The sequence below is a fragment of the Carcharhinus amblyrhynchos genome, unplaced genomic scaffold, assembly GCF_965287045.1.
Source record: "Carcharhinus amblyrhynchos unplaced genomic scaffold, sCarAmb.v2.hapA scaffold_39, whole genome shotgun sequence".
In the NCBI taxonomy this organism is placed as follows: Eukaryota; Metazoa; Chordata; class Chondrichthyes; order Carcharhiniformes; family Carcharhinidae; genus Carcharhinus; species Carcharhinus amblyrhynchos.
Genome location: NW_027649780.1, coordinates 5,416,696 through 5,560,061, shown reverse-complemented (window position 1 = coordinate 5,560,061; position 143,366 = coordinate 5,416,696). Strand labels below are relative to the sequence as shown.

At 44.9% G+C, this 143,366-nt stretch overlaps 8 protein-coding genes and 1 non-coding gene across 16 annotated transcripts in view; 6 read left to right on the top strand and 3 right to left on the bottom strand.

Annotated features, from left to right (window-relative positions):
- The first annotated feature begins 12,070 nt into the window (after window positions 1-12,070).
- LOC145363553 (putative G-protein coupled receptor 139) lies at window positions 12,071-14,164 on the top strand. The gene is made up of 2 exons (XM_080218739.1): window positions 12,071-12,140; window positions 13,257-14,164. Exons 1-2 carry the CDS (start codon window positions 12,071-12,073, stop codon window positions 14,162-14,164), a joined length of 978 nt encoding a protein of 325 aa, XP_080074865.1.
- A 15,683-nt stretch (window positions 14,165-29,847) lies between these two features.
- LOC145363696 (uncharacterized) lies at window positions 29,848-39,549 on the top strand. Of its 6 annotated transcripts, none has more exons than XM_080218920.1 (4): window positions 29,848-30,301; window positions 35,625-35,727; window positions 36,533-36,595; window positions 37,904-39,549. In XM_080218920.1, the coding sequence occupies exon 4, from the start codon at window positions 38,555-38,557 to the stop codon at window positions 39,419-39,421; it is 867 nt and encodes a 288-aa protein (XP_080075046.1). In that variant the 5' UTR covers window positions 29,848-30,301; window positions 35,625-35,727; window positions 36,533-36,595; window positions 37,904-38,554; the 3' UTR covers window positions 39,422-39,549. The 6 variants fall into 6 exon arrangements, with proteins under 6 accessions (XP_080075046.1, XP_080075043.1, XP_080075045.1 ...); XM_080218917.1 differs by lacking the exon at window positions 29,848-30,301 and adding an exon at window positions 34,914-35,074; XM_080218919.1 differs by lacking the exon at window positions 29,848-30,301 and adding an exon at window positions 34,914-35,074 and having other exon boundaries at window positions 36,936-39,549.
- Window positions 39,550-42,166: 2,617 nt separating this feature from the next.
- LOC145363682 (uncharacterized) lies at window positions 42,167-56,606 on the top strand. Of its 3 annotated transcripts, XM_080218902.1 has the most exons (4): window positions 45,478-46,260; window positions 46,408-46,515; window positions 50,499-51,293; window positions 55,420-56,606. In XM_080218902.1, exons 1-4 carry the CDS (start codon window positions 45,926-45,928, stop codon window positions 56,345-56,347), a joined length of 2,166 nt encoding a protein of 721 aa, XP_080075028.1. In that variant the 5' UTR covers window positions 45,478-45,925; the 3' UTR covers window positions 56,348-56,606. The 3 variants fall into 3 exon arrangements, with proteins under 3 accessions (XP_080075027.1, XP_080075026.1, XP_080075028.1); XM_080218901.1 differs by lacking the exons at window positions 45,478-46,260; window positions 46,408-46,515; window positions 50,499-51,293 and adding exons at window positions 42,167-42,339; window positions 44,109-44,201 and having other exon boundaries at window positions 55,305-56,606; XM_080218900.1 differs by lacking the exons at window positions 45,478-46,260; window positions 46,408-46,515; window positions 50,499-51,293 and adding exons at window positions 42,898-42,968; window positions 44,109-44,201 and having other exon boundaries at window positions 55,305-56,606.
- A 5,249-nt stretch (window positions 56,607-61,855) lies between these two features.
- LOC145335654 (U2 spliceosomal RNA) lies at window positions 61,856-62,047 on the top strand. The gene has a single exon (XR_013885287.1). It is a non-coding gene; the product is annotated as a U2 spliceosomal RNA (small nuclear RNA).
- A 5,030-nt stretch (window positions 62,048-67,077) lies between these two features.
- On the bottom strand, window positions 67,078-82,952 carry LOC145363646 (uncharacterized). The gene is made up of 2 exons (XM_080218845.1): window positions 82,285-82,952; window positions 67,078-68,992 (listed from the first exon to the last, which is right to left on the bottom strand). The coding sequence occupies exons 1-2, from the start codon at window positions 82,858-82,860 to the stop codon at window positions 68,306-68,308; spliced, it is 1,263 nt and encodes a 420-aa protein (XP_080074971.1). The 5' UTR covers window positions 82,861-82,952; the 3' UTR covers window positions 67,078-68,305.
- LOC145335594 (uncharacterized) lies at window positions 71,354-95,473 on the top strand. The gene is made up of 3 exons (XM_080181401.1): window positions 71,354-71,548; window positions 74,237-75,576; window positions 94,988-95,473. The coding sequence occupies exons 2-3, from the start codon at window positions 74,561-74,563 to the stop codon at window positions 95,400-95,402; spliced, it is 1,431 nt and encodes a 476-aa protein (XP_080037527.1). The 5' UTR covers window positions 71,354-71,548; window positions 74,237-74,560; the 3' UTR covers window positions 95,403-95,473.
- Window positions 95,474-106,718: 11,245 nt separating this feature from the next.
- On the top strand, window positions 106,719-109,235 carry LOC145363727 (uncharacterized). Its single transcript, XM_080218966.1, has one exon. It carries the CDS (start codon window positions 106,903-106,905, stop codon window positions 107,575-107,577), a length of 675 nt encoding a protein of 224 aa, XP_080075092.1. The 5' UTR covers window positions 106,719-106,902; the 3' UTR covers window positions 107,578-109,235.
- A 21,115-nt stretch (window positions 109,236-130,350) lies between these two features.
- Window positions 130,351-134,011, bottom strand: LOC145335538 (uncharacterized). The gene is made up of 2 exons (XM_080181331.1): window positions 133,902-134,011; window positions 130,351-131,667 (listed from the first exon to the last, which is right to left on the bottom strand). The coding sequence occupies exon 2, from the start codon at window positions 131,300-131,302 to the stop codon at window positions 130,751-130,753; it is 552 nt and encodes a 183-aa protein (XP_080037457.1). The 5' UTR covers window positions 131,303-131,667; window positions 133,902-134,011; the 3' UTR covers window positions 130,351-130,750.
- A 7,881-nt stretch (window positions 134,012-141,892) lies between these two features.
- Window positions 141,893-143,366, bottom strand: part of LOC145363552 (uncharacterized) — a 24,280-nt gene continuing 22,806 nt past the window's right edge. Inside the window, exon 4 of the mRNA XM_080218738.1 lies at window positions 141,893-143,366. This exon is cut by the window's right edge and continues 811 nt beyond it. Within this exon, the coding sequence (XP_080074864.1) occupies window positions 143,348-143,366 (19 nt within the window). The 3' untranslated portion in view covers window positions 141,893-143,347.

The following is a 143,366-nucleotide window of genomic DNA, read 5'->3' as shown; positions in this document are numbered from 1 at the left end:
TGAAAACATGTTTTTGACAAATCGTCGCACTGTGAAAACGAAGTAATTTTAACTTACTGTGTTGTTAATGCTGCCCTGTGTGAATTATCGGAAGCTTACCCTCGTCATGTGAGTTAATTGTCACACTGTTCGCACAATATGAAAGTGTGTTAGATAGTTACGTGACAGCATTTTCCACAGATAATTAATTGTGTACTGATTATTGAACCATTAAATCATGCCAAAAGAATATCATGAATTTACTTATTGAAATGATGTTGCTGGCATTGTCGTCTACATTAGAGTATTGCAATGCTTTACTGCTCCTTAATGAAAATATTTATTGTCACTGCAGAGGTAAATGATCGTCCTGTTAATTGTAATCTGTGCCCCCATACTGTAGATTCTCCAGCCATTGTAAACGCCTGTCAGTTTCTTTCCTGTCAATGTCCTTCAGAACACTGAATATTTTAATGAGATTAAACCCTATTCATCCGAACTCCGGAAAATATCGACAAAATGTAGTCAGCTACTCATCATAGACGATACTCTCATAAAAGGAACAAGCATAGCCACCCTTAACTGTTCTGCCACAAATTTCAGTATTTCCCCCTTTAAATTGGCGATATAATGCAAAGATACAGTTATGGTCACGCCAAATTCTGCACAACGGTTGAAAGACATCGTTAATCCATCTGCTGCACAAAGTTTACGAGAAAGACCAATTTTACATTGTTACATTGCTGTTTTATTAAACGCTACCAATCCTCAGACTTTCCACAGTTTTTTTACAGCATTTGAAGCCCCTCCTTATGACACTATGTATTCCTTTAGTTAAATAGCAAGATTGGGTGAATATTTCTCGCTGAGTTTTTGATTTTCAATAGCATTCATTCTTGTTGATTTTCTTGATTGTTTCTTGCTTGTTTCCATCTGTTATTTCTGGCACTATGCTTTAATCTAATTAGCCAACACAAATTATCCAGTTTTTCCCATGATAACAATGTTATCGGCTTCATTTAGGTTGATTTATTTTCTGACTAATTCAACCACATGGCTTCTGCAGGAGAAGCATTTACTATGATGCTACGAATCAGTCCTGCCACATTACACAATGTCAGATGCCTGCATCATTAAGTTGTTTCTACAACATAGAAATATAGATAAGTAACATAGAAAGAGAAGCAGGAGTAGACCAATTTACCTGGCGAGCCTGCTCCACTATTCATTCTGATTGTGGCTGATCATCAGAATCGGCATTGTCGTCCCACCTTCTTGCTCTATCCCCAGATGCCTTTAGAAACACGAGCTATACATTTCTTCCTGAACTCACACGATGTTTTGGCCTCTACTGCTTACTGTTGTAGTGCTTGCCACACATTCAACGTTCTCCTGTGAAGAACTTTCTCCTCACCTCAGTTCTTAACCTCACACCCCTAGTTCTGGACTCCCCTACCATGGAGAATATTCTATCTGAACGCACCCTGTCTAATTCTGTTTGAAATTTGTAAGTCTTATCAGATCCTCTTCCTCTCATCTCAACTTCAATGAAGTCAATCTTAGCTCTGATGAGGTGTCATCTGGACTCGAAACGTTGGCTCTATTCTTTCCCCGCAGATACTGTCAGTCATCTTTTCGTTTCAGATTCCAGCAGCCCACACTATTTTGCTTTTGGCTTTCAACATTTCTGTTTAGTCTTGCTCAATCTCTATGTCGTTCTTTATTACAGCTAACTTAGTAGTGATTGTGATCTTGTCAAGAGGAAGATGTGGTCTGTCCAGATGCATCACTTGCTATCTTGTTTCCATGGCGGCGACTGATCTACTACTCCTTGTCAGCTTTGTGATATTGAACAGGATTGCTGGTATCTATTTCCCATTCAGTTTTCTGTCCATCACGCCAGCGTGCAGTTTTCGTTGTGTCCTTAATTATGCTGCAATAGACAGTTCCGCCTGGTTAACGGTGGCTTTCACCTTTGATCGATTTGTAGCCATTTGTTGTCAGAAGCTGAAAATCAAATACTGCACTGTGAAGACATCTGCACGGGTCATAACAATCGTGTCCATACTGAGTTGTTTCAAAAATTCTTTCTTATATTTTATATATGAACCTTTGGTCATAATTAACAACGTACCCTGGTTCTGCGGCATAAAATCAACTTTTTATACTGCACCTGAATGGGTTGCATTTGACTGGATTCAGAGTATTTTAACCCCTTATCTCCCATTCATTCTAATTTTACTACTCAATGCTCTGACTGTAAGACACATTATAGCGGCCAGTAGGGCTCGTAAGAGACTACGGACTGGAAACAATGGAGAGAAACAGAGTGACCCAGAGCTGGAAAACAGGCGAAAATCTATTGTTTTACTCTTTGCCATTTCAGGCAGTTTCATCATCTTATATTTCATATTCTTTATCACCATCCTTTACGTCCGAATAGCGAAAGTGACTTATTTCTCAGGTGCTAATGTCAGCCAGTCTACATTTGTCCTGGAGGAATACGGGTATATGCTTCAGCTCTTGAGTTGCTGCATCAACCCTTTCATTTACGCAGGGCCCCAGAGCAAGTTCAGAGAGGAATTAAAGAACGGGGTGAAATATCCACTGTTTTTAATTATTAAATTATATAAGAGATGAAAAGACTAAAATCAAACATGATTTTAACATTCTAGTCCACCTGATCTGATTTGTGTCTCATTTCAACTTCAGTAAGTTCAATGAAGTCAATCCTAATTCATTTAATCTCTCGTCATGTGACAAATCTGTCATCCCAGGAATCAGCCTGGTGAAACTCCTCTTCTATAACCAGGATATCCTTGGTCTGATAAGGACACCAAAACTGCACGTAATATTCTGGTTGCCACGTAAAATTTCAGGGAAACACCCAATCCCTTCAATGAAGTCCTTTCGCAATGAAGACCATCATACCATTTGTTCTCTTGAATGCCTGCTGATACTCTTTGTTCTTAGCTCTGATGAAGGGTCATCTGGACTCGAAACGTTGGCTCTATTCTGGGTGCTCCGGTTTCCTTCCACATCCCAAAGATGTGCTCTTAGGCTGTGTATGTGTGTGTATGTGTGTATGATTGTGTGCTTGTGTATGTGTGTGTGTGATTGTGTGCTTGTGTATCTGTATGTGTGTGTGTGTGTGTGTATGCCTGTATGTGTGTGTGTGTACGTGTGTGTGTGGGTGTTTTGGGAGAAAGTCCTCATGCGTTAGGCAGCGTCCTGTCAGTTTAATTTTATAAAGTATAGCACTCTGGCCATTGAATCCGAGTTGGAATTTCAGAGGAGAGACTGTTCACATCATCCCACCTCTTGTTTACATTGGGACAGATGAGTGAGTGAGTGCCACTTGTAGGTGGACCCTCTGCCCGCTGTGGCTTATCTGCCCCTGACAGCTTTGCATTCTTGTGCAATCGTTCGCTGGGGATGATGCAATGACACCAGGAAAGTCATTCACTGCATCGTCTGCAATGTGATTTTGGTGATATTTGCTGAGATTTCCTCAGTATTTAAAATTCCACTTTCCTGAATTTTAAATACAATGTCCTTCAGCAAACCAATTGGCGGCTTTAGCAAAACAAATTTCAACTGAGGTTTGAACGCGGCACGCTGGATTCAAAGTCCAGAGTGCCCATCATTACACCAGTGAAGCCAAAACCCAGAACCCTGCTGCAAGTGATCACTCAAAGCATTTGACTTCTTTTATTCAATGTGGCAGCAACAATAAATGTGACAACAGTGTGTTGTTACGCGCCGACATAAACATGCTAAAAGCTCAGAAGACACTACCCCCAAATCAACAGCATTTCGTTTCATCCAAAGCCATATTGACAGAAATCGTCATGCTTCAGAGGGCAAGTACCCCGTCTTAGTGAGACAGAAATATCTGTTCGGCCGATCACATTTTTTGACTTTGCTGAGCTGTCAGTTACGGCGTTCATATAATCATAGAAGCCATACAGAGCAAAGGACGGGCGCTGGTCCCATGGAGGCTGCACTGACTTTGACAGAGCATCTTTCTAATACAACAACTCCCTGAAAGAGCCCTCGCCCCGCCCTACCCCAGAAACCCCACGCATGGTAAATCTTGGGAAAATGGGGTTCAGTTTACCATGGCTAATCCAAAGAACAAAGAACAACACAGCACGGGAAACAGGCCCTTCGGCCCAACGAGCCCGCGTCGCCATTTTAACATTATGAGTGCCCTCCTCTACCCATGGCCTTTGCCTACGCCTATTGGGGCAGATTGAGGGAAGACTAATTTAGGGACAGTTTGTTACACCAATCAACCTAACGGCATGTTTTTGTGCCCTTGTTTATGTTTATGCCCCAGTATCTCTGTGTGAATGGCCCTAATTTTGTGCGATCCACTGTATCTGTGTATGCCCCAGTATCTGCTGTGCGCCTGTACGTCTCTGTGGAGGAAGCCGGAACACCCGGCGGAAACCCTTACAGAGACGGGGAGAATGTGCAAGCTCACTGCTAAAACATTGCTGGCCACTTAAGCAACCATCCAACCAGGAAATCTGACCGCAGTGAATTGAGCTTCCATAATCACCTTGAAATACTTTCAATTTATTTGAACGACACTCACCCAGTCTTGACTTAATCGAAGAAACGTCATTATTCATTAAAGCATATAAAAAATCAACCGCTTTAGAACATCTTTAGCATTTCGCTTGATATAGTGCCTAATAGATCTTGATTTGACTTTGGATTGCTGACTAGTGAAAAAGAATATCGAACTCTATGCATTGTACAGAACAGCTTCAGTTGCTGGTTCGATGGGGATCCCGATATTGGTTGCAATGAAAATATTTTTGAAAAGCTCAGTCCTGTTTATCCTGTGACGATTGCCTCACATCATTTATCCATTAATATTCCATTCATTGTTAGTCTGACCAGCCGCATGTAGAGCTGAGCTCTATGTCACAGATCCTCCAGTTATTGTACGAGTGTTGAACAGGTTGGTATCGCTGTGAGAGTCAGCGCGCAGTAGTACATGGCTGTATCAGAGAGCTGTAATTTGGACATGGTTAAGGTAAAGATTCCATTAGAACTGTCCAGCCCAGAGGAGAAACGGCTTCGAGCAAAATCCGCTTTAATTTCGTAACCAGCCGAAAATCTGCGAATTAGTATTTGTGGTTCTCTCCCAGGGAATTGCTGGACCCAGAACAAATTGAAGGAATCTTCTGTCGTGAAGTAGATGCAGTTTAAAGTTGAAATGCCTCCTTCTGTCCTAATCACTGTTGGAGGGTGTTGGGTGACAGAGAATTCCTGACTGAAACCTGGATTTAATGGGAAGCAGAGTCAAACATTAAACTGTGACTAGATGCCAAAGTGCTGTTCGCGGTTTGTTCAAAATTGCACCCAAATTAATTACCTGCAATAAACGCTCCAAACATGGCACAGATACCGAACAACCACATTGTCGTTTGTCTTTACGTGTATGTACTTAGAAAACTGCAGACACTGGCAACATGTGACCGCTGGTTCTACCCGTATTGAGGCTTGGTGTCTCCTTCTTCTGCTCCCGCTCATGTGTCATAACATTCAGTGTTTGGAGTAGGGTACAGCCGTCAGCCTCCTGAAATTCGGGCAGTAACTGATCCAATCGCACAAACTGCAAAAGATTGAAATTTCAAAGGGGATAATGATATTCAGAAGGAAGTAACATGTATCATTCAATGGCATCAATGCACAATGCCGCGATTCACACACTGAACGTACAGTAATCACTGGCACTGCTGAAAACTCGGATTGCTTTAATTTAACAGCGATAGATTGAAGTTCACTGATGTCGTATGTACGACATAGCGAACACAGAATGTGACACTCATTGATAACTTGCAGGGAATATATTGTAGATAACGGATCTTTTATCAATGTTTAGTTCAGGCACGATTTTTAGTATCCGGGATTAATATTACACAAATTCAAAGGGATTTATGAGTTTATAATTTGATTTATGGACAATTCTGCTAAACTTTCAGTTAGCACTTTTTCAGCAGAGTTTTTTTTTACCTTACGTTCTCACTGTGAACATAACTTGCAAAATCAGTCTTCCAATGAATGAAATGTTCATTCTGTCACCTTTACCCGAATGAAGCTTCCTTGAGGAAAAAAAGTGCACCGTTGTCAGTTTAACCGCTAGCTCGGGAAATGGAGCTCCTCGCTGCTGCCATAGCTGAGATTAGCAGTTGCGGTCCCAGTTACCTCAGTCAGCCACAGGTGCACTTCCGGTTCTAACGGCAGTTTCACGTCTACATGTAACGCCTAATAGAAACAATGACTGAGTGTAAGGGTGTGCGTAGAAAAATATTCAGTTGCTGCAAATGCTACTGAGACCACAGATTTCCGCTCGAAGTTCATTCTGATGATCACATTATTCAATTCAATTTCAAGTAATTGAAAAATAAATTGGACTAATCAAGATCAGAACAGAGAAGGGGAAACGTTTTAATAGGGCATAAGAAACACCAACACTTTGTGTAACGTCAGCGTTAGAGACTAAGAAAAACTTTCAGCGCTTTATAGCGTTCATTATCAACAGCAAAATCATCAGATAAATCATTAAAAGTTAAGCCATTTTGGAGAACTGGAAACTGGAACCAAATACATTTCAGCACCACCAGTTATCCTAAAACATGTTATAGCCAATGTGGTACTTTCGCAATGCGGTCATTGTTGCATTGTCTCGAAAATAACATCCCTTGTCGAGAAAACAATGGACATGTTAACTATGGGATTGGGAGTTACAGATAGTTCTATGGCCTGGTAGGTAGGGATGTGATCGGTGCAACTTGTGGGCCGAAGGGCCTGTTTGTGCTGTAGTGTTCTATGTGAGAACATCATTCCGCTAATTAGTCAGAGGGCCACGTTTATCTTCCACACCAATTGATCCAATTCTAACATTTGAAACTGGTAAAGGTTAAATTAACAAAGCCCGTGATTGAAAATTAATATCAATAATGGTGATCGTGAATTTCCATCGTTTGACATGGAAAATTAATTTACTCAACAATGTCCCTCAGGGCGTCAGGCGAGAACACCGCCGTCCTTCTTTAACCTGACCGACATGCGACTCCAGATTGACTCTGAACCCAGTAGCAAGCCATTTATCTTCAGGACAATTAAGGGATCCATGGGATACATGCGGCCCCTGCAGTGGCCATTTGGCCCATCGCGTCTGCTCACATTCTCCGAAAGAGCATGATGACAGATCCACCACGCGGTAATGCCACATATCTCCTCGAATTGTTAGTTTTTGTACGAGTGTTAAAGCTCGATGTAACGTGGTGCTTCATCGCCGCGCAGTAATACACGGCTGAGTCAGAAAGCTGAGTGTCTGTGATGTTCAAAGGGATGTTTGTATTAGTTTTATTCTGTACAGCAGAAAACCGCTTTCCAAATGCCGGTGCGTTCGTGTCACCTCCAGCAGTATGTCTGGCCAGCATGTACTGAAGGCCCTGTCCCGGGTACTGTACATACCAATGTAGGTAAGCTGTTGTGTATGTGGCGGGATAGTGACAGGACAACAACGCAGTATCCCCTTCACTTACTGCTATTACTGCGGGCTTTTGGAGAAGTTCGTCCGGCCGGCTCTGCGCTGGAAAAAGTAACAGAATGCGACAAACATAATTTTTAGATGTGTTTTTGATTAAAAATCAAACACGTTTTGAGCAAAATTTCTCTCTCGCTCAAACGCATGCACTCCTACAGACGAAAATACACACATTGTCTCTCTCTCTGTCTCTCTCTTTCTGTCACACACAATCACAAAAACATACTCTCTCTTTCACCATATAGGTTCTCTATTACAGACAAACGCATATACAGTTATAAACAGATACACACAGAAACTCACAAAACTCATTTGTCCAAGAATAAAACTTGAGGAATCATGGCATCCCCAATGAGGGGAATAAATATTACAGGAAAATCGAATAAACATCAATGAAATAAAACGGTGATAATCGCCCGAAATACTCACTCGTTTGAAGGATCATGAGCAAAAATAATAGGTTGGCGGATATTGTTCTAATCACAGTAAGGCATGTTTGTGCTGAATATTGCGTCCAAATTCTATGCTGTACTGAAATGTACACTGCACATTCAATCAACTTGATGCATCCTATTACCGTATTTGCCAGCATATGACCATGAATCCCGTACACAGCATGCGAAGTAGCTTGCCAGCTAACTTTTCTGACGTGTCCAGGCAGCCAATTGGTGCGTTGTTGCGGCTTTGTGTGTGGGTGCTTGTATGTGTGTGTATGTGTGCGTGTGATTGGAGGTGGGGGGAGGAGAGGGGGCGGCGTGGAGCGGCTGGGGACTAGAGGGGTGAGCTTAAAGGTTGTCATGGCAGGAGAACTTGCACCTATCACATGCTTCGATTGTTCGATGTGGCAACAGTACAAGTTTCAGGTGTCACTAGTGACCACGTGTTCAAGAAGTTGGTCCAAATGCAGCCAGTGGCTAACCACATTTCGAAGCTGAGGCCGAAGAGATACAAGATGGAGCATCTCCATAGCTGAGCAAGTCGTCGATAGCACGTTCAGAAAGTCACCACGCCGCAGGAGAACGTTGAAAAGGCAGAAAGCCCATGAGTGACCAGGCCAGTAGAGGAAGGAAGGTAGTTGAGGAGTCGCCAGTGGGCATCTAGCAGATATAACGTTTTGGCTACTCTCTTCTTCGTGGTTGAAGGGGGAGGGAGGCTGACTGTGCCGGGGAAGGCAGTGACAGACAAATTGGAATGGGGCATCTGTCGTGTCTAATTTGCAACGTCCCCGGGTCTCTACCTGATTCCAACAATGAAGTTGCATCGATCAGACGAATTTTGATCCATTTATGTAACTAAATGCGGGGAGGGAGTGATTCTATTTAAAATCTGAATGGCTATCGTTATGCATTTTAGGTCTACAAAGAACAAGAACCACCTCACTTTTTTTACGTTATTACTCCTTGCAATTGTTGAAATGCCCCCACACCAAACATGGTCCTGTGCCATTAGCACGCTTGCTAGTGTGCTAATGACAAACTAGTAAGTTGATAGAGAAATATTTACATTTACACCAGCATCTGACACAGAAGTTAATGAATTGGAACGGATACGCGATCAGTAAAGTTCTCCTTCGGCACTCAAACCATTGTAGTTTATTTGATGGGCCGTCTAACATTCACTGATGTGGGGAGCACAGGATATCAGGACTTTATGGCATATTACGCGATATCACAAGCATAGATGTGTTACATTCCACTGAAGCATGTTTTTCCACTCAGTAGTAGCACCCCTACTTCACTAAATTACTATCAAGCGGACTTTAAGAACTAGCATACTCTTCTTTTGGAAATTCTATGAATTAAATCATGTCCTTGAGGGAAGAAATCTGCTGTCCTTACCTGGTCTGGCCTACATGTGACTCCAGAGCCACAGCAATATGGTTGACTCTCAACTGCCCTCCAAGCCTGACTGGAGAAGGGCAATTAATGGTGGCCCGCCAATGGTGCCCATGTCCCATGAATGAATAAGAAAATGTTAAACGGTCAAGTTACTATCTTATCATGCTGTTTAATCTCAAATTGGACACGATTGTCACTGAATAGATTTCCTCAGTTGAAATATCATTTAAAAGTGTCATGGCTGTGCAGATGAAACATTTATAGTTTGAATAGACAGATCCCATTTTGATCACTTGGATTTACGTTAAACTGCCCCGCACGGTATTTAAAAGCAACCCAGCCGACTGCAGCCAGAGAGACTCAAAAGTCCGAGGTCAACAACAGGAAGAATCTGGGGTGTTTGTGCAGTAAATAAAATATCTCTTTGACGTCCATTTATCAAGAAATCTACCCTGCAACAACGCTGGAGATAATATTATATTTTTTTAGATTGTGGACGAAAGTGCTCTGATCTCCAAGAAAAGGGAAGTTATTCAACTTGTGTTGTCCTTCTTAGCAACAACAATCCTATGGAGGATCGCGCCAATGATTATGACATTTGATGGATGGGTTGATGGTCAACAGGAAATACAAGCAGACTATAAGGCAGAGAATACATTTTGAAGAGTTAGTCATATTGCCCTCCATCTGGAGACAAATGTAGTTGAGTTTCGGGTATGATGGAGGATTCCCTTCACTGGTGAATCGAGAGGTTCCCGTGGCAAGTGTTAGTGGGTATTCCAAATTCCATTCAAATTGCCTTCAAATTCACCAGCTCTCTGATGGCATTTGTTCCCGTGCCGCCACAGTACTAACCCGGGCATCCCGATTACTGGTCAAGTTCCATTAAATATATGCTACTGTCTGCCCGAAAGCAATAGAGAGGAGACTGGGTGACTCCTGCTCCTATTTCTTATGTTCTTATAAGATGTAACAATCAGTGACATTTGGATGCCAGAACATTTTGCTTCTGGAATCAGTGAATGAATTGATAGATGTATCCATGGATGGGCTGGAATAAATGTTGTTCTACATTCTCCTCTTTGTTCTCGAATGTTTCATTAATTGAAACACTTCCTTTATTTCATTTGTGTCGATTATCTTCATTATTTACAGAGTGAATTCAATCCCCAGACTATCAGGATTCAATCTACATTGTTTTTGAGTGAATTCAATCCCCAGACTATCGGGAAATATCGACTGTCCGTCACCAGGAAATATTTCCGCTCTTCTACTGATTCTTCTACTGCTGCTGGTGAATCTTCATCTCAAGGACGAAAAGAGGAAACATGAATAGTATGTCGATGGAGGGTTGTAATGTCTGGACCATATCGTTCTTTCATGTACAACAACTCACTCAGTATACCTTCGCCCAAGTTAGTGAAGCTAACAGATGAAAAACAGTGATGTGGCAATGTAACTACTGGGTAGCTGACATTGTTTAATGACCTTCCAAACCAGTGTTATAATCAATAAAAATTAAAGAATCATTGTCATTACAAATCACCATACACTCCAGTTAGATATCAGCAGTTTCTGTGAGTATGGAATCCCGACAATGCAGGGAGAACTCATTCGGCCCATCTATCCTGCACCTGATCCCACCCAGGCCCTATCCCTGTAACCCCATGTATTTACCGTCCTAATCACCTTGTGTTGTGTGTGTGAGAGAGAATGAGAGAGACTGTGTTTGGTGTGAATAGCTCCCTCTCTCCTTCAGATCCACTGTCATCAGCAACTTCTCAAACAAACTTTTGACACATGCCCTTGTAAACTGACATCTCATCTACCATTCCCCCCTAAAGCCCTTGAATGTTTTACCTTCCACATATTATAAATTGTTTTATCTTTCTAATCGTCTATAGTAAAATTTGTTTTTATTCACAATATGTGGCCTTTATTCACTTGTAAACCATCAGAAATGGTCCCTCATGTAATATCCAAGGAAGACTTGACCAGCACAATAGCAATGTGGTTCAGTGAAAGAAACGACTGTAACAATCACAAGGCCTGGGACTACTATAAAAAATATTTGATAATTTCCATTTGTTCTTCAGTCTGAACTTTATTGACGCTCCCACGTGATGAGCTTTTGGACAATTTTGTGATGCTTAGCGTAAATGTGTTGTGAGAATGCAAGTTCTCTGGTGTGGATGACTGATGGCCTCTGCCGGGATCATTTATACTGTATGGAAATAACTTTTGTGAGGAACTATATGTTACAGGTGACTTTTACTTCAGTTATGTGAGTACATTCAACAGTATATGACTATCATTGCCATTCTGATTGCCTTCTGTTCTAATGTCACTGAGCTATGCTGGCTTCAGCATCATGGCTATAATATTTCTTAGGTAATTCTTGATCATGAGTATTCCACATGATAAGCATGTCTTATATTTGCGCAAGTATTAACTAATTAATTCTAAACTATGTTAGGCTGCACGGATCACTGCCTCTCTGCGGTCTCGCAACATCCTAAACCCCTCCCTGAATGAGCATGGAAAGTTACTACTTAATCTGTTTGTTTAACTAACTGTGAATAATTGTGGAAGTTAATTGCCTCCCTATAGATTTCCAACAGTATAAATGTGAGTTTATTTGACCTTGTCATAGAGAATCCGTCACTGTTTCTCATACAGAATGCATGGGCAAATCAGTGGTGTAATTTATGGCATTTACTATCCAATTATCGCTGCCATTGGGGTTCCAGGTAAGTCATTCTACTAATTCATTAATTCCATATGCCGCTGTTTTATGGAGTTATTGCTGAACATGGCAACAAAGAACATGATATAATTGTTTCCAGGTATCTTCTAAAACCTTATTTGCTCAGTGGTAGCCTATCATTTCATGATTTAATTATGTATTTATTTAGACTCAAGACTTACTCATTAAGTCTCTGACACATTCAATACTTTGTCGCTGTACTTGCCAGCATGCGTATATGGAAGAGAGGCTGTTCAAGTCTTTGAAACCTATAGTTGCTGTGAGAATACATTTGCAGGAATACAAACTTTGGGCAATGTTGCACTATGAGTGGACACAACATCCTAGTATATATTCTGTCACGCCTGCTGAGAATTCTCTTTCAACGAGGTCGCCTTTTACTCTTTGAAACTCCAGTCAATATGTAATTTTTCGCTTCTCATCATGGAACAATTAATATGATTGCTCAGCAGAATGCAAACTGCTGTTTCCAAGCCAGCAGGATTTCTAAAGCAAACCATCTGATGCTCCTTAAATTGTTTTAACTTGACACATGCTACCTACTGAAAACATTCCCGTGGAATTCTAACAAGTCAAACTGAATCCTTATCACATTATACAGTTTAACAACTGTAACTGATATGTCAACATTATTTACAGACTATGTCGTTTGTGGAATACATGATACAAAGGTTGAATGACAAATTTCGTACACAACCTGGCGATCTTCAGCCTTTCAGCCCTTAACTTTGTAAATATTGCCCTGAATCACATTGCCTTTCTGCCTCATTCTGCTCCTCACATGCTTTCCTTAAGCGTATTTCGTCGTCCAGTTATTCAGCACTTAAGATAATTAATATCTGCTCATGTTGTTAGATGTCAGATTGTGCTGCAACACTTTCCTGTTAAGAGGCTTGGGAAACAGTTTGTCTCAAAGGTGCGAAATATTTGAAGGTTGCCCTTGTAGCTCTTTCTGAAACACAATTGACACTGAGAAAAAAAACAAGAACAGCCTAACGAAGGTGAAATGGCAAAAATGTCCAGATAGGTCTGTCACACCCAAGTGCTTGTTACGAATTTGTTGAATAACTTCACAACTCTAATTTTCCTTTCCTCTCAGTTAACGTGGTGGCGATTGTGATTCTGTCCCGAGGAAGATGTGGTCTCTCCAAATGCATTACTCGATATCTGATTGCCATGGCAGTGACGGATCTCCTTGTCGTTGTCATTGCTGTGATATTCAATCGGATTATTGGCATTTATTTTCCAGTAAGTTTTATGTCATTGACTCCAGCCTGCACTCTGAGTTCTGTGATAATCTATGCAATCATGGAGTGCTCTGTTTGGCTAACCTTATTTTTCACCTTTGATCGTTATGTAGCCATTTGCTGCCAGAAATTGCGGACAAACTATTGCACTGTAAAAACAGCCGATGTGGTGATAGGGACGGTTTGTGTGTTGAACTGTTTGAAAAGGATTCCGTCGTACTTTATATATGAACCAGTCTATATAGTGAACAATGTGCCTTGGTTTTGTAAGATAAAATCAATCTACTACACTTCCTTCTCGTGGGCAGTCTATGACTGGTTTGCACGTGTATTAAATCCTTTTCTACCATTCCTTTTGATTTTGTTGTTTAATGCACTGACCGTGAGACACATCCTGGCGGCCAATAGATCCCGCCGGAGACTCCGGACTAACAGCAGTGCAGAGAATCAAAGTGATCCAGAAGTGAAGAACAGGAAGAAGTCTATTGTTTTACTTTTCACCATCTCGGGAAGCTTTATTCTTTTGTGGATGACATACATTGTGGATTTCCTGTATGTGAAAATTACAAATGAATCTTATTTCTCAGGAACCAATTTCAACGACCCCAAATTCATTCGCCAGGAAAGTGGAAACATGCTTCAGCTGCTGAGCTGTTGCACTAACACGTGTATTTATGCTGTGACACAGAGGAAATTCAGAGAGGAGTTGAAAAATGCAGGAAAATATCTTGGCAATCTCGTTGTAAAAATAGTAAAGTAGAAATTCCAAAGGGTTTGATTTAAGTTGCAAGCGGAAATGTATCTTGTTATCTCTGGCTATTTCTCCTTGACATGTGAGGTTAAATTCATCTTAGGCAGCTCTGTAAAAAAAAACACCATTTTCATTTCTGTTCCATTGAGATGCCATGTAAGAAATTTAGTAATGTGAATGAACTGAATCACTGGACGGCCAGTTAGCTTTTAACAAAAAAATTTATATAACATGAAAAGATTGACAATATCACTATCCTCCTTCATTCCACTCAAGTCCTGCTGCAATGAGCACACAAACACAGTGAGGGCGCTCCCTCTTGTGGCAAGGTGGGGTAAATAGTTTCTGTCTGTGACATCACTGAATCCGCAGATTACTGAGGGATCGTGTTGAAACATAGAAAAGTTGGAGGATTGTGCTGCTGTATTTTTCTTATTCCTATTATATTTGTTGTAATGCCGACGAACCTATTCACAGAATTGATACCAATCTCAGAAACAGCTGCAAGCACACACACATTCACGGACATACACTCTCAGACAGATCCAGGCAAACTCGCACACACACGCAAGCACACTCACAGGCATACAATCTCAGGCAAACACATGCAAACATCCACACACACATTCTGAGACATACACTTTCAGACAGGCACAGGCAAACGCGTAGATACCCACAAACACACATGCAATCACAGACATGCAGACAACGTAAAACACTGAGACTTACACAAATGCACACACACTCAAACACAAACACTGTCACACACACTCTCCCAAGCACGGTGAGAGACTGAGACCGTGCAGGGTTGATGTCAATTCCAATCTAAATAACCTGCTGGGCACTAAATTAGTAACAGAAGCAAATCTAAAGCTCGGTTTTCTTGCGAAGTGAGAAACTATATAAACATGCCCCACAGTGGGGGTGGAATTGATGATTTGTCGGCTGTCTGATCTCCCTGAACAAAATATTAAATCTGAGAGATTATAAAGTTTGAATTCTACCTTGCACAAAAAGGATACGAGATTACGCTGAAAATAACCAGGATGACTGCTTAGTATCTGTCGAATGAGAAAAAAAAATGTTAACATGACCTTTCACCTGAACTGAGAAAAACATAGAGAAGTTGTAAGGAAATACCAAGGCCAATAAACGCTGCAAAGGGTACAGAACAAAATGATATAATGGCACACTGATAGGATAGGATGGCAGGCAGAAGCACTAAATAAAAAAGCAACAATGGTACATGTTGGATGTAAAAATGTGGAGATGGAATAAGAACTACTGTATATCATCTGAAACATAAAACAGACGCAATAGGATGAACGCAAACACGGACACACGTACGTACACACAAACGAATGTGCAAACGCACACACGCACATACACAAAGACACACAAAACAAACGCACATGCGGAAACACGCCCAAGTACAGACACACACACAAATTCGCGCGCACACACGCATACTCACACACATACATAAACACAAGCAGATACAAACATACGCAAACACACACACACAAATTCGCGCGCACACACATGCATACTCACACACATACATAAACACAAGCAGATACAAACATACGCAAACACACACACACAAATTCACGTTGCAAAGCTGTAGATGGGGTGAGGCAAGATTACAATCTATCATTGCTGAAATCAGCATTGATTTCCTGATTGTTGGCGACACACTGACGTTTATCCTCATGTTTGGTTACAACATTTGCCACCAGAGGGCACCGAAAGGCATAGTGAATTCTGTTGGGTCAATTTTTATAATGATGTTTCGATTGTTTTCCGAAAGTCGATATTTTATTAACATCATGCTGGAAAGTTTACTCAGTACCCCTCTGTGTGAAAAACGCCCATGTTCACTCTGTAAAACAAAGTTTTCAAACCAGAACCAAGGCTTCTCAGTCCGTGCAATGAACTTTCAATTAGGTGTGAAAATATGCTGAAGTGTTTGGATGGCAGTCTAAAAACTGAGAATTGGGGTCTCATCTGATGACAGAGTCCTGCCACGAATGAAGAAGTGGTCATTCTCATTTCTAACTATTTATGAACTTTAATTCACAGAGAACCACCATCAATTTTCTCAGCCGAAGGGAGATTTACTAAAAGTGTTCAAACCCATCGTGTATTTCGATGGTGTAAATAAGGAACACTTTTCTAATAGCAGGAGACTTTTTAAACTGAAAAAGATTATTTGAGGCGGCTGGAAAAATCAAAGGTGACGCGACAGGACTAGAGGACTCAAGATACAGGACTAAAGGTCACAGCCTCAAGATAAGGGGGGCGGGAGCAGTTTAGATCGGAGTTGAGGAGGAACTTCTTCAATCAAAGGGTGGTGAATCTCTGGAATTCTCTGCCCGGTGAAGTGGTGGAGGCTCCCTCGCTGAATATATCTAAGTCACGGGTAGATAGGTTTTTGATAGACAAGGGAATTAAGGGTTATCGGGAGAAAGTGGGAAAGTGGAACTGATCCACTTCAGGTCAGCCATGATCTTATTGAATGGCGGGGCAGGCTCGAAGGGCTAGATGGCCTACTCCTTGCTCCTATTTCTTATGTTCTTATGACAGCGAGTTGTGAATTAGAACGCACTGCTTGAAAGGGCGCTGGCGGCAGCTACAATAGTATCTCTCAAAAGAGGAGCGGGCACATTGTTGCAGAGGAGTTTGTTCACAGGGCTGTGGGGAAAGAAGAGAATGAGATTAATTGAATTTCTCCACCAACCAATCTAAGAATGTGTGGCGAGCCGAATTGCCAATTTTCTGCTGTATTTCATTTATCAGTTGCCTCCCCTCGCTTCTTGTTGTAAATCGAAGCTTCACCATGGAGTCAAGAAGCAAGTCCGATTCCTGTTCTTCTTTCCCGGCCTGCTATTTCCTTCGTGGTCCTACTGCTCTATCTATATTAGTTGAATATTTTTGAATTTAATTGTTTTGTTTTTCACCCCCTCTTGGTTTTTTTTATCCCCCTTACACTTATTTTAATAAAACGGCACTGACGGTGGAACTCAATTTCTTCACAGATAAGGATCTCCTGTGAATTTGAGGGGAACTTGCTTATTTTGGTTCATTCTGCGCCCTTCAGGTTCCAGGTGGCCGAGTCCCCGGGTTTGTAAACTATTGTCGAAAGACCCATAGTAAGTTGTTGCAATGTAGATAATACACTCTGTGCGCGCTGTGGAGAAAGAGAATGTTAAATTTATGGATGGGGTGCCAAACTTCAAGGCTATCTTACTCTCGATTGGGTCTTGCTCTATGATTGCTGTTGGAGGTGCTCTCGTCCAGGGAAGTGAGCAGTGTGTCTATCACAGATTTTGCATCCTGGATTGGGGAATGGCTTCATAGGAATCAAGAGGCGCATCTCTCCCAGACAGCAAGCTTTCTATGTATTAAGACTTTAAAGGTAAATTATGTATTTATACAGCTCTTCACAATACCGATGGATATTTAAAAACATTTTACAGCCAATGCTTTATTTTAAGTGCACTCGCTATTATAACAGAGAAAGTAAACCCGGAAAATTAACCCACACAGCAATGTGGCAATGATCACGGAATCTGTTTGTATGATGTTGACTTTGGGATAAACATTGGCCTGGACACCAGGGATAACTCCCTTACCCCCCTGTATATTTTGTTTCGAATGAACGATTTCGATCTGCATTATGACATTACATGACAGTTCGAAGTTGGCAATACAAAAACTGCAGTAAAATTCAACTGCGTTTAGTATATTACGAAACAACATGAGATGTGTTTTATTTGCCGTTAAGACGTACATATACTTTTTTTTGTCAAACACTGTCTGAGTCATTCTCTGTCCACTTCTGTGATACTTGAATTGAAAACTCGTTTGAGAACAGGCAGGAATCCAGACAGACACACCGACCTATGGGTGGCACCGTAGCACAGTGGTTAGCACTGCTGCCTCGCAGCTCCAGCGACCTGAGTTCGATTTCTGGCTCGGGTCACTGTCTGTGTGGAGTTTGCACGTTCTCCTTGTGTCTGCGTGGGTTTCCTCCGGGTGCTCCGGTTTCCTCCCACAGTCCAAAGATGTGCAGGTTAGGTTGATTGGATACGCTAAAATTGCCCTTTAGTGTCCTGGGATGCTTAGGTTAGAGGGATTAGTGGGTAAAATTATGTAGGGATCTAGGAGTGGGGCCTGGGTGGGACTGTGGTCGGTGCAGACTCGATGGGCCGAAGGGCCTGTTTCTGAACTGTGGGGCTCTATGATATTCATCAATTTTCAAGAAGAAAAAATGGGGTAAAAAAAGCCAGGAAGGATCCATTTGCATAGTGCTCACACTGCTTGCTGCGAATTAAGAGATAGAGGGTTCATACCATGACACTGATTACAGACAGGAACCAAGGCTCCAAATTCTGCTTGGACATCTAGTGAGCTATTCAGCTATGGAAGCCCCCTGACCTCTCTCTGTGCCTCCCAGTCATACTATACCTCACGCAACCATCAATTATTTTCGGAATCATACACTGTCCCCTCTCCCACTGCATCTTCCATTCCATCTCTGACACTCGCATTCTCCCCCCTCCATTATTCTGCCTGCCTCTCCGACTCACTCTCTCCCTTCCTCAAATAACCCTTGATTACTTCTTCCTCTTTCCAGATCCCTTTCTGCTTTTCTCAAGCCCTGTCATGGGGTCTAATGAATAGGAGCAGGAAGGGGTTATGTGCCGCCTCAAAACTGCTCTGTCATTGCCTCTTGAACATTTCGCCTGAAAACCTTGAGCAAATGCATCCTTCCTTCAGATCACTGGCGGGAACTGCGCTCTTTTCTCCAAATGTGGCCAAACCAAAGTCCTCTTCCATTGCAGCAATGCAACAATTCTCGTGTAGCTCAATTGCTTTGGAATGAAGGCCATAATGTAATTTGCCTTCTGGATTGCTGTCTCCATCTGTAGGTTGCATGTGTGTAATACCTGTACATATAATTTAAGTGTATGATTTTATTTTTCCCTATTTTTCTCGCCAAAGTGAATAACCTCTTAACCTCAATATGTTCCTGTCGATCATTTTTTTTGCAAACACTCTGATGCTCCCCTATCCCTTTGCAGCCTCTGTGTGTCTCGTTTTGCTTTATATTAAAGCTAAATATGCATTACCAGAAAAATATGGTGAAGTTAAATCGATTCCTTCTTCTTTATTAATAGCATCCTATTGGATCACGGCGTTTCAGGAACGTTCTCTTTCCCAACCCGGGACAGTAAATGCGGATCCATTCCCTATTATAAGGACAGTGATAGCATTCAGTGTCAGGGTGCTTTTAGTAACTGCCTGCGACCTCACGATATGTCAATCTGGGGACACAGGAAGTGAGCTGAGAACAGGCTGAAACACGACAGCAGATTATAGAAGGCGAGGATTATAAAGAGTGTCTTCAAATATCGAGCAGCCCTTTCACAGGGCGGGCAGACAGAATGCGACTATTCAGCATCTGGATTGTGTGGGGAATATTCCTGACAGGTAACTGTGGAGGAAATACATTTCGTCCTTTCTCTAGTTTCCCAGCCATGGGCTAAATCAGACTTTGATCAGCTGCCGATGGTAACTTTTCTGTTCTTCTTTCAGATGGGGCTCATGCAAACACTGTCACTCAGTCTCTGTCATCAGATGCAAAGACGGAAGGAGAAGTGGTGACCTTAAACTGTAGCTATGAGACTGCAATGCGCAGCTATACGTTATATTGGTACCGACAGTATCCAGAGACACAGCCCGAGTTTGTACTGCTGAAGGACAGCAGTAATTTTGAACAGAAAGCAGATTTTGCTAAAACACGCTTCTCCATGAAGCTTCAGACCGCGACTAAACTCACCAGTTTGACTATCTCGAGTTTGCAGCTGACAGACGCTGCCGTGTATTACTGTGCATTCAGCCTCACAGTGCTACAAAACAGTCTCGCCCCTGTACAAAAACTGTGTGTGGGAGCTCCTGTGTGTTGGGGTTTGTGTAGAATCTGGGACAGGCGCAGCCACAATGAGCAAGCACCGTTCTCAGCCTCTCAAACACACAATGCAATTAAGCCACATTAACCTCGAAACAAACTGACATACAACTGTTTCCTGGAGCGACATAGAAAATAGAACGAACTGCAGAATCGAATTGGACAGACAGACCAGAATCATATCTGAATCTATCTAATCCTGGGCCTTAGAACTAGTGTAGTGCAAGACTTCCCTGTAGTAAATTGCAAGCCAGTGAATGAAAACGCCTGGGCTGATCTCTTGTTCTGATAGTGTTTGAGATTGAGGACTGAAAGGCAGTTTTGTCGATGATCACTATTAAATCAATAACTAATTTTTTTTTTATAAACTTTATTCCAATCCAATCAAGTCAAATTAAACCCAATTCAGAGTCCCAACAAGTTGGGACATTCCCGACCCAAGCTGACAAGACAGGGCTCTCACCTCCTGTCTTGGGCTTGATCTACATGATCCAAGCTGACTGGAGTAGGTGTAGCTCCTCCTCCAGGGCTTGATCTTATTTGCATCTTAGCCAAATGGCCGAGATGCCGCTTTAAAAAATTGCTTCAAATGAAGCTGAAATGTAACCCAATGACTTCAACCAAGTGCAGCATGTCGATACTACACTTGATCTTAGCCAAAAGCATTTCACTGACACTACAGTGCTATTTGGCCCATTGAGTAATTGAGAACGAATATATTCCAGCATGAGGGAGACGTTTTCACTCGAAAGTGATTCTCACTTCCTGGCTGGCTATAATTCACACCTCTTTAAGCTATGTTTAACCCTCTCTCCACTCACATTTTTTGCATTTTTGAAGGCTGATTACCTGTTAAGACTCGCATTCCAACCATTACTTTGTAATTGAGTTTGCGTCTATATATGCACTGCCTGTGAAAGAGTCAAAAAAGACGTGATGGGATTGGCTGGACTTTATTTCCCCACCCCTTTTTAGTCACTCTCTGCAGAAGGCGACTGTGATGTTTGGTGAGTAATCAGAGAGCGCCCTCCTGTGGACAATACAACTGCACTGGGAACAGGTGCAGAAATAAGAGCCCAGATATATACGCGCCGAGAAATATAAAGATCCAGAAATATCCAGTGCAGCTACAACATGGACACGAGGAAATATCCGCTCCACATCCATACAGTTAATACCCCTTATAGTTTTAAAACTTTCAATGAAGATATCTCTTCAAAACTCCAGTGGATACAAACCCAACATCAATATTCTTATTGCTGATACAGATAACCCGCACGTACCTGGATACTATTATAGCAAACCTTCTCTAATCGTTTTTTTAACGCATTACCATCTTTCTTTAGATAAGGAATTTCGTGTAGTCCAGATGTGGCCCTTCCTATTTTATAATAGATTCCCTCGTAGTAAATGATCACATGTATGACATTTTTAATTAATTACTATTCCTGTACCTTAGCCCCTTTCGATTCGTGCCCTAGGACAGCCCAATCCCTCTGTACTTCAGAATTTTGTAATCTTTCACCGTTTAAATATTAAGCGTATTTTTATATTCATCCTGCCAAAATGGACATTTTCACATTTGACTACATTATATTCAATTTGGCGGAGCTTCGCTCATTCACTTAACCTATTTATGTTCCTTTACTGTATCCTTACCCGCACTTCACCATTTATTTTCCTACCTATCTTTGTGTTGTCTGCAAATTTAGCATCCATATCCGCTCTGTAAATATTACAGTGTATTCTAACAATTAATCCAGTTCTCCTTGATTACTGCTGTCTGACACATGATGTGTAATCCAACAAGCAATCCAGTTCTGGGCGGCACGATAGCATGGTGGTTAGCACTGCTGCTTCACAGCTCCAGGGACCTGGCTACGATTCCTGGCTCGGGTCAGTGTCTGTGTGGAGTTTGCACATTCTCCTCGTGTCAGCGTGGGTTTCCTCCGGGTGCTCTGGCTTCCTCCCACAGGAAGAACTCTCACAACACCAGGTTTAAGTCCAACCAGTTTATTTGATAGTAATCCCACAGGCTTTCGGAAACAGTGTTCCTTCGTCAGGTGTAAACTTCCACACACCTGACGAAGGAACACCATTTCCGAAAGCTTGTGGGATTACTATCGAATAAACTGGTTGGACTTAAACCTGGTGTTGTGAGACTTCTTACTGCGTTTACCCCAGTCCAACGCCTGCATCTCCATATCATTCTTCCCACAGTCCAAAGATGTGCGGGTTAGGTTGATGGGCCATGCTAAAATTGCCCCTTAGTGTCCTCAGATGTGTAGATTAGCGGGTAAGTATGCAGGGATAAAGGGGTAGAGCCTGGGTGGGATTGTGGCGGGTGCAGACTCGATGGGCCGAAGGGCCTCATTCTGCACTGTACAGTTATATGATTCTATGATTCTCTTAGATTTCTGCTCTGTAACATATCATTGTGTATTCCAACAATTAAAGCAGTTCTCTTTAACTGTGTAATTGAATAATTCATCCTGTTCTCTTGGGTTTTGTCTCTCCAACATATCCATGTGTTATGGAACCCGCTCCTGAAACAGTGAACACAAAAGCATGGTGAGGGATCGCCCTCTGGTGGTGATGTGAGGTACATAACCTCTTCTTCTTGAAAGATCAGTGAATTCTCAGATTGCTGAAAGATGTTGTTGCAGGATTATGTTGCTGTATTTTTTCTTGTTCCCATGAATCATGGATGTTCCAACATTCCTCACGTACACTTTACTAGCCTTTCTCCGTAACTCTCGATTCGCTTAGTGATCAAAAATCTATCCATCTCAGTCTTAAATATACACAATGATTCGACCCGCACAGCTCTCTGGAGCAGTGAGTCCTAAAGACTCACAACTCTCTGAAAAAAAATTGCTCCTCTTCTCTGTTTTCAATTACCGCTTGTTTACTCTGAGACAATGTCCCCTGTCCCCAGACTGTCCCACGAGGGGAAACAGCCTCTCAGCATTTTGTCAATTGAGTTTGTGTCTATATATGCCCTGTTTGTGAACACAACAACCTGATGAAGGGGCAGCGCTCCGAAAGCTTGTGGCGTGTACTACCAAACAAATCTGTTGGAATTTAACCTGGTGTTGTGAGACTTCTTACGTCGATTGATAAATGTAAGTGTCCCTTATGCCTTTTTCATCATCCTACTAACATGCCCTTACGATTTCAGAGATCAATGACCAAAGCCACCAAGGTCCCTTCGTTCCGCAGAACGAAGACTTCAAAACTTGATGGTCACGTTCTTAACCTGGTCGAACATGTTGATTATCAGCCTGTAAATCCTTTCAGTATTGCTGATGGCTGGTGATGGGGACGGAGCAGATTCCTGGTCAACAATACTGCAGAAGTCAATGGCAATCCACTGGAGAACTTTGAAATGATCAATCACTGAATGATCTAATGGACGTCTATAGTCACCAAATCCCTCTTAGGGCATGGTAAGTGGAAGAGGAGGAGGTGGATGTCACAAGAGGCTTAGAAAGTGGACACTATAAACTAGTGTATTCCAATGCCAATGGGTAGTTTGGATAACCATAAGAACATAAGAACATAAGAAATAGGAGCAGGAGTCGGCCATCTAGTCCCTCGAGCCTGCCCCGCCATTCAATAAGATCATGGCTGATCTGTTGTGGCTCAGTTCCACTTTCCCGCCCTCTCCCCATAACCCTTAATCCCCTCTCTTATCAAAAACCCATCAACCCGCTTCTTAAAAATATTTAGCGAGGCAGCCTCCACCACTTCAACGGGCAGAGAATTCCAGAGATTCACCACCCTTTGAGTGAAGAAGTTCCTCCTCAACTCCGTTCTAAACCGCCTCCCCTTTATCTTGAGGCTGTGCCCCCTAGTCCTACTGTCTTTTTTGAGCGGGAAGAGTCTCTCCACCTCTATCCTATCCATCCCATTCATCATCTTATATGTCTCAATGAGATCTCCCCTCATTCTTCTAAACTCTAGCGAGTACAAGCCCAGTTTATTCAGCCTCTCCTCATAGCTCAACCCCCTCAACTCCGGTATCAGCCTAGTAAACCTCCTCTGCACTCCCTCCAGGGCCAAAATATCCTTGCACAGGTGCGGCGCCCAAAACTGCACACAGTACTCCAGCTGCGGCCTCACCAATGCCCTACACAGCTGCAGCAAGACCTCCCTACTTTTATATTCAATCCCCCTCGCTATGAAGGCCAGCATCCCATTCGCCTTCCTGACCACCTGCTGCACCTGCAAGCTGGGTTTTTGCGACTCATGCACAAGGACCCCGTGTTTGTATAACGTTCCTCATCAATAAAAAAAACTGATTAAAAATAACGGCGGCCACAGTTCCTTATTTATTAACCAGCAATTTTCCATTAGAAGTTATTGTACGCACTTGAAGCGGAATATACCAATCCGTCAAGCCTGGTTCGACAGCACCTTGCGGATCGCTTCCATCTAGAAGGGATAAGAGGAACAGCTGCATGAGAACACCATACTTTGCGGGCACCCCTTCAATCCGCACACCATCCTCATTTTGAACAATATCGCCACTCCCTTGCGTCAAAATTCTGGGATTCATTTTCTGTTTAGGATTACGGGCACAGGGCAACAGATTAGATAAGTATGGAAGGAGAATTGAAGGAAAATGAGACATTACAAGTGCTAAAGGACAGAAAGGAAGCGATTCAGAAAAGACCCAGAATGCATTTTTCTCTCAAATTATTCACATTTCCCTAGCGTCTATTTATATAGTTGAATTATTTGAAAACACGTCTCTCAATAAAAGACGGCTGGAGACTGCCCATTGACAACCTTGCGGACAGTGTCACATATCCTGAGTCACCGTCAGAGGGCGCAGTCGTTACATATTTCTCTCAACTTGAAATGATGGCAACAAAACCTATGGTTCTATTAGCGTACGGTTGCTACTGGCAGTAACATCGGCAGTCCCATTTTTCTGCTCCCTCTCTCTCTCTCTGGTTCACCCCATGTGCCCTGCATTACTAAATGAACGGAAAGGTGGCACAGTAGTCAGCACTCCTGCCTCATAGCAAAGGGGGGCCAGGTTCAATTTCAGCCTTGGGTAACTGTCTGTGTGGAGTTTTCACGTTATAACCGTGCGTTTTCTCCTGTTTCCTCCCACAGTCCAGAAATGCGCAGATTAATGGATTGGTCATGCGAAATTGTTAGGGTGAATAGGAGAGTAAACACATGGGGTTATGAGGAAAGGGTCTTCGTAGGACTGTTGTCGCTGCAGGTTTAATGGACCGAATGGCCTCCTTCTACACTATAGGGACTCTATGATTCTATGAAGACAGTTCTGTCGATTTGCTTGTTTGGCACTGGTTATATCAGGAATGCGGGCGGAGCTACGGCGTTGTGGGGTCTGAATCTGTATTTCCACTGCGGGAGAATATTTCCTGAACTGCAGCGTTACAGATTCGGGAGAAGGAAGCAAAAGGACAGTGGACCTCTTCTGGTCAATATATCACTTTTTCACTTTGCGTTTCCTTCCCAATTAAAAGTAAAGATATGCTGTTCTCCTGACTGCTGTAATTTAGGATTACCATTAGTCAAATGATGACGACACTTCTTAAAAAATATATTAACTGGGCGTCTGTCACAAGACCAAGATTTTGTCGATCACTAATTATCCTCGAAACGGGCTGGGCTATTTGAGAGTTGGTTATATTCTTGTCACATGCAGGCCGGGCCAGGCTACGAAGGCAGATTTCCTTCCACAAAGTGGATTAGTGAATAAGGTGGATTTGCAGTGACAGATTTCGAGCACCATCAGTGCGACTAGCTTTTAATATCAATTCATCACATTTAAATTTAACCAGCTGCCGGGGCAGAATTTTGAATACTTTTCTCCAAAATCGAATTTAAATCTAACCAGTTGATAGGATGGGATTGAACTACTTTCCCCAAAGCATCATCCTGGGTCCGTGAACTACATTTCCAGTGACCCCATGTTGATAATGGTTAAGAAGAGAAAGCGGAAGTCCTTGAAGTTGACTCTTCCCAGTATATTATATGACAGGGGGCCACAACTACAAAGTGCATCTTGTTGTCCCTGAGTGGACCTTTGAAGGAAAGGCAATGTCGTAATTAGCTGCACCATAACAACTTGATATCCTAACCCTACTGATTTCAGTCATGGTCAGCTTTCAGTACAGCATCCATAGTACACGTTTTATATTATCTCAGGAATAATAAGCAGACAACTAGAGTTCACTGATCGATTTCCCTCTTCCTTTAGTAAAGAAACGAAGATTGCAAAGTATGTCACATTCCATCCACCGATATCTGAACATTCGAACATAAAAATTAGGCTGCCTGCAAATCTGGTCTACCATTCAGCCAGATTGCAGTTTATCTGATCTTCCTTTTAAATCCACTTTTCTGCTTTGATCCTCATGGACTGTGACATAAATTTTAGTTAAAATGTTTGTTAAACTCAGCTTCAAAATTATTCTGTGACCCACAGCCTCCACATTCTCTAGATTCTCACTGAGCCTCAGGCACTAATGCTCGGATGCTAAAGATAAGAGAATGTGCGCAGAACATTGATTGAAAATCCACCAAATCCATCAAAACTCCTTACTCCGCCATTCCAATGACAAAATGAAGGGGTTTTTTTTCCTTGACTTCCCATTTCCAAAGCGGAACAATTCTCCCAACAGGGACACTGAATAGTGTAGAAGTTGGAGAGCTTCTATTCACTGACAGTCATCTGAGCAATTACCAATCACACGGTGCCACTGTTCCGAGACACGGAACTGACGCATGGACATTCTGAGACACGTCATCAGATTATTAAGGGTGGGGATTAGAATGGGTGTCTTCAAATATCCGATTCCCCCTTTACAGAGCGGACAGAGACAACGCGGGTACTCGGCATCTGGATTGTGTGGGGAGCATTTCTAACAGGTATTTCTGGACATCACCTTTGTTTTCTCGTTTCCAAAACTTGGGTTTAACCTTACTGTTGATTACATATCACTGGAATCTTTATCGATTTGAACATATTTTCCAGATCTGACCCATGGAGATTCTGTCACTCAGCCGCTGCCCTCAGCAGCTGCTGGGGCCTCAGCTTTTTACCATTTATATAGATGATCTGGAGGAGGGAACCGAGTGTAGGGTGTCGAAATTTGCTGATGACACCAAGATTGGGGGAACGGCAAATTGTGCGGAGGGTGTGCAGAGTCTGCAGAAGGATCTAGATAGGCTGGGCGAATGGGCCAGGAAATGGCAAATGGAATTTAATGTTGGCAAGTGTGAGGTGGTCCACTTTGGTAGGAAGAATGGTAGGAAGGACTATTACTTACGGGGCGAAAAACTGCAGCAGGCGACGGTGCAGAGGGACCTCGGGGTCCTTGTGCATGAGTCGCAAAAACCCAGCTTGCAGGTGCAGCAGGTGGTCAGGAAGGCGAATGGGATGCTGGCCTTCATAGCGAAGGGGATTGAATATAAAAGTAGGGAGGTCTTGCTGCAGCTGTATAGGGCATTGGTGAGGCCGCAGCTGGAGTACTGTGTGCAGTTTTGGGTGCCGCACCTGCGCAAAGATATTTTGGCCTTGGAGGGAGTGCAGAGGAGGTTTACTAGACTGATACCGGAGTTGAGGGGGTTGAGCTATGAGGAGAGGCTGAATAAACTGGGCTTGTACTCGTTAGAGTTTAGAAGAATGAGGGGAGATCTCATTGAGACATATAAGATGATGAATGGGATGGATAGGATAGAGGTGGAGAGACTCTTCCCGCTCAAAAAAGACAGTAGGACTAGGGGGCACAGCCTCAAGATAAAAGGGGGGCGGTTTAGAACGGAGTTGAGGAGGAACTTCTTCACTCAAAGGGTGGTGAATCTCTGGAATTCTCTGCCCGTTGAAGTGGTGGAGGCTGCCTCGCTAAATATTTTTAAGACGTGGGTTGATGGGTTTTTGATAGGAGAGGGGATTAAGGGTTATGGGGAGAAAGCGGGAAAGTAGAACTGAGCCACGACAGATCAGCCATGATCTTATTGAATGGCGGGGCAGGCTCAAGGGGCTAGATGGCCTACTCCTGCTCCTATTTCTTATGTTCTTATGTTCTCAGATGTTAAGCCAGAAGGAGACGCGGTGACATTAAACTGCAACTATGAAACTGCAGAAACCGACTATAATTTATACTGGTATCGACAGCATCCAGACTCCCAGCCCGAATACATTCTGTGGAAGTACTCGGGGGGTGGTGAATATAAAGCAGATTTTGCTAAAACCCGTTTCTCCACTAACCTCCAAACCTGGAGGAAATCCATCAGTTTGACTATCTGGGATCTGCAGTTGTCTGACGCGGCCATGTATGACTGCGCTTTCAGCCTCACAGTGATGGAAAACAGTCTGACTGCTGTACAAAAACCGTCTCAGCAAGATAAGTGAGAGCTTCTCGCTGCTGTACAGAACCTCTGGCAGATGCAGCCACAATGAGCAGCGGCGCTGTCAGCCACTCAAACACAAACCGACAGGAAACCATTTTCACCTCGGATCAAGTGTCACCCAACTGTTTCCAGGAGAGGCCGAGAAAACAAACTGCAGAATCGTTTTAGGCCGACAAGTCCATCACATAACAAATGTGTCAATTAAGTTGTCGCTTCTGCTACTAATCAACTCTGTATTCCTCTAAAATCAGACCTGGGTGATAAAATCCCAAACATCCGTCAATCCTGGCGGTGAAGAGCCACACAGACAGCAGACGGACAGTTCTCCATGTTTGTGTAACACGTCCCCTGATCCCGATGTCCCGATTTGTCTTTTCCTTCTTTTTCCGTGCCTGCTTCTCATATTGAACACCCCTCGCTCCATCTCCCTTATCAGTTTCTGGGGGCCTTTGAGGGTGAGCTGTTGAGAGCGTTTATTTGATCACTATTGCTACATTGGAGACAGCTTGCACATCCTGAACACATTTCATAAGGCTTGATTTCTAAAAAAAAAATCCGAAGTTCAGAGCAGCCAATTTCCACTTCTCCCTGACCGTCTCCACCTAATACCAGGGTAGCATTAAACTTCTTATCACATCCGGCTTGTCTATCTGTTTCTCGCTGCTCCTTGTTTCTGTAAATCAGATGAATATTTGAATACTGTTAGGGAAACATTGTGAAATTCAATTGAATGATCAACGTCAATGAATTCTGAAATCTATCCATTTTTCATAAACTGTTTCTGACCCAACAACATATTCTGATCAAATAAGACCAGAGAACTGATCTCGAGCAGAAATCTGAAAGGGGAGATGAAGACTTGTTTAATGTTACAGGCATGGAAACAGGTTCAAAACATTAAGTGAACGAAATAGATCAAATAGATTTATAAAGGCGAGTTTTATTATGAACGCGCAGTAAAATCAACTAATACAATTCGCAAGTGTTCCTCACCTGTTTTTATGGGGCGTTATATTTTGTTCTTTTCGGAAGATTTCTGTGACTCTCACTGGGTTTAATTCTTTCCCCTATCTATCTGCGTGATCGTGCCATCTTCTGGGCACCAATTGGAACACAACTGGGGTGGTTTCGTACTGGATCCACTCTATCTCTGTACCAGTGTGCGCTCCATCGCACAGAAGTACATGCAAGTATCCGACAGAAGAGCCCCCCCCCCCCCACCCACCCCCCGAGGTAGAAAGGAACTGTTTTGATTTCCTTCTGCAAATCTGCTGGGAGCCTCCGTTTGCGGATCTTTCGTAACCCCCTAAGCGACAGTGCAATTAATTTGACAGATTGTCCAAAGAGCCAGTGTAGGGATGAAGGGCCGAATAGATTGCGTATAAAATGGGATGAACAGTCGGCGTCAGGGAATAGAGAGAAAAAGTGAGAGAAACCAATGATTCAGGGATTGAGTCCATTCAGAGCACAGTCAGGGGAGGAGAAAGGGAGGGAAAGTTAGTCCGCTGAGGAGGGCAGGGGTTTAGGAATGAAGCGTAATACTTCACGCATTTTTTGAAAGGTGATTTATCTCAATTAGGTGACAAGTTATTTTCCAATCTCAGAGTCACAGTTCAATGGTGCTGTAGTTACCCAGCATTCGCTGCGGGTGTGACAGTGCCCTGTTCACTCCACCGGAGACCCTTGCGCAGGCGCGGCGCTTTGTAGCTGGGGCATGCGCAGTGTCATTTGGCTCGGAGCCCTGCGGGTGCGGGAGGCGATTGTTTCCGCGGGTGAGAGTGAGTGGGGAATGGAGCCGGGAGCCGGGAGCCGGGAGGGGGAGAGTGCGGAGGCTTGACAGACACCCGCTGGAGGCCGCACGGCCGGAATCAGATCACTTTGCTCGGAGCCCAGCGAGTGCTCGGGGCGGGCGGTTTTTTTTTAAATTTCAGCGGGTGAGAGTGAGTCGGTGGGGCGGAGGGAGGAGTGGAGCCGGGAGTCGGAGTGAGGAGGGGAACGGAGGCCTCACAAACACCGGCTGGAGGCCGCCACAGGCCTGCGGGTCCACGGTTTGTGACCGCGGGGGGATTTTCCCGGAAACCAGGGCCCAGGACGTCGGGCGCCATCTTTGTTGAGAGCGGAGTGAGGCGCATGCGCGGGGCGTGCGTGTGACGTAACAATGAGTGGGCGGGGCTTCAGCGACCATAAGGACATAAGAAATAGGAGCAGGAGTAGGCCATCCGGCCCTTCGAGCCTGCCCCGCCATTCAATAAGATCATGGCTGATCTGTCGTGGCTCAGTTCCACTTTCCCGCCCTCTCCCCATAACCCTTAATCCCCTCTCTTATCAAAAACCCATCAACCCGCGTCTTAAAAATATTTAGCGAGGCAGCCTCCACCACTTCAACGGGCAGAGAATTCCAGAGATTCACCACCCTTTGAGTGAAGAAGTTCCTCCTCAACTCCGTTCTAAACCGCCCCCCCCTTTATCTTGAGGCTGTGCCCCCTAGTCCTACTGTCTTTTTTGAGCAGGAAGAGTCTCTCCACCTCTATCCTATCCATCCCATTCATCATCTTATACGTCTCAATGAGATCTCCCCTCATTCTTCTAAACTCCAACGAGTACAAGCCCAGTTCATTCGGCCTCTCCTCGTAGCTCAACCCCCTCAACTCCGGTATCAGCCTAGTAAACCTCCTCTGCACTCCCTCCAAGGCCAAAATATCTTTGCGCAGGTGCGGCGCCCAAAACTGCACACAGTACTCCAGCTGCGGCCTCACCAATGCCCTATACAGCTGCAGCAAGACCTCCCTACTTTTATGTTCAATCCCCTTCGCTATGAAGGACAGCATCCCATTCGCCTTCCTGACCACCTGCTGCACCTGCAAGCTGGGTTTTTGCGACTCATGCACAAGGACCCCGAGGTCCCTCTGCACCGTCGCCTGCTGCAGTTTTTCGCCACGTAAGTAATAGTCCTTCCTACCATTCTTCCTTCCAAAGTGGACCACCTCACACTTGCCAACATTAAATTCCATTTGCCATTTCCTGGCCCATTCGCACAGCCTATCTAGATCCTTCTGCAGACTCTCCACACCCTCCGCACAATTTGCCATTCCCCCAATCTTGGTGTCATCCGCAAATTTCGACACCCTACACTCGGTTCCCTCCTCCAGATCATCTATATAAATGGTAAAAAGCTGAGGCCCCAGCACCGACCCCTGGGGCACTCCACTAGTCACCATCCGCCAATCTGAATAGCACCCGTTGACCCCCACTCTCTGCCTCCTATTTGACAACCAATCCTCTATCCACACTAACACCCTACCCCCAACTCCAAGTCCCCTGACCTTCTGCAATAACCTCTTATGAGGTACTTTGTCAAACGCCTTCTGAAAATCCAGAAAGACCACATCCACCGGCTCTCCTCTATCCACCGCCCTAGACACATCCTCATAGAACTCCAGTAAATTTGTCAGACACGACTTCCCTTTAATGAAACCGTGCTGCGTCTGCTCTATCAAGCAATTCCCTTCAAGATGCCTCGCAATTTCCTCTTTAATGACGGATTCTAACATTTTACCTACCACAGACATTAAACTAACCGGCCTATAATTCCCTGCCTTTTGCCTGGCACCCTTCTTAAACAACGGCGTAACATTAGCCGTTTTCCAATCTTCCGGCACTTCCCCGGAATCCAGCGACGTCTGGAAAATAACCACCAATGCATCCACTGTAACCTCCGCCATTTCTTTCAGAACCCTCAGATGCATTCCATCCGGTCCTGGGGACTTGTCCACAATCAGCCCCTCCAGTCTGTCGAGCACCGCCTCTCTAGTAACGGTAATGTCATTAAGACCCTCCAGTCCTACCACCTTTCCATTGCAAACACCCGGCAAATTATTCACGTCCTCCTCCGTGAAGACAGAAACAAAAAAGTTATTCAATACCTTAGCCATATCCCCATCCCCTACCACTAGGTCACCTTTCTCATCCTCTAAAGGACCAACGTTCACCCTAGCCAGCCTCTTCCTTTTTATATATTTATAAAAACTCTTGCTATCCTTTTTTATATTAAGCGCTAGCCCAGCTTCATAGTTTCTCCTACCCTCCTTTATCAACTTCTTTGTCAATCTTTGTTGACATTTAAACCTCTCCCAATCCTCTTCTCGCCCACTACTCTTCGCTACTCTAAATTCCTCCGCTTTTAATTTATCACTTTCCTTCACCTCCTTCGTTATCCACGGCTTATTACCTCTCCTCCCACAGTCCTTTTTGACCATCGGAATAAATTTCTGCTGAGCACCAAGAAAGATCTCCTTAAAGATCCTCCACTGCTCCTCAGCAGACCCTCCCTTCAGCGCACTCCCCCAGTCCACATTCGCCAATTCTTCTCTCATCCTACCGTACTCCCCTCTATTCAAACAAAGGACGTGTGTCCGGGAACCCACTTTCTCCTCCTCCATCTGCACCAGAAACTCCACCATACAATGATCACTCTCTCCAAGAGGATCCTTCACCGCAAGGTCCCTAATTCTACCCGCCTCATTACATAGCACCAGATCCAAGATAGCTCGCTCCCTCGTCAGCTCCAACACACACTGTTCAAGGAAATTATCCCGGCAGCATTCCAAGAACTCCTCCTCGACCAGCGGGAAAATGACTGATTTTGTTCTCACTCTGAGCACAGCTCATGGTGACAACCCAGGGTTAACCACAGGCATTGGCCGGCCGTGGGATGAACATCAGAATAAGGACCAGGAGAAGGCCATTCGGCCTCTTTATCCTGCTGTTCTGTTCTGCAAGATCCTGGCTGATCTCCATTCCACCTTCCTGACTCTGTCCACACCTCCCCTTGGCTCCCGCGTCGATCAAAAATCTGTTTAACTCAGCCTCGAGTAAATTCGTTGACCCAGCCTCCAGTCCTCACTGATTTTTGATGTGATTTATTATTGTCGCATGTATTAACGTACAGTGAAAAGTATTGTTTCTTGCGTGCCGTACAGACGAAACATACCCTTCGTAGAGAAGGAACCGAGAGAGTGTAGAATGTTGTGTTACAGTCATAGCTAGGATGTAGAGAAAGATCAACTTAATGCAAGGTAAGTCGATTCAGCAGGGAAGAAGCTGTTCTTGAGTCAGTTAGTACCTGACTTCAGATATTGCTGAAGTATGGCGACTTCTTGAGACTGTCCCCAGCAAACCTACTAATTCTATCTTTTATTTTTGTTCCAGGGTGGCACAGTAGCACAGTGGTTAGCACTGCTGCCTCGCAGCACCAGGGACCCCGGGTTGATTCCTAGCTTGGTTCATTGTCTGTGTGGGTCTTCTCCGGATGCTCAGGTTTCCTCTCAAAAGTCCAAAGATGAGCAGGTTAGGTGGTTTGGCCATGCTCAATAACCACTTAGTGTCAGGGGGGCTGGCAGGGTAAATACATAAGACTACGGAGCTATTGGTTGGGTGGGATTGTGGTCGGATCAGACTCAATGGGCCAAATGGCCTCCTTCTGCACTTTAAAGATTCTATGATTCTATGCATTTAAAATGTTACTCTAACACTTATAAACTCTCTGACGATGCTCTATTTCAATCTTTTAATAGACCTATCTTATATTAAGTTGATCTTCCTCTACTATGACTGTAACACTACATTCTGCACTCTCTCCTTCTCCCCATGTATTCTATGAACGGTGTGTTTTGTCTGTAAAGCACACAAGAAACAATATATTTCACTGTATACCAATTAACAATCAATCAAAATGCTGATGAAGGGTATTATCTCCACGTGGTGTTTTAATGGGAGAGTCCTTATTTTTAAACTGTGTTTCCTCTTTCTAGATTATTCAATATAAGAACATAAGAAATAGGAGCAGGAGTAGGCCACCTAGCCCCTCGAGCCTGCCCCGCCATTCAATAAGATCATGGCTGATCTGTCGCTGCTCAGTTCCACTTTCCCGCCCTCTCCCCATAACCCTTAATCCCCTCTCTTATCAAAAACCCATCAACCCGCGTCTTAAAAATATTTAGCGAGGCAGCCTCCACCACTTCAACGGGCAGAGAATTCCAGAGATTCACCACCCTTTGAGTGAAGAAGTTCCTCCTCAACTCCGTTCTAAACCGCCCCCCTTTTATCTTGAGGCTGTGCCCCCTAGTCCTACTGTCTTTTTTGAGCGGGAAGAGTCTTTCCACCTCTATCCTATCCATCCCATTCATCATCTTATACGTCTCAATGAGATCTCCCCTCATTCTTCTAAACTCTAACGAGTACAAGCCCAGTTTATTCAGCCTCTCCTCATAGCTCAACCCCCTCAACTCCGGTATCAGCCTAGTAAACCTCCTCTGCACTCCCTCCAAGGCCAAAATATCTTTGCGCGGGTGCGGCGCCCAAAACTGCACACAGTACTCCAGCTGCGGCCTCACCAATGCCCTATATCGTCTCAGCATCTATCCTGTCAAGTGCCCACAGAATCATGTATGTTTCAACCAGATCCTCTTTCTTCTAAACTCCATTCAGTAAAGACCTAACCTGCTCTGTCTTTCCTCATTGGACAAACCCTTCATCCCAGGAATCAGGTAATGAGCATTCTTTGAACTATTTCCATTGCACACACATTCCTGCTTAAGGATTCCTGGGCCAGGCAGCAGGAGGAGAGACAATATTGTGAAATTCTGTCCAGGACTGACAAGTGCTAGGTTTTCAAAGCTCCATTTTTAAGGGGTTAGAAGGGGAGGGTTTACACACAGCAAACTTAAACCAAGAGAATGGATCTTCTAAAGTCGTAGAATCATAGAATCCCTACAGTGCAGAAAGAGGCCACTCGGCCCATCGAGTCTGCATCAGCGACAATCCCACCCATCCCGTAACCCCACATATTCACCCTCCCAGTCCCTCTGACACCAAGGGGAAATTTAGCATGGCCAATCCACCTAACCCACACATCTGTGCACTGTGGGATGAAACCCTGGCAGACACGGGGAAAATGTGCAAACTTCACACAGACAGTCACCCAAGGCCGGAATTGAACCTGGGTCCCTAGTGCTGTGAGACAGCAGTGCTGACCATTGCGCCACCGTGCCCCCTAAGTCAACTGAAACTTATGACTTTTGTAATCTCCTTTTTCAGGGAGTTTGATAACCACCAAATTTTCTCTGCTTCCAATCAACCTGATTTATTTCCATCTTCAGTCTCCAGCAGGAGATTTTAAATTTGAAAATCTATTCAATAGGTGAGTATTATTGAGTATTCATACACAATGTACAGTTTTTACTGCTGTTCTGTTTCCATGTCTATGGGGTGGTGTGACTCATTTACAGTAGATCCTATTCCATGTCTATCCATTGCCCTGTTTCATCTCTGCCATCCCCAATCACCACTCTGTCATTGTCTCTGATAATGGCTCTATTTTAACCATGTTTAGTATTTTGTTATTCCTGCCAGTTGTTTCTAAATGAGGTTTCCATTACTGCCCATCCCCCTGGCTATTCACTGTTGATTTACCAGCTTTATCCTCCCACGGCCAGGAATTATTTTTCTTGTGCTGAAGTCTGTTTCTCTCCCACTTCTGGGCTTATATGGACCATCAATATCTGCCACCAATAGGCCACCCATCCCAACAAATCTGTACCATCTCTCCGAAAAGTCAGACTTTCCTACGCAGACACTTCCCTCGCCCTATCCTCATAACACTGCATATTCACCATGACTAATCTGCTTAACTTACACATTTTTGGACACTAAGGGGATATTGAGCGTGGTCAATCCATCTAATCTGCCAATCTGTAGACTCTGGGAGGAAGCGGGAACACCCGGAGGAAACCCATACACAGATGGGGAGAACATGCAAACTCCACACAGACAGTCACCCAAAGCTGAAATCGCACCCGGGTCCCTGGTTCTGTGAAGCACGCCCTGAAATGTTAACTCTCTTTCCGCTTTCACAGTTACTGCCCGTCCTATTGAGTATTTCCAGTACTTGCTCCTTTTTATTTCCAGTTTCCAGCAACTGCAGTGTTTGTTTTTTTTTATTTCAGGCATTGCTCACGGCACAAATCTAGAAACAGAGATAGACTAATGAAGAACTGACTCGTGTCGAGGTGAGAGTTGGTTGGAGAGGTTGCACACTAACTCCAGCTCACATCCTTTTCAATGCTGTGTTAAAATGGTTAAAAAACATAAGCCCATTCTGGCTCTCTGGTGGAAGAGTCCAACACCTCTACTCTTTCCTCACACCCCAATGTCTCTTTTTTTCTCTTCAGCAGCTTTTGGTTTTTGTATCAGTTGGAGCTGGAGATGAAGGGGAAACTGCTGTATTTGGGCCCAGAAGTTTCCAATGTGAAATTGGCCATGAGGTAGATTCTAGGGCGATCAGATTGTTAAATGGATAGTGAGATCACGCAATTTTTTTAATGGATATTTTTAATCTATTTCACATAGATATTTATAAAATTTATTCTTGGGATTTGGGGGTCACCAACAAGATCAGCAGCAGTTACCTGTGGAGAAGATGATGTTTGACTTTGTTCAAGAGAGCACAGGGGCTGACGTATGAACAAGATATGACGTGAGTAAGGACTTGGGCAGCAGGGTGCATCGTCACCTGGAGAATATGGGGGGGCATGTATGTGGAGGATTGGTTTGGCGTGCATTAGGATTATAAAGTCTGGAGGTAACAATGGAATGGAGAGAGCTTCAGGAGCAGATGAGCTCGGGAATTAGGCAATATTCCCGAGGTGGAAATGGGTAGTCTTGATGATGACGTGGTTATGTGGTTGGAAGCTCTGCTTGGGGTGAAACGTGCCATTTAGGTTGTCAACAGTCTGGTTCAGTTTTAGAGAGATTCCTGGGAGAGAAATGGAGTAAGTGGCTGGAGCGTGGAGTTTACTTTCAGCTCATCTTGCCAATATTTAAGTGAATGAAATTTCTGTTCATCCAGTTCTGGGTGTCAGATAAGTCAGGATGGTGTGTGACTTGGCGAGTAACCTGGAGTTGATTGTGTTCATGTAGACCTGCTACTTTGGTGCTTCCAGATGGTGTAGATTGAGGGTTTGGGATACTTTGTCAAAGTTCTGGTTGTGATATAGAATGTAAAGTCACAACCTTTTGCACCTACTGCTTTCTCTCTCCTCCCGTAGAGGGCAGTGTCTTCTGCAGACCCAGACTGGGTGGTAGGTTCCCTTCCATGCAGGACATGTTTTGGAGCTCTAACGCTGGCATCTCCACATCATGGACATTAGTGAACTAGTTGGATTTTTATGACAATCCAGCAGTTTTCATGGTCACTTTTTCCTAGTGCCGGCTCCCCAAGTTACCAAATTCATTCAGCTCAATTTCACAACCTGCCTTTGTGTTTTTGTGGGTTCTGTCTCACGCCTTTTTTTTTCTGTTTTAAATCAATTTCACAGCCTTAGAAGAGGAGAATTTGCAGTCAAAAATCTTAGACAAAATATCACATCAGGATCTGATGGAATTACCCTGTTAATGGAACCTGGTTGTCATTCAGCTTTTAAACATTGAAGGACAAAGTATTGTTCATAGTGGATGAAACCGTTCTCTGTGTCAATGAGGCTTCAGCTGATCATCTGGCCTCAGGAGCGACAAATGTAAATATACTGAGGAGAACTGTGAGAAGGGATTCAGTTATCCAACGGAACTGGAAAGTCATTGCGCAGTCACACCGGGGAGCAGCCATTCACCTGCTCTGTGTGGTGGACGGGATTCACTCCGTCTTGTTGGCTCACTGACATATTCACATTGTGGGGAGACTGTTCAGATTCTCCAGAGGTGCAAAGGAATTCACTCAGTCATCCCACCTTATGGCACACAGAGAGGTTTGTTCTTGGAAGTGATTTCTTTAATTGTCCAGACTACGAGAAAAACTATAAAAGTCTCAGGGAGGTGATATCCATCAACGTGTTCATACTGACAAGAGACTGTTCCAGTGCTCTCACTGTGGGACTGGGTTCAGTAACCATCTCACCTCACTGTACACCAGTAAGTTTACACTGGGGAGAAGTTGTTCATTTGTCCAGAGATTCAGTCAGACATCCCACCTCATGGAACACAAGCTAGTTCACGCTGGAGAGAGGCCATTCACCTGCTTCGAGTGTGGAAAAGGATTCACTCACTTATCCAAACTGCTGAGACACCAGCAAGTTCACAGTGAGGAGAGACCTTTTAAATGCCCAGACTGCGGGAAATGCTTTAAAGGTTCTGGAGACCTGAAATCCCATCAACATGTTCACCGTGATGAGAGACCGTTCAGATGCTCTCACTGTGGGATGGGGTTCAGACGATCGTCTGAACTCACGGTGCACCAGCGAGTTCACACTGGGGAGCGACCATACACCTGCTCAGAATGTGGGAAGGGATTCATTCAATCATCACAATTTAAGGCACACAAGCTAGTTCACTCGGGGGAGAGGCCATTCACCTGTTCTGAGTGTGGAAAAGGATTCACTCGCTCATCCAACCTGCTGAGACACCAGCAAGTTCACACTAATGAGAGACCTTTTAAGTCCCCAGACTGCAAGAAGTATTACAAAAGTACAAGCGAACTGACACACCATCAACATGTTCCCACTGATGAGCGACCGTTTAGATGCTCTCACTGTGGGACTGGGTTCAGGCGATCATCTCATCTCACTTTACACCAGCGAGTTCACACTGGGGAAAAACCGTTCAGCTGCTCTCAGTGTGGGAAGGGGTTCACTCAGTTATCCAACCTGCTGACACACCAACGCATTCACACTGGGGAGAGGCCATTCACCTGCTCTGTGTGTGGGAAGGGATTCACTCAGTCATCCAACCTGCTGACACACCAACGCATTCACACTGGGGAGAGGCCATTCACCTGCTCTGTGTGTGGGAAGAGGTTCTCTCAGTCATCCATCTTACTGAGACACCAGAGAGTTCACCAGTGACTGAGAGAGTTGCATTTTCTTAATCACATTCAGGACTAAACAATATTCATTGATGTTAATAAATCCCAGTAATAGGTGTTAATTTTCTGTATAAAAACCAAATAAACAAGCTTTATGTTAAATAGCCAGTATATTGGGTCTTTTTAATATCCCTAACACAAATCACTTCCTTTTGTTCCCCATTTCTCCATCCTCACCTCCAACAACAAGTATGAGGAACTCCTGGAGCTTCTTTGTCAGATTGAGATAATCTGATAAATTGCCTTTACTGTTTCCCTTCCTGCTGCAAGCCACCCAGGCCAAACTCTCATGTTTCTCCTTGGCTGAGCCCTTTCCCCAGTCCCTCTCCGAACTCCATCAATCCCTGACTGAGCTTATCTTCTTCATGAGGCCCACCATCCAGTCCCTTGCTCCTATTCCCACTAACCTGCTGACTGTTTAACTTCCCCACATTAAGTTGGTATTGTTAACAGTTGTTTCTCACTTTTGGCTTTGCTTCTCATATCTTTATAAGCACAATCATCACCCTATCTAACTAGATCCCAACTTCCTCACTAACTATTGTCCCATATCCAATGCCCCTTTCCTCTCTAAAGTCTTTGGATTTGGTGTCCCCCAGTGACTTATCCTTGGCCCCTCCTATCTCTCATCTACATGCTGCCACACTGGGTGACATTATTCAAAGGTTTCATGTGCACATGGACAACTCTACCTCTCAACCTCTTCATTGTTACTAAATTATCAAACTGCTTATTCCATGTCCAGTACTGGATGAGCAGAAGTTTACTTCAGTTAAATATTGGGAGAACCAAATCCATTATCTTCAATCACAAAATTGTTGTGGTGCAAAAGGAGACCATGTCGCCCATCATGCCTGCACCAAATATCCAAACCAGCACTACAAATTCTGTTCCCTAACTACCCAGTAAATCCCTCTGAGGCTGAACCACACCATTGGTATCAGGTTTAAGTGGTGTCAGCTCTATTCCAGAGCTTGGGGCTCTAGGCAACTGAAGGCAGGACCACCAATGGTTCAGTGATTACAGCGGGGTTGCACAAGGAGCCAGAATTCAAGGAAAGAATTGTGGAGATGGAGGAACTGTCTGAAACATATGGCACGAGATGGCATCATTTTGAGTGACCTGAAGTTTACAGATAGTACAACGTAGGAGACCAGCCAGGAATGTGTTGGGAACAGTAAGGTTTGTGGGAAAGAAAGGTGTGAATGAGGGATTCAACAGCAGATGAGCTGAGAGGGGTGGAGTTGGACAATGTTAGAAAGGATGAAACAGAGGGTTCAGCTTGATGGGATGTCGATGATATCAAACAGAAGGTAGGTCAGTTGGGGAATAGAAAGGTCATCGACTTGAAAGGTTAAATCTGTTTCTTTATCTGATGGATTTTAATGCCAGGTATTTATATTCTTCTTTAACATTCCTAGCATCCACAGCATTTTCTGTGTGAATATTGCAGCCTCTGAACGCTGTGCTGGTTGTTCTGTCTGCAGTGAAGGCGCTGGATAAACCTAAGTTGTTTTGTTGAGTGGGTTAGTCCGTGATGTCACAATAGGAGGGCTGCACCCGCCCCTTTTGAGGCGCTGTGATTGGTTGAAACTGGGCTGTCAACCCGACAGCCCCAGGTTTAGCTTCCATTTTCTATTGGCCGGAGCTCCTGTCAGTCACGGCCGTGCTGGGCTGTCACGTGCTCCGGCCAGTTGGGTCACACTGATCTTGTCCAGGTTCCCCCTCCGCCCGCCGAACGCCATCTGGATGATTGACAGGCGCCTGTACCAATCGGAGGAATGCAATCCGACCGTCCAGCCAATAAGGGGGCTTGAAACCACTCGGAGGAGCTCAGGTCCTCCAACCAATTGCAGAAGGATCAGGCATTGTGACGTCGTTTAGTGCAGCCTGCGCCCGGAGGAGAGGTTCTGAATAAGAACATAAGAAATAGGAGCAGGAGTAGGCCATCCAGCCCTTTGAGCCTGCCCCGCCACTCAATAAGATCATGGCTGATCTGTCGTGGCTCAGTTCCACTTTCCCGCCCTCTCCCCATAACCCTTAATCCCCTCTCCTATCAAAAAACCATCAACCCGCGTCTTAAAAATATTTAGCGAGGCAGCCTCCACCACTTCAACGGGCAGAGAATTCCAGGGATTCACCACCCTTTGAGTGAAGAAGTTCCTCCTCAACTCCGTTCTAAACCGCCCCCCTTTTATCTTGAGGCTGTGTCCCCTAGTCCTACTGTCTTTTTTGAGCGGGAAGAGTCTTTCCACCTCTATCCTATCCATCGCATTCATCATCTTATACGTCTCAATGAGATCTCCCCTCATTCTTCTAAACTCTAACGAGTACAAGCCTAGTTTATTCAGCCTCTCCTCATAGCTCAACCCCCTCAACTCCGGTATCAGCCTAGTAAACCTCCTCTGCACTCCCTCCAAGGCCAAAATATCTTTGCGCAGGTGCGGTGCCCAAAACTGCACACAGTACTCCAGCTGCGGCCTCACCAATGCCCTATACAGCTGCAGCAAGACCTCCCTACTTTTATATTCAATCCCCCTCGCTATGAAGGCCAGCATCCCGTTCGCCTTCCTGACCACCTGCTGCACCTGCAAGCTGGGTTTTTGCGACTCATGCACAAGGACCCCGAATGATTCATTACTGAACAGATTATTCTGACATCTCCTTTCAAACTCTGATCCTCATCCCCTCAAAGTAAACTCTCAATGTCGTGGTGGGTAGGCCGGGTGGGGTTGTTCCCTTAAAGGGACAGGGACCTCCTCTTCTTTTCGAAACATGTCTAAATATAATCAGAGTTATCCTGCAGTACAGCACTAATGGGGACAGGTATTTCAGACACAAGCAGCAAATATCTTACAGGAGAGGCAGTGATTCACTGTGACTCAGCATTAATGGATGGTGAGTATTCATTACAGCAGGGACCAGAGTCTGAGGGTATAAACTGCTGAGTTTGCTTTCAGAATAATTTCTTCACAATCTGACAAGTTTAAGTTTATTTATTATTATCACAAGTAAGCTTATATCTACACTGCGTTGAAGTTCGTGTGAAAAATCCTCTAGTCACCACACTCCAGCCCCTGTTCGGGTACACTGAGGGAGAATTTAGCATAGTCAGTGCACCCAACCGGCGCATCTTTTGGGCCAGTTTCTTACTGGGGGTGTGGAGCACCCCACCCCACTGCCCCTAACGCTGCCTCCGCTTATCCGCCGAAAGATGAGACAAACAAGCGGCCGTCCCTGGAGATGAGCCGCACTGCGCATGTCCAATGTCACAACGCCCAATGACGGCTAAGCCGGACCAAGAGGAAAAAAAAGGGGCGGGGCTGGAGGACCGTGCGGCGGCAGCGGCTGGTCTTCCAACCAATCGGAGTGAACGGGGGGGGCGGGGCGGAGCTGGAGGACCGAGCTGCAGCGGCTGGTCCTCCAACCAATCGGAGTGAACGAGGGGGAGGGGGGGGGACCTCGGGCATGCGCAGTGCCGATAATGGCGACAGACGGTTTGGAGTCGGATGGGGGATCAATGGAAGGTGAAGAGCGGCGAATGTGGCGGGAGGGTGGAGAGGATTCGGGAACATGTTGTTCAAATCCCGGAAAAGAACGCCCCTGTCTCCCCGTTTGTACCAAATCGAGCCGCAACGGGTAGTGCTGGGCCTGGGCTGACTGCCTCCATTCTGTAGGTGGGAATGTCAGTCAGTGCGCATGTGTCAGGCCATTCGGCCCATCCAGGCTGGCCTGTCATTCAATGGTTCATCTGATCATTGCCTTAACTCAATTTTCCTCCAGCCCCAACCTCCCCGGGGGATGGGAGGTCTGGAACTGAGGGGCGTGGATTTGGGGCGAGAGGGGAGAGAGATGCGGGGTGGTCCAGAGGGGTGATTTTTTTTCACACGAAGGGTGGGGAGTGCCTGAAACAAGCTGCCAGAGGTAGTAGTAGAGGCAGGGACAATTTTGTTTTTTAAAAAGCATTTAGACAGCTACATGGATAAGATGAGTTTGAGGGATATGGGCCAAGTGCAGGCAATTGTGATCAGCTTAGGCTTTTCAAAAAAAAAAGCCTGGCATGAACAAGTTGGGCCGAAGGACCTGTTTCCATGCTGTAAACCTCTGTGACTCCCCAACCCACCGCTCCTTTGTAGGTAAAAATGGTGTGCAACACAGCCCTGAACATACCCAATAAATTCCCAATATACTCCAAAAAAGATTGCACATATCGGCTACCATCTATACTCAATGAGCCAGCGTCCATTGCTCACTGAAGGAGAGAATTCCACAGGCTACTGGACCCCTGAGCAAAGCGATTTCTCCTCATCTCTGTCTTCAACTCTTAGTTTTAAACTGTTCCCTTTGAGGGGAAACATCCTTTCAGCACTTATCCTGTCAAGCACCCACAGAATCTTATATGCTTCAATTACATCATTTATCTAAAATCTTATGGGTGTATATACACCCTGCTCAATGTTTCCTCATTTAAAAAAAAACCTTCATGCCTGGAATCAGCTCAGTGAAACTTGTCTGAATGACTTCCAATGTAAGCGTCTCCCATTTTACATAATCCTACACCCTTTTACAGGGGGTTAAAAGGGGAGCAATCTCAAACCAAGAAAAATATTTGTCTCTTATTTTTGAACCACAATTCGACACATGACTCTCGTAATGTCCTTTTCCAGGGAGTTAAAAGATTTGAAGTCTGTGATTTCTCTGATTCCAATGCTTCTGGTATCTTTCCAGCTGCAGCAGGAGGTTTTCAAATAGTTCCAGAAGTGAGTATTATTGAGCATTCATCTACAATCCAGTGCTTTTAGTGCTATGCTCTGTTATTTGTGCTCTGTTCTATGTGTCAGGCTGGTCTGACTCCTTTTCTTTGGATCTGAATCCATATCCATTCATTGCTCTGTTTCACATCTGCCCTCTCTGATTACCTCTCTGTCATTGTTTAACTCTGTATTTCTCTAGTAGTAGATTTATTTTAACCGTGTTTGGCATTTTACCGTTATTTTCTTGCAACTGTTTCTAAATGAAACTTTCACTTTTGCCCACCCTTCAGCTATGTGCTTCTGATGTACCATCTTTATCTTCCTATGGTCAGGAATTATTTTTCCTGCATTTGAGATCATTTCTCTTTTGCTCATTAGCTGATATTAAACATCAAATCGGCACCATATTTATTCTCTGGAATTGAAGATTTGAGGTTACTATCAGATTAGCCATGATTTTATTAAACGGTGGAGCAGGCTTGAGGGGCTGAATGGCCTACGCTTGATCCTGATTGTATATCCAAATTAATTCTGCACGTCCTGATATTTTAACTCTGTTCTCTTGCCACTAGCTAACAAGTTAAGTATTTTCAGTATTTGCTCTTTTTATTTCAGATTTTCAGCAACCACAGTACTTTGCTATTATTTTGGTGCAGGCGTTTGTCCCAGAACCGAGTCTGGAAGCAGAGATTGACCAATTAAGAATGACTTGTATTGGGGCGGGTGTTGGTTGTGGAAGTTGATCTGTGTTTTCCAGTTACACACACACTTTTTCACAGTGCTGGTGTGAATGAAATGTGTCACACCCACGATGCCACAATTAGATCAGTACAGATATCTCAGAGGGTTGTGTAATGGAGAAGATTTCAGACATGGGGCGTTAAGTCTAGAGGTACAGGGTCGGGAAACTCAGTTGTGGGTAAAGGATGGCAGTAATGTTGTGAAATTAATTTCACTTCAGATGGTTGCTCGGGAGAAGGATAGAGCGGTTAGGGAGTGAAGTTTGTATCAGGGCAATCTCTCTCATATATGTGTGTATATATTATATATATATAGTGTGCATCTCTCTATCACTCTCTATCTGTCTTCACTGTGTCCAGAGTCTTGTGAAGGGCAGAACAGGTAGCAGGTTCCCTCCCCTGAAGGATGTTATTGAACCTGTCTGATTTTTATGACAATCCAGCAGTTTTCATGGTCACTTTTTCCTAGTGCTGGCCCTACGAATGACCAGATTCATTCAGCTCAATTTCACAACCTGCCTTTGTGCTCTTGTGGGTTCTCTCTCATGCCCTTTTTCCTGTTTTAAATCAATCTCTCAGTGTTTTAGAAGGGAAGGATTTGCAGTCAGGAAACTGAAATCATACATCACATCAAAATCTGACAGGGTCACCTAATTTATCACAACCTGAATTTCATCGGATTTTGAACGTGGAAGGAAAAAGCACCGTTCACGGTGGAGAGAGACTGTATGTGTGTTCTGTGTGTGGACGAGGCTTCAGCTGGTCATCCGCCCTGTTGAGACACAAGCGCAGTCACAACAGGGAAACGGTGTGGAAATGTGGGCACTGTGGGAAGGAATTCACTCATTCATCTGCCCTGCAGAATCACCAGCGATTCGTAGTGGGGAGAAACCATTCACCTGCCCCGAGTGTGGGAAGGGATTTACTCAGTCATCCTACCTGTAAACCCACCAACGTGATCATATTGGGGAGAAGCCAGTCACCTGTTCCATGTGTGGGAAGGGTTTCACTCGGTCATCACACCTGCAGACACACCAGCAAGTTCACACTGGGGAGAGACCATTTACCTGCTCCAAGTGTGGGAAGGGATTCACTCAGTCTGGCAGCCTGCACTTACACAAACTGACTCACACTGGGGAGAAGCCATTCGCCTGCTCAGAGTGTGAGAAGGGATTCACTCAGTCATCTGACTTGCTGATACATCAGCGTGTTCACACTGACGAGAGACCTTTTAAATGTCCAGACTGTGGGAAGTGCTGTAAAAGTTCCACCCAACTGATGTCCCATCAATGTGTTCACACGGACGAAAGACCATTCAAGTGCACTTACTGCGGGACTGGGTTCAGGAGATCAACAAAGCTGACTGTGCACCAACGAATTCACACCGGGGAGAGACCATTCACCTGCTCCGAGTGTGGGAAGGAATTCACTGATTTATCCACCCTGCTGAAACACCAGTGCGCACACATTGGGGAGTGTGGGAAGGGATTCACTCAGTCAGCCAACCTGCTGAGGCACCAGCGAATTCATACTGGGGAGAGGCCATTCGCCTGTTCCCAGTGTGGGAAAGGATTCATTGAGTTATCCAATCTGCTGAGACACCAGCCAACTCACGAGTAACAACCACGATTTGGTTTTACTGTTTACCACATCCATGTTCACTGGGATCCGGGTGTTTTTCTTCCTCTTCTTCCCATTTTATTTGGAATCACCACAAAGCTGCTTCACCATCTCCTCCTGTCAGTCACCATTCCTCTTCCAATCCCCAGCCCCACTGTGTATTTCTGTCTCTGTCCACCATCTCTTTCCATCTGGTCATAGACAGTCCTCCTCTTCTTGTTCCTCCCATGTCCATCATTCCCCTCACCACATTTCCTTCCTCAGTCTCCATAACAGATGTCCAGACCATTTCAATCTCTTCTCCACTACATAGAAACATAAAAACTAGAAGTAGGAGTAGGCCATTCGGCCCTTCGATCCTGCTGCGCTATTCATTATGATCATGGCTGATCATCGAATTCAATATCCTGATCCCTTTAGTCCCAACAGCTATATCTGATTTCTTCTTGAAATCACAATTTTTGGCCTGAATTACTTTCTGTGGTTGTAGATGCTTTTTTTTTAAAGTTCAGTGATAATTTTCTATCACAGAATATTCCACTGCACACCTTCCAATTACTCCAGCCAGAGCTAATCTGTTTCTTCATTTCCAAACTTGCATCTTTTCCCTCACTGACCCCAAGTACTTGAAGCTACTCATATTCTTCAAGTCTTCATCCATAATCTTTACTCCTTCACTTTGATCCCCTTCCCTGATCTCAACCTGACAGTCCAGAAATTGGATCTTTCATTCACTAACCTCCTGGAGGGAGGAAAATCTGCCGTTCTTACCTGATCTGTACAGACTTGAAACGTTAACTCTGTTTCTCTTTCCACAGATGCTGCCAAACCCACTGAGTTTTTCAAGGATTTTCTGTTTTATTTCAGATTTCCAGCGTATGCAATATTTTCCTTTTATTTAATACAGTCTTCTTACTGCATTGACCTTCCCAATATTTCCCTATCATTTGTCTTAAAAAATGTTTTTGAGCTCTGTTTCTGCTTATGTTAATAAACTCAATCCCAATCATATGTGTTAATAGTCTGGATAAAAGTCAAATAAATCAGCTTTGTGTTGGAACAGGCAATGTGATTAATCATGTTAATATCTCGAATGCAAGTTACTTTTTAAAACATCCTTGCTATCCCCATCTCCTCCATTCTCGCCAAAGCAGCGAGTGTGAGGAGCTCATGTAATCATAAAATCCCTACAGTGTAGAAGGAGACCATTCAGCCCATCAATTCTCATCAACTCCCTGACAGAGCTTATTACCTCAGCCCTATCCTTGTAGCCCCATGCATCCATCATGGCCAATCCACTCAACCCACATATCTTTAGATACTAAGGGGCAATTTAGCATGGCCAAGCCACCTAACCTGCACATCTTTGGACTGTGGGAGGAAACCGGAGCCCCCACAGCAAACCTCAACCCTGCAGACTCAGGAAGAACATGCAAACTGCGCAGCCAGGCTGGAATTAAACCCGGGTCTCTGGCGCTGTGAGGCAGCAGTGTTAACCACTCTGCCCCTGTGCTGCCCCATTGTCACTAAGATTGAGACAATCTGATCAGCTGCCTCTGCTGCTGCTTTCCTCCCTTCCACTAGTCCAGCTGTTCAAAATTGTTGTGAAGATCTGCCAGCCCTGGCCCTAAACTGACATCTTTCTTTACTTTCTCTCCATCTACCCTATCCCACGGTGCCAGTGACCCGGGTTCAATTCCAGAACGGCTGTGCAGTTTGCATGTTCTTCCTGAGTCTGCAGGGTTGGCGTTTCCTATGGGTTTGCTCTGGTTTCCTCCCACAGTCCAAAGATGTGCAGGTTAGGTGGCTGGGCCATGCTAAATTGCCCCTTAGTATCTAAAGATATGTGGGTTGAGTGGATTGGCCATGATGGATGCATGGGGCTACAAGGATAGGGCCTAGGTAATATGCTCTGTCAGGGAGTTGATGCAGACTTGATGGGCTGAATGGCCTCCTTCTACACTGTAGGGATTTTATGATTACATGAGCGCCTCACACTCATTGCTTTGGCGAGAATGGAGGAGATGGGGATAGCAAGGATGTTTTAAAAAGTAACTTGTGTTAGGGATATTAACATGATTAATCACATTGCCTGTTCCAACATAAAGCTGATTTCCATCTCCCCTTATCCCCTCAAGAATTCATCTTGTCCACGAAACCCACCTTCTGTTCTATTCACTCTTTCCCACTACGCTGCCAACCACCCAGGGAGTTCTGGAGGAGGGTAAGTTTATGGAGAATGGGAGATCAGTCAGGAGAGCGTTGGAATAGTCGAATCTGAAAGTAACGAAGGCAAGAAATTGAGCAGAAAATGAACTGAGACAGGATGGATCTAATTGTCTTACAGAGGTGAGAAGAGGTAATATTAGAGATGGTGAGGATATGTAGGCAAAAGCTCAACTCAAGGTCGAATAGGAAGTGAAGGTTGCAATTGGTCTGGTTCAGACTTTGGTCAGGGAGGAGGATGGTGTCGCTGTTGAGGGTGACAATGTTTGTGGGGTGCACGGTGGTGGAACTTGTAGACTTTAGTATTAATCCTGCACCTGGAAACTAACTTGTGATTCCTCTGCCAAGGCATCCAGACCGCTCTGTTCCTCAGAGTTCTGCAATTCATTTCAATAAAGTGCTGCTTTTCTTTTGTTTCTGTCTGAGTGGACAAGTTCACATTTCCCCACGTTATGCTGAATCACCAGTCTAATACTTGTGTTATTGGGAATGGTTGGGCATGTACTAATTGGAGTTTAGAAGAATGAGAGGTGGTCTTTTTAAGTTTAAATTTAACTTGTTAGTCTCACAAGTAGGCTTACGTTAATACTGCAAAGAGGTTAATGTGTACGTCCCCTGGCCGCCACACTGCGGTGCCTGTTTTCGTACAGAGAGAGAATTTAGCTTGGCCAGTGCACTAACCATCATGCCTTTTGGACTGTGAGAGGAAACCGTAGCTCCCGGAGGAAACCAACACAGACAAGGGAACAGTGTGCAAACACCACACATACAGTCACCCGAGCTGGGAATCGAACCCAGGCCCCTGGCGCTGTGAGGCAGCAGTGCTAACCACTGTGTCACCGTGCTGTCCAAGGTAGCTTGACAGATGAAGAGAGGATGTTGTCCCACACTGGCAGAATGCCAATATGAAGGGTTTCTCATTTCTAATAGAGATGAGGAGAAGTTTCTTCCCACAAGCGGGTCTTTGGAATTCTCTTCCCCAGGGAGCAGGGTGAGTTAGACAGATTTTTATGCACAAGGGTTATAGCCGATAGGCAGGAACGTGGAGTTAAGGGCACGATTAGATCAATCGTGATCTTATTGAATGGAAGAGTAGGCTCAATGAGCCAAATGGTCGTCCTACTTTCCATGATGTTATGGTCTCTGTGTTGAGGACCAGAAACATTATGTATTGACCTGTCAGTCAACATGAATTAGCACCTTCAGGAGCATTGGAGGTACAGCAGATTGAGAATGGAGGAAAAAATAGATTTACGGCTTTGGGGGAATGAGGGGACAGAATGTTCCACAGAAACTAAAACACTGTTCTGAATTTTTAATCCTACACTAATAGTGGTGACTTCTGTAAACTCCTTTTACAGGATATTAGAAGGGGAGAATTTTGAGACAGAAATCTCAAAACCAACATCACATCAAGATCTGAGTCATTCAATTCACTAGGACGTGAAACCATCGGCCATTCTAACATCAGTCTGACTGGAAAAGCACCGAGACACACACGCACACACCTGATTGAGAGTGTTCCAGTGAACTGATTGTGGAAAGAGCTTGAACCAGTTACACAGCCTGGAAATACATGGCAGCATTCACAGCAGGGAGAGACTGCAGTACCCGTGTTCTGTGTGAGATTTAACTGATTGTTTAACCTGTAGAGTCACAGGGACACCCGCCCCATGGAGAAACCGTGGAAATGTGGGGACTGTGGGAAGGGATTCAGGTCCCCATCTGAGCTGGAAACTCATCGACGCAGCCACACCGGGGAGAAACCGTTCATCTGCTCCAAGTGTGGGAAGGGATTTGCTCAGTCGTCCACACTGCTGACACACCAACAGGTTCACAGTCGAGAGAGGCCATTCACCTGCTCTCAGTGCGGGAGGGGATTCACTAATCCATCCCTTCTGCTGAGGCACCAGCGAGTTCACACTGGGGAGAGGCCGTTCGTTTGCTCTGACTGTGGGAAGGGATTTAAAGATTCCTCCACCCTGCTGACACACTGGCGAGTTCACACTGGGGAGAGACCTTTCACCTGCTCAGACTGTGCGAAGGGATTCAGTGATTTGTCCACCCTGCTGTCACACCAGCGAGTTCACAGCGGAGAGAGACCATTCAGATGCCCCCAGTGTGGGAAGAGATTCACTCAGTCTTCAAATCTGCAGAAACACCAGCGCGTTCACGAGGGGCTGAAGCCGTTCGCTTGCTCCGAGTGTGGGAAGGGATTTCGTGATTCATCCCACCTACTGAGGCACCAGAGAGTCCACACTGGAGAGAGGCCGTTCACCTGCTCAGAGTGTGAGAGGAGATTCACTCACTCATCCACCCTGCTGACACACCAGCGAGTTCACTCTGGGGAGAGGCCGTTCACCTGCCGCGACTGTGGGAAGGGATTCGCTCAATCTTCGAACCTGCTCAAACACCAGCGAGTTCACTCCGGGCAGAAACCGTTCACCTGCTCTGTGTGTGGGAAGGGATTCAGTGATTCATCGCACCTGCTGAGACACCGACGGGTTCACAAGTGACCGCAGGATTGGATTTTGCTGTTGTTGCTGCTATTTATCACATCCAGGACATGTTCGTTCTGACAATTAGTGAAGTGAGGGGGTCGGTGGGTTTTGCTCTACAGCACTGACCAGTCCCATGACTTCGAGTGGGCTGATATTCTTTGAGCCTGGGAGAGCACATTTCCACTGATGTGCTCCACAGAAGCAGATGTGGTGTATTCATTTTAGCCTGGATAGTAGATAGGGAAAAAGAACTATCACTACAAGCGTCTTGTCTTTCACCCATCCTCGTCCTGAGGATTGGGCGCGCCAGGAACAATTTTTTTCCACTGATTTCTCAGCTGCCTGTCCCATCGAGATGCCAGTCCACATTCTGATATTATCCACCCTTGCCATCTCAGGCCTTCCTTGCACACGTTTTCCAGGTGTTTTGCCTCACGCTCCTTCTTTTTCCAAACACTCATAGAGAATCATTACAATCCCCAGAGTACAGAAGGTGACCATTCGGCCTATCAAATCTGTACCGGCCATAATCCCACCCAGGCCCTATCCCAGTAACCCCACACATTTACCCTGCTCATCCCCCTGCCACTAGTGCCCCTGCGATTCGGATTGGCGGTTGGTGACTAGTGGAGTGCCCCAGGGATCGGTGCTGGGGCCTCAGCTATTTACCATTTATATAGATGATCTGGAGGAGGGAGCCGAGTGCAGGGTGTCGAAATTTGCTGATGACACAAAGACAAGTGGAACGGCGAGTTGTGTGGAAAGTCTGCAGAGGGACCTAGATAGGCTGAGTGAGTGGGCGAGGACCTGGCAGATGGAATACAATGTTGGCAAGTGTGAGGTTATTCACTTTGGTAGGAATAATGGTAGGATGGACTACTACTTACAGGGCGAAAAGCTGCAGCATGCTACGGTGCAGAGGGACCTGGGGGTCCTTGTGCATGAGTCGCAAAAACCCAGCCTACAGGTGCAGCAGGTGGTCAGGAAGGCAAATAGGATGCTGGCCTTCATAGCGAGGGGGATTGAATATAGAAGTAGGGAGGTCTTGCTGCAACTGTATAGGGCGCTGGTGAGGCCGCCGCTGGAGTACTGTGTTCAGTTTTGGGCGCCGCACCTGCGCAAGGATATTTTGGCCTTGGAAGGAGTGCAGAGGAGGTTCACTAGGCTGATACCGGAGTTGAGGGGGTTGAACTATGAGGAGAGGCTGAATAGACTGGGCTTGTACTCGTTAGAGTTTAGAAGGATGAGGGGAGATCTCACTGAGACATATAAGATAATGAAAGGGATGGATAGGGTAGAGGTGGAGAGGTTCTTCCTGCTCAGAAAGGACAGCAGGACTAGAGGGCACAGCCTCAAGATAAGGGTGGGGGGGGGGGGGGCGGGGGTGCGCAGTTTAGAACGGAGTTGAGGAGGAACTTCTTCACTCAAAGGGTGGTGAATCTCTGGAATTCTCTGCCTGTTGAAATGGTGGAGGCTACATCGCTAAGTATATTTAAGACGCGGGTAGATAGGTTTTTGGTAGGCAAGGGGATTAAGGGTTATGGGGAGAAAGCGGGAAAGTGGAACTGATCCACTTCAGATCAGCCGTGATCTTATTGAATGGCGGGGCAGGCTCGAAGGCTTAGATGGCCTACTCCTGCTTCTATTTCTTATGTTCTTATGTCAATGTTGTACGGGCAATCAACCTAACCCACATATTGTTGGACTGTGGGAGTGCGAATACTTCATTCATTGCGCCTGCGCCAGGGTTCCCAATATTGAGTTCAGTTTATTTATAAGAATGCATTGAGCTCATCAGGAAGGCGTGCTTTGGAGCTCGTGATTTTACATGCCTTCAGCTTGTAGCCATTATGTCTTGCAGACCTTGCCATAGTTGGCGGGGGTCGGTGTGGCCAGCCTGGGATTCTAGCTTGGTCCAGTATTGCCTTTTAGCATCTTTGATGGATCTCCTTAGATCGTATCTGGTAACAAGAAAGTTAGATAAAAGAGAACCAGTGGACATGATTTATTTAGATTTTCAGGAGCTTTTGACAAGGTGCCGCATGGAATACTGTTAAATAAATTAACTGCCCATGGTGTTTAAGGGTAAGATACTGGCATGGATAGAGGATTGGCTGACTGGCAGAAGGCAGAGAGTGGGGATAAAGGGGTCTTTTTCAGGATGGTAGCTGGTGACTAGCGATGTGCCTCAGGGGTCAGTGCTGGGACCACAACTTTTCACAATATACATTAACGATTTGGAGGAAGGAACTGAAGGCACTGTTGACAAGTTTGCAGATGATACAAAGATATGTAGAGGGACAGGTAGTACTGAAGAAGCAGGGGGGCTGCAGAAGGACTTGGACAGGTTAGGAGAGTGGGCAAAGAAGTGGCAGATTGAATTCAAATGGAGAAGTGTGAGGTTATTCACTTTGGAAGGAGGAATGGAGACACAGACTATTTTCTACATGCGAAAATGCTTAGGAAATCAGAAACACAAAGGGACTTGGGAGACATTGTTCAAGATTCTCTAAAGGTTAAAGTGCAGTTTCAGTCGGCAGTTAGGAAGGCAAATGCAATGTTAGCATTCATATTGATAGGACTAGAATATAAGAGCAGGGATGTACATCTGGGGCTGTATAAGGCTCTGGTCAGCCCCCATTTAGAGTATTGTAAGCAATTTTGGGCCCCATATCTAAGGAAGAATAAGGTCCAGAGAGGGTTCACAAGAATGATCCCTGGAATGAAGGGCTTGTCCTATGAGGAACGGTTGAGGATGCTAGATCTATACTCGTTGGAGTTTAGAAGGATGAGGGGGGATCTTATTGAAACTTACAGGATACTGCAAGTGGACGTGGAGAGAATGTTTCCACAAGTAGGAAAAACTGGAACCAGAGGGCACATCTTCAGGCTAAAGGGACGATCCTTTAAAACAGAGATGAGGAGGACACCAAGACAGTGGTGAATCTGTGAAATTCTTTGCCGCAGAAGGCTGTGGAGGCCAGGTCATTGAGTGTCTTCAAGACAGCGATAGATAGGTTCGTGATTAATAAGGGGATCAGGGGTTGTGAGGAAAAGGCAAAAGAATGGTGATGAGAAAAATATCAGCCATGATTGAATGGCGGAGCAGACTCGATTGACCAAGTGGTCCAATACTGCTCCTATGTCTTATGGTCTTAGTATGAGTTGAGGCTGGGATGGATTTGGACAATGTCACTGAGATGGAAATAGGCAGTTTTGATGATGATGTGTTTGGAAGCTCACCCTGGAGTGAAATATTTCATCATGGCTGTGAACAGGCTGGTTCTGGCTCCAACAGGGAGTGGAGTTTGTAGTGGGGACTGAAGACAATGGCTTCAGACTTCCCAGTATTTATATGGGTGAAATTTCTGTTCTTAGTCCTGGATGTCAGACAAGTCAGAATGGTGTGTGAGTTGGAAGGGAACTTGGAGCTGATGATGTTCACATCTACCTGCTACCTTGGGTCCTCCTTGATGGTGAAGGTTGAGGGTTTGGGAGATTCTGTCAAAGTTCTGCCTAGTTGCAGATGTGTAAAATTCCTCTCCTTCACCCCTGGCCTTTCCTATTTCTCTCTGTCTCCTCCCACAGCGCCCAGCCTGGATGGCAAGTTTCTTTCTGTGAAGGACATTGGTGAATTATTGGAACAAAAACAGAAAATGTCAGAGAAACACAGCAAGTCTGACAGAGTCTGTGGAGAGAGAGTAGAGCCAATGTTTTGAGTCCGGGTGACACTTGTCGACAATGGGGCTTGCAGACTCGGGACGTTGACCCTATTCTCTCTCCACAGATGCTGTTGGACCTGTTGAGTTTCTCCAGCATTTTCTGTTTTTATTTCAGATTCCAGCATCCGCAGCATTTTGCATTTATCTTAGTGAATCAGTTGGGTTTCTCGTGACAATCCAAAACCTTTCGTAGTCACTTTTTCCTTGTGTTGGCTCCAGATTCATTCAGCTCACTTTCACAACCGTTGTATTTTTTGTGGATTCCCTTACTCTTTTTTTCTGTTTTAATCAATTTCACAGGATTTTAGAAGATGAGGATTCAGACAATATATCAGGACCTGATGGAATCGGCCAGTTTATTGTAACCTGAATATCATTGTATTTTGAACATGGAAGAGAACAGCACCGTTCACAGTGGAGAGAAACTGTACGCATGTTCTCTGTGTGGACAAGACTTTAACCAATCATCCAGCCTTTCGGAGCACAGTTGCAGCCACAACAGGAAGAAAATGTGGAAATGTGGGGACTGTGACAAGGAATTCAACTACCCGTCCCTGTTGGAAACTCATCGGCGCAGTCACACTGGGGAGAGACCATATACCTGCTCCCAGTGTGGGAAGGGTTTTGCTCACCCATCCACCCTACTAAAACACCAGCGAATTCACACGGGGGAGAAACCGTTCACCTGCTCCCAGTGTGGAAAGCGATTTGCTCACTCGTCCAATCTGCTGAAACATCAGCGAATGCACACCGGAGAGAGACCGTTCACCTGCTCCGTGTGTGGCAAGGGATTCACCCAGTCATCCAACCTCGCGTTGCACAAGCAAATCCACACTGAGGAGAAGCCGTTCACCTGCTCCCAGTGTGGGAAGGGATTCAGCCGGTCATCAAACTTGCTGACACACCAGAGTGTTCACACTGGGGAGAGGCCGTTCACCTGCTCCCAGTGTGGGAAGGGATTTGCTCACTCGCACACCCTGCGGACGCACCAGCGAATTCACACTGGGGAGAGGCCGTACACCTGCTCTGTGTGCGGGAAGGGATTCAACCAGTCATCCAACCTGGCAATACACAAGCAAGGGCACACTGGGGAGAGACCGTTCACCTGCTCCCAGTGTGGGAAGGGATTTGCTCACTCAGCCAATCTGCTGAAACACCAGAGAGTTCACACTGGGGAGAGGCCGTTCATTTGCTCTGTTTGTGGGAAAGGTTTCGTTCGCTCATCCAACCTGCGGTTACACCAGCGAGTTCACACTGGGGAGAGACCGTTCATCTGCTCCACGTGTGGGAAGGGATTCACTCAGTCGTCCACTCTGCAGACGCACCAGCGAGTCCACAAGTAACTATTGTGATTGGATTTTTCTGTTGAATGATTCATTGAGTAATTCTACGCCTGTTGAGACATCACAGCAGTCACTTCGATTAGACTTATTATCTGCTCTGACTCTTGGGGAAAGCAAAATACTTTCAAATTAAATATATGCAAACTGAAGGCATTGATTTGATGATTATGAATGTAAATAAAGAGACATGTACTAACATAGCGTGACATTAGGAGGTAGATATCTGTAATGTTTCACTTTGTAAATAAACCTGCACCAAATAAAGATTGGCTCCAACTTCTTCCTTCACTATAAGGCTCTCAAGGTTATAACACGATAAGAGAGAATGTTTTCTCAGGGTGGAGATTGGAAACCAGAAGAAAGTATATTTCAGACAGAAGTTAACAATTCAAGCAGTTTTTGTGAGAAATGGCTGAAAGCGAGTGCGAATTGTCAGGGTCAGATTACCTGCTGATGCCCTTGGAGTCTGAACCACGTGAAAGTGGAGATGTGGACACGGGTTACATCCCTACCAAGGGGGAAACAAGGTCTGACCTTGGCTTGTCACCACCCAGCAAAAGGAAACGCAGAAGCAGTGTATTTTGTGAGCTGGATGTCCATTAGTTGGCAACCGATAAAGGCTTGGATCTTCTGTTTGGGTTCAGTGATGAGATTGGCAAGATAGATGATCTACTGGATGGTTATGAAACACGGTTAGACTTTGACAGGTTTTGTAAAGGGGAGGGGGGGGTGAAAGCGGCTTTAGCAGATCTGGATATCACAACAAAAGACAGATTGGAACAGCACTAATAAACAAATGAACTCCAGGAATGACTGGGGATCAATTAACAAGTGCTTCAAGTCTGACTCAAAATAACATCATGTGATGAACTTCCCAAAGTGGAAAATTAAGGGTTTCGCAATGAGACACAGCACAGAATTCTGAGAAATTAGAGATAGCACTAAATCCAAGGTAGAGACATACAAATTGGCCAAGGGCAACAACAGACCTGAGGATGGGGAGCAGTTTAGAATTCAGCAAAAGGAGGACCAAGGGACTGATCAAGAAGAGGAAAATGGAATATGAGAGTAAGCTTGCAGAGAACATAAAAACGGACTGTAAAAGTTGCTATAGATATGTGACGAGAAAGAGATTGATGAAGACAAATGTAGCTGCCTTGCAGTCAGAAACGGGGATTTATAATGGGGAACAGAGAAATAGCCGACCAACTGACTGCTTACTTTGGTTCTGTCCTCACAAAGGAGGACACAAGTAATACACCAAAAATGTTGGGGAACACAGGGTTTAGTGAAAGGGAGGAACTGATAGAGATCAGTATTAGTAGAGAAAAAGTATTGGGGAAACTGATGTGATTGAAATCCTATAAATCCCCAGGACTTGATAATTTGCATCCCAGATTACTGAAGGAAGGTGTCTGAGAAAAAGTGGATGCATTGGTGGTCATCTTCAAGGTTCTATAAACTCTGGAACAGTTTCTACAGGTTGGAGGTGCAGCTAATGCAGCCCCACTATTTAAAAAGGGAGGCAGAGAGAAAACAAGGAATTATAGACCACTAAGCCTGACACTTGGAGGGGAATATTCAAGAATCCATTTTCAAAGATTTTGTCGCAAAACATTTGAAAAACAGTGGCAGGATTGGACAGAGTCAGCATGGATTTAGGAAAGTGAAATTGTAAGAACTAGGAGCAGGAGTGGGCCATCTAGCCCTTCGAGCCTGCCCCGCCATTCAATAAGATCATGGCTGATCTGAAGTGGATCAGTTCCACTTTCCCTCTTTCTCCCCATATCAAAAGTCATTGTGCTTGACAAAAACTATTAAAATTCTTTGAGGATACAACTAGTAGAGTTGATGAGGGGGAGCCAGTTGATGTGCTTTATTTCAACTTTCAGAAGGATTTTGAAAAAGTCCCACATAAAAGATAATGGACTATGATTTAAATGTTGAAAAAAATGCAACATGCTGCTGTGCAGAGGGACCTGGATGTCCTTGTGCAGGAATCTCAAGGAGTCGGTTTGCAAGTGCAGCAGGTAATTAAGGTAAATGGAATTTTGTCCTTCACTGCTAGAGGGATGGAGTTTAAAAACAGCGAAGTTATGTTGCAGCTGTATAAGGTGCTGGTGAGGCCACACTTGCAGTACTGTGTACAGCTTTGGTGTCCCTGAGAAAGGATATACTGGCACTGGAGGGGGTGCAGAGGAGATTCACGAGGTTGATTCTGGAGTTGAGAGGGTCGGCTTATGAGGAGAGATTGAGTAGACTGGGACTATACTCATTGGAATTCAGAAGAATGAGGGGAGGTCTGATAGAAACATATAACATTATGAAAGGAGTAGGTAAGATAGAAGCAGGGACTTTGTTTCCACTGGCAGATGAAACTAGAAATAGGGTCATGTCCCCAAAATAAGAGGAAGCAGATTTAGGACTGAGTTGAGGAGAAACATCTTCACACAAAGGGTTATGAATCTGTGGAATTCCCTGCACAGTAAAGCAGTTGAGGCTACCTCATTGAATGTTTTTAAGGCAAGGATAGATAAATTTTTGAACAATAAAGGGATTAATGGGCGGGCAGTTAAGTCCATGATAAGCTGAGTCCATGATAAGATCAGCCATGATCTTATTGAATGGTAGAACAGGTTTGAGAGGCTAGATGACCTACTCCTGCTTCTAGTTCATGTGTTCTTATGTGTAAAATTAAAGCACATGGGATTGGGTTAATGTGTTGAGATGGATAGACAACTAGTTGGTAGACAGGAAACAAAGAGTAGGAATGGCGGCACAGTGGTTAGCACAGCTGCTGCACAGCCCCAGGGACCCAAGTATAGTTCCCGGCTTGGGTTACTGTCTGTGTGGAGTTTGCACATTCTCCCCGTGCCGGCATGAGTTTCCTCCCACATTCTGAAAGACGTGCTGGTTAGGTACATTGACCTGAACAGGTGCCTGTGACGACTAAGGGAATTTCACAGTAACTTCATTGAACATAAGAACATAAGAAATAGGAGCAGGAGTAGGCCATCTAGCCCCTCGAGCCTGCCCCGCCATTCAATAAGATCATGGCTGATCTGTCGTGGCTCAGTTCCACATTCCCGCCCTCTCCCCATAACCCTTAATCCTCTTGCCTATCAAAAACCTATCAACCCGCGTCTTAAAAATATTTAGCGAGGCAGCCTCCACCACTTCAACGGGCAGAGAATTCCAGAGATTCACCACCCTTTGAGTGAAGAAGTTCCTCCTCAACTCCTTTCTAAACCGCCCCCCCTTTATCTTTGTGTCCTCTAGTCCTACTGTCCTTTCTGAGCAGGAAGAGCCTCTCCACCTCTATCCTATCCATCCCATTCAACATCTTATACGTCTCAATGAGATCTCCCCTCATTCTTCTAAACTGTAATGAGTACAAGCCTAGTTTATTCAGCCTCTCCTCATAGTTCAACCCCCTCAACTCCGGAATCAGCCTAGTAAACCTCCTCTGCACTCCCTCCAAGGCCAAAATATCCTTGTGTAAGTGCGGCGACCAAAACTGCACACAGTACTCCAGCTGCGGCCTCACCAGTGCCCTGTACAGCTGCAGAAAGACCTCCCTACTTTTATATTCAATCCCCCTCGCTATGAAGGCCAGCATCCCATTCGCCTTCCTGACCACCTGCTGCACCTGCAAGCTGGGTTTTTGCGACTCATGCACAAGGACCCCGAGGTCCCTCTGCACCGTCGCATGCTGCAGTTTTTCACCACGTAAGTAATAATCCTTCCTACCATTATTCCTACTAAAGTGGACAACCTCACATTTGCCAACATTAAATTCCATTTGCCATTTCCTGGCCCATTCGCCCAGCCTATCTAGATCCTTCTGCAGACTCTCCACACCCTCCGCACAATTTGCCGTTCCACCAATCTTGGTGTCATCAGCAAATTTCGACACCCTACACTCGGTTCCCTCCTCCAGATCATCTATATAAATGGTAAATAGCTGAGGTCCCAGCACCGACCCCTGGGACACTCCACTAGTCACCAACCGCCAATCCGAATAGCACCCATTGACCCCCACTCTCTGCCTCCTATTTGACAGCCAATCCTCTATCCACGCTAATACCCTACCCCCAACTCCATGCCCCCTGACCTTCTGTAATAACCTCTTGTGAGGTACCTTGTCAAACGCCTTCTGAAAATCAAGAAACACCACATCCACCGGCTCTCCTCTATCCACCGCCCTAGACACATCCTCATAGAACTCCAATAAATTCGTCAGACACGACTTCCCCTTAACGAAACTGTGCTGCACCTGCTCTACCAAACAATTCTCCTCAAGATGCCTCGCTATTTTCTCCTTGATCACGGATTCTAACATTTTTCCTACAACAGACGTTGAACTAACCGGCCTACAATTCCCTGCCTTTTGCCTGCCACCCTTCTTAAACAACGGCGTAACATTAGCCGTTTTCCAATCTTCTGGCACTTCCCCGGAATCCAGCGACATTTGGAAAATAATCACCAAGGCAATCATTGCAATGTTAATCTAAGCCTTACTTGTGACTAATAAATAAATTTTTCCAAAACTTTTTTAGAATGTCAGGAAGTGACTAATGAGGTACTGCAGGGGTCAGAGTTGGGACTTCAACTCGTTACTACATATATATTAATGATTTAGATGACAGAACTAAATGCAATACCTCCAAATTTGCAAATGACACAAAGCAAGGTGGGAGGGTGAGATGTGAGGAGGATGCAGCGATCCTTCAGTGTAATTTGACAAGGTGAGTGAGTGGGCAAATGATTGGCAGATGCAGTATAATTTGGATAAATGTGTGGTTATCCACTGTGGTAGTAAAAATGACAAATTACTATCCAGTTAGCCACATAGTAGGAGGGGAAAATATGCAAAACGACCTGGGTGTTCTTGCACACTAGCCACTGAAGGTTAGCATGCAGGTGTAAAAGGCAGTCTCTCTTCCCCTTTACACTGTCCTCAATCATAAAATTCATACAGGGTCCACCCCTGGTGCTTTAGCACATACACCACATCCATGGCGGTCACCGTTTGGTGCTTGGCGTGTTCAGTGTAGGTCTCTGATCACATTCTCCAAAAAACACCATCAACACCCCGCGGACCTCCTCATAGATCAGGCTGGAGATAGGCTTGATGCCTCCACGGTGAGCCAGGTGCCTGATGGCAGGTTTGGTAATGCCTTGAATATTGTCGCAGAGCACCCTTTATAAGCCCTTTACCACCTCTCCCTGGGGAAGCCAGGAGAAATCGAATGAGAGAAAAGTGAATTCCTCAGAGCCACCTGGGGTGAAACTATGATCGAGCGGGTAGTTCGCTCAAGATGAGGCTAGCCCATTGCACTTCAGGTGTGCTGACACCTGCGATGGCCCCAAATGCAGGATACTCAACTGCAAAATTTGTGGTGGGGGGGACTGCGTTCGCGCTGTGTGGTGCTGCAGCTTGGTGGGTTAAAGCACTTGCCTAGTAAACAGGAGATCCTGAGTTTGAATCTCAGTGATGTTCTTTATATCGCTTCTCGGCCTTTTGGCTAAGATCAAGTGTAGTATCAACATGTTGTACTTGGTTGAAGTCATTAGGTTACACTTTAGCTTCATTCGAAGCAATTTTTAAAAGCGGCATCTCGGCCTTTTGGCTAAGATGCAACTGAGATCAAGCCTTGGAGGGGGAGCTCTGCCTACTCCAATCAGCTTGGACCATGTAGATCAAGCCCAAGACAGGAGGTGAGAGCCCTGTCTTGCCAGCTTGGATCGGGAATGTCTCAACTTGTTGAGACTCTGAATTGGACTTGATTGGATTGAATTGGAATAAAAACATAAAAAAAGGGAATGGAGTGAGAAAAGAAACAAAGGAATAAAAGTTGTGCCTGGAGTAGCGGGGCTGCTGACTGATAGAAAAATAAAACAATCAAAGAAAAATAAACAAAATAGGCTGAGTTTATAGAATCATAGAGGTTTACAGCATGGAAACAGGCCCTTCAGCCCAATTTGTCCATGCTGCCCCTTTTTTAACCCTAAGCTAATTCCAGTTGCCCGCATTTGGCCCATATCCCTCTATACCCATCGTATCCATGTAACTGTTAAGTGCTTTTTAAAAGAAAAAATTGTACCCGCCTCTACTACTACCTCTGGCAGCATGTTCCAGGCATTCACCACCTTCTGTGTGAAAAAACTGACCCTCTGGACACTTTTGTATCTTTCCCCTCTCACCTTAACCCTATGACTTCTAGTTTTAGACTCCCCTACCTTTGGGAAAAGATATTGACTATCTAGCTGATCCATGCCCCTCATTATTTTATGGACCTCTATAAGATCACCCCTTAGCCTTCTATGCGCCAGAGAAAAAAGTCCCTGTCTATCCAGCCTCTCCTTATAACTCAAACCATCAAGTCCTGGTAGCATCTTTTCTGCACTCTTTCTAGTTTAATAATAACCTTTCTATAATAGGATGACAAGAACCGTACACAATAACCCAAATGTGGCCTTACCAATGACTTGTACAACTTCTGCAAGACGTCCCAACTCCTGTATTCAATGTTCTGACCAATGAAACCAAGCATGCTGAATGCCTTCCTCACCACTTGTCTACCTGTGATTCCACTTTCAAGGAACTATGAACCTGTACGCCTAGATCTCTTTGTTCTGTAACTCTCCCCAACGCCCTACCATTAACTGAGTAAGTCCTGCCCTGGTTCAATCTACCAAAATGCATCACCACGCATTTATCTAAATTAAACTCCGTCTGCTATTCATCAGCCTACTGGCCCAATTGAGAGTTTACTCTCAAGAGTAAAGAGAGTTTATGCTTTGAAACTATTGGACTAAGTGACGAGTCCAGAAGGCTGTAAAATGTGAGTGTGGGTGGTGAATGGATGAGCTATGAGGAGAGGCTGAATAAACTAGGCTTGTACTCGTTAGAGTTTAGAAGAATGAGGGGAGATCTCATTGAGATGTATAAGATGATGAATGGGATGGATAGGATAGAGGTGGAGAGACTCTTCCCGCTCAGAAAGGACAGTAGGACTAGGGGGCACAGCCTCAAGATAAAGGGGGGGTGGTTTAGAACGGAGTTGAGGAGGAACTTCTTCACTCAAAGGGTGGTGAATCTCTGGAATTCTCTGCCCGTTGAAGTGGTGGAGGCTGCCTCGCTAAATATTTTTAAGACACGGGTTGATGGGTTTTTGATAAGAGAGGCGATTAAGGGTTATGGGGAGAGGGCGGGAATGTGGAACTGAGCCACGACAGATCAGCCATGATCTTATTGAATGGCGGGGCAGGCTCGAAGGGCTAGATGGCCTACTCCTGCTCCTATTTCTTATGTTCTTATTATGTTCTTATGGGAGGATCTTTTGGACCTGCTCTGGACCCTGGTTAAACCGTAATCTGTAGATTCAGGATGGGTGTGGCTGAAGGGGTAGGTGGGGGTCACTCTGACTGCTGACTGATCTTCTCTGGTCTTGTCTGTGCTCAGGTGGCCCTGGAGAAGGATATTCTATTGGGACTTTGTTGCTGATTTTGGTCTTCTAGTTCTATTGAACCACATGTTTGGGTGAAGGACTGGAATTGTCTTTTCTGAATTTGTATCCTGCACTGATAGTTGGTGTCAGTGTCACTATCTTACTCACCATTTCTACCCCTCTTCAACTAAAGAAGACATTCAGACTTGAATGTTAACTCTGTTTCTCTCTCCACCAATGCTGCCAGACCTGCTGAGTTTTTCCAACATTTTCGGGGTGCTTTTTTTTCCAGATTAGCGGCACCCGCTCTCATCTCAATAGCCTGATTTAAGATGCCAGGATTAAGTCCATCAGGACCCCAGCCTCTCCCCAGTGTGAACTCACTGGTGTACAGTGAGTTGAGATGGTCACCTGAACCCAGGCTCACAGTAAAAGCATCTGAATGGTCTCTCGTCAGTGTGAATATGCTGGTAAGATATCAGTCCTCCACAACTTTTATAGCAGTTCCCACAGAGTGGGCATTTGTAAGGTCTCTCCCCAGTGTGAAACTACAGTGTTTTCAAGGTGGATGATTGAGTGAATTCCTTACGTTAGGGTCCTGGACCAGAACTTCTAAATTATATTACAAAATCAAAGTAGACCCCAACAATTTTTCTATTTTGGCATAAGTGTGAGGGTAGGATGCTTCACTCCAGATATGATTCCACTGACAAATTAGGGATCTTTGATGGTAAAACAAATTTTATTAATGAAAGTTTAAACATAATTCCAACAAATGAAACAGCTTTACTTTTAACAAAGAGTCATAGAATCCCTCCAGCGCAGAAGGAGGCCTGTTGAGTCTGCACCAAACAAAATCCCACCCAGGCCCTATTCAATTAACCCTTCACATTTACCCTGCTAATCACCCCAACACTAGGATTAATTTAGCATAGCCAATCAACCTAACCTGCACATCTTTGGACTGTGGGAGGAGCACCAGGAGGAAACCCATGCAGACACAGAGAGAATGTGCAAACTCCACACAGATAGCGACCTGAGGCTGGAATTGAACCCGGGTCCCTGGTGCTGTGAGGCATCAGTGCTAACAGTCGAATACATTTAAAAGTGAATGGAAAGAACTTTAATTTCTAACTTATTTCAGTTCCAAATAAGCAACATGCCTCTTACCAATGTAAATGCCACTTTAAATAGTTAGCAACCATAAATATACTTGCTATAACGAGTATAGACTGCCTTGAAGCTTCCAGAGAGAAGACAAGTTTCAGAGCAGCTTGTGGAAACCCTCTATCAACAAAAAGTCCTCGATGAGCTTCCAGCTCTGACGGGTAATTGAAACTCTCTTCATGGTCTCCCCATTTTCACGGTTTTGAAATCCAGTCACAGTAGTTAGTTGTGAATTCGCTGGTGCGTCAGAAGATTCAATGAGGTAACGTACCCTTTCCCACACTGCAAACAGGTGAACGGTCTCTCCCCAGTGTGAACCTGCTGACGTAGTGCTAGTTTAGACAAAAAAAGAACAAAGAACAGTACAGCACAGGAAACAGGCCCTTCGGCCCTCCATGCCTGTGCCACTCATTGGTCCAACTAGACCATTCGTTTGTATCCCTCCATTCCCAGTCTGCTCATGTGACTATCCAGGTAAGTCTTAAACGATGCCAGCATGTCTGCCTCCACCACCCTACTTGGCAGTGCATTCCAGGCCCCCACCACCCTCTGCGTAAAAAACATCCCTCTGATATCTGAATGACGACTGATTGAATCCCTTCTCACACACACAGAGCAGATGAATGGCCTGTCCTCTGTGTGGTTTCGCTGCTGTATTGCTAGGTTGGATGAGTGATTGAATCCTTTCCCACACACACAGCAGATGAATGCTTTCTCCCCAGTGTGAACATCGCTGGTGCGTCATATCACAAAACTGATTTAAAACGGAAAAAGGTGAATGGAAAATAACCCACAAAAATGCAACGACGGGGTGTGAAATTGAGCTGATTGAATCCGGTAACTTGTGGGGCCGGCCTGAGCTGCTGGATTGTCATAAAAACCCAACTGGTTTGCTGGTGTCCTTCAGGGAAGGAAACCTGCCACGTGATCTGGGTCTACACAAGACTCTGGGCACCGTGAGTGGAGACAGAGAGAAATAGGAGTGACCGGACATGAAAGAGAGGGATTTGAAACACCTACAACTTGATGAGAACTTTGAAAGAATCTCCCAAACCCTCAACCTCCAACACGTAGAAGGGCTAAGGTAGCAGGGAGATCATCACCTCCGAGTTCCTCCAACTCATATCCTGACTTGTCTGACATCCAGTGCTAAAAGAACAGAAATTTTGTCCATATAAATCCTGGGAAGAATGAACCCATTGTCTTCAGTCCCCACTATGAACTCCACTCCCTTGCCAGCAATTCTATCCCTCTTCCTGGCAACTGTCTGAGGCTGAACTAGGCTGTTCACAACCATGGTGAACTACTTCATCCCAAAGTTGAGCTTCCAACCACATATCCACATCATCAAGACAGCCTATTTCTACTTCAGTAACATGGCCCGACGCCACCCCAGTCTCAGCTCATCTGGAACTCTCATCCATTCCACTGCGACTTGAAACTCAGGGTGTAAGATGCATTTTCTCAGGTGTCCTCCTGGGGTGTTCTGCATTTTGTTGAATCTCACTCAACCAATACACAGACAGCGAAAGACAGTATATAGTTAAAGAACTAAAAGGAATTTATTTGCTAATGCATGCATCAGGAGAGAGACACAGTCAATGAGGATTGACTGTCCTCGCAGAACTAATATTGCAAGGTAAAACTATTATATTCTGAACATTTCAGTCTTCTCAATCAGAGTGGAGGGCCCAATCACAATATTTTCTATTATTACCTAAGCCAATAATGTTCCATCTGTCAATGGGAATAGGCGATTATTAGCTTATTGCCCATGTAGGTTCCTTCCCCATTACCTAGAAAACCTAACCTACGTCATTACCAGTAACCAAGGCCATAACTAACACCTGCGAATTTTAATGGGTGAAAGGAGTCACCTTTCGTTGGAACTGGGGCCTCCTTCATCAGATTGAGACACTGCTCCAGCCTCGCTACCCATGAACAGATTTATTCCCTTAAATACCAGGCTTTTAAACTTGCCTTTCCCATATCCAGAAACAGATAACAGAAGCTGCCTTTCTGTGGTCCATTGTATTAAAAGCCTGTCTATCACTGTTGCCATTATGCTGCATTCGGAACAAAGTTGGCCACGACACAATACATATATATATATATATGTTGAAAATACAGTTCAATCTTATAATACTTGGTTAATTTGTGGTTATTCAGTTTATAATATCTTTGCATTTTTGTTCCAGGCACATTGTGAATTCTCAGTCTATATAATGTATACCTCACTTTATATTTATCTTAACCTAGTTTATTTATGTTATATACAATTATATATTTTATACACATTACATATATCTCAGCACTTTATTACCTTAACCTAGTTTATTTATTTTAGTAAAAATAAAGCTAAAAATTTTATAGTACCCCCCCCATCAGTCCGTGATTGCAGAAATTGAACAGTGACAGGAATGGAGTCAAGATAGTCTAGTCCCACAATGCCTGACACTCAATCTGTCGTCCTCAGTTAGAACAGAATATGTCACTGGATGTAGCTGTCTCGGCCATGTTCAAGCCCACACTGCCTCCTTGAACTGCTACAATGCCTGAGGTGTAAGTACACCCACAGTGCTGTCAGGGAGGGATTCCAAGTTATCCATTTCAGACTTTCATTGGACTGCAGATGGATACCAGATTGATATATTCCATTCAATCACACCCAAGGTGAACTTCTCAAATCCCTTTATTGTCCAGGACAATATGTTCACAATCTCTTTCAAATGGAAATTAAACATCCCCATTTGATTTCAGGTATTGACATATTCTGTTAGTTTGTTCTTTATTGTCAATATTGTTCCCCCTTGGAGCAAAGGAGGTTGAGGGGAGATTTGATAGAGGTGGACAAGATTCTGACAGGTTTAGATAAGGTGGACAAAGAAAATCTGTTCCCATTCGCTGATGGGACAAGGACGAGGGGGACACAGATTTAAAATTTTGGGTCTGAGATGCAGGGAGGGGTATGTGAGGAAGAATATTTTGATACAGTGAATGGTAATGACCTGGAACTCACTGCCTACGAGGGTGGAAGAAGTTGAGACAATAAACAATTACAAAGGAAAGTGAATGGACATTTGTGGGGTTTCAAACAGAAATGCTGACTAAATATCTCTGACCTTCCTAACACCCTGTGATCCTTGTGAAATTTGAAACCAGGTGTTCGCAACAAGACTCAAAGAGCATCAGCCCACTGGAAGCAAAGTTGAGAGACCGGCCAGTCCAGCAGAAAGAAACCCTCCGACTCCCTCCTTTACCAACTGTGTGAATGAACAGAATGCAGTCCTGGGTGTAATTGAGAACAGAAACAATAACAGCAGAATCCACCCTGGAATCACTTGTGAACTTGTTGGTGTCTCAGCAGGGCAGATGAAACACTGAATCCCTTCTCACACTGAGAGCAGGTGAACGGCCTCTCCCCAGTGTGAACTCGCTGGTGTGTCTGCAGACTGGATAATTGAGTGAATCGCTTCTCACACTGAGAACAGGTGAATGGTCTCTCCCCAGTGTGAACTCGCTGGTGTGTCTGCAGACTGGATAACTGAGTGAATCGCTTCTCACACTGAGAACAGGTGAACGGCCTCTCCCCAGTGTGAACTCGCTGGTGTATCCGCAGGTCCGATAACCGAGTGAATCCCTTTCCACACTGAGAGCAGGTGAATGGCCTCTCCCCAGTGTGAACTCTCTGGTGCGTCCGCAGGTGGGATGACTGAGTGAATCCCTCACCACACTGAGAGCAAGTGAACGGTCTCTCCCCAGTGTGAACTCGCTGGTGTGTCTGCAGGTTGGATAACTGACTGAATCCCTTCCCACACTGAGAGCAGGTGAATGGTCTTTCCCCGGTGTGAACTCGCTGGTGTCTCTGCAGGTGGGATAACTGAGTGAATCCCTTCCCACACTGAGAGCAGACGAATGGTCTCTCTCCAGTGTGAACTCGCTGGTGTATCTGCAGGCTGAATAACTGACTGAATCCATCCCCACACTGCGGGCAGGTGAACGGCCTCTCCCCAGTGTGAACTCGCTGGTGTGTCCGCAGGGTGGATAACTGAGTGAATCCTTTCCCACAATCAGAGCAGGTGAACGGTCTCTCCCCAGTGTGGCTGCGGCGATGAGTTTCCAGCAGAGATGGGTAAATGAATCCCTTCCCACAGTCTCCACATTTCCACGGTTTCTCCATGGTGTGGATGTCCTTGTGACTCTCCAGGTTAAACAATCAGTTAAATCTCACACAGAACACGGGTACAGCAGTCTCTCCCTGCTGTGAATGCTGCCATGTATTTTCAGGCTGTGTTAAAGCTCTTTCCAGTCAGTGCACTGGAACACTCTCACTCGGGTACGTATGTGCCTTGGCATTTTTCCAGTCACATTTATGCAGAAAAAATGTCTGAAGCAGACAGAACAGAAAAATATTTCTTCTTTTGGATTGAAAGGCCAATGGTATTCAGGTCCAGATGAACTGCATGACTGTCAGAATTTGACATGACATTTGTTTGAGATTTCTGTCTGTAAATCCTCACCTTCTGATATCCTGTGAAAGAAATTTATAAAATGCATCATTGTCAGCACAGATTAGAAATTCAGAACAGACAATTCTACTTTCTATGGAACATTCTTTCCTCTTTCATTCCCCAAAAGCTGTAAATCTCCATCCCAGACACTCTCCCTCCATTCTCACTCTGCTGTATCTAATATTCACCCTCCCAATTTTCCTGAAGGGGCTCATTGAGGCTGATTGACAGATCCGTGCTCACTGCTTCCTGTCCTGGACACAGAGCCGAAAATCTCCATGCAGGCTGCCAGACAGATATATGTCTATCTGACTGGACTAACAATGTGTTTAATGGATAGAATTGTTTCAGTTGGTTAAAATACAGAGGACTGTGATTGATCATGATCTTGAACTGCTTGTGAGGGTAGTCAAGCTGAGATGATCAATAACTTGGAAATGAAATTGGAGGTGCTGCAGAAAGGGATCCATCGACACTGACAGAGAGTCAGCATTGATCGAGTGATCCAATGGACTCCTTCTGTGCTGTAATGACTATATCACTGGAAATATATCACATAGCCACATGTTAAGGCTCAGGTTAGAAATTCCAAAATGTTTTATGGACCCCGCTTGAATTTGGCATGAAATGTTTCACTTCAGGTATGATTCAAATAACTCACCAGGTAGCTTTTGACAAAGTTTACTTAAGAATATAGTTAATATGTATAGTAAGAAAATTAGGAAGAACTTTTATCAATTACAAACAAACAAAACAACCAAGATAATACATAACCCTTAATGAATATAGGAACTGTCCCAATCAAACAATCACATAAACACCCTTTTTCGTACATTTAACACAGCAGAAACTCAAGCTCACGTGATAATGCAATTGAGTCATTTGGGTGAATGCTGCAGTTCTGTTGAATCACAGAGCGGCTTGAAGTCAGAACAGCTCCCCAAAACCACCAGAGAGACTCCAGGTAACCATCAACAGCAAAATATTTTCTTCAGATAACCAAATTTTATTCCAAATAAAACAGGGGAGAGAAAGCGAGAGAGACACCTCTTTTCAGCATGATGCCCTTTCTAAATCTAAACTGCAGCTCAGAACTGAGAACTTCTGTCACCTGACCTGACAACCAGTTTTTGTTCTCCAACCCCAAAGTAAAAACAAACACAATCTCTATATAAGCCACTTAAGGAGCAAATAAAGGATTATTTGTAGACAAGCTGGTGCCATAATGTAAACAAAAATTGAAAAGGTTTATTTACAACAGCCAACCTTTCCAGAGTCTACACCCTCCCTGGATTCACTCTTTCCCTTCAGTTGCTGCAAGTCCCCAGTTTCCCCCAGAATGAGAAAAGAAATGGAAAGGGAGAGAAAAGAAAATGTTTTACTCACAGATGTTGGAGACAAGAGGGAGGTTGAATCTATCTGAAGCTCAATCTTCAGCCACACATAACCCGCGATCTGATTGGTTGGAAGACCTGAATCCTTCCGGTCCTCCGACTCTTCCCATTGGCCGAGGGGGTAGTGAATCAAAACTGCGCCTGCGCAAATTTTGTGTGAATGCGCATGTGTGAGTGTGGGGCGGGGCCCGCGACAAAGCCGGCGCGCTGACCATTGCCTGTCCGGGTCTTCCAGCCTTTCCCATTGGATAGCAGCATAGGGCGGATGGAGGGCAAAGTCACGCCCACCCTCACGTGAGGCTCCGCCCCCCCATTGTCTGTCTGGGAGATTGACCAATGGGAACTCTGATGGACCGGAAGGACTCTGCTCCGGTCGCTTCGTCTCACGTCCTCTGGCCAATGGGAAAAGTTGGAGTACCGGAAGGACTCTGGTCCTCCAGCCATTCAAAGCTGCTGCATTGTCTAAATGCGGAAGTTGGTCAATGAGCTTGTTCAGCTGCTTATTACAGCCCAACAAAGAACAGGAATAGGGCCTTCGGCCCTCCAAGCCTGCACCTATCATGTGTTCCCAACTAGACCGACCGTTTGTATCCCTCTATTCCCAAAACTGCGCTCTCTCTCTGAATGAAGATTGAACTTCAGACAGGCTCAAGCTTCCACCTGTCTCCAACATCTGTAAGTAAAGCACTTCCTTTTCTCCCCGCTTCCATTCCTTTTTTTTCATTCTGGGGGGAAATTGTTGACTTGCAGCAACTGATCACGAGAAATAGAAGCAGGAGTGGCCACCAGGCCCTTCAAGCCTGTCCTGCTTTTCAATCTGATCATGGCTGATCTTTGTTGGCTTCAACTCCTTTGTGTGCCTTTTCCCATAGCCCTCTATTCCTCGATCTACCAACTATTTATCCACCTCCACTTTAAGTACTTATAGTGATCCAGCCTCCACCACCCTTTGGGGCAGAGAATTCTAGAGATTCACTACCCTCTGCGAGAAGAAATTTCTGCGCACCTCAGTTTTAAATGACCAACCATTTAGCTTGTATGAGACTCTAGCACTTGTAAAAATATCTCACATACACCCTGTCAAGCCCCATCAGGATCTTATATATTTCAATAAAGTCACCTCTTTGTCTTCAAAGTTTCAAGGAATACAGACCTAGACAATTTATTCGCTCTTGATAGGACAACCCTCACACAGGAATTTGTCTGATGAATCTCCTGTGGACTACATCCAATGTTATATAACGTTGTTTAAGTAAGAAGATCAAAACTACACAGTGTTCCAGGTGAGGCCTCACCAACACTCTATGCAGTTACCACACAATCTCCCTGTTTTTAAACTCCAACCTCTTTGCAGTAAAGGTCAAAATTCCATTTTCCTTCTTACCTATTAGGGGACATGTCTGCCAGCTTTTTGTGATTCATGCACAAGAACATCTGGATCGCTCTGTACTTCACTCACCTGCAGTGCCGCTGTACGTCATAGAATCATAGAAACCCTACAGTGCAGAAAGATGCCATTTGGCCCATTGAGTCTGCACCGACCACAATCCCACCCAGGCCCTATTCCCATATCCCTACATATTTACCCGCTGATACTTCTAAGCTACGCATCTCAGGACACTAAGGGGCAATTTTAGCATGGCCAATCAACCTAACCCGCACATCTTTGGACTGTGGGAGGAAACTGGAACACCCAGAGGAAACCCATGCAGACACGAGGAGAATGTACAAACTCCAGACAGACAGTGACCCAAGCCGGGGATCGAACCTGAGTCCCTGGAGCTGTGAAGTGGCAGTGCTAATCACTATGCTACCATGCCGTCCAATCTCCTTCTATCCCCATTTATTCAAAACACTCTGTTTTCTATGTGACAGCCAGTTTTCAATCCATGCTAACACACTTGCACCAATTCCATGGGCCTTTACTTTATGCGCCAGTCTCTTATGTGGCATCTTATCAAATGCCTTTTGGAAATTATAGAATCACTATAGCGCAGAAGGAGGCCATTTGGCCCACCTAGTCTGCACTGACTCTTGAACAGAGCATCTTTCCCAGGCCCTATCCCCATAAACCCACATTTCTACCCCACTAATCCCCTAATCTCCCTCTATTTGCACACAAAGGGGCAATTTAGCATGATAACTCAACCTAACCTGCACATCTTTGGACTGTGGAGGAAACCGGAGTCTCCGGAGGAATCCCAAGCAGACACGAGGAGAACGTGCAAATTCCACACCTTTTTCGGGTCAAACAAGACCAGAATTGAAGCCGGGTCCCTGGCGCTGTGAGGCAGGAGTGCAAATCACTGTGTTTCTGTGCTGCTCTATCTAAAATACACTACATCTACAGATTGCTGTTGATCTACTCTCCCTCTTACATCCTCCAAGAACTTAAGCAAATTTGTCAAACATGATTTATCTTTCATAAAACCATGTTGACGAGATTTGATTATATTCAGCTTTCTTAAATGATTAGTTATTTCCTCTTTGATTCCTCCAGCGCCTCATCAATAATGGATGTTAAATTAACTGGCCAATAGCTCCCTGCCTTCTGCCTTTCTCTCTTTTTGAACCAGGGAGTCACATTCCAACCTTTTCAGAATTTAGCGAGTTCTGAAAAAATTCAACCAAAGTATCCACTATCTCTTCAGCAACCTCCATTAAAAGCGTTGTGTGCAGTTCATTGGGTCCTGGCGACTTGTCCACCCTTAGCCACCAAAGGAAAAGGAAGTGAGCCCAGTCCGTACAATCCACACATTTTTAGTCCAGTCATATAGACATATACCTGTCCGGTAGCCTGCATGGAAATTTTCAGCTCTGTGTACTGGACAGGAAGCATGGAGCATGGATCTGTCAATCAGCACCTTCAGGGGAATTGGGAAGGTGAATATTAGATACAGCAGAGTGAGAATGGAGGGAGAGAGTGTGGGATGGAGATTCACAGCTTTTGGGGAATGAGAGCATGGACAGAGTGGATAGTCAGAAGCCTTTTCCCAGGGTGGAAGAGTCAATTACTCAGGGGCGTAAGGTGCAAAGGGCAAGGTTTAAAGGAGATGTACGAGACAAGTTTTTTACACAGATGTTGGTGGGTGCCTGGAACTCGCTGCCAAGGGATGTAGTGGAAGCAGATACGGTAATGACTTTTATGGGGCGTCTTGACAAATACATGAATAGTTTGGGAATAGAGGGACATTGTCCCCATAAGGATAGGGGAATTTAGTTCAATCGGGCAGTCTTGGAGGGCCAAGTAGCCTGTTCCTGTGCTGTAATTTTCTTTGTTCTTTTTGTTCTGATGTCAGTATTGTCTGTTCTGAATTTCTACCTTGTACTGACAGTGATGACTTTTGTAAACTCCTTTCACAGGATATTAGAAGTTGAGGATTTACAGACAGAAATCTCAAACTAAACAAGATTTTGATAGAGTCACCCAACTCATCAGGATCTGAATACCATCGGCCTTTGAATCTTTCTGTTCCGGCTGTTTTAGAAGGCTTTAAATGCCAGAGTGACTGGAAAAACACCGAAACACACCACATGACACACACGTACCCAAGGGACAGTGTTCCAGTGCATTGACTGTGGAAAGAATTGCATCATTCACAGTAGAGAGAGACTGTATCTGTGTTGCGTGTGTGGACGAGGCTTCAACTGATCATCCAATCTAGAGATTCATAACAGAACCACATCATGGAGGTAGGCTGGAAATGTGGGGACTGTGGGAAGGGATTTAGGCACCCATCTCAGCTGGAAGCTCATCGACGCAGTCACACTGGGTCGAGGCCATTCACCTGCTCTGCGTGTGGACAGAGACTCACTGACTCGTCGAGCCTGCGGAGACACCAGCGAATTCACACCAAGGAGAGGCCGTTCGCCTGCACCGAGTGCGGGAAGGAATTCACTCAGTTATCCAACCTGCAGAAACACCAGCGAGTTCACACTGGGGAGAGGCCGTTCACCTGCTCTGAGTGCGGGAAGGGATTCACTCAGTCGTCCCACTTGCTGACGCACCAGCGAGTTCACACAAGCGAGAAACCGTTCAGCTGCTCCGTGTGCGGGAAGAGTTTCGCTCGGTCGTCCAACCTGCTGACGCACCAGCGGGTTCACACCGGGGAGAGGCCGTTCACCTGCTCCGTGTGTGAGAAGGGGTTCACAAATTCATCCAACCTGCTGACGCACCAGCGACTCCACACCGAGGAGAGACCGTTCACCTGCTCTGTGTGCGGGAAGGGATTCAAACGTGCATCCACCCTGCAGGATCACCAGCTAGTTCACAGCAGGGAGAGGCCGTTTACCTGCTCTGACTGCGGGAAGGGATTCACTCAGATATCCAACCTGCGGAGACACCAGCGCGTTCACACCGGGGAGAGGCTGTTTATCTGCCCTGATTGTGGGAACGGATTCAGAGATTCGTCCACTCTGCTGAACCACCAGCGAGTTCACACCGGGGAGAGGCCCTTCAGCTGCTCTGACTGTGGGAAGGAATTTGCTCAGTTATCCAATCTGCAGACACACCAGCGCATTCACACTGAGGAGAGACAGTACAGCTGCTCTCACTGCACAAAGAGGTTCAGGTGGTCATCCACCCTGCTGAGACACCAGCGAATTCACACCGGGGAGAGGCCGTTCATCTGCACAGTGTGTGACAAGGGATTCAGACATTCAAACACCCTGAAGAGACACCAGCAAGTTCACTCTGGGGAGAGGCCATTCACCTGCACTGTGTGAGGGAAGGCATTCACTCACTCATCCAAGTTGCTGAGACACCAGTGAGCCCACAAGTGATTCCAGGCGTTGGATTCTGCTGTTAATCACATCCGGGACTGAACCATGTTCATTCTGACAGTTGGTGAAATGGGAGGTTCGGAGGGTTTCTTTGAGCCTGGGAGAGCACATTTCCACTGAAATGATCCACAAAAGCTGAAGGAGGACACTTATTCTAACCTGGATAGTAAATAGTGTTTTTCCTACCATTACAGGTAGATCTAAAATAAATATATTTGTCTCTGTTCCATTGAGTCTATAGCACAGGGCCAGGCCAGTCGGCTTGATTGGTCTGTGTCAGCATTTATGCTCCACGTGAGCCTCCACCCAACCCTCTTCATCTCCCCCCATCAGCATATCTTTCTATTCCTTTCTCCCTCATGTATGTATCCAGCTTCCCCTTCAATGTATTCATGCTGTTCACCTCAACCGCTCGCTGTGGTAGTGAGTTCCACATTCTCACCACTCGCTGGGTAAAGAGGTTTCTCACTGAAATCCCTATTGGATTATTGAACCCCTTCATAATCTTAAAGACTTCCATCAGGTCACCCTTCAGTCTTCACTTTTCTAGAGAAAAGCAGCCCCAGCCTTTCCTGAGGGTTAAATGCTCTCAGTTCTGGGATTATTCTTGTGAACCTTTGCTCCCTCTCCAGTGCCTCTATTTCCTTTTTCTAAACGGAGATCACAAATGTTGACAGTGCTCCCAGTGTAGCCTAACCCTGGTTCGAAACAAGTTGAACAGAACCTCCCTGCTGTTCAATTTGATGCCTCTAAAATGGAACCCAACAAATGGGTCCCAGACTTTAGGAAAGATGTGAAGTTCTTAGAGAGGATGCAGAGGAGATTTACGAGAATGAACATAAGAAATAAGAACATAAGAAATAGGAGCAGGAGTAGGCCATCTAGCCCTTCGAGCCTGCCCCGCCATTCAATAAGATCATGGCTGATCTGTCGCGGCTCAGTTCCACTTTCCCGCTTTCTCCCCATAACCCTTAATCCCCTCTCTTATCAAAAACCCATCAACCCGCGTCTTAAAAATATTTAGCGAGGCAGCCTGCGGAAGTTCAGTGAATTGGAGAGACTGGAGTAGCTGAAATTGCTATCTTTAGATTAGACAGGCATTAAGGTTTGGAATGGGGCCATTCAGCCCATTGCGTCCATACCAGCTCTCTGTTGATCAAACAGTTGCCCTGTTCCATTCTCGTATCCCTGTAGATTTATTCCCCTCAACTGCACATGCAATTTTCTTTTGGAAACATCCCATTATCTCTGCTCTATCCCAGTTTTAGGAAGCAGGTTCCCGATATTTGCCATTTTACATTAACACCATAAGACATAGGAGCAGAATTAGGCCACTCGGCCCATCGAGTCTGCTCCACCATTCAATCGTGGCTGATATTTTCTCATCCCCTTTTCCCCAAAACTCCCAATCCCCTTATTAATCAAGAACCTATCTATCTCTGTCTTAAAGACATTCAATGACCTGGCCTCCACAACCTTCTGCGGCACAGAGTTCCATGTATTTGCCACTCTCTGGCTGAAGAAATTCCTCCTCACCTCTGTTTTAAAGGACCATTTCTTTAGCTTGAGGTTGTGCCCTCTAGTTTTAGTTTTTCCTACTAATGGAAACATCACTTCTGCATCCACTCTATCCAGGCCTCGCAATATCCGGTAAGTTTCAATAAGATCCCCCCTCATCCTTCTAAACTGCAATGAATACAGACCCAGAGCACAGCACAAAATAAATTAGGAGTTTGCACATTCTCCTCGTGTCTGTGTGGGTTTCCTCCGGGTGCTCTGGTTTCCTCCCACAGTCCAAAGATGTGCGGGTTAGGTTGATTGGCCATGCTAAAAATTGCCCCTTAGTGTCCTGAGATGTGTAGGTTAGAGGGATTAGTGGGTAGATATGAAGGGATATGGTGGTAGGGCTTGGGTGGGATTGTGGTCGATGGGCCAAATGGCCTCTTTCTGCACTGTAGGGATTCTATGATACCCAGAGTCCTCAACCACTCCTCATACGACATCATTCCAGAGATCATTCTTGTCAACCTCCTTGGACCCTTTCCAAGGCCAGTACATCCTTCCTTTGGTACGGGACCCAAAACTGCTCACAATACCCCAAATGGGATCTGACCAGAGCCTTATACAGCATCAGAAGTACATTCTTGCTCTTGTATTCTAGCCTTCTCGACATGAATGCTAACATTACATTTGCCTTCCTAACTGCCAACTGAACCTGAATGTTAATCTTGAGAGAATCTTGAACAATGACTCCCAAATCCCTTCGTGTTTCTGATTTCCTAAGCATTTCCCCATTTAGAAAGTAGTCTACGCCTCCATTCCTCCTTCAAACGAGCATAACTTCACACTTTTCCACATTGTATTCTATATGCCACTTGTTTGCCCAGTCTCTTAATCTGTCCAAGTCCTTCTGCAGCCCCCCTGCTTCCTCAATACTACCTGTCCCTCTGCATATCTTTGTATCATCTGCAAACTTAGCAACAGCGCCTTCAGTTCCTCCTTCCAAATTATTAATATATATTGTGAAACGTTGTGCTCTCAGTCCCGACCTCTGAGGCACATCGCTAGTCACTGGCTGCCATCCTGAAACAGGAGTGTTTGTTGGCTTATAGGAGGGTAGCTGCTGAGAGATGGGAGCCAGCCGCTTGTGGAGGAATGTATGGGGCGTCCTGGGGGTTGTTGCTGTTAGGGCGGCATGGTAGCACAGTAGTTAGCACTGCTGCTTCACAGCTCCAGGGTCCTGGGTTCAATTCCAGGCTCGGGTCACTGTTTGTGTGGAGTTTGCACATTCTCCTCGTGTCTGCGTGGGTTTCCTCCCACAGTCCAAAGATGTGCGGGTTAGGTTGATTGGCCCTGCTAAGAAATTGTCCTTTAGTGTCCAGGGACAGTAGGTTAGAGGGATTAGTGGGTATAAAATGTAGGGATATGGGGGTAGGGCCTGGGTGGGATTGTGTTTGGTGCAAACTCGATGGGCCGAAGGGCCTCTTTCTGCACTGTAGGGTTTCTATGATTATTCCCACTCTCTGCCTTCTGACAATCAGCCAATCCTCTTTCCATGCCAGGATCTTACCCTTAACACAATGGGCTTTTAACAATCTCCTATGTGAGACCTTATCAAAGGCCTTCTGGAAATCTAAATAAATCATGTCCATTGGTTCTCCTTTATCTCAACTTCTTGTTACTTCCTCAAAGAACTCCATCTGACCCCTGAGACATACCACTAGTTGGTTGCCATCCTGAAAGAAGACCCTTTTATCCCCATTCTCTACCTTTAAGCATAAACAAAGCTCAGAGAGCACAGAAGGAGGTCATTGTGCCCATGCTGTCTCTCCACATATTATAAGTAACAAAGTCAAGGAAGCCACGTTAACTGATGTGCAACTGGAGCATTATTTTAAAAAATAATACTGTGTTCACCTAAACGCTATTAGACGCTGCAGTTAATCACTAAGGAGTTGGCAGTTATGACAAAATACTTTTATTTGATGTAAAAATGTAAGAGTTTAATTGCTGTGTGTGTAAAGAATGTGCAATGAAGATAAATGTACTGGCAAGAGAGACTTTTAAGCTCTGATTGGCCTCAACATTTGAAACTGTGAATAAGGGATTGTACAGAATCAGATAAAGGGATAACATGAACCAGTTCTCTTGTATTCTTGTCCAAGATCATGAGAGGTGGTGGTGCAAGTAATTGGGGTTTCAATTAAATTAATCTGGTGACCAAATTGATCAATTATCATGTTACAACAGGCCCAAATCTGATGAGGGAGAATGGTCAATTTGGGGATAAAAGTAGAGGTTCTGAAGGCTTTCCTTGCCAGCCAAATTCCTGAGGCCAAGTTCCAAGGAAATTCCTGTTAAAGTTTAGTTTATTTATTCACATGTAGGCACTGCAATGAAGTTACTGTGAAAAGGAGCCAGACTCCCGAGGCTGAATTCCACAAGAATTCCTGTCAAAGACGGAGCCAGAGAGGGTTACGCTTCTACAGACTGATCACCCGCACAATGTTGTAAAAGTCAATGTCTTAAAGTTATTCAGTAAACCTTTTCCATTCAATAAACTTCTTTTTAAATTTACTATCCAGAGAATTCTGCCTTTGCCTTAATTGGTTGAAGTCTTGTCTGAACCGAAGTGAATTTATTCAATGGTAAGTTGGGAGTGGCTGAAATCAAATCAGTTCCAGATAACACGATCAGAGAACAGAAATCTTCAATTTAAACACTTGCCTTTCTATAGCGCCTTTCACCACCGCAGGACGTCTCAAAGTGCTTCACAGCCGATGAAGTATGTTTGAAGTGGAGTCAGTGTTGTAATGTAGGAAACGCAGCAGCCAATTTACACACAGCAAGATCCCACAAACAGCAATGTGATCATGAGCAGATGATGTGTTTTTAGTGATATTGATTGAGGGATAAATATTGGCCAAGACACAGGGGATAACTCACCTGCTTTTCTTCCAAATAGTGGCTGTGGAATTTTTTTACACCAAACTGAGAGGGGCGGACAGGGCCTCAGTTTAACACCTGATTTGAAAGAAGGCTGCTCTGACAGTGCAGTACTCCCTCAGTGCTGGGTGAGGAATGTCAGATTTGATTTTTGTCCTCAGGTCCTGGAGCGGGATTATGAACTCACAACCTTCTGACTCAGAGGTGAGAGTGCTCCCCACTGAGCCACAGCTGATACTATACACAATACAACATTAGAAAGAGAAAGTTACCCTTTAAAAACTCCACCCTTTCCCTCCAGTGCTTAAATCTAATAATAAAACTCCCAGTGTAAATAACATGGATTTGATTGACAAATGTTGAAGTGTTGGTTTAGAGCCACAAGTTTCGACTTCCCATTTGACTCTGGCGCATCTTTCTGTCTCTCTGTTGCTTGTGTCAAATGACAGCCAAGCGACAGAGCCAAGGGCTGAATTTAACTGTGAATAATGGGTCCTGTGCCCTAGTTGGGAAACTGCCATGGGCACCGTGTTAATAGAGAGACAGAAAGGTGCTGGAGGACTGACTGGGAAATGGGCCTCCAACCAACTGTATATCGGGATTCACTCAGAAATAAAGAGAAACCCGTCTCTTTAAATACACATACAAAGCAGAGGCTGCAATGAAATCAGTCCCTTTTAACCTGCAGGAGGAGTCCATTCAGCCCATCATATCCCTGCTATCTCTTTGAAAGGACTCTCTGATTCATCCAACTGCTCTGCTCTTTCCCCACAGCCCTGCAAATTCTTCCCCTTCAAGTCTTTACCCTTTGGAAAGATTCCATTGAATCTGCTTTCAGACAGATCAGAACAACTCGCTGTGTCAAAAATTAAAATCTCATCTCCCCCTCTGGCTCCTTTGTCAATTATCTCAGAGGGACTCACTTTCTGTTAAAGAGCCTGCTAACCCCTCTCACCCACTTTCCCTAAAGTCCATCAATCTCATCAGGAAAAGTCCAGCAAAATCAAATATTTTTACTGATCAAAGTTTATTAATGAAACAGAACATGGTTAAAACAAACAGGAAATGACTTGACGATCAAAGACAACCAGAGTAAAACAATGTTGACAACGTTCTGGACCCAAATGTTTTCTCTTTAATTCATCTGTCGCCTGTTCCCTACCCTCTTTGTGGAACACCCTCCACTCAGTCCACAAGCATGACCCTGACCTTCCGCTTGCCATTAGAATTCCCCACCTTGCTCTCACGCTCACCTTTCTGTCCTCGGCCTGCTGCAATGTTCCGGAGAAGCCCAACACAAGCTGGAGAAACAGTCCCTCATCTTCCAATGAGGCACTTTACAGCCTTCTGGATTCAACACTGAGTTCAACAACTTCACACCCTGAACTCTCTCCTACATTTTGATTTGTGGTTTTTTGCCAAGTGCCAGTCTGCATCTCATTTTCATGTTTTTTTGCTTCCAGACAGATCTATCCTTTATTCTGCTATTAACACTTACTCTGGATCAATGCTTTGCTTCTTTATTGCAACCATTAATTCTCCCTTTGCCCTTTTGTTCCAAGATATTTTTGTCATTTAATCTCCGTATTTCGTTTAGATCTACCTGTAGTGGAGGGGAAAACACTGTTTACTATCCAGGATAAAATAAATGTCCTTCATTAGCTTTTGTGGATCATTTCAGTGGAAATGTGCTGCTCAAGCATCAGCACACTGGAAGCAAAGTTGTGAGACTGGCCAGTCCAGCAGAAAGAAACACTCTGACTCTCTCCGTTGACCCACTATGAACATGTACAAAATTTAGCCCTGGATGTAACTGAGAGCAGAAACAATAACAAAATCCAACCTCTGTATCATCTGTGAACTCGCTGGTGTGCCCGCAGGCTGGATAACTGATTGAACTCCTTCCTACACAGAGCAGCTGAATGGCCTTTCCCCAGTTTGAACTCATTGGTGTATCCACAGGTAGGATAACTAAGTAAATCCCTTCCCACACTGAGAGTGGGTGAATGGCCTCTCCCCAGTGTGAATTCGCTGGCCGATGATCTAAACCTCTTTGTGCAGTGAGAGCAGCTGAACGGTCTCTCCTCAGTGTGACTGCGCTGGTGGGACACCAGTTCTCCAGACGTTTTGAATCTGCTCCGACAGTCAGAGCATTTAAAAGGTCGCTCCTCGGTGTGAGTGACTTTGTGTTTTAGCAGGTTGGATGACCGAGTGAATCCCTTCCCACACACAGAGCAGGTGAACGGCCTCTCCCCAGTGTGAATTCGCTGGTGTATCCGCAGGTTGGATAACTGAGTGAATCCCTTCCCACACTGAGAGCAGGTGAACGGCCTCTCCCCAGTGTGAACCCGCTGGTGTGTCTGCAGGTTGGACAACCGAGTGAATCCTTTCCCACACACAGGGCAGGTGAACGGCCTCTCCCCGGTGTGAACTCGCTGGTGCATCCGCAGGTTGGATATCCGAGTGAATCCGTTCCCGCACACAGAGCAGGCGAACGGTCTCACCCCAGTGTGAAGTCGCTCGTGTATCCGCAGGTTGGACAACCGCGTGAATCCTTTCCCACACACACAGCAGGTGAACGGTCTCTCCCCGGTGTGAACTCGCTGGTGCACCCGCAGGTTGGATATCCGAGTGAATCCCTTCCCACACACAGAGCAGATGAACGGTCTCTCCCCGGTGTGACTGCGTCGATGAATTTCCAGCTCAGATGGGGATCTGAATCCCTTCCCACAGTCCCCACATTTCCACGGTTTCTCCATGGTGTGGGTGTCCCTGTGACTCTGCAGGTTAAACAATCAGTTAAATCTCACACAGAACACGGGTACAGCAGTCTCTCCCCGCTGTGAATGCTGCTATGTATTTCCAGGCTGTGTAACTGGTTCAAGCTCTTTCCACACAGTGCACTGGAACACTCACTCAGCTGTGTACTTCCGCACAAAGCCCGCGCTCTGATTGGCTGGAGGACCAGACTCCTTCCGGTCCTCCAACTCTTCCCATTGGTCAACACCTCACTATGACGTTAAGGGGGCGGGCTCTCCCCCGCACGTGTGCAAGCTCACCCTCTCCTGTGGACAGGTACAGCCCCGGGCCGGGGGAAGGGAGAGGCCACCAAGAGGCTTCTCGCTCTGGCCGGAGCTGCCAGCCAGTTGCCTGGAACAAGGGGATGCTGGTGTGCGAGGTTGACCATGGCTGCTGCACCGTCATGATCCACAACCCATTCATCTAAGTTTCTTTGCTCAGTTGAAGAGATACCGTACATTTGAGTCTTAATTGCCAAAGCAATTTGCAAGCATCATAAATTTGAAGAATTAGTTTGGAAAGGCAATAAAAGTTAATGTGATTTGAACTGCCAAGAGTTTCTGTTTGAAATAAATTCAGACTGTACTGAAATGTGAAAGGAATGTTTATTTGGGTTTGAAGTTAAGCTGTCCAAGGTTAGAATTGCGAAGGCCAATTGGCTCCCAAAACAGAAAGATAAGGCTGCAGTTTGGCAACAATCCAATTTCAACTTTCCAAAACATTTGAGTTAACATTGTTGAGATTCGGTTAACAACACATTTCACAAAGTATTTCTTTCAACTTTGATTATTGGAAATTGAAATTGGCGTTTAAAAAAAAAATTGACAAAAGAGATGAAATTTGAAGAAAATAACACGAGTTTTTTTTTAAAATTACGTAAATTGACACAATTACACACCAAGTTTCCTCTGCCCACTCCCAGCCTCTCTCGGTTCTACAGAAAAGTTAATCCTTTCAGCAGACAGTTGATTATTATAAATCTCCACGCAGCTTTTATTTTTCAATGTAATCTGTGTTTGGACATATTTCCTCACTAGGATCTTGGCCAGATGGATTGTTTGTGTTTTTTTTAAACAGGTGGTGATGGTTTCCAGCTCCGAGTGAAGGCAGCAGTTTTGAGAATTAAAACAGAGAATAAAAGACTTTACCTTTCAGAAAACCAACAAGCTACTTTTGAGATTGGAATTGATAAATATCTGACATGCTATTTCAAGCATTTAAAATGGAAGGACGTAGAAGCTATTGAAAGGGTACAGAGGAGATTTACAAGGATGTTGCCTGGATTGGGAGGCATGCCTTATGAAGATAGATTGAGGGAGCTGGGACTCTTCTCCCTGGAGAGACAAAGGTTGAGAGGCGACCTGATAGAGGTTTATAAAATGTTGAGAGGAATAGATAGGGTGGATTCTCAGAGGCTATTTCCCCGGGTTGAAATGGTCGCTACGAGAGGACACAGATTTAAGGTGCGGGGAGGCAAGTACAGAAGTGATGTTAGGGGTAAGTTTTTCACTCAGAGGGTGGTGAGTGAATGGAATCGGCTGCCGTCAGTGGTGGTGGAGGCGAACTCGCTGGGGTCTTTTAAAAGACTTCTGGATGAGTATATGGGATTTAGTGGGATTGGGGGTTATAGATAGGTCTATGGATTGGTAGGTGTTGATGTGATCGGCGCAACTCGTGGGCCAAAGGGCCTGTTTGTGCTGTAGTGTTCTATGTTCTATGTTCTATGATGTTTAAGGAAAGGACCAAAATTGATAATGCTTGGAATCAAACAGAAATATTCGATTTCTGTTAAAAGATGTTATGAGAATTCTTAATGATTTATTTGACTCTAAAGATTCTCCAGAACTCCTGAAAATGTAGTTTAAAGGAATCCATACATTTGGGTGTTTATGAAGACTTAAGTGAAAGGGAAGTCTCGATGAGATGAATGAGGTGACAGTTTCCTCTTGGAGATATTTGCTTCTTCGTCCATGAACTATTTGAGAGAACTGAGTTTGATAATCTGGCCACATCTGAGACATTGTAACTATACAAGAGGAAATGAGCAAAGACATTAAGATGGAGAACTCCTTTAACTTTGACTTTTGACCTTCTGAAGATTCTGACAATTATTGAATGGTGCATCCTTTGTAAGACAGTGGAATCCAAGATGATGATACTGATTGGTAAATTACACAGCACAATCCCAAAAGCTTCCACAAATGTAAAATAATGACTCATGGGAGAGGGCAGAGAGATGCCAACAAGCAGAACAATGTCTGGTTTAAACTAAAATGAGAGTCAACATTTAACAGGGAGGGAAAAGTGCGAAGATCCTTATGAATGTGAGACTCCAACAGATGATTAAAGAAGAACTGGGAAACAGACGTGAAATTGCAGATGTTGTTTTCAAATTGTGAATGAATGAACATCCAAGTGTACACTGTGCAGCTGCACTGAAGAATGAAGGGTGGCACGGTGGCACAGAGGTTAGCACTACTGCCTCACAATGCCAAGGACCTGTTTATATTCCAGCCTCAAGTGGGTGTCTCTGTGGAGTTTGCACATTTTCCCCATGGCTGCGTGGATTCCGTCCAGCTGCTCTGGTTTCCTCTGACAGTAAGAAGTCTGACAACACCAATCCAATAGAGTTATTTGGCGGCACTAGCTTTTGGCATCATCACCAACAGCAATCAAGCCTCCCCTGGTACCATAGTTGGCTGAAAGCTCGCGCTGCCAAATAAATCTGTTGGACTTTAACCTGGTGTTGAGAGACTTCTTACTGTGCTTTCCCCAGTCCAATGCCGGCATCTCCACATCATTCCTCTGACAGTCCAAAGATATGCAGGTTAGGTTGAGTGGTCATAGTAAATTGCCCCTTAGTGTCAGAGGGTCGAGCAGGGGAAATAAGTGGTGTTTTGTGGCTAGCACCTGGACTGGATTGTGGTCTGTGAAGATCATCTCCACGTCATTCCTCTGACAGTCCAAAGATGTACGGGTTAGGTTGAGTGGTCATAGTAAATTGCCCCTTAGTGTCAGGGGGTCGAGCAGGGGAAATTAGTGGTGTTATATGGATAGCGCCTGGACTGGATTGTGGTCTGTGAAGATCATAAGACATAGACGCAGAATTAGGTCACTCAGCCCATCGCGTCTGCTCTGCCATTCAATCATGGCTGATATTTTTCTCATCCCCATTCTCCTGCCTTTTCCCCATAACTCCTGATAACCCTTATTAATCAAGAACCTATCTATCTCTGTCTTAAATACGCTCAATGACCCGGCCTCCACAGCCTTCTGCGGCAAAGAGTTTCACAGATTCACCACTCTCTGGCTGAAGAAATTCCACCTCAAAGGATTGTCCCTTTAACCTGAGGTTGTGCCCTCTGGTTCTAATTTTTCCTACTCGTGGAAACGTCATCTCTACATCCACTCTCTCCAGGCCTCGAAGTATCCTGTAAGTTTGAATAAGATCCCCCCTCAGCCTTCTAAACTGCAAGGAGTACGAACCCAGAATCCTCATCCATTACTTATACAACAAGCTCTTCATTCCGGGGATAATTCTTGTGAACCTCCTCTGGACTCTTTCCAAGGCCAGCAATTCTTCCTTGGATATGGGGCCCAAAACTGCTCACAACACTCCAAATAGGGTCTGACCAGAGCCTTATACAGCCTCAGAAGTACATTCCTGCTCTTGTATTCTCGACATGAATGCTAACATTACATTTGCCTTCCTAACTGCCGACTGAACCTGCATGTTAATCTTGAGAGAATCTTGAACAATGACACCCAAGTCCCTTTGTGTTTCTGATTTCCTAAGCATTTTCCCATGTAGAAAATAGTCTATGCTTCTGTTCCTCCTTCCAAAGTGCTTAACCTCACACTTTTCCACATTGTGTTCCATCTGCCACTTCCTTGCCTGCTCTCCTTACCTGTCCAAATCTTTCTGCAGCCCCTAGCTTCCTCAATACTACCTGTCCCTCTACATATCTTTGCATCAATTTGATGGGTCAAATGGCCTCCTTCAACACTGTGATGATTCTATAATTCTAATGGGACTTGCTCAGCTACTTGACAAACAGCGTGACATGAAATGGTTAACGTGAAATGGTTAACGTGGCCTGAAGATTAAGAAATAATTTTGAAATGATCAAAGCACTGACACCTAATTGACAGAGAAACCGACCAAATAAAATTGAAGGAATATTGGATTGGGACAAATAAAGGCAAGGGAGAAATAATACTTGATAAGAATTAATTACAAGATGGATACAGGTGAAGGGGCAGCTTGAGATTGTTTTTGAGTCTATACAATTTCTACAGCAATTATATGTTATCACTTTTTAGATCCAATTATACCACTTCTGCATTGTCAAAAAGAGATTGTAAAGGGAAAGGAAGTTGATATCTTGGACTCAGTCAATGAGCAAAGTGGGGAAATATCAGAGTGAATTAATAGATATAGTAAAAGGAGCGATAGATGTAACACCCTTGCATTAAAGTCACATGTTAATCAAATGCTCTACACCAAGGTTCTAATCTCACAAAGTTGTTTACTTGTCTGAAGAACAAGCAGTTTCTAGATTACATGCAAGCCTTTGGCTGAAGTTTTAGTAATAAACCTATATAGGCAAGATAGGAATTTTAGAACAATGTTTTGTGTACTGACTAACATGGGTGGCATGGTAGCACAGTGGTTAGCACTGCTGTTTCACAGTCCAGGGACCTGGGTTCATTTGCCAGCTCGGGTCACTGTCTGTGCAGAGTTTGCACATTCTCCTCGTGTCTGCATGGGTTTCCTCCAGGTACTCCAGTTTCCTCCCACAGTCCAAAGATGTGCGGGTTAGGTTGATTGGCCGTGCTAAATTGCCCCTTAGTGTCCTGAGATGCGTAGGTTAGAGGGGTTAGCGGGTAGATATGTAGGGATAATATGTAGGGTAGGGCCTGGGTGGGTCTGTGGTCAGTGCAGACTCGATGGGCCAAATGGCCTCTTTCTGCACTGTTGGGATTCTATGAATCTATGAACAATACAGCATTGATATCTATATTGCAGCTGAGAGCTGTGTTAGAATGTTAAGTGGGAATGCTGAGTGAACTTGGGCTTTGCAGTTGTGAAGGTACTGAGCACCCCTGGGCAGGATTTTGGGAAATCGCATTTAATCAGGAAGCTGAGGAAAATTCATATTTCTACTGGGGGCTTGCCCCATTCAGGTGATGAAAGTTGCTTCTGGAGTTCACCATTGTACCTTTTTTTAAAAATAAACTTTCAATTCATTTGCTATTTCAGAAATTTCTCTTGATGGTTAAGCCCCTTCCAAATTGTTGCGTTTAGAGGGTCAATTCGGAACTGAGTTATAGGCACTTGCAACCAAATCAAATTGAATCTGAATATTAATATTATGTCCTTTCAAAACTGACAGAAGAGCTCTGGGAACTTCAAGAAAGATTCACAAGGATGTTAGCAGAGCTGAATGTGTTTCCGTCACAGGATAGACAGGCTGGGCATAATTTCTCCAAGAAAGGCTGAAGACTGACCTGATAGAGACTTTAATGGGTGTGATAGGGTTGGAATCAGCAAATCATCACTGTGATTACAGGATAGAAATCCAGAACTGACATTTCTAGTTCTCACAGAAAATCTTTTTTCATCTCAAAATTATAAATCTCTGTCCCCACACACTCCCCCCTTCCTAAAGTAAAATAAAGTTAATTTATTATGCACAAGTAAGGCTTACATTAATACTGCAGTGAAGTTAGTGTGAAATTCCCCGAGTCGCCACATTCCAGTGCCTGTTCGGATCAATGCACCTATGATGTGGAGATGTCAGCATTGGACTTGGATAAGCACAGTAAGAAGTCTCCCAACACCAGGTTAAAGTCCAACAGGTTTATTTGGCACTAGCTTTCGGAGTCTCAGGCTCCTTCATCAGGTGAGTGAGGGCTTGTGTCACATACAGACACAATCTCAATTTACAAGATAATGGTTGGAATGCGAGTCTTTACAAATAATCAAGTCTTAAAGATACAGATACTGTGAGTGGAGAGAGGGCCAAGCACAGGTTAAAGAGATGTGTATTGTCTCCAGCCAGGACAGTTAGTGGGATTTTGCAAGCCCAGCCAAGTCGTGGGGGTTACAGGTAGTGTGACAGGAACCCAAGATCCCGGTTGAGGTCATTCTCATGTGTGCAGAACTTGGCTATCTCCATTCACATTGTCTGTACCTTTAAGACAGCGGGCAGCATCGGGAGTGGGCAGCGGAGTGAGAGGGAAGCACAGTGAGCTGTAAGGACTTAGGATCAAAGGGCTTGGGAGAAAAGGGCCAGGTAGGTTTAAATTCTGAACTGTGTCCAGTAATTACTAAGAGACTGTGATGGAGGGGTATGTGATGTGCTATTTCTGTATGATGTGGGAGCTGGTGGACCCCAAGGTCCTTCCCTGTGACCATGTCTGCAGTAAGTGCTGGTTGCTGGAGGAGCTCCAGCTCAAAGTAGATGAGCTGGCCTCTGAGCTTCAGACACTGAGTCTCATCAGGGAGAGGGAGTGTACTGTAGATAATAGGGTGCAAGAGGCATCCACACCCTCTAGTCTGGCTCACTCTAAGGGTCAGGAACAAGAGGGTGCTGCTGGGGGAAGGGTGGGAGGAAGGAGGGGGGGTGGGGAGGAAGGAGGGAGGGGTGGGGAGGAATGAGGGGGGTGGGGAGGAAGGAGGGAGGGACCCAAAGGCCTCAGCCTCTCAGTCTGCACAACAGGTTTGAGGTTCTTGCTCCCAGTGTGGACAAGGACGAGGGCTGTAAGGTTGACGAGCAAATTGCCCACGGTACAGTGGTGCAGACACAGTACAAAGAGGAAGAAGAGGAATGTAGTGGTAATTGGGGATAGTGTAGTTAGGGGTATAGACACTGCCCTTTACGACAGGGATAAAGAATACAGAAGGGTGTGTTGTCTGCCTGGTGCTCGGATCCAGGATGTATCATCTGGGCTGCAGAGGAACCTGGAGTGGGAGGGTGAGAATCCGGTCGTCATGGTACATGTAGGTGCCAACGATATAGGCAAAATGGGAACTGAGGATTTGCAGAGGGAGTATGAAAAGCTGGGAATGAAGTTAAAAAGCAGAACCGACAAGGTGGTTATCTCTGGATTACTACCTGAACCGCGTGCAGATGGGCATAGTATAAATAGGATTAAAGAGGTGAGTGGGTGGCTCAGGGATTGGTGTGGAAGGAATGGGTTTGAATTTATGGGGCATTGGCACCAGTATTGGGGCAGGTTGGACCTGTTCAGATGGGATGGTCTTGGTCTGAACCGGGCTGGGACCAGAGTCCTGGCGAATCGTATAACTAGGACTGTAGATAGGGCTTTAAACTAATTAGGCGGGGGGAGGGTGCAGGGGTGGGAGAAATTACAATGTCTAAAGTAAAAGAGAGGGTACAGGTACGGGAAAAGGTCAAGGATGTCCCAATAATAGAGGGAGTTAGGGGCATGAGAAAGGTTGGTAGCGTTCCTTCAAATAGGGTCCAGATAAAGGCTGGGATGAAGGCACTTTATCTGAATGCACGAAGCATTTGGAACAAAGTGAATGAGCTGGTGGTGCAGATCAGCACAAATGGTGCTGATCTGGTGGCCATTACGGAAACGTGGTTGCAGGGTGACAGGGACTGGGAGCTGAATGTCCAGGGGTATCAAGTGTTTAGGAAGGATAGACGGGAGGAAAAAGGGGGAGGGGTAGCTCTGCTGATTAGGGATAGTATCAGGGTGGTAGCAAGGGAAGATATAGGCTCCAAAGAGCAGAACATGGAATCGTTGTGGGTGGAGATAAGGAACAGTAAGGGGAGGAAGACGCTGGTGGGTGTGGTCTAACGGCCCCTAAGTAATGACCTGGAGGTGGGGCGGGCTATAAACACGCAAATAAATGATGCGTGCAGGAATGGTACGGCGATAATTATGGGGGATTTCAATCTACATATTGATTGGTCGACCCATGTTAGACGCAGTGGGCTTGAGGAAGAGTTCTTGGAATGCTGCCGGGATAGTTTCCTTGAACAGTGTGTGATGGAACCGACGAGGGAGCAAGCTATCTTAGATCTGGTGTTGTGTAACGAGGCAGGTAGAATTAGGGACCTTGTTGTGAGGGATCCTCTTGGGAAGAGCGATCATTGTATGGTTGAGTTTTTGATGCAGATGGAGGATGAGAAAGTAGGGTTCCGGACCTGTGCCCTCTGTTTAAACAGAAGGGAGTACGATCGGATGAGAGAGGAATTGGCGAATGTAGATTGGGGGCACAGATTGGTCGGGAGGACTGCTGAGGAACAGTGGAGGATCTTTAAGGAGATCTTTTTCGGTGCTCAGCAGAAATTTATTCCGATGGTAAAGAAGGATCGTAGGAGAAGGGATAATCAGCCATGGTTATCGAAGGAATTAAAGGAAAGTATTAAATTAAAAGCTGATGCGTTTAGAGTGGCTAAAAGTGGTGGGCGAGTAGAAGATTGGGAGAGGTTTAAAAGTCAACAAAGATTGACGGAGAAGATGATAAAGAAAGGAAGAATAGATTATGAAGCTATACTAGCACGAAATATAAAAAAGGACAGTAAGAGCTTTTATAAATATATAAAGAGGAGGAGGCTGGCTAGGGTGAATGTTGGACCCTTAGGGGATGAGTGGGGGGATTTAGTGGTGGGGGAATGAGGCCTTAAATAAGATTTTTGCCTCGGTCTTCACGGAGGAGGACGCGAATAGTTTGCCAGGTATTAAAGATAGAAGGATGGTAGGAGTGGAGGGCCTGAATGAGATCATTGTCACTAGAGAGGTAGTGCTTGATCGACTAGCGGGACTGATGGTGGACAAGTCCCCAGGACTGGATGGAATGCACCCAGGGTTCTGAAGGAAATGGCAGAGGTGATAGTAGATGTCTTAGTGATTATTTTCCAAACCTCGCTGGATTCTGGGGAAGTGCCGGAAGATTGGAAAACGGCTAATGTTACGCTGCTGTTTAAAAAGGGTAGCAGGCAAAAGGCAGGGAATTATAGGCTGGTTAGTTTAACGTTTGTTGTGGGAAAAATGCTTGAATCCGTCATCAAAGAAGAAATAGCGAGGCACCTTAAGAAGAATTGTTTGATAGAGCAGAAGCAGCACAGATTCTTTAAGGGGAAGTAGTGTCTGACAAATTTATTGGAATTCTATCAGGATGTGACTAGTGCAGTGGACAGAGGGGAACCGGTGGATGTGGTGTTTCTCGATTTTCAGAAGGCGTTTGATCAGGTGCCGCACAAAAGGTTGCTTCAGAAGATTAGGGGGCATGGAGTTGGGGGTAAGGTGTTAGCGTAGATAGAGGATTGGCTGTCAAATAGGAGGCAGAGAGTTGGTATCAATGGGTGCTATTCTGATTGGCAGTTGGTGACTAGTGGAGTGCCCCAGGGATCGGTGCTGGGCCTCAACTATTTACCATTTATATAGATGATCTGGAGGAGGGGGCTGAGTGTAGGGTGTCGAAATTTGCCGATGACACGAAAAGCAAATTGTGTGGAGGGTGTGGAAAATCTGCAGAGGGATCTAGATAGGCTGAGCGAGTGGGTGAGGACCTGGCAGATGGAGTACAATGTTAGCAAGTGTAAGGTTATCCACTTTGGCAGGAATAATAGTAGGAGGGATTACTATTTAAAGGGCGAAAAGCTGCAGCATGCTACGGTGCAGAGGGACCTGGGGGTCCTTGTGCATGAGTCGCAAAAACCCAGCCTGCAGGTGCAGCAGGTGATCAGGAAGGCAAATGGGATGCTGGCCTTCATAGCGAGGGGGATTGAATATAAAAGTAGGAAGGTCTTGCTGCAACTGTACAGGGCACTGGTGAGGCCGCAGCTGGAGTACTGTGTGCAGTTTTGGTCGCCGCACTTGCGCAAGGATATTTTGGCCTTGGAGGGAGTGCAGAGGAAGTTCACTAGGCTGATACCGGAGATGAGGGGGTTGGACTATGAAGAAAGGCTGAATAGACTGGGTTTGTACTCGTTGGAGTTTAGAAGGATGAGGGGGGATCTTATAGAGACATATAAGATAATGAAGGGGATGGATAGGGTAGAGGTAGAGAGATTCTTCCCGCTCAGAAAGGACAGCAGGACTAGAGGGCACGGCCTCAAGATAAGGGGGGGTGCAGTTTAGAACGGAGTTGAGGAGGAACTTCTTCACTCAAAGGGTGGTGAATCTCTGGAATTCTCTGCCTGTTGATGTGGTGGAGCCTACCTCGCTAAATATATTTAAGACACGGGTCGATAGGTTTTTGGTAGGCAAGGGAGTTAAGGGTTATGGGGAGAAAGCGGGAAAGTGGAACTGAGCCACTTCAGATCAGCCATGATCTTATTGAATGGCGGGGCAGGCTCAAAGGGCTAGATGGCCTACTCCTGCTCCTATTTCTTATGTTCTTAAGAGTTGATTACCTGTAAAGACTCGCATTCCAACCATTATCTTGTAAGTTGAGTCTGTGTCCGTGTATGACCTGTTTGTGGACACAAGTCCTCACTCACCTGATGGAGGAGCCTGAGACTCTGAAAGCTAAGGCCAAATAAACCTGCTGGACTTTAATCTGGTCTTGTGAGACTTCTTACAACGCACCTAACCAGCACATCTTTCAGATTGGGAGGAAACTGGAGCAGCCGGTGGAAACCAGGTAGACCTATTGATTGCAACACTAATTCACCCTACTATCCTCCTCTTGGTTTTTCTCCAGTTCTCCTCCCCTGAGGGTGCTGACTCTCGATTTCATCTTCACACACATTCATTGCCCTCCCCAAAGTGTCACCCCAGGTGTCTGAACATTTCCACCTCGAGTGAACAACCTGTTTTGCAGTGATTCCCACATGTACGTTGTGTCAGGCTGAGGTTACTGCGCCCACGCCGCCCCCACTCTCCATCCCAGTCCCAAGAGTTTGGTGAGTAATGGCGGCCAAAACTCCCACAATCCCCACGCTGGGAAACCGCTCTATCCGTCGCGCGGGCGGGCGGCCCAGGACTGCGCATGTCCAAGGGAGAGGCGCTGCAGCGCATGTGCGGAGAGGGCCCGCCCGCTGACCCTCATGCTGAGGTATTGACCAATGGAAAGAGTCGGAGGACCGGAAGGACGCTGGTCCTCCAGCCAATCAGAGCGCAGGCTTTATGCGCATGCAGATTGAGCTTCAGACAGACTCAAACTACTTCCTGTCTCCAACATCTGTGAGTGAAACACTTTCTTTTCTCCCCCTTTCCATTTCCTTTTCTCATTCTGGGGGAAATTGGGAACTTGCAGCAACTGAAGGGAAAGGCAGTGAATCCAGTCTGTATATTCCACACATTTTTAGTCCAGTCAGATAGACAGATATCTGTCTGGCAGCCTGCATGGAGACTTTCAGCTCTCTGTCCAGGGCAGGAAGCAGTGAGCATGGATCTGTTAATCAGCCTCAATCAGCACCTTCAGGAGAACTGAGAAGGTGAATATTAGATACAGCAGAGTGAGAATGGAGGGAGAGTGTGTGGGATGGAGATTTACAGCTTTTGGGGAATAAGAGAGGAAAGAATGTGCCATAGAAACTAGAATTGCTTTTTTCTGAATGTCTCTCCTGTACTGACACTGATGACTTTTGTAAACTCTTTTTACAGAATATCACATGTGTATGTTTGACACAGTTGTTCGTTTCATCAGGACCTGAATATCATCAGCCTTTAAATTTAACGGGATAGTATTTATTGGTTCTGTCTTCTTTGAAAAAGTTGAAAGATCACTTTGACTGGAAAAGCACTGATACACAGACTCCCGATTGAGAGTGTTCCAGTGCACTGAGTGTGGAAAGAGCTTTAACCAGTTACACAGCCTGAAAATACATCGCAGCATTCACAGCGGGGAGAGACTGCTGTACCCGTGTTCGGTGTGAGATTTAACTGATTGTTTAACCTGGAAAGTCAGAAGGATGCCTGCACCATGGAGAAGCCATGGAAATGTGGGGACTGTGGGAAGGGATTCAGACGCCCATCTCAGCTGGCAATTCATCGATATAGTCATACTGGTGAGAGACCGTTCATTTGCTCTGCATGTGGGAAGGGATTTAGAAATTCATCCAACTTAGAATCTCACAAGCTAATTCACACAGGGGCGAGACCCTTCATCTGCTCTGAGTGTGGGAAAGGGTTCAGATCCTCATCTAAGCTGGCAATTCACCAACGCATTCACACCGGGGAGAAGCCATTTACCTGCACTGAGTGTAGGAAGGGATTCAGTCAGTTATCAAACCTGCAGACACACCAGCGAATTCACACCGGCGTGAGACCGTTCACCTGCAGTGATTGTGGGAAAGGATTCAGCGAGGCGTCCGCCCTTCAGAAACACCAGAGAGTTCACACCGGGGAGAGACCATTCAGCTGCTCTGTGTGTGGGAAGGGATTCAGTGATTTATCTGCTCGGCAAATACACCAGCGAGTTCACACCGGGGAGAGGCCTTTCACCTGTTCTGTGTGTGGGAAGAGTTTCACTCAGTCATCCAACCTGCAGAGACACCAGCGAGTTCACAAGTGATGACAGGGGTTGGATTCTGCTGTTATTGCTGCTGTTAATCACATCCGGGACTGAACCATGTTCAGTCTGACAGTGGGAGGGTCGGAGGGTTTCTTTCTGCTGCACTGGCCGGTCTCATGACTTTGCTTCCAGTGGGCTGATGCTCTTTGAGCCCTGGGAGAGCACATTTCCACTAAAATGACCCACAAAAGCTGATGAAGGACGTTTATTTTATCCTGGACAGTAAATAGTATTTTTCCTACCACTACATGCAGATCTAAAATAAATATATTGGTCTCTGTTCCACTGGGTCTACAGCACAGGCCCAGCCCAGTCAGTTCAATTGGTCTATATCAGTACTTACGTTCCACATGAGCCTCCACCCACCCCTCTTCACCTCCCCCCATCAGCATATCCTTCTATTCCTTTCTCCCTCATGTACGTATCCAGCTTCCCTTTCAATGTATTCATGCTGTTCACCTCAACCACTCGCTGTGGTAGTGAGTTCCACGTTCTCACCACTCGCTGGGTAAAGAGGTTTCTCACTGAAATCCCTATTGGATTATTGAACCCCTTCATAATCTTAAAGACTTCCAACAGATCATTCCTTCAGTCTTCTGTTTTCTCGAGAAAAGCAGCTCCAGCCTTTCTTGAGGGTTAAATGCTCTCAGTTCTGGGATTATTCTTGTGAATCTTTGTTGCTCTTTCTCCACTGTCTCTACTTCTTTTCTCTAAATGGAGATCACAAATGTTGACAGTGCTCCCAGTGTAGCCTAGTTCTGGTTCTAAACAAGTTGAACATAACCTCCCTGCTTTTCAATTCTTTCCCGCCAAGAATGGAGCCCTATATATGGGCCTCACACTTTAGGAAAGATGTGAAGTCCTTCGAGGGGGTGCACAGAAGATTTTGGAAAATGGCTCCAGGGATGAGGGACTTCGGTGAGTTGGAGAGACGGGTGCAGCTGAAATGTCTGTCTTGGGTACAGAAGGAGGCTGTTCAGCCCACTCAGTCCATACTGCGATGTAGATAAAGCTCTTGTACAAAACCTTTAATCTGTGTCCCCCTCAGCTAATGGGAACAGCTTTCCTTTGTCCCACCTTATCTGAACATGTCAGAATCTTGTCCACCTCTAACAAATCTCCCCTCAGCCTCCTTTGCTCCAAGGAGAACAAGCCCAGTTTCTCCAACAGAAAAATCCCTCGTTAAAATGTTGTTAAAATCCCTCATCCCTGGAACAGTTCTGGGAAATCTGGCCACCCTCTCAAGCAATCTCACCTCCTTCTGAAAGTGTGTGGCCTAACCAGACCTTCAGAAAGGTTCAGCATCACGTCCCTGTTTTTGTTCTCAATCCCTCAAGCAGGAATTTCAGAACATTTTCTGGTTGAACATATAAAACATTTGAATGACATTCTTAAAACGTCCAAAGAGATTTTTGACCTATGAAGGAATGAGTTGTTGACACAAAAATAAACCATTTGGAACTCCAAAAAGAGAATCCAGAATGTTTGATCCTGGGAAATGAGCTGAAAAATGAAACTGCAGCTACAACTGAGCATGAGGAAGATAGTGGAAATGACCAGGACATTCTCTTTGGATTGAAACAACGGAGAAATTATGAACGTGGAATTAAACAAAGTTCAAAAGGTGAACTCTGACCTCTTCAAAACTGAACTGGAAAATTCACACATGAACAGCAGTGAGGACTTTCCTCTCGCAGAAGGAGCTTTGGATAATAATTATTGTAATAAGAAAACTTTCAGAAAACACAGCAAGCAGTACTATTTTCCATCTTCAGTGGATTGAGAGTACTGGTTATGGACAGCAGTGCGCTGTGAGCAAGATAGACTTGTGAATGTGAACAGGACAATAGAGGGGTTATTGTATAAGATGCATTGGCTGTGCTAAATTCTCCCTCAGTACCCAAAGCAGGCAACTAGGGGATATTCACAGTAACTTCATTGCAATGTCAACGTAAGCCTATTCATGACATTAATAAATAAATATTGCAAGTTATGAGATTATTTTAGTTTAAGGTTTATTTATTAATGTCACGAGTAGGCTTACAGTAACGCTGCAATGAAGTTACTGTGAAAATCCCCTAGTCACCACACTCCAGCGCCTGTTCGGGTAAACTGAGGGAGAATGCACGGCCAATGTACCTAGCCAGCATGTCTTTCTGACTGTGGGAGGAAACTAGAGCACCCAGAAGAAACCCACACAGACATGGGGAGAATATGCAGACTCCACACAGACAGTGACCCAAGCCGGGAATCGAACCCATGTCCCTGGTGCTGTGAGGCAGCAGTGCTAACCATTGTGCCACCATGCTGATAGTAAAACATCGGACAATAGGAACCGGAGTAGGATATTTTGCCCTTCAAGCTTACACCATCATTCGATAAGATCATGACTCTTAAGATATCCTGCATGGGGGTGGCACGGTGGCACATGGTTAGCACTGCTGCCTCACAGCGCCAGGGCCCCAGGTTCAATTCCCGGCTTGGCTCACTGTCTTTGCAGAGTCTACACGTTCTTGCCATGTCTGTGTGGGTTTCCTCCGGGTGCTCCAGTTTCCTCCCACTGTCCGAAAGACATGCTGGTTAGATGCATTAGCCATGCTAAATTCCCCCTCAGTGTACCCAAACAGGTGTCGGAGTGACTAAGAGGTTTTCACAGTAACTTCATTGCAGTGTTAATGTAAGCCTACTTGTGACTAATAAATAAACGTTAAAACAGCGTGTTGTAAGCTGCAATACTCTAAACAGGATATTACGAGGGTGATACATTTTCATCCTGTCCTGGGAAACATGTAAATGTCTAGTTTCATAATTCCTGTTTTAGAAACATAACTTCTGATTGGGGAATTGGATTTTTTTTAAAACTGTGAGATAAATGGAAAACCTGGGTTGAGAATCTGACAGAAACAGCCTCAGGGAATTTGCAGTCAGAAGGTGTGGCCCATGTTGACAGAAGATGTCAAAGCTGAAAGGAAAAGAACAGAAGGACAGCTGGGCTCATTTACCCAGAGACCTGGAACATTGGGTCTGACAGTTGTCGTCCTGTCTTTGTTAGAGAGTGGAATTCTTCATGCAGACCTCAGGATCAAAAGGTTTAGTTTTGAAGCTAAAAGTTGATTAATTTAAGCCATTGGACATCCCAACTGGTGTGTGTTTGCCATGGGGATAAGTTATTCAGGACGTAATTCTGGGTATTTCTGACAGAAAGCAGGCAGTCTGCAGTTAGCCTGGAAGTTGTCAGCTGTGGGAGCCGGAACTGTGAACCGGCTGTGGGACTAGAAGCCCAGAGGGACCAGAGGAACCAGGCTGTTCCTAATGTTTAAATCCCTCAGCAAAAAGGCAGTGAAGTCAGGCTTGGACTGAGGAACCAAGGGTTTTAAGATATTAAAGTTGAAGAGTTGTTCAGCCGAAAGCTAATGGAAAGATCCTCATAAAATCTTGGAGCTTGGAGAATAGCTAGAATGCTAAGTAGAATTAAAGTGAATTCGGGAGAGCTTTAGCATACCGAACTGAGTTCATAGCATAACTTGATTTAAACGATAGTGTTAAATGTCTAGTGCTGGTTTTTAATTTTGTTTTATATAAACAATTTATTTTGTTTACTGCATGGAATCTTGAGGAGAGTTAAAGTGAATTCTGGGGAGCTTTGACATACCTTTGGGATCGTCCCCGGAACAGAAGTGAACGCGCCTTCGAGATATTGTTAATTATAAGGGAACTCTTGGGGGAAAGTTTAAAAAGTGGGACTGAGTTTATATAGCATAAAACTTTATAAGCTATAATGTTAAGTTTGGTGCTGGTTTTAATTTAATTTTGTTTTCTATAAACAATAAAGTTTGTTTAACAACTTGGAATCTTGTGATATGATACTTCCAGTTAATTACTGGGTGTTTAAATTTCTCTTTAAACATTAATGGGCCCGATTGGGATTGTAACAATACAGAAAATATTTCAAAACAAATCGACAGATAAAAGATATGATTTTTCCTTATTTAGTACAAAGCATTACATTGTCACACATCCCTCTTCTAGAATCCCCAGTTATTTCTTAGTTCTTTTAGTGAAACAATCCAATTATTGATGGTTAAAAATGGAACTAATTGTTCCTACTTCTAAAGCAGGCGGGCTATCACCCGGCAGAGGCTCATTTGAGATTTCTCCCAGAGACCAAGCGATTGGGACGATACCCTCCAAAAGTCTGAAGTGAATTTTTTCCCTGAATTGTCCAGGCCAGTGCAGTTATCAACTTGCAGTTTGACTGATCAGCTCAGATTTTCTGCAGCATTTCATCAATCACCGTGTGATTCCTTTCACAGAGTCCATCGCTGAAAGGACTTTCAGCTGCCGTTTTCACAACCAGAATGTTCATGCTTTCACGCATGTGTCCAAATTCCCCTCCATCACCAGTCAGAATCTTAGCTGCTGCCCCAGGTCCAGTCCCTGTTCATTTCTCCATGACTTGGTCTGGAATCACCGTTTTGTCCTTGCCATGTATTATTGGAGAAACATTAAATTGGGTTACCATGTCTAGAAAGTGTAGAATGAAAAGATTTCTTTGTCTCATAGTCTTAGATCCATGGCAACTCCCTCATTAAAGTCATGTGACAAGGAAAGGAAACACACTGTGATTCTTGTGAAATTTGAAACCAGGTATTTGCAACAGGATTCAAACAGCATCAGCCCACTGGAGGCTGAGACCAGCCAGTCCGGCAGACAGAAACCCTCCGACCCTCCCCATTGACCAACTGTGAGAATGAACAGAATGCAATCACGGATGCAACAGACAGCAGCAACAATAACAGCAGATCCAATGCCTGGGATCACTCATGAACATGTTGGTGTCTCAGTAGGCTGGATGACTGACTGAACCTCCTCCCACACACACAGCAGGTGAACGGCCTCTCCCCAGTGTGAACTCGCTGGTGTATCCACAGGCTGGATAAGTTAGTGAATCACTTCCCACACTGAGATCAGGTGAATGGATTCTCCCCGGTGTGAACTCGCTGGTGTGTCCACAGGTTGGATGGCTGAGTAAATCCCTTCCCACACTGAGAGCAGGTGAATGGTTTCTCCCCAGTGTGAATGCTCTGGTGTGTCGGCAGGTGGGATGACTGAATAAATCCTTCCTCACACTGAGGGCAGCTGAACGGCCTCTCCCCAGTGTGAACTCACTGGTGTGTCTACAGGCTGGATAAGTGAATGAATCCCTTCCCACACTGACAGCAAATGGTTTCTTCCCAGTGTGAACTCGTTGGTGTGTCCTCAAGTCGGATGACCGAGTGAATACCTTCCCACACAGAGAGCAGGTGAATGGCCTCTCCTCAGTATGAACATGCTTGTGTGCCTGCAGGATTGAGAACTGAGTGAATCCCTGCCCACACAGAGAGCAGATAAATGGCCTCTCTCCAGTGTGGCCTCACTGATGAGCTTCCAGCAGAGATGGGACACTGTATCTCTTCCCACAGTTCGCACATTTCCATGGTTTCTCCATGGTGCAGGTGTCCTTGCCTCTCTCTTGGGTAAACAATCAGCTGAAGCTTCATCCAGACACAACACTAGCACAGTCTCTCCCTGCTGTGATTAGTGTGATATTTATTCACACTGAATAACTAGTTAAAGCTTTTTCCCCACTCAGCGCACCAGAACACTCTCACTTCACTGTTGCAGTGTGCTGGTGCTTTTTCAGTCACACTGCTGTTTGAAATCTTTTCAAATTGACAGATCAGAAAACCATTTCTTCTTCTGAATTCAAAGGCCGATAATGTTCAGGTTCAAAGAAATAGGGCTCTGTCAAATCTAGATGTGACGTTTGAGATTTTGGCCTGTGATTCCTCTTTCAATATCCTGTAAAAACGAGTTTACATATATCATCAGTGTCAGTACAGGACAGAAATTCAGAACAGACAGTCCTAGTTTCTATGGAACATTCTTTCTTTTGTCATTCCCCAAAAGCTGTAAATCCCTATCCCACACACTCTCCCTCCATTCTCACTCTGCTGTATCTAATATTCACCCTCCCAATTCTCCTGAAGGTGCTGATCGACAGATTAATGCTCACTACTTCCTGTCCTGGACACAGACACCATAGCTGAAGTTGGCCATTTGGCCCATCGAGTCTTTTAAGCCATTCAATGAGATCATTGACTCATCTGCCTCAGCACTAAACCCATGTCCTTTGATATCTTCAACATCTCAAAACCAATCAATATCTCTCCTGAAAATACTTGATGAGGAGTTGAGAATTCAAAAGCTTCACCACATCCTACATAAGAACATAAGAAATAGGAGCAGGAGTAGGCCATCTAGCTCTTCGAGCCTGCCCCGCCATTTAATAAGATCATGATGTGGCTCAGTTCCACTTTCCCGCTTTCTCCCCATAACCCTTAATTCCCTTGCCTACCAAAAACCTATCTACCCATGTCTTAAATATATTTAGCGAGGTAGCCTCCACCACTTCAACGGGCAGAGAATTCCAGAGATTCACCACCCTTTGAGTGAAGAAGTTCCTCCCCAACTCCGTTCTAAACTGCACCCCCCCCCCCCCCCACTTATCTTGAGGCTGTGCCCCCTAGTCCTGCTGTCCTTTCTGAGCGGGAAGAATCTCTCTACCTCTACCCTATCCATCCCCTTCATTATTTTATACGTCTCTATAAGATCCCCCCTCATCCTTCTAAACTCCAACGAGTACAGACCCAGTCTATTCAGCCTCTCTTCATAGTCCAACCCCTTCATCTCCGGTATCAGCCTAGTGAACCTCCTCTGCGCTCCCTCCAAGGCCAAGATATCCTTGCGCAAGTGCGGCGACCAAAACTGCACACAGTACTCCAGCTGCGGCCTCACCAGTGCCTTGTACAGTTGCAGCAAGACCTCCCTGCTTTTATATTCTATCCCTCTCGCTATAAAGGCCAGCATCCCATTCGCCTTCTTGATCACCTGCTGCACTTGCAGGTGACTGAAGAAACACCCCTCCCCCAACTTATAGCTTTCTCTCCATCTTCTTATCTGTTCCACATAACCCTTGACTCCCTTGTCAATCAAAAACCAGTCCAACTCATCCTGGAATATATTCAATGATCCTCAGCCTCCACTGGTCCCTGTGGAAGAAAAATCCAAAAAACTAACAACCCTCTGAGAGAAGAGATGATGCAAATATGTAATGAAGCTTCACTTCCATATTACATCTCTATGGATTCTATTTAAAAATGAAAGTGGATGGGCACTTCAAGGAAATAAACTTTCTGGAGAACGAATATACAGAATGGGAATGGAACTGGAATGTTCAACACAGAGTCAGCATGGACTCAAGTTACCGAATGGACTCCTCCTGTGCTGTAATGACTCTATGACTCAAAATATATAATGTAGCTGCAGCATTATGCTTCAAGACAAAAAAATGTACTTTATTACAGAACCATAAATAATACATCTAACCTATACCATATAGCAACACTAGACATACCTGTGTCCTATATTAATTTACTGTCCCCTTAAATGTCAGCCATCTCCTGGGGAATTCAGCCCATTAATTGTGAACATTAGGAAATAGACCATCCTTTTAAACAAATGAATGTGTCAAGCTGAGGGAGCAAAGGATGTCAATGTCAAAAGAAAAAGAACAAAAACAGCCCGGGAAACAGGCCCTTCAGCCCAACGAGCCCGCACCGCCATTTTAACATTACCAGTCCCCTTCTCCACCCATGACCCTTATCTATTGTTTATGGCATTCCACATTGAGGGAAACTAATTTAGGGACAATTTATTACCTCCAATCAGCCTAATAGCACGTCTTTGGGGTGTGGGAGGAACCCGGGGAAAACCCACGCAAGCACGGGGAGAATGCACAAACTCCCACAGACGCTGGCCCAAATCCATGTGTCTGCACAGCAATCAGCGATAGTCACTGAGCTGTCGTGTTGCCCAGCATCTGGTCCCAGTTTAAGCACACACTAACGACATGAAGCACTAGGCCATTCTCAAACATTCAAGTGCAGCCCAAGTACGACCCATCGCGTGTATGCCCCTCGTTGGACAATAAGGCGGACCAACTTAAAAGCTGTGAATTAAAAGAGAAAAACATTATTATCATATCACATCCTTTTACATTACCAGGGACATCCCAGTGCTAATGAACCTTATTTAAAACAATCTCCTATATCCTCCCATCTCCAACCCACTCATGTGCCTGACTAAGTTACTCTTAAACAACTCCAGCGTGCCTGCCTCCACCACCTTACTTGGCTGACCATTCCATATCCCCACTACCCTCTGTGTGAAAAACCTCCCTCTATTATCTGTGTTATACCTCTCCCCCCTCACCTTAAGCCCGTGGCCCCTCATACTGTGTGTCTCTAACATAGGAAATAGCTTACCTCCGTTTACTCTATCTATACCCTTCATAATCTTATATACCTCTATTAGATCCCCCCTCAGTTGCCGTCTTTCAAGGGAAAACAGCCCCAGTTTGCTCAATCTTTCCTCATAACCCAGTCCTTCCATACCAGGCAACATCCTGGTAAACCTCCTCTGCACTCTCTCCAGAGTCTCCACATCCTTCCGGTAGTAAGGCGACCAGAACTGGACTCAGTACTCTAAATGCGGCCTAACCAATGTTCTATACATTAGACTCCAGCTCTTAGATTCTATACCCCTTCCTATAAAGGCTAACATACCATAGGCAGAGTCTGCACCCTCCCCGGATTCACTTCCTTTCCCTTCAGTTGCTTTCCCCCAGAAAGAGAAAAGAAATGGAAAGGGTTGAAAAGAAAGTATTTTCCTCGCAGACGTTGTAGACAGGTGGAAGTTTGAGTCTGAAGCTCAATCTTCATTCAGAGAGAGAGAGCAGCAGCTTTGCTGGGCAGGAATGGACAAGCTCATTGCCCAACTTCCGCATTCAGACAATGGGAGGCTCTGATTGGTTGGAGGACCAGCGTCCTTCCAGTCCTCCAGCCTTTCCAATTGGTCAAAACCTCAGCATGAAGGTCAGAAGAGAATGGAATCGCGCTCTCTCTCTCTCCCCACACATGCGCAGCGTCCCCTCTCCCTTGGACATGCGCAGTCCCGGGCAGGGGGGGGGAGATCACCGAGCGGCTTCTCGCTCTGGCCGGAGCCGCCAGCCGCTTGTCTGGAAACCTTGGCTCGAGGAGGGGCAGGGGGGAGGGGCTCCCGGGTCCGCGCGGCGGACCTGCGCACTAGAACGCGGAGACATTCGCGGAGCAGGGTGATTCCTATTGGTTGATGTAGGCCGGGCTCCATTGTGCCTTCACAATGACTCAGAGGGGCCTTCCCAGCACACAGTGTCCCACTGGCAGCAATATCACTGGTTGCGGAAGCAAAACACTGCGGATTGGATACCAGCTCAGCGCGGCTGGCTGTCAGAGCCCCGCCCACCCCTACGTGGGCTCGGGTTCCGCCCCCTCATTGTCTACATGCGGGAGATTGACCAATGGCAATGCGTGGAGGACCGAATGGGCGCTGATCTTCCAGCCAATCAGAGTCCGGACCTTGTATAAATGGCCGCGCGGAGCTTCCTGTGGACATGAACGTGGGGGTTCGATGAGTAAGTTTGCTGATGGTCCAAAAAATTGGTGTTGTGGTAAATAGCGAGGAGGAGAGCCTTAGATTACAGGACAATATAGGTGGGCTGGTTAGATGGGCAGAACAGTGGCAAATGTAATTTAATCCTGAAATGTCTGAGGTGATGCATTTTGGGAGGACTAACGAGGCAAGGAAATACGCAATGAACAATAGGACGCCAGGAAGTACAGAGGACCAGAGGGACCTTGAGGTCCACAGGAACAGCAGGACAAATTGATAAAGTGGTTAAGAAGGAAAAGGGATACTTGCATTTTTAAGCGAGACACAGAATATTAGAGCAGGCAGGTTATGACTGAGCTGTATAAAAAGCTAGAGTACTGTCTGCATTTTGGGTCACCACGATTTAGGAAGGATATGATTGTGCGAAAGAAGGTTCGGAGGAGAATCACCAGGATGCTGCTTGTGCTGGAACATTTCACGAAGAGAGGCTGGAATAGTGCTCCCTAAAGCAGAGAAGGCTGAGGAGGGACCTGATTTGAGATGTACAAAAATATGAACCCTTAGTTCACTTAACTTTAGCAGCTGGGTCAATATCCAGGGGACATAGGTTTAAGATCAGGGGCAGAAGATTTAGAGGGGATTTGAGGAAAAGGGTCAAATCTGGAACTCCCTGCCTGAAACGTAGAAGTGGCAATGCTAAGCATTTAGATAAGCACTTGAACTGCCATAGTTTATAAGGCTACTGCTGACCAAGTGGTGGAAGATGGGATTAGAACAGATTGATGTCTTGAGAGCTGGCACAAATATAATGGGTCAAAGGGCCTCTTGCTTTAAGTCTCTGAGGACAGAAATATGACCAGTGTGGTTATGTGATCAATATTGAATGGTCCTATAATAAAATCCATTCATTATTATTTCTAGTCTTGTAATATAGTATGGTGGCTACATTATATATTTCTAGTCAGTCTTTACAGAACAGGAGGAGTCCATTGGACAACTTGAATCCCTGCTGACTCTCTGTCGTGATGTGGGTATGCCGGCGTTGGACTGGCGTAAACACAGTAAAAAGTCTGACAACACCAGGTTTTAGTCCAACCTATTTATTTGATAATATACCCACAAGCTTTCGGGGTTAGTCCCTTCGTCAGGTGAATGGAGAGTTCTGGCCAGAACTCTCCATTCACCTGACGAAGGGACTAACCCCGAAAGCTTGTGGGTATATTATCAAATAAATAGGTTGGACTAAAACCTGGTGTTGTCAGACTTTTTACTGACTCTCTGTCGAGCAGTTCTGTCAGTCTGGAGTTGGTCCCATTCTGTAACCCTGCAGCACTGATCAAATCTCATTTGAAACCATTGACCATCTTTGCTTGACTACCCTCATCTGCAACAAGATCATGACCAATCACAACCCCACTTTATCTTAACTAATTTACAGATTGAGGGGAATAAGAGGAGAACGAATGTTTCATAAAAACTAGAATTGTATGTTCTGAATTTTGATCCTGTACTGAATGTGATTTCTGCTGCAAACTCCTTTTACAGGATGTCTGAAGTTTAGGATCCATATACAAATCCCACATCAAGATCTGACAGAGTCACAGAATTCATCTGGACAGAATATCATTAGCTTTTGAATCAGTAAGGAGAAATGTTCCCCTATTCTGTCTGCTTCAAAAGGCGTTAAACATCCGTGAGACTGGAAAAGCACCGAGAGAGAGAGGTGCGCGCGCGCACACACACACACACACACACACACACACACACACACACACACACACACACACACACACACACACACACACACCCCTGAGTGAGTGTTCGAGTGCACTGAGCGTGGAAAAAGCTTTAACCAGTTAGACACCCTGAAAATTCATTGCAGCATTCACAGTGGAGAGAGACTGTACCTGTGTTCTGTGTGAGATTTAACTGCTTGTTTAACCTGAAGAGTCACAAGGACACCCGCACCATGGAGAAACCGTGGAAATGTGGGGACTGTGGGAAGAGATACAAGTTCCCATCTCAGTTGGAAATTCATCGACGCATTCACACTGGGGAGAGACCGTTCACCTGCTCTGTGTGTGGGAAGGGATTCACTCAGTTATCTGCCCTGCTTATACATCAGCGAGTTCACACTGGGGAGAGGCCATTCACCTGCTCTGACTGTGGGAAAGAATTCACTCAGTCATCCACCCTGCTAATACACCAGCGAGTTCACACTGGGGAGAGACCATTCACCTGCGCTGACTGTGGGAAGGAATTCACTCAGTTATCCAGCCTGCTTCAACATAATCTCACTCACAGTAATGAGCGACGCTTTAAATGCTCTGACTGTGGGATTGGATTCAAAAGCTCCACGGGACTGAGGACACACCAGCGCATTCACACTGGGGAGAAACCGTTCAGCTGCTCTCAGTGTGGGATGGGATTCACTCAGTTGTCCAATCTGCAGAGTCACCAGCGAGTTCACACTGGGGAGAGGCCGTTCACCTGCTCTCAGTGTGGGAAGGGATTCAGAGTTTCATCCCACCTGCGGAAACACGAGCGAGTTCACACTGGGGAGAAACCATTCACCTGCTCTCAGTGTGGGAAGGGATTCAGAGTTTCATCCCAGCTGCTGAGACACCAGCAAGTTCACGAGTGATTCCAGGGGGTTGGATTCTGCTGTTATTGTTTCTGCTCTCAGTTATATCCAGAACTGTATTTTGTTCATTCTCACAGTTGGTCAATGGGGAGGGTCAAAGGGTTTCTTTCTGCTAGACTGGCAGGTCTCAGCCACCAGTGGGCTGATGCTCTTTGAGTCTTGTTGCGAGTACCTGGTTTCAAATTTCACAAGAATCACCAGAGTGACAGGGTGTTAGGAAGTTGAGAGGTATTTAGTCAGCATTTCTGTTTGAAACCCCTCCCCAATGCCTCCCTTGTAATTGTTTATTGTCTCCACTTCCTCCACCCTCAGAGGCAGTGAGTTCCAGGTCATTACCATTCACTGCATTAAAATATCCTTCCTCACGTCACCACCCCCCCTACATCTCTAACTCAAAACCTTAAATCTGTGATCCCCTCACCCTTGTCCCATCAGCGAAAGGGAACATCTTTTCTTTGTCCACCTTATCTAAACCTGACAGAATCTTGTCTATCTCTATCAAATCTCTCCTCCATCTCCTTTGCTCCAAGAGAGCAATCCTAGCCTGATATTGACAATAAAGAACAAACTAACAGAATATGTTAATACCTGAAATCAAATGGGAATGTTGAATTTCTGTTTGAAAGATGTTGTGAATATATTGTCCTGGACATTAATGGAATTGGAATAACTCACCTTGGGTGTGATTGAATGGAATATATCAATCTGGTATCCACCTACATTCGAGTGAAAGTCTGGAATGTGTAGCTAGAAATCCCTCCCTAACAGCACTGTGGGTGTACTTACACCTCAATCATTATAGCAGTGGATTCAGTGACCATGGCTGAGGCATCTACATACAGCCATTTCTTCTGTTATAATTAAAGGACTGCAGGTTGAATATGAGGCATTATGGGACTGGACTATCATAGAAAACTTACATCGAGTCTGCACCAACAATCCCACCCAGGGCCTATCCCCATCCCTCCACACATTTACTCCACTAATGCCTCTAACCAACACATCCCAGGACACCAAGGGGCAATTTAGAATGGCCAGTCAGCCTAACCAGCATATCTTTGGACTGTGGGAGGAAACCGGAGCATGCGGAGGAAACACACACAGACTCAAGGAGTACGTGCAAACTCCAGACAGATAATGACCCAAGCCGGGACTGGGACCCAAGTCCCTGGAGCTGTGAGGCAGCAGTGCTAACCACTGTGCTGCCCCAAATCATGACCACATTCTTGTAACTGCTCATATTTTGCAATCACGGACCATTAAAGCTGCTTAGCAGGGCCCTGACAGAGGACCTGGTGAAAATATTTACTCAGAATGAGTTAGAATTCAACTTATTCCAGGACCGACTGGTGCTCAGCAGTTGAAGTACCGAAATCTGTGAAAAGTGTGTCTTGGTGGTGGGTAGTTGGATAAGAAGTTAAGAAGCACTGTCAGGCATTGTTTACGTTATTTTGCCATAAATCTGTGATCAGAACTGTGAGGGATTTGTGACCCAATAGTCGGCGAAGGAATTTGAAATAACTAAGACTTTTGTCCTGTTGGCACCTCAACCCCAGATAAAGAATAAAGATTTTGCAGGTGGTAATTTTTCAGGTTTGGATTTTACATCAACACGGACTAGATATTGCCCATAAAATCAGGCCTTGGAAGTTGGCTTAGTGGTCCACTTTGGTAGGAATAATGGTAGGAAGGACTATTACTTACGTGGCGAAAAACTGCAGCAGGCGACGGTGCAGAGGGACCTCGGGGTCCTTGTGCATGAGTCGCAAAAACCCAGCTTGCAGGTACAGCAGGTGGTCAGGAAGGCGAATGGGATGCTGGCCTTCATAGCGAGGGGGATTGAATATAAAAGTAGGGAGGTCTTGCTGCAGCTGTACAGGGCACTGGTGAGGCCGCAGCTGGAGTACTGTGTGCAGTTTTGGGCGCCGCACTTACGCAAGGATATTTTGGCCTTGGAGGGAGTGCAGAGGAGGTTTACTAGGCTGATACCGGAGTTGAGGGGGTTGAGCTATGAGGAGAGGCTGAATAAACTGGGCTTGTACTCGTTAGAGTTTAGAAGAATGAGGGGAGATCTCATTGAGACATATAAGATGATGAATGGGATGGATAGGATAGAGGTGGAGAGACTCTTCCCGCTCAGAAAGGACAGTAGGACTAGGGGGCACAGCCTCAAGATAAAGGGGGGGGTGCGGTTTAGAACGGAGTAGAGGAAGAACTTCTTCACTCAGAGGGTGGTGAATCTCTGGAATTCTCTGCCCGTTGAAGTGGTGGAGGCTGCCTCGCTATATATTTTTAAGACGCGGGTTGATGGGTTTTTGATAAGAGAGGGGATTAAGGGTTATGGGGAGAGGGCGGGAAAGCGGAACTGAGCCACGACAGATCAGCCATGATCTTATTGAATGGCGGGGCAGGCTCGAAGGGCTAGGTGGCCTACTCCTGCTCCTATTTCTTATGTTCTTATGTTATAATAAAGGATCTTGAATCTTATTTTATTCAAGGAGTTGTGAGCTTGTAGTGCTTTGTTGCTTTTAGAAGCTATAGCTGTGAGAGAGAATGCTGAGGATTCCTTGTTTGAAATTTACGAGCTGTGAGAATCTGTGTGTTTTGTTTGTTTATGTGGATGTTTGTAGATGTGTTTAATCATTGTTTTGGGCTGCATTTGTTAAGGTTTATCCTTCTGGGGAATTAACCTTATCTCGAGTCTTTAATTAAAAGCATTTTTGGAAATTTAAAAACAGAATCACAAGAACGCTTAAGGAATTAATTTTGGTTATTGTTGTTGTAAAGCACATTCTAAGTTTCTCTGCTTGTGTGTGGGTGATATTTGTGGGTTGAATGCCTCAGGCTTTGAAGTTTTCTGTGTGTGATTTAAATCAAACAGGTTTTACAGAAGGAAGTGTAATTAATAAAGCTTTTTTTTTCAAAAGTTATGAACCTAGAGCCATGTTTACTGGCCAGAGACACGATTCCAGGATCTTTTACTAAACATGTGGGAATTTTAATCTGGATATAATTCACACGTGAGAATGAGAGTTTTAATTTGTAATGGTTATTTAAAATTTGGGACATGTGAAATGATTCTGACCAATCCGATGGTGGATTGATCTTGGGGTAAACTTCCTGTTGGGTCCAAAGATTTATTCCTGACGTAATTTACACAATGAAAAGGAAAATTCTGGAATTGGATATTGAAGAAAAGAGTTCAAGAGGAGAGGTCATTAAATAGAAATGACTCCCAGACCGGATACAAGTTTCATTGGACTATATATAACGTATACATTCTATAACCATCCTGACTGGATTGTGTCGAGCTGAGATGGACTGAGTAACTGTACAAAAATTGAGTATTTTCTTTGTTCGCTGATGTTAGAGAATTTCAAAATATAATAAAGACTACTAGAACTGAGTGGATTAATTTAGAATAAGAATCACAACGTGCCTTAGATACATACCTTACAGAGGTACTGTTTTCATAGAGACACATATAACCGCAGTTAGAAGATTTAAACATGTATTTCAGATTTAAACACATATTTTTGAAAATGGCCTTGTACACCTTGGCCAAATGCAGGCTGCCCGGAGGGTAATGGGATGAAAGCTAAATTAGAAGGACCACTTTCTTTAAGAACAGTGCAGTCACAGAGCCCAGTTTTTATCAGTATAAGTCATGGAAAGTGCAAGTTTCCAAGCCAGCAAGAATGGAGTAATTCAATTTCTGTTGAATAGAAAGTGCATCGCAGACCTGAGAATGGAGACTTTTAAACACTACCGCCTATGTAATTGAGAAACAATGGGACCTTTGAACTCTATGACTTACATCGTAGAAGTTGCTAGGCGACAGAGAAAGGAAGCTTCCAGATTCTACAGACCAATGACTTCCCATGCTGTCAGAGGGCAGGATGTAATTGGCTAAGGTATATAACATTTATTAACAATGATTGACTTGTACGAACGAATCTTGGTTCTTATCTGGCAGGGATGAACCAGAGGGTGGGAAACGTGAACTTGGAAAATGTATAATTGTACTGACAAATGTCATGTAACTTCAGAGGGGTGCTGGACTGCCCAGCACATGAGCACTCATCTCCTGGTGTACACTGGTCAATAAAGAAACATCTTTCACCAGGATGTTGTCTCTGTGAGTCTTTGAATTAGCTAAAGTTTTGGCTTTACTTACGAACAAAACGCCGTAACAGGTTAAAAATTCAATAAATTGCAGATTGACAGCTCTCTGTTGAGTAATTCTGTCAATCTGGGCTGGCTCTCATTCTGTACCCATCCAATCCCATTTGGAAGTTACTGATCATCTCTGCTTGACTGCCCTCCTAGGCAGCAAGTTCAAGATCATCATCAATCACAAGTCCCTGTATCTCCTCCAACTAGAGCCATCCTATATATTGAACACATTGTTAGTCCAGTCAGATAGACGTGTATCTGTCTGGCAGCCTGCATGGAGATTTTCAGCTCTCTGTGTGTCCAGCACAGGAAGCAGTGAGCACGGATCTGTCAATCAGCACCTTCAGGAGAATTGGGAGGGTGAATATTAGATACAGCAGAGTGAGAATGGAGGGAGATTGTGTGTGGGATGGAAATTTACAGCTTTTGGGGAATGAGAGAGGAAAGAATGTTCATTAGAATCATAGAATTCCTGTATGTTATCAACCGTCCCCGAACCTTCACAAGGAATCTCTCTTCTCAGGACACTCCTATCTCTGACTTGCTTCTACTGCTGGCAGTCTCACAAAGCAGCTGCCTGATGCTGATACGAGAGGCTCTGCTGGGCAAGTTTAATGCTCCATGAGTGTGTCTTTAATGATTGAATAGCTATAGGACAAGTCAGCTAGGTCCCATGATGTTTTACATAACAGTTAGTAACACCCCATTTTGTTTTCATAGAACATCAGGATATATCAATATATATCACAGTACAGTGCAGAAAGAGGCCCTAGCCCCATATCCCTACATATTATACCCACTAATCCCTCTAACCTGTGCATCTCGGGACACTAAGGGGCAATTTCTTAGCACAGCCAATCAATCTAACCCGCACATCTTTGGACTGTGGGAGGAAACCGGAGGAAACCCACGCAGACACGAGGAGAACATGCAAACTCCACACAGACAGTGACCCGAGCCAGGAATTGAACCCAGGACCCTGGAGCTGTGAAGCAGCAGTGCTAACCACTGTGCTACCATGCCGCCCACAGTGTTATATATAACAATGCTGCCTCAGCCTTGGCCCACTCTAACACATACCATTGCCCAACATTGGCCGGCAGGTCAGACAACTGATCAGAATTTTTAAAATGGCCAAGAATGACCAAGTGAAGAATAAGGGTGGAAAAATTAGAATATGATAGAAAGCTAGCTCAAAGAATAAAGTACAAGTAGGTATTTGAAAAAAAAAGTTAACAAGTGGAGCGCTGGTCATACAGAAAGTGAAAATAATGAAAATGCGGAGATGGCAGATTGATTCATGCACTATTGCTTTCTCTGTCCTCTGGGAGCTGTTTATCTCCCTGTTCCCACACAGCAAGTCGAATGTTCTCAGCTCTGCAAGATTTCTGCTGAAGTTCAGCCCCTTTTGGATCAATAAAACATTTGGTCAATGAAGACCCAAACCACAAGTTCCCATCCTGTCAACCATCCTTACCCAGAGTGTAATCACAACAGGAATAAAAACAGGAGAAGTGTAACAATCAAATTCAAAATCAATGCACAACCATTAGGATTTAATTTAATGTTCATTCATTAGCAAGAAAACCTGAAGCTGACGGATTCTTACGGTCCACACCTTGAGGGAGAGGAAAACTCTCTCTGTGACCCCCCTCACTCAATTTCACTCCATTATTTTCAGTTCTGTTCTGGCCCCACCTGGGGTAACACCTACCCAATCTTTTCTTCTCATGAAGGAGCACTGTGAGTTCCAGGTTACTCACACCTAAGGACAGAATAGGTTCTATGGTATATATTCTATGATATAGGAGAGTTATAAAAAGCTGCACAGGGAGGCCAGACTCCTGAAAGAAATGGCATGTAAACAAGTTGATTAGAACCATGCAGGTTCAAAGTCAGAGATGGGCAACAATAGAATGTCATCAGGAAAAGAGGAACAGAGTTCCATGAAGTTTGATTGGGGAGCTGAAGGCTCTATCACAAGGTTTATAGCAGAACAACACCTCCGATTGTATAGTAAATCATAGTGCCCGTATAGTCCAGAAGGAGGCCATTTGGCCCATCAAGACTGTTCCAATTCTGTCTTACAGAGTCCTCACCCAGGCCATTTCCCCTACCCTATCCTCATAACCTCACACATTTACCATGGCTAATCCATCCAACTGACACATCCTGGGATAGTAAGAGGGAATTTAGCATTCCAAGTCCACCTAACCTTGACATCCTTGGTCTGTGGATAGCAACTGTAGCACCTAGAGGAAGCCGATGCAGACACGGGGAGAATGTGCAAACACCGCACAGACATTCATCCAAGTCTGGAATTGAATCCGTATCCCTGGCGCTGTGAGGCAGTAGTGCTAACCAAAGTAACACCCTATAATTCAGGCCAAAACTTTGTCTGAATTCAAGAAGAAATTAGATATAGTTCTTGGGGCTAAAGTGATCAAGAGATGTGGGAGGAAGGGGGAATCAGGATATTGAATTTGATGATCAGCTATGATCAAGATGAAAGACGGGGCAGGTTCAAAGGGCCGAGTGGCCTCTTCCTGCTTCTAGTTTCTATGTTTCTATCCACTGTGCCAGTGTTCAGTTCAGTTGCACAGTGGTTAGTACTGCTACCTCACAAAAGCAAATGCAACAATGGCTTTGGCATATGCTAGAATTGCTATGGCAGTTTGACACAGAGTCAAGGGCATCAGGAGCAAAATATACCTTGGGAAGTGTAGAAGAATGTGATGGAGATTACAAGCAGGTCCTTAATAAGATTTCTAAAGAGATTCAGAAAGGAAATAGCGAGTTGGAAAAAGTCCAGAATAAGTTAATCTACAATGACATTGGAAACCTACGTACCTTATAACTGAGTACAAAAATGCAGAAAATGCAGATGTATGGGATTGGGGGTGTTCTAGGGAATTGGATCAGGAATTGGCTAGCGGATAGGAGACAGAGGGTGGTGGTTGATGGTAAATATTCATCATGGAGTTCGGTTACAAGTGGTGTGCCTCAGGGATCTGTTTTGGGGCCACTGCTGTTTGTAATTTTTATTAATGATCTGGATGAGGGTATAGTTGGGTGGATTAGTAAATTTGCTGATGATACCAAAGTCGGAGGTGTGGTAGATAGTGAGGAAGGGTGTCATAGTTTGCAGGAAGACTTAGACAGGTTGCAGAGCTGGGCTGAGAGGTGGCGGATGGAGTTTAATGCGGAGAAGTGTGAGGTAATTCACTTTGGTAGGAATAACAGATGTGTTGAGTATAGGGCTAACGGGAGGACTTTGAATAGTGTGGATGAACAGAGGGATCTAGGTGTATGTGTACATAGATCCCTGAAAGTTGGGAATCAAGTAGATAAGGTTGTTAAGAAGGCATACTGTGTCTTGGCGTTTATTGGTAGGGGGATTGAATTTAGGAGTCGCAGTGTTATGTTGCAACTGTACACAACTCTGGTGCGGCCGCACTTGGAGTACTGTGTGCAGTTCTGGTCCCCACATTACAGGAAGGATGTGGAGGCTTTGGAGAGGGTGCAGAGGAGGTTTACCAGGATGTTGCCTGGTATGGAGGGGAGGTCCTATGAGGAGAGACTGAGGGATTTGGGGTTGTTTTCGCTAGAAAGAAGGCGGTTAAGAGGGGATCTTATTGAAACATACAAGATGATTAGAGGTTTAGATAGGGTGGATAGTGATAGCCTTTTTCCTCTGATGGAGAAATCTAGCACGAGGGGGCATGGCTTTAAATTAAGGGGGGGTAGTTATAGGATGGATGTCAGGGGTAGGTTCTTTACCCAGAGGGTGGTGAGGGATTGGAATGCCCTGCCTGCTGCGGTTGTAAATGTGCCTAGTTTGGGGGCATTTAATAGATCTGTGGATAGGTTTATGGACGAAAAGGGATTGGTTTAGGTTAGTGGGTCATTGTTTTTTAACTGGTCGGCGCAACATCGTGGGCCGAAGGGCCTGTTCTGCGCTGTAATGTTCTATGTTCTATGTTCTAAAATACAAAAAGTGAAGGGAACTGGTGGATAAGTTGCAGAATGGATCTGATTGCTGGCAGGTTTGCCCTGGGCAATCAGTGACATTGGAAACAGGGAACAGATGATAGGGTGAGTGGTGCTCAGAAAAAAGCTAATGCTGTTAGGCCAAACTTCAATTTACAGTCAGAAAATATCAGATCAAATGAAGAGTTAGAAGATGGGCGGTACGGTAGCACAGTGGTTAGCACTGCTGCTTCATAGCTCCAGGGACCTGGGTTCAATTCCTGGCTTGGGTCACTGTCTGTGTGGAGTTTGCACGTTCTCCTCATGTCTGCGTGGATTTCCTCCGGGCACTCCAGTTTCCTCCCACAGTCCAAAGATGTGCGGGTTAAGTTGATTGGCCATACTAAGAAATTGACTCTTAGTGTCCTGAGATGCGTAGGTTAGAGGGATTAGTGGGTAAAATATATGGGGATAGGGCCTGGGTGGGATTGTGGTCGGTGCAGACTCGATGGGCCAAATGGCCTCTCTCTCTGTAGGGTTTCTAAGATGCCAAGGGGAATTTGAGGAAGTGAATTCAGCCACAAAGTGACACCTCTCCTGAAGCAGACCACTCCCCATGTTTAGCTAAAATCAAACAACCTGAAACACAAATCAGTCACCAGTGAGGAGATGTAGTTATTGTCTCCAAGACCAGGAAAATTGAAAGCTCTCTCCCCTCCCCTCTGTCTTTCCGGTGGGCGATGCTGATGTGTGAGGTTAGCCATGATCTCTGCACTGTCATGATGTGGATGTGGCTAATCATGTGGATTAGCAATACTAAATTGCCCCTTAGTGTCAGGGGAACTAGCCAGGGTAAATGCATGGGCCTGGGTGGGATTGTGATTGGTGTAGACTCGATGGGCCGAATGGCCTCCTTCCACACTGTAGGATGATCCACAACCCTTACTGAAATTTGTTTGCCCAATTGAAGGAATACCATACATTTGAATCATAATTGTTAAAGCAGGGTGTTTGCAAGCATCATAAATTTGAAGAATTTGTTTGGAAAGGGAATAACAATTAATCTAATTTGAACTGCCATGACTTTTTGTTTGAAATAAATTGAAACTGTGCTAAAATGTGAAAGGAATGTATTTGGGTTTGAAACTAAGTTCTTCAAGGTTAGAATTGTGAAGGCCAAATTGCTCCAAAACAGAAAGATAAGGCTGCAGTTTGGCAGCAATCCAATTTCAACTTTCCAAAACATTTGAGTTAAAGTTGTTGAGATTATGTTAATAATACATTTCTTAAAGTATTTCTTTCAACTTTGAGGAAGTAGCAAATACTGGAAAATGAAATTGACTTTTAAAAATAGGATAGACAAAAGAGATGAAATGTGAGCAAAATTGATGAAAATAACACGAGAAGATTTTTAAATTATATAAACTGACAGACTTGCACACCAAGTTTCCTCTGCTCACTCCCCGCCTCTCTTAGGTTCTACAGAAAAATTAACCCTTTCAGCAGATTTTTTAATATAAATCTCCACACAGCCTTTGTTTTTTAATGTAACCTATGATTCCATATATTTACTCACTCAGATCTTGGCCAGAGCCAATTGGATTGTTTGTGTTTTTCAAACAAGTGATGATAGTTTCCAACTCTGAGTGAAGTCAGCAGTTTTGAGACTTAACGCAGAGAATAAAAGACTTTACCTTTCAGAAAACCTGCTTTGGATATTGGAGTTGATAAATATCTGACATGAGTTGCTATTTCAAGGATTTAAAATGGAAATTACCTGATGTTTAAGGGAAAAAACAAAGTTGATAATGCCTGGAATCAAATACAAATTTGGTGCAGCACGCTGACACTGTGGTTAGGACTGCTGTCTCACAGTGCCAGGGACATTGGTTCAATTCCTGGCTTGGGTCACTGTCTGGGTAGAGTCTGCATGTTCTCTCTGTGTCTGCGTGGGTTTTCTCTGGGTGTTCCAGTTGAAGAAACATGCTGGTTAGGTGCTTTGACCATGCTAAATTTTTCCTCTGTACCCAAACAGGCGCCTGAGTGTGGTGACTAGCGGATTTTCATAGGAACTGCAATGCAGTGTGACTATGAGCCTACTTCTGACTAATGAATAAACTGAAACTTCAAATGTTTTTAAAGTTTATTTATTAGTGTCACAAATGGACTTACATTAACACTGCAATGAGGTTACTGAGAAACGTTCAGTTTTTGTTTAAGGTATGAGAATATTTCAAGTTTTAAAAGATTCTCCAGAACTGTAGTTTAAAGGAATACATACACTCGGGTACTGATGAACATTCTGGTAAAAGGGAAGTATAGACAAGGTGAATGAGGTGACAGCTTTCTCTTAGAGATATTTGTGTCTTTATGAACTTTTTGAGGGAATTCAATTTGATAATCTGAGACATTGGGACTGTACAGGGGAAAATAAGCAAACACATTGAGATGGAAAACCCATTTGACCCTGACTTTTGACTTTATTTTGAAGTTTCCAGCAGAATTATAATTTCCAGCAGAATATATCCAGCTTAATATAAAAAAGGATAGCAAGAGTTTTTATAAATATATAAAAAGGAAGAGGCTGGCTAGGGTGAACGTTGGACCCTTAGAGGATGAGAAGGGGGACTTAGTGGTAGGGGATGGGGAAATAGCTGAGGTCTTGAATAACTTTTTTGTTTCGGTCTTCACGGAGGAGGACGTGAATAATTTGCCGGGTGTTAGAGATGGAAAGGTGGTAGGACTGGAGGGTCTCAATGACGTTATTGTTACTAGAGAGGAGGTGCTCGACAGACTGGAGGGGCTGATTGTGGACAAGTCCCCAGGACCGGATGGAATGCATCTGAGGGTTCTGAAAGAAATGGCGGAGGTGATAGTGGATGCCTTGGTGGTTATTTTCCAGACGTCGCTGGATTCCGGGGAAGTGCCGGAAGATTGGAAAGCGGCTAATGTTACACCGTTGTTTAAGAAGGGTGCCAGGCAAAAGGCAGGGAATTATAGGCCGGTTAGTTTAATGTCTGTTGTAGGTAAAGTGTTAGAATCCGTCATCAAGGAGGAAATAGCGAGGCATCTTGAGGGGAATTGCTTGATAGAGCAGACGCAGCACGGTTTCGTTAAGGGGAAGTCGTGTCTGACAAATTTACTGGAGTTCTATGAGGATGTGTCTAGGGCGGTGGATAGAGGAGAGCCGGTGGATGTGGTCTTTCTTGATTTTCAGAAGGTGTTTGACAAGGTACCTCACAAGAGGTTATTGCAGAAGGTTAGGGGACATGGAGTTGGGGGTAGGGTGTTAGCGTGGATAGAGGATTGGTTGTCAAATAGGAGGCAGAGAGTGAGGGTCAATGGGTGCTATTTGGATTGGCAGTTGGTGACTAGTGGGGTGCCCCAGGGGTCGGTGCTGGGGCCTCAGCTATGTACCATTTATATAGATGATCTGGAGGAGGGAACCGAGTGTATGGTGTCGAAATTTGCTGATGACACCAAGATTGGTGAAACGGCAAATTGCACGGAGGGTGTGGAGAGTCTGCAGAAGGATCTAGATAGGCTGGGCGAATGGGCCAGGAACTGGCAAATGGAATTTAATGTTGGCAAGTGCGAGGTGGTCCACTTTGGTAGGAATAATGGTAGGAAGGATTATTACTTACTTGGCGAAAAACTGCAGCAGGCGACGGTGCAGAGGGACCTCGGGGTCCTTGTGCATGAGTCGCAAAAACCCAGCTTGCAGGTGCAGCAGGTGGTCAGGAAGGCGAATGGGATGCTGGCCTTCATAGCGAGGGGGATTGAATATAAAAGTAGGGAGGTCTTGCTGCGGCTATATAGGGCATTGGTGAGGCCGCAGCTGGAGTACTGAGTGCAGTTTTGGGCGCCATACTTATGCAAGGATATTTTGGCCTTGGAGGGAATGCAGAGGAGGTTTACTAGGCTGATGCCGGAGTTGAGGGGGTTGAGCTATGAGGAGAGGCTGAATAAACTAGGCTTGTACTCGTTAGAGTTTAGAAGAATGAGGGGAGATCTCATTGAGACGTATAAGATGATGAATGGGATGGATAGGATAGAGGTGGAGAGACTCTTCCCGCTCAGAAAGGACAGTAGGACTAGGGGGCACAGCCTCAAGATAAAGGGGGGGGCGGTTTAGAACGGAGTAGAGGAAGAACTTCTTCACTCAAAGGGTGGTGAATCTCTGGAATTCTCTGCCCGTTGAAGTGGTGGAGGCTACCTCGCTAAATATTTTTAAGACGCAGGTTGATGGGTTTTTGATAAGCGAGGGGATTAAGGGTTATGGGGAGAGGGCGGGAATGTGGAACTGAGCCACGACAGATCAGCCATGATCTTATTGAATGGCGGGGCAGGCTCGAAGGGCTAGATGGCCTACTCCTGCTCCTATTTCTTATGTTCTTATGTTCTTATTAAATGGTGCATCTTTGACAGACAGTGGAATCCAGGATGATGATTTAAAATACACAGCACCATCCCTATAGACCCGATAAACCTTCCACAAATACAAAACAATGATTTGTGGGAGAGGGCAGAGAGATGCCAACAAGTAGGACAAAAGAACACTGTCTTGGTAGTAACAACATGAGAGACAATATTTAACATGTAGGGAAATGTGCGAAAATGGCTTATGAATGTGAGACACTGACAGAGGATTGAAGAAGGAATTGGAACACCAATACGAAGTTGCAGAAATGCTTTGTAAATTGTGAATCAACTAACATCCGAGAATACATGGTGCAGCTGCACTGAAGAATGAAGGGCGGCATAGTGGCACAGCAGTTAGCACTGTGCCGAGGACCCAGTTTCAATTCTGGTCTCGAGTGACTGCGTGGTGTATGCACACTCTCCATGTGCCTGTGTGGGTTTCCCTTGGGTGCTCCGCTTTCCTCCCACAGTCCAAAGATCTGTAGATTCGGTTGATTGGCCATAGTAAATTGCCCATTAGTGTCAGGAGGATGAGCAGGGTAAATAAGTGAGGGTATGGGGATAGAGCCTGGATGGGATTGCAGTCTGTGCAGACTCGATGGGCCAGATCATCATAGAATCCTACAGTGCAGAAAGAGGCTCTTCAGCCCATCGAGTCTGCACCGAACACAATCCCACACAGGCCCTACCCCCATATCCCTACATATTACACCCACTAATCCCACTGAAATACGCATCCCTGGACACCAAGGGGCAATTTCTTAGCATGGCCAATCAACCTAACCCACACATCTTTGGACTCTGGGAGGAAACCGGAGTACCCGGAGGAAACCCACGCAGACACGAGGAGAATGTGCAAACTCCGCACGGACAGTGACCCAAGCCAGGAGTTGAACCCAGGACCCTGGAGCTGTGAAGCAGCAGTGCTAACTACTGTGCTACCATGCCACCCAAGGTGACCTTTGCAGGCACTGAAATGATTTTATGATTCTATTGAGACTTGCTGAGCTATTTGACAAACAGCTTGACATGAGATGGTTAATATGGCCTGAAGAGTAAGAAATCGTTTTGAAATGATAAAGGCACTGACACATACTCCAGAGAGAAGTTGACTGTCAGACCAAATTAAATGGAATTTTGGATTGGGGGCAAATAAAGGCCAGAGAGAAACAATACTTCATAATAATTAATTCAGGTGAGGGGACAGCTTGAGCATTTTTTTTCAGTCTATGCAATTTATACAGCAATTGCATGTTATCACTGCTTTTATATAAACAAAGAACAACACAGCACGGGAAACAGGCCCTTCGGCCCAACAAGCCCACGCTGCCATCTTAACAAAGCATTTTCCTACACATACCTTGACCCGTGTGTATGCGTATGGTACCCCCATTGGAAACCAGATTCTGGGGAGAATAGTTTAGGGACAATTTGTTACACCAATCAGCCTAAGAGCACATTTTTGGGGTGTGGGAGGAAACCAGAGCACCCAGAGGAAACTCACGCAACCACAGGGAGAATGTGCAAACTCCCACAGACACTGGCCCAAATCCATGTATCTGCACAGCTAGCAGTGATAGTCACTGAGCTGTTGTGGTGCCCATCTGCTAGTCCAGTTTTAAGCACACACAACGACACGAAGTACTAGGCCACTCTCAAAACATCCAAGAGCAGCCCACGCACGACCCACCGTGTGCATGCCCCTCGTTAGACAACAAGGTGGACTGACACACCTGCAGAGTAAAAGAGACAAAACATCAACATGCAGCATATGCATATACAGCTTCAATTATATGTAAAAATTAGTTGTGAGAAGACGATTGTAAAGGGAAAGGAAGTTGGCTACCTTGGACTAGGCCAATGACCAAAAGGGGGTGGGGGCGGTGAGCGTGAATTAATAGATTTAGTAAAAGGGATGATAGATGTAACACCCTTGCATTAAAGTAAAATCACATGTTAGTCAAATTGTCCACATCAAGGTTCTAACATAAGAACATAAGAACATAAGAAATAGGAGCAGGAGTAGGCCATCTAGCCCTTCGAGCCTGCCCCGCCATTCAATAAGATCATGGCTGATCTGTCGCTGCTCAGTTCCACTTTCCCGCCCTCTCCCCATAACCCTTAATCCCCTCTCTTATCAAAAACATCTACTTGTTTGAGGAACAAACACCTTCTGGATTACAGACAAGCCTTTGGATGAAGTTTTAACAATAAATCTACATAGGCAAGACAGGAATTTTAGAAACTAAGGTTGATGAAGAAGGGGAGGGGAGAGGGTGGGAGGTTGCAGGGATAGAAAGGTTCTGGGAAGGTGGGGATGGAAGGTGAGTGGGACATTGGGGGCGGAATGGGGAGAAGTGGGAAAGGTTGGTGGGGGGGGAGGGGAAACAGCCAGCGTAGAGGGGGAGTGGTGGTCGGGAGGAAGGGGGACAGGGTACAGAGAACTGAGAGATAGTGGGAGGGATGAAGGGGGTGTGGGGAGGAGGGAGAGGTGAGGGGTAAAGGAGGGGATGGGGTAAGGTGGTTGGGAAAGAAGAGAGGGAGGATGGGGAAGGACGTGTTGGCAGGCGAATGTGTCAACGAAAGGAATAAGCCCCAGGAATTTGGAAACAAAAGATCTCCACCTGAAGTGACCTTGCTAACGGGACGTCCCCATCCAATCCAGTGAATACCCACATCCACTTTGTGTCAGCATGGAGTCACTGCGCCCACCCGCCCCCAGCCCCAATTTCCATCCCAGACCCAGGATTTTGGGCTCCCGACGAGTAATGGCGGCAGCAGTTCCCACAATCGCCTGCGCTCCAGCAACTGTCCTATTCATCGAGTAGGCGGCTCGGGACTGCGCATGTCCAAGGGAGAGGGGAAGATGCGCATGTGCGGTAAGTCATTTTTCCCGCCCCCCCCTCAGATGTTGACCAATGAGAATAGTTGGAGGACCGGAAGGACTCTGGTCCTCCAATCAATCAGAGAGTGGGCTTGGTGACAATGTAGATTGAGCTTCAGCAGGGTTCAAACTTTGTCCTGTCTCCAAGATCTGTGAGTAAATCATTTTCTTTTCTCCCCTTTCCATTTCTTTTCTCATTCTGGGGGAAACTGGGGACTTGCAGCAACTGAAGGGAAAGGAAGTGAATCCAGGGAAGCTGCAGACTTTGGAAAGTTAGGGCCAGGTCTCTCTCTTAGACGCTGATATCCTTTACTCCACGTGTGGGAAGGGACTCACTTAGTCGTCTGCCCCCGCAGGAGACACCAGCGACTGTTCTGTTTCCTTAATAAACTTTTGTCAGTAAAAATATTTCATTTTTCTGGACTTCTCTTGATTGGTTTGATGCACTTCAGGGAAAATGAGTGAAAGGAGTTCCAAGACTTCTTAAAAGAAAGTGAGACAAGACGAAGGGAGAGTGTGTGGGATGGAGATTTTTCAGCTTTTGGGGAACGAGAGAGGAAAGAATGTTCCATAGAAACTAGAATTGTCTTCTGAATTTCTATCCTGTACTGACATTGATGACTTTTGTAAACTTGTTTTACAGGATATTGAAGGAGGAATCAGAGGCAAAAATATCAAATGTCACATTTAGATCTGACAGAGCCATATTCCTCGGGACCTGAATATCATTGGCATTTGAATCCAGAAGGAGAAATGATTGTTTGGTCTGTCGATTTGAAAAGCTTTGGAATGTCAGTGTGACTGGAAAAACACCAACACATGCACACACTCAAGTGAGTGTGTTCCAGTGCACTGACTAAAGAGCTTTAACCAGTTACACAATCTGAATAAATATTACACCATTCACAGCAGGGAAAGACTGTACACGTGTTGTGTGTGTGGATGAGGTTTCAACTGATTGTCCACCCAAGAGAGAGGCAAGGACACCTGCACCATGGAGAAGCCATGGACATTTGAGGATTTTGGGAAGGGATACAGATTCCCAATGGAGTTGGAAGTTCAGCGGCGCAGCCACACTGGGGAGAGGCTGTTCATCTGCTCTCAGTGTAGGAAGAGATTCACTCAGCTATCCAGTCTGAAGACACACCAGTGAGTTCACACGGGAAAGAGGCCATTCACCCGGTTTGGGTGTGGCAAGGGATTCAGTAATTCATCCAGCCTGCTATGACACCACTGACTCTACACTGGGGAGGAACCATTCACTTGCTCTCAGTGTGGGAAGTGACTCACTGTCTTATCCCACCTGCAGACACACCAGTGAGTTCACACTAGAGAGAGGACCTTCACCTGCTCTGTGTGGGATTCACTCACTATCGCATCTGCAGACGCACCAGTGATTTCACACTGGAGAGAGGCCATTATCCGCTCTGAATGTGGTGAGAGATTCAGTCAGTCATTGCACCTGCTGAGACACCAGCAAGTTCACAAGCAATTCCAGTGTTTGGATTCTGCTGTTATTGTTTCTGCTCTCAATTACATCCAGGACTGCATTTTGTTCATTCTCACAGTTGGTCAATGGGGAGGGGTTTCTTTCTGCTGGACTGGCTGGTCTCATGACTTTGCCTCCAGTGGGCTGATGCTCTTTTAATCTTGTTGCGAGTAACTGGTTTCAAATTTCACAAGGATCACAGAGTGACAGGGTGTTAGGAAGTTCAGAGATATTTAGTCAGCATTTCTGTTTGAAACCCCCCAAATGCCCATCCAATTTCCTTTGTAATTGTTTATTGTCTCCAATTCCTCCACCCTCATAGGCAATGAGTTCCAGGTCATTACCATTCATTGCATCAAAATATTCTTTGCCACATCCCCCCCTCCCTGCTGCTATAATCTCTGAAATATGCATTTCCCCTCGTCCTTATTCCTTCAGCTAATGGAAACAGCTTTTCTTTGTCCGCCTTATCTAAACCTATCAGGATCTTGTCCACCTCAATCAAATCTCCCCTCAACCTCCTTTGCTCCGAGGAGAACAACCTCAACCTGACATTGACAAAGAACAAACTAACAGAATATGCTAATATCAAATAGGAGTGTTTAATTTCTGTTTTAAAGATATTGTGAATATATTGTGCTGGATGTTATTTGTTAAATAGAATATATCAATCTGGCATCCACCTATGGTCTCGTGAAAGTATGGAATGTGTAGATGGGACAAAAAAGTTGATCACCTTCTGTTTGATATTTCATTTTTCTTGTGTCACTGGTTAAAGTTCTTTCTACACTCAGTGCACTGGAACGCTATCACTAAAGGGTGTGTGTGTGTCTCAATGCTTTTGCAGTCACACTAATGTGTAAACTATTTTGAAGCAGATAAATAGACAAACGTTTGTCCAATGTTTCAAGATCAATAATATTCAGATCCTAAGGACTCATCAGATTCAGAAGTGACGTTTGAGCTTTCTCCCTCTGATTCCTATTCCTCTCACCCACTTTCCCGAAAGTGCATCAATCTCATCGGGAAAAGTCCAGAAAAATCAAATATTTTTACTGATAAAAGTTTATTAATGAAAACAGAACACGGTTAAAACAAACAGAAAATGACTTGAGGATCAAAGACAACCAGAGTAAACGGATACTCACAATGTTCTGGACAAAAATGGTTTCTCTTTGATTCATTTGTAGCCTGTTCCCTGCCTTGTTTGTGGCAAAGGCAGAATTCTCTGAATAGTAAATTTAAAAATAACTTTATTTAATACGTTTATTTATTCTGGTCACCCTAATATAGAAAGGATATTATTAAACTAGAAAGAGTGCAGAAAAGATTTACTAGGATGCTACCAGGACTTGATAAGATTTGAGTTTTAAGGAGAGGCTGAATAGACTGGGACTTTTCTCTCTGGAGCACAGGAAGCTGAGGGGTGACCTTATAGAGGTTTGTAAAATAATGAGGGGCATAGACAAAGTAGAGAGTCAGTATCTTTTCCCAAAGGTAGGGGACTCTAAATCTAGAGGGCGTAGGTTTAAGGTGAGAGGGGAGAGATACAAAAGTGTCCAGAGGGACAATTTTTTCACAGAGAGGGTGGTGAGTGTCTGGAACAAGCTGCCAGAGGTAGTAGTAGAGGCGGTTACAATTTTATCTTTTAAAAAGCATTTAGAGGGTTACATGGCTACAATGGGTATAGAGGGGTATGGGCCAAATGCGGGCAATTGGAATTAGCTTACGGTTTTAAAAAAATAGTGACATGGACAAGTTGGGCCAAAGGGCCTGTTTCCATGCTGTAAACCTGTATGACTCTAATGGAAAAGGTTTACTAAAGAACTAAGGCATTGACTTTCACAACTTCATGTGGATCAGTCCATAAAAGCATAACCCTCTCTGGCTCCGTCTTTGACAGGAATTCTTGTGGCATTCAGCCTCGGGAATTGCTCCTTCTTTAACAGTAATTTCCTTGGAACTCAGCCTCAGGAGTTTTCAGTATTTGACTCGCAAGGAAGACCTTCAGAACCTCTACTTTTATCCCCAAAGTGACTATTACCTCAGGTCAGAGTTGGGCCTGTTGTATCGTGACAACTGGTCAATTTGATCACTAGATTAATTTGATTGGATTTCTAATTACTTACACCCACCTTCTCATTACCTTAGACAGGAATAGAATAGAAGTGCTTCATACTATCCCTTTATCTGATTCTTATTCACACAGTTTCAAATGTTGAGGCTAAGCAGAGCTTGAAGGTCTCTCTTGCCAGTACATTTATCTTCTTTACACATTCTTTACAGACACAGAAATTAAGATTTTACATTTTTACGGTAACTAAAACTCAGGCATCTACTATAAGTAATGATTGATAATTGATTCATTAATGGTAAACCAATTAAGGCTCGCAACTCATTCAAGTATCTGTTACTGACTGGTGGTTCATTAATACAGACATCTTTAATACATTTGATTGATACAAGATTAATTCATTCAGAAAGAAGATCAGAGGATGCTGAAAATACTCAGCTGGACGAGCAGAATGTATTGGAAGAGGAAGCAGAGAGTCAAAGGACTCAAAACAAACTCTTTCTCTCCTAATAGATGCTGCCAGAGCTGCTGAGTTTCCCCAGCATCCTCTGCTCTTGTTTCCGATTCCAGCATTTGCGGCATTTTGCTGATTTCACACTTGTTAAAAAGACAGTTTGACAAGAGCCGTACATCATAGAAAAGGCCCTTTGGCCCATTCAGTTCCACTGTAGGAGGGAAATAAAATGAATTGAGCCTTGGAGATGAACTTCAAGAAAAATTTTCATTCCACGTGCATGTGGGAGAGCTGGAGTCCAGTCTGAAATCTCAGGTTGCCCACAAGCCCTCTCTGCCCCTGGTAAATTTTGTACACATTATTATACTTTGTCAAATCACAGAGGTTTATATTAGCGTATTAATTCCTTGAGTTGGATACAAGATGGTTCTTTTAATCATGTTATGCAGACTGCATTGTTCAGTACAACTTTGTTAATTAATTCTCTGGGCAGTTCCATTCACCCAATTATAATGTCAAAGCATTGTATTTGCCCAACCGATTTGCACTGATGTGTTGAATTGTTTCTCTCCCCCCCCCCCACTAGGGGATCATGTTTTACAGAAGACTCTACCCTCCCTAGACTACATGGAGCCTGGCTGTCTTAATGTCGGTTCTCCCATTATCGTGATAATTCAGAACGATCTCCTGCACTTCAGAAGCTGATAACATGCATTAATCATTATCTGTCGGGCTTTAGCTGTCTACATTAACCCTTTCTTTCTCTCTGGTGAGGCCTGGCTCTCTGAGCTTGCTCTATGTAGCCCTGCATGAAATACACTGAAATTATATATGAACAGACATATAAATTAAAATATAAAAGACACAATCTCTGATATTGCCCTACAACAGCACCAACAATAACTCCCTCTAAAGGCAACACTCATCCCATTTTCCTACACTTGTCCCGTATCGTAGCAGATAATGACTTTCTTTCTTCTTCAGATTGAACAATGAGCCAGCCGTATCTTTGGCAGAACATGAGGTCCTGTAACTTATCAAAATAATTTATTTTTTCAAACTATTTCTGCTGGCTCTACAGTTTCTTCAAAGATTTACATTGACATAGTCTTATGTCTTCAAATATAATCTCGCCTTCACAATATGATTACCTGTTACATCGATTCACTCCTAATAAATTAATCAAGATTCATTACTGAATAATCCTTAGCTTCAGGACTGGCTTTTAACACAGAATCAATACACAGTTAATACAGAAAAGTTACAGAATGTGAAATGGCTGCAGGAAGCCACGTGTTGGAGGTTAAAAGGGCTTCCTTGACCCGATTACAGTGAATACGGATTTGGGGCAGCATAGTGGCACAGTGGTTTGCACTGCTGCCTCACAGCACCAGGAATCTGGGTTCAATTCTGGGCTCGGGTCACTGCTGTGTAGAGATTGCATATTCTCTCCATGATTGAATGGGTTTCTCCGGTTTCCTTCCATAGTCCAAAGATGTGTCGGTTAGGTTGATTGGCTATGCTAAATTCACCCTAGTGTCAGAGGGATTAGCAGGGTAGATATGTGGGTGTTACGGGAATAGGGCGGTGGGATTGTAGTTGGTGAAAACTTGATGGGCCAAACGCATTGTAGGGATTCTGTGTAAATATGTTATGAAAGTGACTTAATTTCAAAACTAAACTTGATTCCCCATGCATACCCACAGTTTCCTACATTACAACAGTAATAACATTTCAAGAGTGCTTCATTGGCTATAAAACCCTGTTGGAGATCCAGTGGATGTGAAAGGTGCTACAGAAATGCAATTCTGTTCGAATTGACCTCAAACTCAGGATATATTATAGAGTAGAATCATAGAATCCTTACAGTGCAGAAAGAGGCCATTTGGCCCATCAAGTCTGCACCAACCACAATCCCACTCAGGCCCTACCCCCATATCCCTCCATATTTACCCGTTAATCCCTCTAACCTACGCATCTCATGACTCTAAGGGGTCGTGAGATGCATAGGTTAAAGAGATTAACGGGTAAGTATGTACTGCACGTCCTCATTTAAATCACTGACAAATGTTTAATAATTTCAGTCATGTTTTTGACACCATTTCGAACACACTGTGAAACTCCAGTGTCCAGAATTACTTGTTTTAAAACACAGCAAATTGTTGTGATTTGGAATTCACTATGTGTAAACAGTGCTGGAAGCCGATTGGACTGTACCTTCCCAAAGGAAATTCGACACAATCTTGGAAAGAAAATGAAATGGTCCAGCAATGGGATTAAATGAGTGCAAAGAGCTGGCATGGGCAAAGTGGGCCAAATGGACTCCTCCTGTGCTCCAGGAGGCTTGTGTGAGTGTAAAGTGAATGGCAATAACCCGGAACCCACTTCCTTCAAGAGACGGCACGGTAACACAGTGGTTAGCACTGCTGCTTCACAGCGCCAGGGACCCGGGTTCGATTCCTGGCTTGGGTCACTGTGTGGAGTTTGCATGTTCTCCCCGTGTCTGCATGGGTTTTTTCCGGGTGCTGAGCTTTCCTCTCACATCTGAAAGACATGCTGGTTAGATGCATTGACCTGAACAGGCACCAGACTATGGCAACTAGAGAAACTTCATTGCAGCGTTTATGTAAACCTTACTTGTGACGAACAATTATAAATAAATAAAGGAGTAGAAGCAGAGATGGTGGACGTTTTCATTGGGAAAGTGGAAATAAACCTACAGGAATATGGAGATGGAAAGGGGTAATGATTTGATCTACACCGAGCCGGCATGGGCTGAATTGGCCCATTTCCGAGCTTAATGTCTGTCTGATCTTAAGAGAAATTTCAGCTGCTCCAGTCTCTCCAAGTCACTGAAATCCCTCATCCCTGGATCCATTCTCAGACATCTCTTCTACACCCTCTCTAAGAACATCACATCTTTCCTGAAGCATGGGGCCAATGTATAGGGTTCCATTCTCATGGGATCAAATTGAACGGCAGGGAGGTTCTGTTCAACTGGTTCAGAACCAGGGTTAGGCTACACTGGGAGCACTGTCAACATTTGTGATCTCCATTTAGAAAAAAGGAAACAGAGGCACTGGAGAAGGAGCAACAAAGATTCACAAGAATAATCCCAGAACTGAGAGCATTTAACCCTCAGGAAAGGCTGGGGAAGACTGAAGGGTGACCTGATGGAAGTCTTTAAGATTGTGAAGGGGTTCAATAATCCAATAGGGATTTCAGTGAGAAACCTCTTTACCCAGCGAGTGGCGAGAATGTGGAGCTCACTACCACAGCGAGCAGTTGAGGTGAACAGTGTGAATACACTGAAGGGGAAGCTGGATACATACATGAGGGAGAAAGGAATAGAAGGATATGCTGATGGGGGGAGATGAAGAGGGTGGGTGGAGGCTCATGTGGAGCATAAATACTGACACAGACCAATTGAGCCGACTGACCTGGCCCTGTGCTGTAGACTCAATGGAACGGAGACAAAATGTATTTATTTTGTATCTACCTGTAGTGGTAGGAAAAACACTATTTACTATTCAGGATAAAATAAACGTTCTTCGTCAGCTTTTGTGGATCATTTCAGTGGAAATGTGCTCTCCCAGGGCTCAAAAGAGCATCAGCCCACTGGAAGCAAAGTTGAGAGACCGGCCAGTCCAGCAGAGAGAAACCCTCCGACCCTCCCACTTCACCCACTGTCAGAATGAACAGGGTTCAGTCCTGGATGTGATTAACAGCAGCAATAACAGCAGAATCCAACCCCCTGTGAACTCGCTGGTGTCTCCGCAGGTGCGTCGACTCGATGAATCCTTTCCCACACAGAGAACAGACGAAAGGTCTCTCCCCGCTGTGAAATCGCTGGTGCCTGCGGAGGTTGGACAACTTTCTAAATCTCTTTGTGCAATGAGAGCAGGTGAACGGTCGCTCCCCGGTGTGAACTCGCTGGTGATCCCGCAGGTTGGACGACCATCTAAATCTCATTGTGCAGTGAGAGCAGCTGAACGGTCTCTCCTCAGTGTGAACGCGCTGGTGGGACACCAGTTCCCAAGAGCTGTTGAAACCACTCCCACAGTCAGAACATTTAAAGGGTCTCTCATTGGTGTGACTGATTTTGTGTCTCAGCAGGTGGGATAACCGAATGAATCCCTTCTCACAGACAGAGCAGGTGAACGGTCTCTCCCCGGTGTGATTGCGTTTATGAGTTTCCAGATCAGATGGGCACACGTATCCTTTCCCACAGTCCCCACATTTCCACGGTTTCTCCATGGTGCGGTTGTCCCTGTGACTCTGCAGGTTAAACAATCAGTTAAATCTCACACAGAACACGGGTACAGCAGTCTCTCCCCGCTGTGAATGCTGCTATGTATTTACAGGCTGTGTAACTGGTTAAAGCTCTTCCCACACTCAGTGCTCTTGAATACTCTCACTCAAGTGTGTGTGTGTGTCTCTCGGTGCTTTTCCAGTCACACTGGCGTTTAAAATCTTCTGTAACAGACAGAACAGAAAAACATTTCTCCTTCTGGGTTCAAAGGTCGATATATTCAGGTCGCGATGAATTGAGTCAGGATGTCAGATGTTGATGTGACGTTGGGTTTGAGATTTCTGTCTGTTAACCCTCACCTTCTGATATCCTGTAAAATGGGTTTACAAAAGTCATGACTGTCAGCACCGAATCAAAATTCAGAACAGACAATTCTACTTTCTGTGGAACATTCTTTCCTCTCTCATTCCCCAAAAGCTGTAAATCTCCATCCCACACACACTCCCTCAGTTCTCACTCTGCTGTATCTAATATTCACCCTCCCAATTCTCCTTAGAGCATTGATTGAAGCTGATTGACAGATCCAAGCTCACTGCTTCCTGTCCTGGACAGGAAGAGAGAGAGCTGAAAATCTCCATGCAGACTGCCATATGTCTATATGACTGGACATAAATGTGGATTATACAGACTCATGTCCTTTCCCTTCAGTGGCTAAGGGCAGACAAGTCGCGAGGACCCAATGAACTGCACACAAGGCTTTCAACGGAGGTTGCTGAAGAGATGGCGAACACTTTGGTTGAAATTTTTCAGAACTCGCTAAATTCCAGGAGGATATCAGAAAGTTGGAAAACAGCCAATGTGATTCCCTTGTTAAAAAAGGGAGTAAGGCAGAAGGCAGGGAACTCTAGGCCAATTAGTTTAACATTTATTATTGGAAAGACACTGGAATCAATTATCAAACAGAAAATGGCTAATCATTTAGGAAAGCTGAATAAAATCTAACCAAGTCAACATGCTTTTATGAAAGATAAATCATGTTTGACAAATTTGCTCAAGTTCTTGGAGGATGTCAGAGGGAGAGTAGATCGAGAGCAATCTGTAGATGTAGTGTATTTAGATAGGGTGGCACAGTGCTTAGCACTGTTGCCTCACAACACCAGGGACCTGGTTTCAATTCTGGCCTTGGGTGACAGTCTGTGTGGAATTTGCACATTCTCTCCATGACTGCATAGGTTTCCCCTGGGTGCTCCGGTTTTCCCCCATAGTCCAAAGATGTGCAGGTTAGGTTGATTGGCCATGCTAAATTGCTTCTCTCTGTTCAAAGAGATGGAGATTAGGGGATTAGTGGGTTAAAAATGTTTGGTTATGGGGATATGATCTGGGAAAGATGCTCTGTTGGAGAGTTGGTGCAGATTCTGCACCCTAGAGATTCTATGATTTCCAAAAGGCATTTGTCAAGGTACTGCATAAGAGGCTGGTGCATAAAGTAAAAGCCTATGGAATTGATGGAAGTGTGTAAGCATGGATTGAAAACTAGTCATCACATAAAGAACAGAGTTGGAATAAATGGAAAGCTGTAACTAGTAGAGTACCACAGGGATCAGTTCTTGGCCCACAATTGTTCATTATTCAATTAATGACCTGGAGAAAGGAACAGAATGTCAGGTTTCCAAATGATATGAAGATAGGTGGAAGGACATGTGATGAGGATATTTTGATTCGGCAATGGGATATAGATAGATTCGGTGCCAAAAATCTGGCAAATGGAGTTTAACATGGAAAAGTGAGAGATAATGTATTTCAGTAGAAAGAAGCAAAAGGCAGATTATCGACACTGTAGAGATGCTTAGGTGAGTGAAGTATAGAGAGATCTAAGTGCTCTTGTGCATGAACCATAAAAAGCTAACAAGCAGGTCCCACAATTGGTAAGAAGGAAAATGGAATTTTGACCTTTATTGCAAAGGGGTTGGAGTTTAGAAACAGGGAAGTTTTGTAGAACTGCACAGGGTGTTGGTGAGACTACAACTGGAATACTGCGTACAGTTTTGATCACCTTACTTAAACAAGGATATAGGAACATTGGAGATAGTCCAAAGGAGATTCACCAGGTTAATTCCTGGGATGAGGGGGTTGCTCGATCAAGAGAGAATAAATTGCCTAGATCTGTATTCATTGAAGTTCTGAAGACAAAGGGTGACTTTATTGAATCATACAAGATCCTGAGGGGGCTTGACAGGGTAGATGGTGAGATATTTTCACAGTGGGAGAGTGTCGAACAAGGTCAGGGATCAGTCATTTAAAACTGACACACGCAGAAATTTCTTCTCACAGAGGATGATGAAGCTCTGGAATTTTCTGCTCCAAAGGGAAGTGGAAGCTGGATCATTAGAAGTATTCGAAGTGGAGGTGGATAAATATTTGATAGATCAGGGAATTGAAGGCTACGGTGAAATGGCACAGGAAAATGAATGGCGGGACAGGCTTGAAGGGCCTGGTGGCCACTCATGCTTCTATTTCTCGTGATCAGTTTCTGCAAGTCAACAATTTCCCCCCAGAATGAAAAAAGGAAATGGAAAAGGGGAGTGAAGAAAGTGTTTTACTCACAGATGACAAAAGGAAGCCTGAGCCTGTCTGAAGCTCAATTTTCATTCAAAGAGAAGCAGCAGCAGCTTTTCTGGGCAGGAATGAGCAGGTGAACAAGCTCATTGTCCAACTTCCGCATTCAGACAACGGGGGAGCTTTGATTGGCTGGAAAACTCGAGTCCTTCCGGTCTGCCCCTACTTCCCATTGGCCAGAGCCGGTGAGAGGCGGTGACCAGCGCAGAGTACTTCCGGTACTCCAGAGTTCCCATTGGTCAATCCCGCGCGGACAGACAATGAGGGGCGGAGCCCCACGCGGGGGGGCGGGCGGGACTTTGCCCTCCAGCCGCGCTGAGCTGCTGTCCAATGGGAAAGGCTGGAAGACCCAGGTAGACAATGGTCAGTGCACCGGCTTTGTCCCGGACCCCGCCCCACACCCGCACATGCGCATTCCTCCCCAAACCTGCACATGCGCACGTTTGATTCACTACTCACCAGCTCTAGCCAATGGGAAGAGTCGGAGGAACGGAAGGACTCTTATCATGCAGCCAATCAGAGCGCAGGCTTTGTGTGAATAGACATTGAGTTTCAGACAGATTCAAACTTCCTCCTATCTCCACCATCTGTGAATGTTTTGTTTGCACTTCAGTCCCACGCTCCTGATCTACGGACACTGGTGCGGAGAGGGTCGGGTTGGGTCGGGATGGCAACGTCCTCGTGAACCTGCTCCTGGGCCTGGCGAAACGCGCCATTTACAGGTCCAGGCAGCGGGTGATCAAGGGGACCATCCAGCCTGACTGTCTGCCCCTCTACTGCGGCTACATTCGCGACCAGGTCTCCCTGGAGATGGAGCATGCGGTGTCCACGGGCGCAATTGACACCTTCCGCGCCTTTTGGGCACCGCAGGGGCTGGGGTGCATTATCGACCCTAACAATCACATTTTACATAAGAACATAAGAACATAAGAAATAGGAGCAGGAGCAGGCCATCTAGCCCTTCGAGCCTGCCCCGCCATTCAATAAGATCATGGCTGATCTGTTGTGGCTCAGTTCCACTTTCCCGCCCTCTCCCCATAACCCTTAATCCCCTCTCTTATCAAGAACCCATCAACCTGCTTCTTAAAAATATTTAGCGAGGCAGCCTCCACCACTTCAACGGGCAGAGAATTCCAGAGATTCACCACCCTTTGAGTGAAGAAGTTCCTCCTCAACTCCGTTCTAAACCGCCTCCCCTTTATCTTGAGGCTGTGCCCCCTAGTCCTACTGTCTTTTTTGAGCGGGAAGAGTCTCTCCACCTCTATCCTATCCATCCCATTCATCATCTTATACGTCTCAATGAGATCTCCCCTCATTCTTCTAAACTCTAACGAGTACAAGCCTAGTTTATTCAGCCTCTCCTCATAGCTCAATCCCCTCAACTCCGGTATCAGCCTAGTTTTAGTTCGATGCTTTCAAGTTTCCTTTGTACTTTGATTTTGTTCGGGCTGATCTCAGGATCTGATGGTCCACCAGCGATTTCACGCTGAGGGAATACCATTCAGTTGCTCTCACTGCTCAAAGAGATTCACAAGTTCATCCACACTGCGGGATCACCAGCAAGTTCGTATCAGGGAGTGGCCTTTCACCTGCTCTCAGTGTGGGAAGGGATTTAGTGCTTCATTCCAACTGCTGACATCAGCGAGTTCACACCCGGGGGGAGGTTGTTCACCTACTGGATTCAGGTAGTCCAGGAGTCTGGGATTGATTTGTGCCATGACTTGCCTTTCAAGGTGCTTCATAATGATGGATGTCTTTATCAGTGTCATCACTGTCTTTCACAGTGATGGTTTTCCTGGATATTTTCCCTCCAACACAAGGGGAATCTTCCAGCCTTCTTTCACAATTCTCAGGATTTTGTGACCAACATTCGACATAGGAGCAGAAGTAGGCCATTTGGCCCTTTGAGTCTGCTCCATCATTTATTTAGATCATGGCTGATCTGTTTGTGCTAAGTTCCTCATATTCTAGTTCTACACCCGATACTTTTGATTCCCTTACCCAACAAGAATTGGTATAAAGACAAAATTCTGCTGTCGCTTGAATCTGAACCAAAAACTTAAAAAGCTGGACAATCTCAGCAAGTCTGACAGCATCTGTAAAAGGAGAATAGAGACAAAATTTTGAGTCAGGATGACCCTTTGTCAGAACTGAAGACAAGGAAAATCAGACAAAATTCATACTGTAAGAGTCAAGAATTGGGAAACAATCTATTAAACCTCCTCTGAACCACTCTCAATGCATTTGTATCATTTCTTAAATAGGAGATAAAGCTGCACCTGCTATTCAAATGCAGTCTCAGCAATGCCCTATAGACTGAGTATAACATCTTTACTTCCATGTTCAACTTCTCTCATAATAAAGGATAGCATTCCATTTGTAAGAATTTTGATTTATTTGAAATAAGATTTATGGGGGGGGGGGTTCTCTTGTTTACAATAACCTCCCCAATTGTAAATCACACCAGGTTCCAGTGACTTAACCATATGACAAGAAAGAAAGCATTAAATGGTGAATTCAGAACGTTTATTAACCACTAAAAATGTCAGAAGTCAGAAAGATAAAAAGCAAAGTTTCGACTAAGAGTTAATGGAGAAAGCTTCACTTTAACAACTGAATGACTTCTCTCCATTCCTCTCAGACCATGACATGAAGGGACAACTCTGAAAAAGTGGATAACTTGTAAAACAACAGCTCTCAAAACCTCTCTGTAAACATCTCTCTCTCCCGAATTGCCTTCTCAAGACAAATCTTTTATACTTAAAGATGTTGAAAGCCCATCTTAGCCAATTCCCATAAATCTTCGATTATAAATTAAAATAGACACGAGTTTTCAGATGATTAAAAAAAAACCAAATGAACTGTCTGCTAAAAGGGTTAACTTTTCTACAGAACCTAAAGGGGTGGGGAGTGAACAACAAAAACTTGGCACACAATTACATCACTTTACACAAATTTAATAAACATCTCCAACAACAAAACAAAGTTGATTTTAAATCTCATCTATTAATTTTTTTTGTTATATTCCTCAACCTAATTAATTTGATCAGTTTTTGTTAGGGATGGGTAAATTCTGTTCTTTATAAACTGGTTCACTCGTTTTCTTAGTTCTACAGGGGCTCGGAGAATCAGAACCCAGACTTTATCATCCTTATCCTTTGTCTCCTTCTGCCACCACTCCCTCTGTTTTGTGGGAGGGTCATGGGGATTTCAATCAGACCAAATCATTTCATCACAAAAGTAAAATACTGCGGATGCTGGCATCTGAAACAAAAACAGAAAATGTTAGAAGACCGCAGCTGGCCTGACAGCATCTGTGGAGAGAGAATAGAGCCACTTTTTCAAGTCTGGATGACCCTTTGTAAGAGCTCTTGTGAAGTGTCATCCACACTCAATATTGGCTCCATTCTCGAATCATTTTATCAATAGGGTTTCTTGTTCTTAGTTTCCAAATGGCAGGTAAGACATCTGTCCGGTACCCACTCGAGCTCTGATTTTTCACTGGCCACGATGGGGTAAGATAATAACCATTCGGACCTACTCTCAGAGGGTCTGCTTTTCAGTCCAGTGCTATTTGGAGTATACCGTCACTTCACTATCAGGTCACAAATCAGTCACAGTTTTTAGCACAAATGTGTGATAAAATAATTTAAACAATGCCTGAGAATGCTTCTTAATTTCTTAATCAACTACCTACCACTGTTTGTTCATTGGTCAGACCCCCACTTTTTACCGATTCGGGTATCTCAGCTGCTGAACGCCAGCCGGTCCTGGGATAAGTTTAATTCTAACTCATTCTGAGTAAATATTCTCACCAGATCTGTAATTGCGGCCCTGCTAAGCAGCTTTAATGGTCCGTAATTGCAGAAATTCAGCTGTCACAGGAATGTGGTCAAGACAGTCCAGTCCCATAATGCCTCACATTCAATCTGCAGTCCTTCAGTTATAACAGAATATGTGGCTGTATGTAGCTGCCTCAGCCATGGTCAACCCCAACACTGCCTTCTTGAACTGCTACAATGCCTGAACTGTAGGTACACCCACAGTGCTGTTAGGGAAGGATTTCCAGCTACACATTCCAGACTTTCATGGACTGTAGGTGGATATCAGATTGATATATTCCATTTAACCCACACACAAGGTGAGTTATTCCATTTCCTTTATTGTCCAGGGCAATATATTCAGAATATCTTTAAAACAGAAATTAAACATTCCCATTTGATTTCAGGTATTAACATATTCTGTTAGTTTGTTCTTTATTGTCAATGTTAGACTGGGGCTGTTCCCCTTGGAGCAAAGGAGATTGAGGGGAGATTTGATACAGGGGGACAAGATTCTGACAGGTTTAGATAAGGTGGACAAAGAAAAGCTGTTCCCATTCGCTGATGGGACAAGGACGAGGGGGACACAGACTTAAAGTTCTGGGTCCAGCAGAAAGAAACCCTCCCCATTGACCAACTGTGTGAGAATGAACAGAATGCAGTCCTGGGTGTAATTGAGAGCAGAAACAATAACAGCAGAATCCAAACCCTGGAATCACTCATGAACTTGTCAGTGTCTCAGGAGCTGGGATGAAACTCCGAATCCCTTCCCACACTGAGAATAGGTGAACAGTCTCTTCCCACTGTGAACTCGCTGGTGTGTCTGCAAGTTTGATAAATGAATCCCTTCCCACACTGAGGAGCAGATGTATGGCCTCTCCCCAGTGTGAACTCACTGGCGTCTCTGGAGGTGGGATAACCAACTGAACCCCTTCCCACACTAAGAGGAAGGGGAATGGCCTCTTCCCAGTGTGAACGCACTGGTGTGTCTGCAGGTTGGATAACCAATTGAATTCCCTCCCACGATGGGTCTCTCCCCAGTGTGGCTGCGCCGATGAGCTTCCAGCTCAGGTGGGACTCTGTAGCTCTTCCCACAGTCTGCACATTTCCATGGTTTCTCCTTGGTGCAGGTGTCCTTGTCTCTCTCTTGGGTGGACAATCAGTTGAAGTCTCATCCACAAACAACACAAGTACAGTCTCTCCCTGCTGGGAATGGGGTGATATTTATTCAGTCTGTGTAACTGGTTAAAGCTCTTTGGTCAGTGCATTGGAACGCTCTCATCAAGTGTGGCAGTGTGTTGGTGCTTTTCCAGTCACACTGATGTTTGAAATCTTTTCAAATCGACAGACCGGACAACGATTTCTCCTTCTGGATTAAAAGGCTGATGATATTCAGGACCCAGAAGATATGACTCTGTCAGATTGAGACATGACATCTGTGATTCCTCTTTCAATATCCTGTAAAACAAGTTTGCAAACATCATCACTGTCAGTACAGGATAGAAATTCAGAACAGACAATTCTTGCTTCAATGGAACATTCTTTCCTCTCTCATTCCCCAAAAGCTGTGAATCTCCATCTCACACACTCTCCCTCCATTCTCACTCTGCCGTACCTAATATTCACCCTCCCAATTCTCCTGAAGGTGCTGATTGACAGATCCACGCTCACTGCTTCCTGTCCTGGATACAGAGACCATAACAAAGTGGAACTGGGGTCGGCCACTTGGCCTATCAAGGCTTTTAAACCATTCAGCGAGATCATCGGTTCACCTACCTCAGCCTTATTCTCCTTACACTAATCCCCCATTATCCCTGGATATCTTCAATATCTAGAAACCAATCTCTCTCTCCTGAAAGTATTTGATGGCTGAGGCTCCACAATCCTGCAGGGTAGAGAATTCCAAGACTTCACCACATCCTTGAGTGAGGAAATCCCTCCTCATCTTAGCTTTCTGCATGTTCCCCATAATACTTGACACTTATGTCAGTCAAAAATCAGTCCAACTCATTCTGGAATATACTCAATGAGCCTCAGCCTGCTCTGGTACCTGTGCAAAAGAAATTCAAGAATAGCAATTGCCTGAGGAAAGAGATGACTGGAAATATATAATCTAGCTACAGCATTGTGTTACAAGACTATAAATAACAATAAATGTACTTTATCACAGAACTGTAAATAACATATATATAATCTGTACCATACAACACTAGACATATCTCTGTGCTATACTAATTTACTTTCCACTTAAATTTCAGCCATCTCCTGGGGAAAGCACCCCTTTAATTGTAAGCATTAGGAAAGACACCATCCTTTTAGCCAGACAAATAAATGTGTCAAGCTGAGGGAGTAAAGGATGTCAGTGTCTTTAAGAGAGAGAGAGAGAGAGAGACCTGGGCCAACCTTTCCAGAGTCTGCACCCTTCCTAGACTCACTTCCTTTCCCTTCAGTTGCAGCAAGTCCCCAATTTCCCCCAAAAGAAATGGAAAGGGGGAGAACAGAAAGTGTTTTACTCACAGATGTTGGCCTCTTTTAAGGTCAAACCAAATAAACAAACTCAAGTTAAATCAGAACAAAGTAAGGGAGGCAGCTCCCCAAAAGGAGGGTGAACAGCCCGAATGAAACCAAAGTACAAAGGAAACTTGAAAACATAAAATTTAAGTGCGATTATTAAGGTCGATAATGCACCCCAGCCCCTGCGGTGCCCAACGAGCATGGATGGCGTCAACTGCGCTCACAAATGTTGGAGACGGGAGGAACTTTGAGTCTGTCTGAAGCTCAATCTTCAGTCACACAAAGCCCGCTCTCTGATTGGCTGGAGGACCAGAGTCTTTCCGGTCCTCCAACTCTTCCCATTGGTCAACACCTGAGCATGATGGTCAGGCATTGGGATCTCCTCCGCAGACCCGGGAGCCCCGCCCCCACCCATTGCTCCCCTCCCCCCTGCCCCTCCTCGAGCCAAGGTTTCCAGACAAGTGGCTGGCAGCTCCGGCCAGAGCGAGAAGCCGCTCGGTGATCTCCCCCTCCCCCCCGCAGCCCGGGACTGCACATGTCCAAGGGAGAGGGGAAGCTGCACATGTGCGGGGGAGAAACTAGAATTGTCTGTTCTGAATTCCTACGTTGTACCGACAATGATGACTTTTGTAAATTCCTTTTTCGGGATGTCAGGAGGTGAGGATTTACGGACAAATCTCAAACCAAACATCACAACACCTGATAGAATCACTCAATTCATTTAGAGTCATAGAGGTTCACAGCATGGAAACAGGCCCTTCGGCCCAAGTTAGCATGGCTAATCAAGCTAACCCGCACATCTTTGGACTGTGGGAGGAAACCGGAGCATCTGGAAGTGACCCACGCAGACACGAGGAGAACGTGCAAACTCCGCACAGACAGCGACCCAAGCCGGGAATCCAACCTGGGTCCCTGGAGCTGTGAAGCAGCATTGCTAAGTACTGCGCCACCGTGCCACCCCTCCCTCCCTTCTCCCTCATGTATGTATCTGGCTTCCCCTCCAATTTAGTCAAGCTCACCTCAAATACTTGTGGTGGCAGCAAGTTCCACATTCTGTCCACTGGCTGGGTAAAGAGGTTTCTTCTGTTAAAACTTATTGATCACACGTCGGCTTACATTAACACTGCAGTGAAGTTACTGTGAAAATTCCTAGTCGCCACACTCCGGCACCTGTTCAGGTACACTGAGGGAGAATTTAACACGGCCAATGCACCTAACCAGCACCAATCCTGGGAGGAAACCGGAGTATTGGAAGAAACCCACGTAGACACGGGGAGAATGTGCAAACTCCACACAGACAGTGACCCAAGCCGGGAATCGAACCCGGGTCCCCGGCGCTGTGAGGCAGCAGTGCTAACCACTGTGTCACCGTGCCGCCACTATGGAACCACTCCGTAATCTTAAAGACTTCCATCAGGTCACCCTTCAGTCTTCTCTTTTCTAGACAAAAGCGGCCCCAGTCTTTCCTGAGGGTTAAATGCTCTCAGTTCTGGGATAATTCTTGTGAATCTTTGTTGCTCCTTCTCCAGTGCTTCTATTTCCTTTTTCTAAATGGAGATCGTTCATGCTGATGGCGACCCCAGTGTCGTCTAACCCTGGTTCCAAACAAGTTGGAAAGAACCTCACAGGTTTACAATTCTATCCCTCTGGAATGGAACCCTGCATAAGGGCTTTAGGAAAGAAATTCTTAGCGAGGGTGCGGAGGAAATTTACAAGAATGACTCCAGGGATGAGGGAGTTGGAGAGACCGGAGCAGCTGAAATTTCTCTCTTTAGATCAGACAGGCATTAAGATTGGGAATGGGGCCATTCAGCCCATTAAGTCCATACCGGCTCTCTGTCGATCAAACCATTGCTCTGTTCTATCCCTGTAGATTTATTCTTCTCGAGCGCAGATCCAATTTTCTTTTGGAAACATTCCATCATCTCTGCTCCTGTTTCCCCGTCTTAGCAAGGGGGTCCCATATTTGCCACTTACTTTAAACATAAACCAAGCTCAGAGAGCATAGAAGGAGGCCATTCTACCCATTATGCCCATGTTGACTCTTTAAATATTACAAGTAACAAGGTCAAGGAAGCCATGTTAACTACGTGTAACTGAAGCTTTATTTTAAAAAATAATAGTGTTAAATTAAATGCTATTGGAAGCTCTAAATAATCAATAATTAATCGTTAGTTATAATAAAAGACTTTTTATTTGATGTAAAAATGTGAAATCTAAATTGCTGTGTGTGTAAAGAATGTGCAGTGAAGAAAATGTACTGGCGAGAGAGACCTTCAAGCTCTGATTGGGCTCAACATTTTGAAATTGTGAATCAGGAATTGTATAGAATCAGATAAAGGGATAATATGGACCAGTTCTATTGTATTCCTGTCTAAGATCATGAGAGAAGGTGGTGTACGTAATTGGGGATCCAACTAAATTAATCTGGTGATCAAATTGATCAACAGTCATGTTACAACAGCCCCAACTCTGACGCGAGGTAATGGTCACTTTGAGGATAAAAGTAGAGGTTCTGAAGGTCTTCTTTGCGAGCCAAATGTTGAAGACTCCCAAGGCTGATTTCCGAAGAAATTACTGTCAGAGGAGGAGCCAGACTCCCGAGGCTGAATTCCACAAGAATTCCTGTCAATGAAGGAGCCAGAGAGGGTTACGCTTCTACAGACTGATCACCCGCATGAAGTTGTAAAAGTCAACGTCTCAAAGTTGTTCAGAAAACCTTTCTCATTCAATAAACTTTTTTTAAATTTACTATCCAGAGAATTCTGCCTTTGCCTTAATTGGTTAAAGTCTTGTCTGAACCAAAGTGAATTTATTCAACAGTAAGTTGGGGGTGGCCAAAATCAATTCAGTTCCAGATAACACAATCAGAGAACAGAGATCTTCAATATAAACACTTGCATTTCTATAGCGCCTTTCACCACCACCGGATGTACCAAAGAGCTTTACAGCCAATGAAGTGCTTCTGAAGTATAGTCACTGTTGTAATGTAGGAAGCACAGCAGCCAATTTACACACAGCAAGATCCCACAAACATGCAGCTGACTGACGTCTCTCAGAAATACGCACGTGGTGGTCTTTCGGTGATTTAAACCTACGTTAGGGCAACTGAGCAGCC

Excerpts from the sequence above, each read along its gene's own strand:
- LOC145363553 (XM_080218739.1), top strand. The coding sequence starts at position 12,071 with ATGCATGGGCAAATCAGTGGTGTAATTTATGGCATTTACTATCCAATT. Across the intron at positions 12,141-13,256 it reads CGCTGCCATTGGGGTTCCAG|TTAACGTGGTGGCGATTGTG; the intron begins GTAAGTCATTCT and ends CTTTCCTCTCAG.
- LOC145363696 (XM_080218920.1), top strand. The coding sequence starts at position 38,555 with ATGGAACACAAGCTAGTTCACGCTGGAGAGAGGCCATTCACCTGCTTC.
- LOC145363682 (XM_080218902.1), top strand. The coding sequence starts at position 45,926 with ATGTGTGGGAAGGGTTTCACTCGGTCATCACACCTGCAGACACACCAG. Across the intron at positions 46,261-46,407 it reads GAAAGACCATTCAAGTGCAC|GGAGTGTGGGAAGGGATTCA; the intron begins TTACTGCGGGAC and ends CGCACACATTGG. Across the intron at positions 51,294-55,419 it reads AGACACCGACGGGTTCACAA|TGGAGAGAAACTGTACGCAT; the intron begins GTGACCGCAGGA and ends CACCGTTCACAG.
- LOC145335594 (XM_080181401.1), top strand. The coding sequence starts at position 74,561 with ATGGAGGTAGGCTGGAAATGTGGGGACTGTGGGAAGGGATTTAGGCAC. Across the intron at positions 75,577-94,987 it reads CAAGTTCACTCTGGGGAGAG|ACCCTTCATCTGCTCTGAGT; the intron begins GCCATTCACCTG and ends CACAGGGGCGAG.
- LOC145363646 (XM_080218845.1), bottom strand. The coding sequence starts at position 82,860 with ATGGAGAAACCGTGGAAATGTGGGGACTGTGGGAAGGGATTCAGATCC. Across the intron at positions 68,993-82,284 it reads CCAACCTGCTAAAACACAAA|CGAGTTCACACTGGGGAGAG; the intron begins GTCACTCACACC and ends CGGACACACCAG.
- LOC145363727 (XM_080218966.1), top strand. The coding sequence starts at position 106,903 with ATGGAGAAACCGTGGAAATGTGGGGACTGTGGGAAGAGATACAAGTTC.
- LOC145335538 (XM_080181331.1), bottom strand. The coding sequence starts at position 131,302 with ATGGAGAAACCGTGGAAATGTGGGGACTGTGGGAAAGGATACGTGTGC.